This window comes from Eschscholzia californica, unplaced genomic scaffold, assembly GCF_041429995.1.
Source record: "Eschscholzia californica isolate CP2 unplaced genomic scaffold, dmEscCali1.0.p SCAF_3, whole genome shotgun sequence".
Classification (NCBI taxonomy): domain Eukaryota; kingdom Viridiplantae; phylum Streptophyta; class Magnoliopsida; order Ranunculales; family Papaveraceae; genus Eschscholzia; species Eschscholzia californica.
In genome coordinates this window covers 24942201-25086379 of record NW_028238420.1, presented here as the reverse complement: position 1 = coordinate 25086379, position 144179 = coordinate 24942201, and the positions used below count along the sequence as shown (strand labels likewise).

The following is a 144179-nucleotide window of genomic DNA, read 5'->3' as shown; positions in this document are numbered from 1 at the left end:
CAAGGCCAATGTCTTACACCCTGAATATGAGAAGGCAGATGTGCGCCGCACGGTTACCGACTTAATCCCAAATCTTCTCCAAGATCTCAGTCGACCAAGATGTTAAGTGTTTAAGTAACTTAGGCTTCAGGTGTCTCAAAGAAAGAAACATCTCCAAGAGAATCTATCAACTCGACATGATATCTACGAAGGATCCTTGAACAGAAGAACTTCTAAATATCTAAGTTACGAGATAAAGTCAAAAAGAAACCTAACTACAAAATAGTAGTTTCAATACAACACGGTGGATCCCAACCGTCTCAATCTCATCGTCTATCACGGTCGGTCCAAAGCATCCTATAAAAGGGCATTGCATCACCTTTAACAAGGTAAGTTCACTACAAGAACTCCAAGGTTCATTCAATACTCAATCTTACTCTGCAAAGGGCAATCTGACTGTCTTGAGCGTCAGAGAGGTTTCCGAACTCTTTGCAGGTTTTTCCTCCAGGTTTCTAGTAGCCGTAACGAGAATCAAAGAACCAGAATCATCCATTCAGACGTGATCCAACATCAAATCTCTATTTCCTGACTGATAACCAGATTGATGTTTTTTGACATTAGCAAATGGGACTATGCATAACGGGTGTCTACACAAATAAAAACGAATGTTCGAATATCACTAAATAGTTGGGGGTGGATGTCAAATGAATGTTCGAATAATTCTCACCCTTCAAACGAATTTTAGTTAATGAACCGAGCATTGCTAATGGAGAGTCTGAAGAAGGTAACCCTTTCATCTTCTTCGCCTACTAAATGACCCTCCTTTTCAACTTTTTCGAAACCCTAATCCAGAATCCAATATCTCTAAAAACTAGGACTTGCTATACTTATAAATTATTATTGACATTTTGAGTGTAACAAAGAAATAGGGATTAGTTTCTTTATAATTCTTGACCCCGTAATTCACACTTGTCTTGTGACTTTTGGGTTTTGCTTTCTAATGCACCCATTAGGGTGACCTAAGGATCCCTCTTGGTGCGTCCTGAGTTTTGTTCGAGACTCAGATTGCCCGACATTTTGGGCTTGGACAAGTTTAAGTACTAGTTTTTGATAAATTACTCGCTCCAAAATTCTAATGCACATAGAATTCTCGAGTCGTACAGACTCGATCTGATGAGGAAATAAGCTCGTGGGCCGTGTGTCACGACCTTACTTCTTCGGAAGGTGTCGTGCGGCACTTGTGCGCACTCTAGGTACAAGTCAGCCTTACAAAAGTAATATTACAAGAGATGGGTACAAATATATTGGGTAGCTACAATTGAAAGCAACAAGATTTTATTGATGGTAAGTTGAAAGCTACAAATTTACAACAAGCATATGACTAAGTAAGCTTCCTAAAGGCTAGGGAAGCTTCCGGCTCTTTGGTTGCCCACAATTTGGAAGGTAGGGGTCTTCCACTCAAAGCTTACCATCCACTCCCCTACATAGTGTCAAATAACCGTTTAGCCTAATTTTACAAGGAAACATCAATATTTTCACCAGGCATACTCCTTTGTTTGGCCTAAATGACATCTATGTCCCCGTGCCAAGGGTATTCTCTAGGAAGCTACTATATACAAGAGGCACCTTCCTAAATGCATGAGGCATATGCCAAGATAGCCTAAGGCATATGCTAGACATATTACAATGCATCAAAATAGCAAAAAGACACGGGCCATCGGCAATACCAACATGGCTTGACAAGATGGCCGTGACAGACTCCCCCACTTGTTATGTCGCCGTCCTCGACGACTTCGCTGCCAAGTACTCCACGATCTTGTCGGCATGGTCTAGCAAGGAGCTGGCGCGTTCCCAACTGGCTTCGGCATCTGGCAGGTTCCTCCACTTCACTATGTACTCGAGCTCTGGTGGTGAATTGTGATGAGCTTGAGCAAGACGATCAACAACTATCTTTTGCACCTCCTTGGTTGGCTGGAGCTCCGGCCTCGGATTTGATCTTTGTTGGTTGGCACGTTGGGGATCCTCCTGATCCTGGTTGAACGGCTTTAAGTTGCTGGCATGGAATACAGGGTGGTGATTCTTCATCCATCTTGGGAGTTGTACTTTGAAAGAGACCTTCCCGACCCGAGCAATGATAGGAAAAGGACCATCGTACCGTCTCACCAAGTTTTGATGTAGCTTCTTCACGAACCTGGATGTATCCCTGTTGATCTTGACAAGCACCAAGTCACCTACTTTGAAGTTGTGTGGTCTTCGCTTGTCATCCGCGAACTTCTTCATGCGTTCAGCAGCTTTCTCCAAGTGAGCTTTGGCTATTTCTGCTGTCCGTTGCCACTCCTTAGCAAAAGTGAATGCCCGTGGGCTGGTACCTGTATAACCTGTTTCAACCGTGTGGGGAGTTAACGGTTGCTGCCCTGTTACCAATTCAAAAGGTGTCTTGCAGGTTGAAGAACTCTCCTGCAAGTTGAAGCAGAACTGAGCTACATCCAGTAGATTCACCCAATTCTTCTAGTTGGCACGAACAAAGTGCCTAAGATATTCTTCAAGTAGAGCGTTGAAACGCTCCGTCTGGCCGTCTGACTGCGGATGATTGCTCGTTGAGAAGTTCAGCTGCGATCCTAAGAGTTTCATGAGCTCGGTCCAAAACCACCCTGTAAATCTTGAATCACGGTCGCTGATAATAGTCTGAGGCACTCCCCAATACTTCACAACATGCTTTAAGAACAAGAAGGCCACTTCTTCCGCAGTACAGTGAGCTGGTGTCGGAATAAAGGTTGCATACTTCGAAAACCGATCAATCACCACCGTGATGGAAGTATACTCCCCCACTTTTGGCAAGCCACTTATGAAATCCATGGAGACACTCTCCCACGGACGCTGCACCACCGGCAATGGCTCCAAAAGTCCCATAGGCTTCTTCCGCATCACCTTGTCCTGTTGACAAATGAGGCAAGTCTGCACATACTCTTCAACTTGATTCCTCATGCCCGGCCAGTAATAAGCTTTCTCAAGTAATGCCCAAGTACGTCGGTTGCCAGGATGGCCAGCCCAGACCGTATCATGGCACTCCCTGATAAGCTCCCGCCGCAACTCCGCAGAGCGCGGTACATATAGACGCCCACCTGTGGTATATAACAAGTCATCCTTGATTCTGAACCTTGTGGAACGCCCATTCTTCACCATATCGAACAAGATCTTGGCTTCTTTATCACTCTGCAGCCGCTCACGAACCTTGTCGATAATGGTGGTCTTCAACTGGGACATGCTCCTCTGCCCCGAAGTAACTAAGGCGGCCAACTCCGCCTTCCTGCTCAGTGCATCTGCTACATTGTTCACCCTTCCTGGCTGATACTCCATCTCAAAATCAAACTCTGCCAATGACTCCTGCCAGCGAGCCTGTTTGGAAGTAAGCTTCTTTTGAGTCATGAAGTGTGAGGCGGCAACATTATCGGTCTTCACTAGAAACTTCGACCCCAATAGATAATGCCTCCAGACCCTTAAGCAATGAATAATGGCCAATAACTCCTTCTCCTGAGCAGTATAACGCCGTTCCGCTTCGGAATGCTTTCGGCTCTCATATGCAACTGGGTGACCATCTTGCACTAATACCCCACCAAGTGCAAAATCAGATGCATCTGTGTGAACTTCAAAAGGCTTGGATATGTCGGGCAATGCCAATACGGGATCTTTTGTAACCTGCTGCTTCAAGTTCTCGAATGCTTCTTGACATTCCTTCGACCAAACCCAAGGCTTATCCTTTTTCAGCAAATCTGTCAAAGGTGCCGCTCTGGATGAATACTTCCTTATGAACCTGCGATAGTAATTTGCAAGTCCAAGAAACGATCTAAGCTCCGACACTGAAGTAGGCACCTTCCACTCTTGGATGGCTCTCACCTTCTCCATCTCCATTCGGATATGCCCATCGCCTATAATATGGCCCAGAAAACCGATGTGTCCTTGCGCAAACGAACACTTCTCCTCCTTCACATATAGTGGTTTTCTTTCAAGACCCTGAACACCTGCCTCAAGTGCTCTGCATGATCTTCCAAGCTGTGGCTATACACAACAATATCATCCAGATATACCACCACGAACTTATCAAGGAACTCATGGAAGATCTGATTCATCAAAGTACAAAACGTGGCAGGCGCGTTGGTTAAGCCAAAAGGCATCACCAAGTACTCAAACGCACCATACCTCGTCACGCACGTGGTTTTTGGCTCGTCACCTTCTGCGACTCGAACTTGATAGTATCCGGAACGCAAGTCCAACTTCGAAAAGTACCTTGCCGAACCAAGCTGATCAAACAAGTCCGCTATAAGTGGGATTGGGTATTTGTTTTTCACGGTCACCTTGTTCAACGCCCTATAATCCACACATAGCCTCAAACTACCATCGTGCTTCTTCTGGAATAGCACAGGAGCACCATAAGGAGCTTTCGAAGGACGGATGAATCCCGCCTCCAATAGCTCATCGAGTTGTTTTCTCAATTCGGCCAACTCTGGGGGAGCCATCCTGTAGGGAGCTCTAGCAGGTGGCTTAGCTCCTGGAACCATCTCAATTTGGTGATCAACAGCACGCCGTGGGGGTAACGCCTTTGGGAGCTTTGCTGGCATCACATCCTTGAACTCCTTCAGGATGCTTTTGATCTTGGCAGGTACAGGCTCTGCATCTACTCCTGTTGTCTCCATCTTCAAAGCTGCCAAGTAAGTCATCTCTCCCTTCTTTAGGCCCTTCTCCAACTGCATAGCTGAGATCATCTTGTCGCCTCGACTCTTCTCGGCAACGATCGGCACCATACATGGTTTATCTCCAAGAAAACATATGGTTCCCAAGTACGGCATCGGCACCATTTTGTGCTCCACCATGAAGTCTAGACCAATGATGACCTGAAAATCATCCAAAGGCACACAAGTAAAATTAGTCCTTCCTGACCACTTGCCAATCTCCATGGGCACATCTCGGGCTACTCCATTCACGGGCTTTGGCGCCGAATTAACGGCCTTCATGCGACTTGGGTCCTTATGGAGCTTTAGACCCAATCGCTTCGCCTCCTCTGCGTCTACAAAGTTGTTGCTCGCTCCCGTGTCTACCATCACCTTGGTAGCTTTGCCATTCACTTTGCATTCAATGTACATCAACACCCTTGAAGCCTTTGGTTTGTCACTTGTTTGGCCTGCAAGAGCATTGAGTACCTGGAGCGCACCCATCTTTGCATCCTCTTCTTCACTATCCACCTCCTCCTGTGGATCATGCATACTTTCTTTGTCCTCCTTGCCACTAAAAGTCACCTTCAATGCATTGAGTGCGGCTCTGGACGGACAATCACGTATGCGATGAGGGCCACCACATAGGAAACACTTCATAGCAGCTTTAGTTCCGGATGTGGCGCCTGTCTTTGACCCTGTGCCATCCCGGTTGGGGTAAGGTCTCCTATCCCCACCATGGCCTTTCCCCCTTCCGGGATTGGGCTTTCCTCCAGCACCAGCAGGCTTCCTCCTTTCCTGTTCATTCGTAGCAAAATCTGTGAGTCTCTCGGCTGCGGCCTGCGCTGAGGCCAAGTCTTGCACCCTCTGCCTTTGGAGCTCTGCTTGAGCCCATGGCTTCAGGCCTTCTGATGGGCCTATAAAGTTTCCTAAATAGGTCACCACCCGCAAGTATACGGGCGTCAAGTAATAGTTCCGGTAAGACCGGTTCGTTCCTCAGAGACTAGTTGAATCTATTCTAAAACTAGGAAGTAATAGGATTTTAAAATGATTTGGTTTTGGTTTTGAAATGAATAAAATATTAAAAATAAATTTACGAAAAGAAAATAATTACAAATGATACAAGGAATTCAGGAAATGGGGGAGAAACCTAAGATTGTCGAATCCGTCCTTATAATAATTCTAACAATGATTCATTATGATTTAATTAATTAACAAATTCTTTATATAACTCAGACTTTTGGTCCATGAATGGTCCAAAAATCCGGAAGATTTTATCGTGAAAAACAATAAAAATATTAATGAATCATATCGATAAAATTTCTTATGTAGAACTTCATCTAAGACCCTAGATAAAAGAATTAGTCACTCATGGGAAACAAGATAACATTAGCAAGTATGAAAATAAGAGATAAAGAGGGAAGGAAAACATAACTTTCTCATTGGAAATTGTTTTTCCTGCTGATTTTCAACTCGGACAACCAAACGTGCCCTAAGAGAGAAGTTTTCTCATCTTCCCGGAAATTAATTCCCTGGGGGAAAATTATTTTCCCGTCTTCTTTAACTTTTTTTCTCTCTTTCTTCTCACTATCTCTGAAATCTTTTCTCACTCAAATTTGTTCAAACAGGAAGGAAGTTCTCTGTTTCCATCTCCATTTTACTTCTCTCTGTTTTTCTCTCTCTCTCACAAAGATAAGAAGACAATTAAGAATAAGTTGGAGATGATAAAATAAGAAGCTTTTCTGTTTATTCTCTTTTCTGTCTCTCTTTGTAATTTCTCTCTCTCTCACTAAGAAGTAATTGCAAAGAAAAAAGACAACAGTAGATGATGATGAGTCCAATTCCTTCCTCTCTGTTTTAGCCAAATGGATACACTGACAATGGTTCTCTTTCACTCTCTCTGTTTATCACTTTCTCTCACAAAAAACAGTAAGCACAAAGAAAAGAAAAGAAATAGATGATGATGATGATGATGATGATGATGATGTCTCTCTCTCTCTAATATTCTCTGTTTTGGTTGAGCTACCAGAGGATGACCCCCAGTCGAGAGATACCCCAACCTCTGTTTCTCCTCTGTTTATATAAAGAGATGAAGAAGAAAGAACAGAATCCCATTGTCTCTCTATATTCTCTCCTTCAATCTTCCAATCGAATATGTTTCCCTCTCTACGAGATAAACCGGATATCTCTTTCTATATTTCATGCTCTATCTACTTCAGAAATCTCCATCGAATCATCCTCTCGATCTTTCTTTCTATCTGGTTCAGCAACTCTTCAGCCGATTCCTCCTCAATCCTCTTTCTATATCTCACGTTTTCTGTTCTTAAAAGAATCACAACCCAATAGTAAGAAGAAGGAAAGAGATCCCACCATGATTCCCTCTCTCGGTTCTTTCCCAAATCAACGACCCATCTCTCCAAATTTGAAATCTTTCCTTTTCTCATTTGTTTCCAAAAATTCTCATTCCTTCCTTCTCTCTGTTTTTAATTGGGTTGTCAAATGACAATGGAATAAAATATTCACTTTAAAAATGGAGATAAGGAAATGGGAGGGGACAGCTAATCAACGTGCTAGCTAAAAATAGGGTGGTTATGGTGTTTCACACGTGAATGCTGTTGGGATGATGGAATTTTGCTACACCATAGGCGCATCAAAGTTTGATAGGCTATACGTATAAACGTTGGATCTACCGCACCGTGCCATGTGTCCTCCGGATTGACGTAAGGCCACTGAAGATTATAAATGAGATGCACTGGACCTTAATTTAATTAAAGTCCAGAATGCCTCCCAATATGCCCGAATTAGTACCGTATGTACCTCTCACCGTCCATCTGCTTTATGAATCTTCCACGTGTTGCTCAAAACTTTAAGTTGGTCAACCAATTTTGATTTCGACCGAAACTTTGACCGGTTCTAGTTTGCTCATCCGAACTCCAATTCGACTTCTGCTTTCACCCACGGGCTCGTCTTGGACTCTACTTTCACCCGACCATCAATATTGACCAAATTACCAGAATATTCAAATGACCAAATTGCCCTTTCGGGCGTCTTTTTCTTGTTTTTAACCATTTTCTGTGCTCAATTCCTTAAAAGTCACCTGGACAAGAGAAACAACCAATTTATTAGAGTAAAGGCTCGAATTGGACTAACTCGTCCGAGTTAAGAGATTCAAATGGGACATTTTCATGTCTCATCACCTTCAAGGAAACAAAAGAGCTTGTCCTTCTCTGACATGTCTTTTATATCTAGCATCAACGCCGAGAACTGCTTCACATACTCCCGAATGGTTCCTGTGTGCTGGAGCTTCCGAAGCTTCTTCCTTGCCATATACTCTACATTCTCTAGAAGGAACTGAGTCTTGAGTTCTCTCTTCAAGTCCTCCCAAGAGTCTATGATGGCACGTCCGGCCTGTATCTCTTCGTACCGTGTGCGCCACCATAGCTTGGCATCCCCCGTCAAGTACATTGTCGCCATCGAGACTTTGGTATCCTCATCTTCGGGTCGCACCGCACGAAAGTATTGCTCCAGGTCAAACAAGAAGTTCTCCAACTCCTTGCCATCTCTGGCTCCACCATAGGATCTTGGATCCGGCACCCGCACACGAGGAGGATGCGCCTCTGCTGCTCCGGCTCGATCCTGGGTACCTACAATCCGCATCAATACGTTCACCTGCGCACGCAACTCATCGATCATATTACCTTGCTCTTCTCGAAGGTCATTGATTTGCACTTGCATATCTTCAAGGTTTGCACCCATAGCTTCCACCGTCATGTCCACACCATTGTGACGGCCTTCTAGTCCATCAAGCTTCTCTCGGAGCACCGGGACACCTACGATCACTTCCTCCAAGTGCGCAGCCCGTTCCTCCAATGCATCCAACCGTTCCTTTGTCCCTCTTTGACCCGCCATCCTATGCTCTGATACCAATTGTCACGACCTTACTTCTTCGGAAGGTGTCGTGCGGCACTTGTGCGCACTCTAGGTACAAGTCAGCCTTACAAAAGTAATATTACAAGAGATGGGTACAAATATATTGGGTAGCTACAATTGAAAGCAACAAGATTTTATTGATGGTAAGTTGAAAGCTACAAATTTACAACAAGCATATGACTAAGTAAGCTTCCTAAAGGCTAGGGAAGCTTCCGGCTCTTTGGTTGCCCACAATTTGGAAGGTAGGGGTCTTCCACTCAAAGCTTACCATCCACTCCCCTACATAGTGTCAAATAACCGTTTAGCCTAATTTTACAAGGAAACATCAATATTTTCACCAGGCATACTCCTTTGTTTGGCCTAAATGACATCTATGTCCCCGTGCCAAGGGTATTCTCTAGGAAGCTACTATATACAAGAGGCACCTTCCTAAATGCATGAGGCATATGCCAAGATAGCCTAAGGCATATGCTAGACATATTACAATGCATCAAAATAGCAAAAAGACACGGGCCATCGGCAATACCAACATGGCTTGACAAGATGGCCGTGACACGTGGCCACCCAACCTGGCCTGACTCCAACCCCCAGCACCACTTACCTCGGACTTGACGGAATTTTTCCCAATGAGGTTTTTCTTTTAGAAAAATCGGAGGTGAACGCACGTTGCTAATGGAAACTCTGAAGAAGGTAACTCCTTTCAGGCTCTCCTCTCTTCTTCGCCAACAAAAAGACTCTAAACTTGCTCTTCAACTCTTTCGAAACCCTAATCCTGAATCCAATACCTCTAAAAACCCTTTTCGTTACAGTCTCCTCTCCTACGATCTCATCATCACCAAACTCTGTCATGCAAAAATGTTTGACGAGATGGAAAAAATCCTCGATCAACTGAAACTTGAAACCAACAGATTCTCTCCCAAAGAAGTAATCTTCTGCAACATAATCATTTCCTATGGTCGTTCTCGATTATCTAAGAAAGCTCTCCAAATGTTCGATCAAATTCCTTCCTTTAAGTGTCAAAGAACGGTAAAATCATTCAATTCTCTTCTTAGTGCACTCTTGAATTGCAGAGAATTTGAAAAAGTTCAAGAATTTTACAATCAAATTGATCAATATGGATACCCTGATGTCTATACTTATAATATTCTGATAAATTGTTATTGTTTGAGTAATAATATTGATGCTGCTTGGAAACTGTTTGATGAAATGCGTGAAAAGGGAATTTCGCTAAATTCGGTTACATTTGCAACTTTGGTTTCTGGGCTTTGTGCGAATTCGAAGTTAGATGAAGCTTTAAAATTGAAAGAGGACATGATGAGAAAGTATAATGTGAACCCTAATTTATACGTTTATACTTCGTTAATTAAAGGGTTTTGTAAAATTAATAAGTTGGATTTGGCTTTTAAGCTTAAAGATGAGATTTTGTTAAAGAAAGAACTAAGTTTAGATTCAGCTATCTATACAACTTTAATTAGTGCCCTTTTTAGGGCTAGTAGAAAGGAAGAAGCTTTAGAGGTTTTAGAAGAAATGAGAGAAAATGGGTGTAAACCTGATACTGTGACTTATAACGCTCTGATTTCTGGATATTGCAATGAGAAGGATTTCGTTTCGGCTTTTGGAGTTTTAGATGAGATGAAGGAGAAGGGGTGTAAACCAGATGTTATTAGTTATAATGTGATAATTGGAGGGTATTGTAAAGAAGGTAAATTGGTAGAAGCAATGGATTTATTTGAAGATATGCCTAGGCGGGATTGTCGCCCTGATGTTGTTACATATCGTACGCTTTTTGATGGTCTCTGTGTTGGAATTCAGTTTAAGGAAGCGGCATTGATGTTAGAAGAGATGGTGTTTCTTGGGAATGTTCCTCGTCTTTCTAGCTTAAATAACTTCGTTGATGGATTGTGTTGTGAGGGGGAATTAGAGTTATTAAGTTCAGTTCTGAATACTTTAATCAAAGGAGTTAGTGTTGATGTGAATATATGGAGGATGCTGATGACTATGGTGTGTAAGAAGGTTGAACTGTCAAAACTAGTTGAGCTTGTTGACGCTTGTGACTGTCAATAACTGATCAACGATCCATATGTTTGTTGTCATTTCAGCAAACAAGTTGGATTTTTTCCTGATTTTAATCATATTTAGAGGCTTTTCGTGTTTGCTTGAAGAGAATAGAGGATAGAAAACAGAGAACCAATATACTATGGGATGAGATGAAGGAGAAAGGTCCTTGTCTTTCCAGTGTCTATAACTTCGTGAACGGGTTCTGTTTCTGAAGCGAATGGGGACACGGCAGTTCTAGATTTGGATACCTTTGCGTACAAGAAGCCCGTGTTATTACAGTTTGAGCTTATTGATTCTCTAACATCGTCTGCTTCTTATGCGCTAAATTTTGACTCAGGGGATGTACTGGAAGTGCGCACAGCTTAAATTGCTCTCTATAAGTATGGTTATGTTAAAGTGGATGTTAGGTGGATGTTAATTTGAAGGGAATAATTTGTATTGAAGGTTCTGGCAGGGGCGTATAAAGCTGCAAGGGTTCTGCTTTCACTATTGGAGTATCAGGTATGACAAAAATGGCAGCATGTTTGAGATAAGTGGAGCTCTCAAAATTTCCTTGGTAACGAGATGATAAATTGAAATAGTCCAAAGACATGGGTTTGCACTAACTGCACAAATCCGTTTTGACAGCGGATGAAACACAATTAGATTTGTAACATCAAGTGCTACTCACGCTATTTACCACATGTTTGTCCGCTGTCTATACTTGAGTCCTCAAAAGTTGAATAAGTATAGTATTAAAATTATTGCAACAACTAGTGTCGGAACCAGGATTCCATGTTAGAGAGGGCTAGCTTAAAGTCTCTATAAAGTACACCTACACCTGCAATGTGTATGGACTTATAAGATACAGTGTAAGACAATGATTAAAGTCAATAATATGACATTTTCTTGTATCACGATTTTCATGATTATCTTAATATTCTAACTAAAGAATAGAAGTAATCTTCTGACTTAGATTTACAAATTATAAATGGATAAAAGTAATCTTCTGACTTAGATTTACTAAAGAATAGAAGTAATCTCAAATGAGTACCAAAATATTGATAGATTACTTATCAATTATTATATATCTTAAATAAAGAAAAAAAACAAGGTCGCATAATTTTATTAATCGTTAGTCTAAGACTTTAGACGGTAAATAACGCTTGAAGTAGGAAAAAAAATACATAATTAAGAGTGTATCAAGCAAACATAATCAAGAGTCTCCCACCGGTTTGAAACAAAAATGAAAAGCTAAGGATTCAAACCAGTGCAGCTCGAGCAAACCGCATTATACAACGGTAGAGAAACTAAATATGTGCAGATCATCTCGACCACTGCCTAGGCTGGTCTCCACATAGTTTCGCCCAAAATAGTTTCGCCCTGGTAACAATGAACTCATAAAAAATCTGTAGGAGAATATCTCTTTTTAGAATATACTCTCCTCTTCAGGCTAAGATTACACCTACCCAACTTATCTTAAGGGGTTGAGATCATAACTCTTGAACTTATCTTCAAATCCTGTGCAATGGTTAAGATTAAACCTACCAAACATATTTTCAAAGTATTGAGATTACGTATTTGATAGAACGGTTCGTGTCCGGCGGACACGAGTTATACCCTCATCTATATAATAAGGGAGGGTATATCTTTTAGAATATACTCTCCTCTTCTTCAATGGTTAGGAGTACACCTATTATACTTATCTCAAAGGGTTGAGATTATATCTCCCAAACTTATCCTCAAACCTTCTTCAATGCTAAGATTACACCTCTCAAATTTATCTCAAAGGGTTGAGATTATTAAATTAGGTTCATGTTTTGAAGAAATAAAGAAATTTCTCGAGGTACAAAGTTTTGGGTGGAAACAATTTTTTTTGTCCTCCTAACGTTACCCACTTTTAATGTTTTTTCATTTTCTTCTTTATCCATCTTCCCTTTCCACCACCTTCATCAACTCTGGCGGCACTTCCATCATTACCTCCTGCGACACCTCCATCACTAATTCCGATCGTTATCTCTTTCTTCGTCCCTCTTTCTTATCTCTTTTCTCCCTCGTTTTTCCTCTCTCTTATCTCTTTCTTTCTTCTACGTTCTGGCAAAGGAGGGGCCCTTTGTCCGGAACCCTCATCTGGTTTTCCAGACAAAGCTTCGTCCGGTAGATCCAGACGAAGGTATCCTTCCTTCGTCTCGTTTTGCAAACGTAGAGTTCCGACGAAGAGACAATTCGCTTCGCTAGAACTTAGACAGAAGAGGGAAATGATGGATAAAGGGAGAGAGAAAGTGGAGAGAAAGAAGAGAGAGAGGGAGTGAGAGAGAGAGAGAGAAAAAAAATGAGAAGACAAAGCAGTCCCGACCATCTCTGACCGACAACTTCAAGGATGTGTTGGTTGAATATTTTTTGGGTTTTCCCCTTTTTAGCACAAAATTTTTTCTTGTTTCTTCAAAACATTGCCCTTAAATTACACATCCCAAACTTAACTTCAAAGATTGAGATTACACATTTGATAGAAGTGTATGTGCTTGGTAGGCATGGGTCATACCCTCTTAAGATAATAAAGGCTAGCGAATGAAGTTCTACTAGTATATGTGAATACAGTAAAATAAAATATTGGTTGAATATTCACAGTTACAGACAAAATCATAAAACTACAACATTATTTTGTCAAATTCATACGGTACCATAACTCTCACCAAGAAACTAGGAGATAAGAAATTCTTTTTGAAACTAGTTTTCTTTTTTTAAAAGATCCCGATTATGCATTTGACAGAACTGTATCTGCTTAGTAGGCACGAGTTATACCCTCGTGATTTAATAAAGGCAAGCCAACGAAGTTCTACTCATAAACGTGAATAGATTAAAATAAAATAGTGTTTGAGTATTCACAGTTATGGACAAAATCATAAAACTACAACATTATTTTGTCAGATTCATAAGTGCCATAGCTCTCACCAAGAAGATTATGAGATTAGAAAATAGTTTTTTTTCTTACAAAAATATAGTAAAAGCTATGTACATTAAGAAGATCTCATGTAAAATAACTTTCAGGTGCATATTATCTTTGTTGAGCAAAAACCCTAGTTGTCTCAATTGGTGATGATTTGTGATTCCATGATCATATTGGCTTAAAAATCACAATCAGTCTCGACGCTGCATCACAACTAGTCTAACAACACGAAGAGTTCTAGAATCTATACTACACAAGCTCAAACTCAATGCCAAAACCCAACCTATAACCTAGATAGCACTTTCCCCACCCTGAGAAAACAACTCTTCGAAGATATACAAATTTCCTAGCAGAAGCAAATTAAAGAATTAAGGAAGTATTAGTCCAAACAGAAGTTATAATTCCCAATAGATTTTCTCCTTTTGATAGTCATGGGGTTCTGTTATATTTATAGTTTACTTACCAACCACAAACACACATTATTCTTTGATAAGCAGGTCATGTATTGTATTACTTTATTTTTGCAACCTCTTTATATGTAATGAAAGAATGTTATCAATGATACCAACAACAACAAAAGAAAAGGTAATGGTTAATGTAATAAGACAGCATAGTCGAGAAATTTACCACTATAAAACCCGCACCGTTATGGAAAGGGGTACTGACACATCTCCCACAAAACTCGAGTTGTGATTTGTTGTTGAGGTGTTTGGGATTGAGTATTCTACATCCCAGCGTCCTGTGGGTAAGGCTACAGCCTCACACCTCTGGCAAACCCTAGCAAGTGATGCTGCTTTTCTCCTTGCCCTCTTCGTCCCCGTAAATAAGAGAGTTTGAAGCAAGCTCGCTAATGCGGGAGCTCTTGCTACTTTCTGTGCCGTCGATGCCCCACCACTCCTACATAGCTCGAGCAATGCTGCGACAGCATTTTCCTTTCCCTTTGGGGTCCCTCGCCTCATCATTCCGATTAAACCCATTACTGCCTTTTCTTCCTTTCCAACTTCATGAGCCCCAATTGGCTGTCTAACAAGCAAAGCTAATGCTGCTGCTGCCTCCTCTGCCACTCCCTCTGTTCCCAATGCCCCGATTAGGGCTTTTACAGCACCTGCATCAATCATTATCTTACAATTATCTACATGAGTCGATAGATTGAATAGTGCTGTTACAGCATCTTTCTTTCCTCTTGGACTTCCTGATATTAGGAGCATTGTCAAAGCTTCAACTGCTCCTTCCTCCTCGGTGATCCTTCTCTTGTAATCATGAACTGCCGAGAGGCTAAAAAGGGTTGCTGCAGCATTTTCTCTTGCATCTACATTAAGCCCGAATATCAGAACCTCTACTATTGATCTCAAACAACCTACTTCCTCTATTATCAGGCGCTTGTTCTTATCATATATTGAGAGGTTAAGGAGCGCAGTTACTGAATTCTCTTGTGCAGATGGATTTCTCGACGAAAGTAGCTTATGAAGAAGAGGAATTGCTCCAGCTTCTGCTATACAAGCACGATTCTCTTGGCAAGTTTTTGCTAGTAACCGTAGCTCGCGAGCAGCAACCATTTTGGCTACTTCTGATTCTTCGTTTGAGAGTTTATGAACAAGAAGCTCTGCTGTCGCTTTGTTTATTGCAACAGCTGCCTTTGTAGATGAATAACTAATCATAGTTTCAGTTGATGAATCTGTAATCTGTGGTGGATCATAAGAGATGTTACGAGCTTCACACCACTGAGAAATCAGATTTCTGAGAGCTCGATTCGAGACAAGATGATTATTTGTAAGCATTTGACCTGTTTTTGGGCAACTGTAATGACCTTCTTCAATCCAGCGCATTATCGAAGAGCGATCATATGTTTGCCCTGTTGAAACTGTAACAGGGTCTTGCATCAAATCTAGGGAAATTGGGCAACAAAAATCCTTGGGAACGGAAAATGAAGTTTCCCCAAACTCCTGAGAAACAAACCCATATCTTGATCTCTTCTTATGAACTGAACTCATTTCCTTACCTTTTTCTTCTTCCTCTTCCAATCCAAAAAGCAAGAATCTGCAGTATCGAGTTAGGGCAACAAATCCATCTAAGACTGATACCATGGGTTCAACATCTCCCTCATGTGTCTGAATCTGTTCTTCAAGAAATTCAATCTCACTTCTACAACTTTTCGCGTCTCGAATCCCTAAATCATCCATAAAAGCTGACCTAATATCAACAAGATTAGGCACTCGCCCATGTTCAAAATCATCAAGGAAACCAAAAAGCCGTACCCTTAATTTTTCATCATGTGGATCAATAAACAACTTGGATTTCAATGATTGCTTTTGCAAAAGTTCAATTTGTTCTTGAATATCCTGATTTAGACCTAACTCCTTAGACGGAAAAACATCAAGTAGTGTTGAGATTTCCTGATTTAGGTCATGAAAATTACCAGAAAGAGAATGATTTTGCAAAAGTAACCATAATCGAGTTGACTGAGTACAAAAGTCAACAAGAGTTTTAGATCTATAAATTATTAGGTAAAGCTCTTTCAAACAAAGAGATGCTGTAGAAGAAAACCTAGTAATGGAGTTTTCCCTAAGAAATTCAATAATAACAAAAAAGATTTCGATCTTACGAATTAGGGATCTGGAATTCTTGCGCTGTAATTGGAATGACTGAATCGAAAATGAAGAGATAAATTCGGAGGCAATTGTCGATAAGGTTTGAATGAGATTGATTTCACCCAGACTAATTGGTGCCATCAATGTCTCTGTTCTAGGTGTTCTAGGCGATTTTCTCCTCCCTTGGGAGGAGGAAGCCATTGAATTTGATAAACCAAAACAACTACTACAAGATTAGGGTTTCACTCTCAATGAATCCTCTCTCTCTAAAATTGGGATGAGAGGCAAAATACAGAAGATAGAGAGAGAGAAGAAGAGATTTAACAGAGATAGATAAAAATCTGACAACTTTTTAATTCAATAAAGATTCTGTTGTTGAAGGTTGATGAATTGTCAAATCTTTTATCTTGGAGTAATAATAATGTTCTATCTATCTAAGCCTAGTTTTGTCTCTGTGTAATACAGATCTTTTAGATTTTCTCTCTCTAAAAATAAATGATGAGGATTGACTTATGTTTAATTAATGATTCAATGTATAATTGATTGCCCGTTGGAGAAAGTGCAAGAAGTGATTTGATTTTTCTTTTCTTCTCTAAAATTTCCATGGCAGAGAAGCCTGAATGATGATGACTTCCACCCGTTGACGTACCTAACTGGAACAATAATTTCCTGTTCTTTCCTCGTGTCGACGTCTCTTTGACTTTAACTCTCAGACATGGTCCAATACGACAAAAATGCTAAAAGCACTCTGTCGAAGTGCTATAGGCAGAGGAAACTGGAATTGTCAAATTCCATATAGTAATAGTAGTTTTCTTTCTCTGAACTCTCACATCGCTCTCTCTCTCTCTCCCACTATTCAAAGATTCTTCATACATAGAGTAGAAACACTTATTGGTGGGTTTAGATCGAGAACCTCTCGTTTTCTTCGTAATTTTTTTTAGAGAATCGTTTTTCTGATTTTTTTCGTAAATAATTTTTTTTCAATATAGTTTTTTCTTCGAAAACCCATTCTTTATTTTAAAAGTCATTTTTCTTAATAACCGAGATTTCTTAAAATTTTTTTCACGAAAATTAGTTTTTTTTCTTGAAAAATACATATTTTCGGAAAAACGGTGTTCATGAAGCAAAAAAAGTTTTCACGAATTTTCAGTTATCGAAAAACATATTTTGAGGCAAAAAAATGATTTTTTGGTGAAAAAGCACTTCTCAAGTAAAAATTTGTTTTCAAGGAAAAAAAATCGTGTTTCGGAAAAAAATTATCCGCGGAAGAATCGATTTTCGGGAGGAAAAAAATCGGGTTTTGGAAAAAACGATTTTGGGAAGAGAAAAAATGATTTTATGGAAAAACAGTTTTTGAAAAAAATGCTTTTTGAATTTTTTTTTTAAATAATTGTTTTGTTGAAGGAAATATTTTATTTTTGATTTTAATTATGAAATACAAATTTTGGACTTAAAAATTTTTAGGATTCAAAAGTCATAGGATTCTTACTCGCCACATAGACCATTAATTTTAGAGAGACGAAGAGTGGTATCAAAATTTAATTTGTAGGGTTCCCTAATTTCATTCTCGGACTTAGGGGGGTAGTGGATCAGGACATTGGGGGACATTTTCATGTCCCCCAATGTCCGTGTTATTGGTTGGGGACATTTGAAATGTCCCCCAAATGTCCGTGTTATTGGTTGGAGACATTTCAAATGTCCCCAAATGTCCGTGTTATTAGTTGGAGACATTTTAAATGTCCCCAAATGTCTGTGTTATTCGTTTGGGACACGAAATTAGGGACATTTCAAGACAATTTGTTTTTTGGGAACATTTGGAGACATTTTAGTGTAAATTTGGAGAGCTTTTGGAGAGAAAATGTCTCTCAAAATATGGAAGACACTTGTGGACACTTGGGGACATTTGAGTAAGGAAGATAATAAAAATAATTATTATTATCAAACCATATTATTATTATATTATTATAGTATTGTATTATTATTATATATTTAAGCAAGGAAGATAATAAAAATAATAATTATTATCAAAACATATTATTATAATATTATCTTATTATTTATTACTATATTATTGTATTACTAGGTTATAGCCTGTGCCTCCGGCACGGATCTTTTGGATCACTTAACCCGTGAGTAAGCACGTGAGATACGAACAATTCCAAATATTTCATTCCAATGACTATCTACAATCAATTAGGTGAATAACAATCAACATATAAGTAAAAACTCGTACTTCCGGCACGACACCATTCGGTGAGCACGATGAAAATACAATATCATCAATTTCCTGTTGTTCAATCCAATATATATGTGTGTGTGGAGTTCGATCCAATATAATTTGAAATTAAACCGTCATTAAATAAAGTGACACTTACAAAACCAAATTCCCATATAAATTTTTGTCTTTTCATCACAATTTCAAATGAAACGCATTTATATGACTGGAACATGGAGAATTGAATCATTAAATAAAGTGACGCTTAAAAATCCAAATTGCCATCACAATTTTCGTATTTTCATCACAGTGAGCTAAAACATGGAAACTTGAGTAATATAAATTCTCATTTATATGGTATGGATGCTTAAAGCCAATGGTGGATCGTAGATATAAACTTGCGCATAGAACGCAATTGTTCCACGCTCAAGTAAAAGTGACCCGTACTCAACAAAAAAATAAGAGTAAAGTGACCCAGTCTTATGCCTTCAGCACGACAAATCCAGTTGAACTTTGGAACTTACATTCTTTCAAGTAGGCAGAAATATCTGTTGGAATTTTAAGATATCCACTGGAAGCCAAGTTAGCCTGAACGTAGTTGTTGTAAATCTCGAACTTAATTAGGTTGTCTGCAATCATACACATGATTCCGGATCCACACAGTGGCACAGAAGCAGTACCAGCACGAGGACCTGCTAGTGATATGAAGTTTCTAACCCGGACTCCTCCATCACAAAGTTCAGCAGCAGCTCTTGCTATCAAGTTCCCCTGTGATAGCCCAACAATGTTATATCCATCACTTAGCTCTTTCATTTTCTTCACCTTATCACAAGCAATTGTTGTCTGTTTCTCAAAGGGCATAAACCAGGAATCCCATGCTCTGTTTCTGATTTCTGCGCAAACTCCTTTACAGCCAGACCAGTTGTTCAAATAGTTTTTTCCAAGTATATAATAGGAAAAAGAAAAATGTAGAGTTGCATTCTGATAACTATAAAAAGGTTAATAACTTCCCTTGATAAGAAAAATCGGATGACAAATTACTTTAAGCATAAACCATTTTAGTTTTGAAAGTCTAATTGATAAATATGAGTCGACTTCTGATATTAATATTAGGATTGTGCAAGAATATTTATTTATGCTGACCTCATATGAATAGATCACATTAAACGAACTTGAAATCCTTCTAGGTAGCTTCCCGTGAACATACACTCCAAGAAAACTGATTTTGTAATAAACTAACTTCTTCCTTCTCAAATTGGTTCAGCTAACCTCTAGCTTCCCAAACTCGTTCTTCTTGAACTTCGGTAAACTTGGACAAACTTAGAGTGTCTGTTCTTGATCTCCCAACATGAAACCATGAGAAACCAAAAACAAAAATAAGACCACAAATAATAAGTATTCTTAAGCAATCTATACTTGATGAAAGCAGTGGAAGTAGTTACATATATTCTATTTCGTATAGAGAAAAAGCTTTTGTTGACAATGCAAAATACAATTCCAGATGATTCAAGTCTTGTTCACATATACTCAGAAACAATTGAAGAATCTTTAGCTAGAAGAAATAGAGTTTAAGATCATCCTCTGAAATCTGTTCAAACTTCTAGTTAGCAACAGAAAGCATCTTGTTTGCAAGTTCCATAGTAAAATTTGTAAAAAAAGTATGCCTCAATTTCAGGAAATAGACATTGTTCTAGTTTATGATGAGGAATAATGTGGAAATTTCCCTAAATTGCAATTTGGTAGACCGTAGACCTTATTCTAGTTTGATTCCAGAGAAGTAAACACATCTTTATCAAATTCAATGCATGGAGACTAAAATGCAGTACACAACAACGTTGAAAAACTAATACATAAGCACTCAATCCAACTAACACTAATGATGCAGACGAAAAATGTCATTTTACCTTCTCAAAACAATGACTGATGAATTTCCCTGGTTGAGATAGTTGAAGGAACTCTAAATTGATGAAAGATGAAGATTAAAATGCAATACGCAACAATGTGGAAAAACTAAAACACAGGACTCAATCCAATCAATAGTGATGTTGCAGATGAAAAATACTACAAATAAGTTCTGGCAACGTGAAACTTACTCCTACTCTTTTACCTAATTACGTGTTGTCATATGTTCATAAGCTTCCCGGCTCAAACAAGTTTTGGCAAGCTGTCAGAAACACAACACTCAAGAAAGTAAGATGAAGCATACCTTTACGTACTTAACAACGCCATTTCACAAAAAGGGCGACTTGACTGTTCGATAATTTCTTCTTCCATTTTAAGAAACGTGTTCCTAGAAAACTTCCAAAAACCACCAAATGCGAAAAAATACCAATTCAATATGGTTGTTGTAATAGAATATACAATCCAATCTTCTCTACCATTCATGGTTACTGCAAAATTATTTCAAAGAGATAGTGAATTGGAGATTTTTCTAATTCAAATTAGCTTGCACAAATTTAATTCGTCTATGAGACATGGTAATACATTATATTTTCTTATTCACATACTGTAGTAACATAATATCAAAAAATTTATATGGCATGATTTCAAAATTATGGATTTTTGGAATCTTCAGAAGTATGTGAAGCATACATTTCAATCAAAACATGTTACTACATTATGGTTTTCAATCAAAAGTTCAAATGACAAGCTACTACAGTACTACTTTATGGTTTCTTATTCACTCTTCTTTTTTGAAACATGATATCAAAAGTGGATTTGAGAACACTTCAAAATGGATAAAAGATACAATAATTCGTGTATGAGACATTTCATCGAGCACTTCATCAGCAAAACTCGACTTTGACCCAAAACATCAAAATCAACCCAAACTCAAATTAGTTTTTGGAACTCCACAAAACTCAAATTGAAAAAGATGAAAGAAACACAAGTCAAAATTCAGAAACTCTAATTCGACCAAGAACACTAAAATCAACAAAACTCAAATTGAATTTTGAAACTCTACAAAACAAACTTACTCGCCACATAGACCATTAATTTTAGAGAGACGAAGAGTGGTATCAAAATTTATATTTGTGGGGTTCCCTAATTTCATTCTCGGACTTAGGGGGGTAGTGGATCAGGACATTGGGGGACATTTTCATGTCCCCCAATGTCCGTGTTATTGGTTGGGGACATTTGAAATGTCCCCCAAATGTCCGTGTTATTGGTTGGAGACATTTCAAATGTCCCCAAATGTCCGTGTTATTGGTTGGAGACATTTTAAATGTCCCCAAATGTCTGTGTTATTCGTTTGGGACACGAAATTAGGGACATTTCAAGACAATTTGTTTTTTGGGAACATTTGGAGACATTTTAGTGTAAAGTTTGAGAGCTTTTGGAGAGAAAATGTCTCTCAAAATATGGAAGACACTTGTGGACACTTGGGGACATTTGAGTAAGGAAGATAATAAAAATAATTATTATTATCAAACCATATTATTATTATATTATTATATTATTGTATTATTATTATATATTTAAGCAAGGAAGGTAATAAAAATAATAATTATTATCAAAACATATTATTATAATATTATCTTATTATTTATTACTATTATATTATATTATATTATATTATATTATATTATATTATATTATATTATATTATATTATATTATATTATATTATTATTATATTATTATTATATTATTATTATATATTTGAGTAAAGAAGGTAATAAAAATAATTATTATTATCAAATTATAATATTATTTATTATTAAATTACTATATTATCTTATTATTATTATTATATTATATTATATTATATTATATTATATTATATTATATTATATTATATTACTATACTATTATATTATTATATATTATTATTATATTATTATTATATTATTATAGTATATTATATTATTATATTATATTATTATATTATATTATTATATTATATTAATATTATATTAACTGTATTAAATACTAAATATTTACCAATTGTCCATCAATGTCCACCGATATCTACGGATGTCTACGAAAGTCGAAAAATACATATATTTGGAAATATTAATTAATTTTTTTTATTTCATATGGTAAGACAGTAATAATTTTAAAATAATAAATATCAACTAAATATCTATCAATGTCCCCAAATATTCACGAATGTCTACGGAAGTCGAAAAATATATTTTCAAAGTAGTAGTGCAAATATTTTATTTCATATGATTATATAATAATGATTACATTAAAATAATAAATGTCTACCAATTACCATCAATGTCCACAGATATTCACGGATGTCTACGAAAGTCGAAAAATTTATTTTCAAAGCAGTAGTGCAAATATATTATTTCATATGATTAGACAATAATGATAACATTAAAATAATAAATGTCCAACTGGCATCAATGTCCTCAGATGTCCACAAAAGTCGAAAAATATATTATTGAAATATGAGTACAAATATATTATTTCATATGGTTTGACAATAATGATAATATTAAAATAATAAATGTCTACCAATTATCTTTCAATGATGAGATGATGATAATAATAATAATAATAATAATAATAATAATAATAATAATAATAATAATAATAATAATAATATCCACTACACATTTTGTCCATGGATTCAATATGTTGAAATGTCCCTAGGACATTTTGTCTATGAACCAAATGTATTGAAGTGTCTTTGAGACATTTTGTCTATGAATGAAATGTCTTGAAATGTCCATAAAGACATTTTATCTACGAACAAATGTCCTGAAATATCTTGACACTTTCTTTTCATGTTTCAACAAAAAAAAAAGATTAAGTTTATATGCCATCAAACACATTGTTATCTCTTTCGGCAAAAAAAATAAAAATAAAAAAAAGAGTTAATTCCTATATGGCCCCCTACTTTGTGACCAGCTTCCTTTATGGCCCCCTTTTTTTCGTAAATTCAAATATGGCCCCCTATTTTCAGGTAAATGTCATTACTACCCTTCTTAATAATAAATTTAAAACATTAAAAAAAATATTTCCACCTCACCCCTCTCTCCCTACACCTCACCCCTCTCTCTCTCCAATTCACCTCTCTCTCTCCAACTCACCCCTTTCTTCTCCGGCAAGGTGGCCGGCCGGAAAATTTTCCGGTCGGCCACCTTCAAACTAAAAAAAAAAATTTCTCTCTCCTCTCTCTCTCAAATTTTTTTTTTTTTTAAAAATCTCGCAACTCTCTCTCTCTCAAACTCCGGCGAAGGGAACCCCCTTCGCCGGAGTTTTTAGAGAGAGAGAGATGAGAGGAAAAAAAAATTTTTTTTTTTTTTTTTTGGAGGTCGCCGGCCGGAAAATTTTCCGGCCGGCGACTATAATCGGAGAAGATGAAGGTGAGTTGGAGAGAGAGAGGAGTGAGTTGGAAAGAGAGAGAGGTGAATTGGAGAGAGAGAGGGGTGAGTTGTAGAGAGAGATGAGGTGGAGAGAGAGAGAGGGGTGAGGTGGAAATAAGTTTTTTTAAATGTTTTAAATTTAGAATTAAGAAGGGTAGTATTGACATTTACTTGAAAATAGGGGGCCATATTTGAATTTACGAAAAAAAGGGGGCCATAAAGGAAGCTGGTCACAAAGTAGGGGGCCATATAGGAATTAACTCAAAAAAAAAATAAAAAAACACATTGTTATCCCTGTGATACTTCACTACTTAGTTAAACTCAACTCTGGGTATTCCATTAATCATGTTTTTCTTCGAAATTTAAGTCATGAATAACCATCATTCCTGTTAGAATTGGACGGGCTTAGTTTCGTAATATTCACAGGTGGGCAAAGACCTAACTGTGTTAGGGTCATTGAGCCCTTGCCCCACGACCCTTGTTAGTTAAAAGGTTTAAACCTTTTCGCTTTAACGTATATTGGCCCCTTTCATACAATGCAAGCCCAACACTTACACCAACTCTTACCCACCCACCCAATAATTTTTATTTTTATTTTTGGTGAAATACCCACCTAATAACCTAACAAGTTATTTACTTTACTGTCCACAATCCCACCTCTTTATTACCCTAATTTCCATGCCTACCCTAATGTCCACTGACTAAATTCAATCTCATAAATATCTTTATCTTAGGTTGCGGTTTCGGGAAATAAAGAAAAATGGAATAAATTCTCTAGAGAATTCATGTTTTTTTGTAAAATTTCTCGAGCATATTTTCTTATGGAGAATACAAAGAAAATTTACAATTTGCAAAATTAACTTTAGGCAAAATAAACTTAATTATTATTATTTATTTTTTTATTTTAAGTCCTGGCCCCTTCTTTCTTCTTCCCCCTCTTCTCGAGAAAAATTCATCCACCTCATCTCCTACATAACTTCTAACCAGACTTTTTGTTTTTCTTCTCCATCACTTCTCTTACTTATCTTTCCCAAATTTTCAATCCATACTTCCCTTCTCTAGAATCAGAAACAAAGTTAGAGAGGGAAAAACATTCAAAACCCTAAAAGTCATCAAACAAATCACTTGAAGCTCTTAATACATCTTCCATAGGACGTCAAATCAAGTTTCTTCATCCATTAATCCTCCCTAAGAGAGGTAAACACATTTAAAACCCTAGGAATCAGTTAATTTTGAGCCCTAAGACATATTTTTTGATCACTGCTTCTAAACAAATTAGGTATGCTCTCCATGTTTTTAGGGTTTAGTAATTAGAAGAAAACAAAACTTTGGAGAAGAAGATGAAGAAAAGAAGAAACACTTGGAAGGAGTTTAGATACCTAAAAAGATTTTGTTTAAGTTTATATAAGTTCTTTCTAAATTCTTTTATAGGTTCCTCTAAAAATTTAATTTTTTAACTCCCAAATTTGGAACCCTATAGCAATAACTAGAAATAAAAAAAGTCAATCATAGTTGACAAATTTTGTAGCAAATTTTATTCCGTGGAGATTTTATTTATTCCCCAAAGCCGCAAGCTTATTTTAAGAGTTGATTTAACAACTAAATTTATTAGATCTCTTTCTATCTACATCTCTCCATCTCTTATTGGATGTCTCTCTCTTCATTGCAACTACACATTACTCAATAATTTTATATATGAGTTATTTTCTTTTTGGCCACCTACTTTGTGACAAACTTTCTTTTTGGCCTCCTGTTTTTTGTAAATTCAAATCTAACCCCCTTTTGTTAACACCGCAGTTAACTTTAATGGTAGATTTTTTTGTTTTCATAATTTCCCTCCTAATAAAAGAGATTTCTTAATTCAAAATTGGCCCATTTTAAATATGGGTTAATTCCCCAAAAAAACCCAATCTTTTTAGAACCAACTAGGGGGCCAAAATGGAGTTCATTTTAAAAAAAAAACTTAAACAAATCTAAGACACCTTATCTCTCTTCCATTTCATCATCTCTCCTCCATATCATATCTCGCCACCTCATCATCTTCTCTGGCGAAGGTCACCGGCCGGCCAAATTTTTCGGCGACCTTCAAACTCTGAAAAAACAATTAATCTCTTATTCTCTCTTCTTTTTTCTTCTTCTCTCTCTACTTTTTCTTGTTATCTTCTCCTTCTTTTTTACTCTCTCTTTTGCCTCCCTATTCACTCTTTTTCTATATCTCCGACGAAGGGGAGGAGCCCCTTCGCCGGAGTAACCAGACCTTGGAGGCATGTGAAAGAGATGTCCTTCGACCAAAGATGCAATGTGAACAATTTTTTGGATAAGACAATTGATGAAGAAGATCATCATGTTTAGACGATTTAGGGATCGTAATGTTTAGCTAAAAACCAACTACGATCGTCGAATCACAGAGCGATTCGCGGCTAACTACGTCCGGATCCTACATCGGGGGTTACACCAAAGAGTGTCGATTTGATAGGAAGATATGACTAGAGGGACGAGAAATAAAAGTAAGGATTAGACCCATAGTATGTCTGAAATGCCAAAGGCAAACCTAAGGCAAAGATAGTACGAAAGCCGGAACAAAAGGTGAGTTTTGGGGCGGTCTTAATGCTCATTAGTTGGTCGTCCAAGGCATGACCGGCCATAACAAACTTCTAAAGAGAGTTTCTAAATTCGTAAAATTCCTAAATATCTTGTTCTAAGGCACTGTTAGGAAATCTAATTAGGGTTAGACTCTAACTTTGGGATTCTATATAAGGGCTTCATTAGAACACAATTAGGTGTGGAAAATTCTCAAAGAGATTTCTGACTCTACAACATCAAGTAGAGAAAGAAAGAATAGTTCCAACTAGCTATCTAGTCTAATAAAGAAGAAGGTGTTCTTCTTCTAACTACAACAAAGTCCTAGCTAACTTGAAGGTGGGAGATCAAGTTGATTACCCAGTGTCTCAAGTAGAGGAACTACAATTAGAGCTCTTGGTCTTCGAATAATCAATCTATCTAGTCCGTGGGAAATAACGATTAAAGTATAATCTCTAACTTCTTAGTTCATATTTAGCTTATACATGTGATCCTGGGGATACTAGTATTAGACATTGGGTGTCTTAGATTCCGCTTAGAACACTAGGAGGCACCATAACTCAAAAGTGGTACCATAACCTCTTGCACTTAGCTAATTTTGGTAAGTTTCGACTATACCTATACTTGTTTAGATAGATAGATGAGTCTAAAAGAGTTTTAGACATCAATTTTTTTAGTTTTGAATTAGATTTAAAAGTTATTCAAGTTTATTTCAGGATTGAAGATTGAAAAGAGTTTCAAAACAGTTCGATTTTGAAAAGAGTTTAAAAAAAGATGGTGATTTTCATGAATTTAGAAAATTTTTGAAAATCAGAAATTGAGTTTTTGGAAGGTTTCTATAGAGTAAGAACAACGACCAAAAAGAAAATATTTTGGAACTTTCTAAAATCTGGCCCGGACGCGTCTCGAACTGGGAGTCCGAGATGGAAGCGTCTCGATTTCCCGGACGCGTCCTAGGACGCATCTCAGACTTAATCCAAGACACACGGGAACTTCACCAGACGCGTTTGGGTTGTCCTAGAGCGGCCTCAGACTTGGAATCGGAGACGTCCTAGGACCTCGGCCACCAACAGACGCGTCTGGAACGCGTCTGGAATCGGAGATGACCTAGGGCAGGATATACCTAGCACAGGCCAAGCTATGCTTGGCCCATGTCAAGGCACATCCTTGGTTGGGACAAGCCCATGGGCCTTGACCGAGAGGGTCTTGGGCCTTGACCGAGGCTTGTCCCGGATTATTCCGAGATCGGTTTAGGACCGTGGGCCGAGTTTTTTTGGGCCTTGACCCGAGTGGGAGTTTTTCTGTCTAAAATCTGATTTTTTCCGAAATTGTCCCAGGCCACCCGAAGGCCCAAAATGGGTTTATCTTAAAATTGATCAATTTTCCCGAAATCGACTCGGCCCCTTTGAAGGCCCAAACAGAGTTTTTCTTAAAATTTATTTTGGAAATCATTAAAGATAAAACCGAAACACACCTCCGTATTGACATAGAGATGTCAACAAAGCATCTCCCGGATTATTCATGCATATATAATTGATTGTTTTGAGTATTATATGAATGCATGTGATGTGTCTGCGAAAACTAGTATGACCATAAAAAATTGTTTTCTTTCAATCTTGTTTTAAGCACAAATGTGTGCACGCTGTAATAATTTTAGTTTCAAGTTTATACGATTTGCAAATCGTTTGAGTCTTGTAATTAGAGTTTAGGGTCTATGAGTCCATTGAAGAATCTCAAGGATATGATCCTGATTCGAGTGGGAGAATTCAATGGCGGTTCGAGGATGGCGATTCAGGTGAACTAAGGCGAAAACAAGTACAAACCTAAGAAGATTAGATCTTTTAGGACTAGGGCCATACTATGATCCATATGTGCTTGATTTATTTTCTCGTGCGCATTTACTTATTTATTTACGTTTATGTCAGGGATGGTTAGTTAGAGTTCACTATACTGCATGCTAGACAAAACGTAAAAGTCCCTAAAAGTAATTTTGAGAAAAATGCCTATCCAAACTAAGGCACCCGTTGAGCCTTTGATCATCGATGGTGGGTTTGCCTCATAGGGTGCCATCTTTTATCTTGTGACAATGCGGGTTGACCTGTGGCGGAGGTCTACGCGTCTAAATGAGTTTACTCAACGAGATCATCAAAAGATTTTTGGATACTCGAGGCAAAAGGATGGATTCAATATTTATTAATGCAATCCATCAACCAAGAGTCATAGGAGTATGATCAGTGAAGGAGTACACTGACCCAGGACAACAGGGTTAAGGGCGGGACCCTAGTCCGCTTAACCTCGAAGAAATGGAATTTCGGAATCACGTTATTTAATTAGGGACGGGTTTTATTAAATAATGTGGGAAAACTGAATTCTTTCAATGATAACAAGTTTCAACTTTGCAATTTCTTTCATGTAGTTTTAATAGGACAAAAAAGCCCATTCAACACTCGTTCACTCCTTGACAAGGAGAAGCTGAAGGAGAATAACTTACTTGAATGGGAGAGGAATCTGGGAATTGTTCTCAGATTAGAAAACAGGTTGAACGCCCTAGACACTCCAATTCTGTTATTGGATGCTATAATGGGCCTAAAAGGTTACCCTAAAAGGTCACCACCTTCAAGTGCAGAAGCGTCAAGTAGTAAAACCCGGTAAGACCGAGGTCGATCCTTAGAGACTAGTCAAACCCGTTCTAAAACTTGGAAGTAACACGTTTTCGTTTTTGAAATTGGTTTTGGTGATAAAATATTAAAATAAAAATAGCAAACATGAACTCAAATGGGGAGAAAACCTAGGGTTTAGAACCCATTCTAATCATGCATAAACATCAACTTAAATTTCATATCTTTTATGAATCAAACTATTAAGTTCTTATCAACTCTAACTATTACCTATCAACTAGCAAGTATCCACCATCAAATAACCTAACCTAAACATCATGGATCAAGCTTCAAGAAGCATAATTAATGAAAGACAAGTCACGATTCAATAATCGACTAATAACTAAGAAGTATTAATCATTAAAGGTGTCATTCTAAATATGATAAATCAACTCAAGAGTATTAATCGATGAAGAAATCATGAAAGTCTAAAAGAAATCAATACATGAAGCACTTAATCTATCAAAATAATCGTCTAAGAAATATGCATAATCAGAACTTCTTCATAACCCTAAATTGAGAAGATTAGTTACTCATGATTATCACATACATTATAGAGGAGAAATTCATTACACAAATTAACTCCAAAAGAAAAAGAGATCACCAAAGGAGGTGTGCCAAGCCTTAAAGAAGTTGCTCCATGTTCTCTGTTCAAGATGATTATGATGAAGACAGCAAGATTATGATAAGGGATGATGAAAGATGGTGATGATGAAGATTACTCTCACAAAATATTCAACCAAAAACCAATGAACATCACTCCAAAATTATCCTCTCAACCTCTCTACAATTCTCTCTTTCACCAAATATTTTGTGTAATTTGAAAGGAAAGGAGAAGAACAGTAAGCAGTAGCAACAATTCTCTTTCTGTGTACATAATGATTCTTTCTGTTTTTTTCACACTTCTCTCTCTACAATATGATTTCTAAGAAAACAGTAAGAAAAGGAAGAATAAAACTTCTATCTCTCACTACAATGGATATGTTCTTCCCTCTCTCTACAAATATAATTCTTGAAGCTCAGAAAAGAGGAGAAGAACATAGCTTAAATGATGGTTTCAGTTCCCCACAGAGAAGATGTCTCATTCCCTGTTATGTTTCTCTGTTTTATAGATAGAAGATGAATTAAAACAGTCCAAATCCAGTCGATCCTCTCTCTAAAAATCTTTCTAAAATATCTTCAATCTTGAAAGAATCACCTCCAATCTTTCTCTCTTCTCAATTAGTCGCAGCCCTCTCCCTCTAAGATATAATTAGCCGAGAGCCCTCAATCGAATCCACCTCTTCTTCTATGTTTAGATATATCTTCAAGTTACTCTCTCTAGATTCTCATCTTCTGCTAATTTCCAACACACACACTCTGCTTCCTATTTAAATTTCTAGAGAGAGAGAGGGATATGATGGAAAAATTCATTACTTATGCATATAAATAACAAAACACAAATAATGAAATTAAACCAAGATCCCTATTTGATGAATTAAAGAGATGTACAAGTTTTTAGGTACTTACCCGAATCCATAGCTTGAGGATACTTGAAGATTTCCTTGTTAACCCTAAGATTTGGACAATATCTTCTAAACCTTGAGAATGGACGTTGTTTCTGATTTCTCAAAAATGGGAGTTGGGAAAATCACCTCTCTATTCTCTGGTTTAGGGATTTGCCCTGAATAATACGGGAACTGCCTAGGTAGTTACTAGCAGTTACCCAAGTAATTATTAAAGAGCCCATTATTCTTTGATAATTACTTTTGAGGGCTCTACACATGACATATTGCTAATACGCTCCCCACACTTCAAACTGATATTTTATGGTCCATAATGTATAAATTAATTAGATCACATTTTGGGACCCTTAAGTGAAATAACATGTATTATGTAATTAATACATATATTAGTCCACATTAGTCATTAGTATTAAAAATACTAACAGGATATCTTCGTTCTCTCTCTCTAGAATGGAAACAATAGCTAATAGGAAAGAAAAGAAATATCTTCTCTTCATAAAATCACGTTCTCTCTTAAAGAATATCCATCGAATTCCATTTCCAACCTCTCTTTCCTTCTCTGTATCTCTAGAAAATCTTCATCTTCCATAACCGAGAGCTTTCTCTCTCTACGAAAATACAATCAGCCATTTGACATCTTCAGCCAAATAATTTTTCAATCTCTGAATATATCCTCTCAAATTCGAGCGACTCCCTCTCTTTCTATAATCCATCACTCTCTCTTTCTATCTCTGGTTTATTTCTCCCTCTATGTCGTTAAGTTTGGAAATAAAAGACGAGAGAAAGAGGAAGAAAATCGAAAGTTTGGCTGGATTTAAAAGTATAGGATTCGGTGTAGCTGGGGCTACCAGAAGAACATGAAATCGTGAGAATATATCGCCCGATCTCTGCGCCCCTGTAACGTCCGTTAGATTCTCTTGGCTTACGGTAATACCATATATGATTTCAAAACAATTCCCAAATGCCTTTTCGTCCTGTCCAACAGTATACCACACGCTCATCTTTCCATTAAGCTACTTCCATCTTGTGCACCAGGTATCTCTGACCGTCGTAGGTTGACATTTGGTCAACTAGTTTTGACTCAACTTTGACCTGCTCTATTTTGCTCATCCGGACTCCGATTTGAGTTCCGTTTTCGCCAACGACTTCGTCTTGGACTCTACTTTTTATCTGAGCACCAATGTGGAACAAAATTACCAGAATTGACAAATGACTAAACTGCCCTTTTGTGTGTCTTGTTCCCGTTTTTAACCATTTTTCGTGCTCAATTACTTAGAAACCCCCTGAGTAAGAGAAACAACCAATTCATCAGAGTAACTGCCCAAAATAGACTAACTAGTCCAAATTAAAAGATTCAGATGGGACGTTTTCATGTCTCATCATGCTGCTTCAATTGTTGATCATGAAAAGGTTGTTCGGAAGAGGGGCAGAACCAGTAACGTGCCTGATGTTGGCAACAATGGAACCTACTCTTCAAGAGCAGTTCATTGACATGGATGTCTACACCATGATTCGACAACTTAGGGAATTATTCTAAAAGAAGTCGAGATTGGAGAAGTTTGAGACCTCCAGGACAGTACTGAGATTGTGCCTCGAGAAAGGAAAACCAATAGAGCCTCATGTTCGGCAAATGATTAAACTCTTTACGAAATTGGCGAAGCTGGGTTTTCCATATAGCCAAGAGTCAGCTACAAACGTTATCCTTCATTCTCTTCATAGTGGTTTCAATCAATTCAAGATGAACTACAAAGTGAATGGATGGGATAAAACTTTGGAGGAGCTGCATCTGATGCTTCAGATAGCCGAACATAATGTAGCAATTGTGGAACCAAAGAAGGAGGTTTCATGGTTCGGAAGGACAAAGGATTCAAGAAGGCTGACAAACAGAAGAAGATCAAACCATTGGCCAAAGGAAAAGGCAAACAAGTTGCCAAGACCAAAGAACAAAGGTTGTCCTTCTGATGCTAAGTGTTTCTACAGCGATGAAACATGCCATTGGAAAAGAAATTGCCCTAAGTTCTTGGAGGACAAGAAGAACAGAATAGTGGTTTTCGATTCAGGTATACTGATGAGATATGAAAATGTCTCATTTGAATCTTTTAACTCGGGTTAGTTAGTCCAGTTCGAGCGGTTACTCTGATGATTTGTTTGATTTTCTTTCTCAGGTCTCATTTACGGAGTTCGAGGCGAAAAATAGTTAAAATCGGGAGATTGACACGTTAGGGGCATTTCGGTCATTTGGTGGTAATGGTGCTCTGGTAATTTGGCCAATATTGATACTCGGATGAAACTGGAGTCAATGACGAGTTCGTAGGCGAAAATGGAAGTGAAATCGGAGTCCGGGAAAGTAAAATAGAGCGAGTCAAAGTCAGGGTCAAAATCAATTAGACCAAGCCGTCAAAGACACATGGCATAAACCTGGACGTTAACTCGAAATTTCGGTACACATTCAGGATAAATAAGAATCCACAATTCAGTGCCACGTGGCGTGCAAGCTGAAGGTGAGGGATCAGTTCTCGGTACATTAGTGGGCAGAATGGGTAATGCTCGGGTCTACTGTAAGCCTTGATTCCATGTGACGCAAGACATGGTATCACCATAGGTCAGCATAATCTGACGGCTTGGGAGCCTGGCAAGCGGGATCCGCATTTCACACAGACAAGGCACCTTAACTAAAGTGCTCCGCGCTACACCGTAGCTGACCTATTCTTGCCATCCAACACCCACTTTCCAGATTTCTCTCTTATTCAAATTACCTAAAATCTTGGGATATCTCCTTTTCCTCTTTCTCTCTTATTCATATTCACTGATATATGGTAAAAGCAACTACTTGGGTGAGAAAGGAAACCGAGAAAGATGGTTGAGATTTCTGAAGGAAGGGAAAGAGATCAAACCAGATTTATAGAAGAGAGATTCTATTGGGGGCTTAACAAGAAAGAAGATTTTGGTTGTTTCTTTTGATTTTGATAACTATTGGAAGATTTGAAAAGGGAGATTAAAGAGATTATATCTTATCTTTATCTTATCTTCACTCTATCAATAGAGATCAGAAACAGAGCTAAGGGGGATCTCTCAGCTGGGGGGTTCATCTTCCCGGAGCTCAACCCTAACAGAAAGTTTAGAGAGAGAGAGAGAAACCGAGAGCTTAACAGTTTAGTTTTTCTTGAATTTTTTATTTTCCTTTTGTTTCCTCTGCATCTTAGTGAGAGAGAAAGAGAGAGAATTAGAGAGAGACAGAGAGATTAATATGAGAGTTATTGTAGAGAGAGAGAGAGAAACAGAAACTTGGTTTTAAGAAATTAATTTGATTCTTCGTGATTTTTGATTTCTTTTGTTGTTTTCTACTTCTTAGTGAGAGAGAGGGAGCTTACAGAGAAAGAGAGAGAGATTACAGAAAGAGTGAGAAAGAAACATAAAGTTTAGAGAGAGAAAGAAGGTTGAAGAAGATGAAAAAATAAATTTCCCAGAGGGAAACCATTTCCGGGAAGACGAGAAAATCGTTTTCCCAGAGGGTGCGTTTGGCAGATTTCTCGGAAAATCAGAATGAAATCACTTCCTTAGGCTCTGTTTGGTGGGAAAAGCGCAGAAAAGTTAAGTTTCTTTCTTCTTTGTCTTATATTAATTCAAATATTTATCGTTTCTAGCATGAGTAGCTAAATCTTTTATATCTAGGGTTTTAGATGAAGTCATAATAATTATTTTCTCGATAAATTTATTAAAGTTTTTACCATTTTAACGATAAAATCTTCCGGGTTTTTAGACCGTTCATGGACTAAAACCTGAGTTATATAAAGAACTCTCTAATTAGATCAAAATTAAATTGTCGTTAGAATTATTAGGAAGACGAATTCGAAAACCCTAGGTTCCCTTTTTCTGAATACCGACTTATTTCTTTATTTATTTTTGAGTTTTATATTTTATTTTTATTTTACCTCAATCAAACCATTTTTAAATCTCAATAGTTTTAAGGTTAGATTTTAGTTTAACTTAGTCTCTGAGGAACGAACCGGTCTTACCGGAACTATTACTTGACGCCCGTATACTTGCGGGTGGAGACCTTTTAGGGTAACCTTTTAGGCCCATCAAGTCTAACCCGAGTTAAAAGATTCAAATGAGACATTTTCATGTCTCATCATATACACATTGTTTGTTAATTTAACAAATACTGTAAATCATCATTCCGATATTTGATACCTAATGTTCTTACCATTATGAATGTAGAAGAGCAGCTGGGAACTAAGTATTTGGCTGAAGGAGAAAAGATTCAAGAGGGAGCAGAAGCAAGAGGTTGCTAAGGATGCTGAAAGAAATCGAAGTCTTCTTTAGGGACTGGTCTAATTTGTTTTTATTGTCTAGTAACGCATCCCTGTAATAAGTTTATCAGAGAATCAATAAAGAAGTTTAGTTTTATATTGAGATGTTACAATAGTGCTAAATTAACGAATCAATGATATTAAAAAATTTTAATTTTGGTTATTCCTGCAAGATGAGACACATCAATGAATCAAATGATTTAGAATCATGAGATACATGTGACTCATGCCATGATCATCTCTGTGGAAGGGACGGGGACAAGGTGCCCAGAATAACCAAGGTAGCTTCACCGATGAAAATGGTTGAACAACCAAGTTTCACAAATGGAAGTAGATAATCATCTTGAGAAGAAAGTAGAATCATACGAAAGGAACGATGACACTTGAGTCAAATACTGAAGGATATGTCCTTTCTGTCTGAAGGAGATGTCCTTCTGAAGGAATGCCCTTCGACCAATATGACAATGCGTTCAATTTGTCGAATAGGATTACGATGAATTTATCCAAAAGATCATCTAGTCCGGTCGAATTAGGGATCGTAATGCTTAGCTAGAAGCCAACTACGATTGCCGGATCACTTCGGCGATTCGCGGTTAAAAACGATTGGATCTTACAACGGGTTACACCAAAGAGTGGTGACTTGATCAGAGAGAATTGACTAGAGGGAACTAGGAAAATAAATCGGTTAGATCCAGTTTGATATGACCAAAAGGTTTGGAAAGAGTCCAGACAAAGATAGAAGGAACCGGGCCCAAAAGAAGGCCCGCACCAAAAGGAGATGGAAAAGGCCATATGAAGTGGGCGGCCAAGCCCAACCCACTAAAAGGGCTGCCCTGGCCGACCACATTAAGGAGTCCCAGATGAGATAGAAACCCCATCTGGGAGTTCTGCTCAGAATAGGTTTTCTGAGTCTTATCTTTTCCGTGGTCCTTATCAAATCTTAATCTGAATATGATTCTACTCTAGGGTTCTCTATCTAAGGACTCATAAGAGAATAGAAAATATGTGGAATTTTCTCAAGAGAAAATCTATCTCTACAACATGAAGTAGAAGTAGATTTTGGAGAAAAAGCTCCCAAACTATCTATCTAGTCAAGAAGAAAGGAGTTCTTCTTCTCAACCTTCCATAAGGTCCTAGCTGACGTTAAAAAAGGGAGTTCAAGTCAACCTACTCAGTGTCTCAAGTAGAGGAGCTACACTTTGAAGCTCTTATCTTCGGAAAAAGCCATTGGAGTTCAGCTCGAAGGAAAAGCGATTAAGGTAATCCTATTAGATACGTGCAAGCCTACAACGATTCCCAGCTGGTGGTAAACCAAACACTGGGAGAGTTTGAAGTTAGAGGATTAGACCTCCTCAGATATATCGAGAAGGTCAAAAGTCTAACTTAACAGTTCGAAAAATTCAAAAATACGTGGATCCTAAGCTATGTTGTTTGAGGCGTGAGGCGATGCGAGGTGACAAACCCATAGCCTCGCCTTGGCGCGCTTAAGCGCGCTTAGTCGACTGCTTCAGACAAAGGTAACAAACTTCAAACATAATATTAAATAATAGTACATATATACATACATAATATAAAAATAACTAACAAACACCCAAATGTCTAACATTAACGATTAAAATAGTAACATCAAAGCATTCAAAAAAATACTTAATTAAAAAAACACAAGCAAGCAAGGCAATCAAAAGTTAAGTCAAGTAAAGATCTAAAAGTCAATATCCTCATCATATCCTAAATGAGGACCACCATTGTTGTTTGACTTGTCACCATCTTGATCTTTTACAGGTGAAGGATCGACATCTTCACCCACCTCGGGTTCATAGTCTACATCAACAAGTTGACGTGATTCCGTCGGTTGGCTTCGACTTTCGTTTGGTGCTCTTCTCCTCTTATAAGATCTCAACCCAGTGCTCATACCAATATGATCTCCATCATTTCCCTCAACCACTTCAACAAGCCCATATGTTAAATCGGTCTCACCTACGGACTCATCCGCTGTATTAAATAGAGCAATCCACTCATCCAGATCAACATTTTTCAATAAATGATTGGATCCAAATCTCTTCCACGAGGACTAATTCGATCCAGAAAACAATCTTTGAACTTGTTATTGTATTGGACAAATACAAGATCATTCAACTTCTGATGATCTAGTTTGTTTCGTTTCTTTGTATGTAATTGTTAACTCGAGAGATAATCATTCTTATAAAAATAATGATTTGAGCTTTTGGATATTTTAAATTCTAAGGATGTGTATTCATAACTTATATGGTCAAAGACATTCTAATTCCTTTCGCATGGAAATGCCGCACAAGTTAGCCCAAATACTCTTACACCAAACTTCTGAAGTTCTACCACATCTGATCCCCAACTAAGCTATCTTGAGCTGTATTGTGCGGATAACAAATTATCCTTTAATAAACTAAACAAAAGATAATACAAAGTTCCCAATTAAGTTTGATTGCTTAATACCCGGTGCTAGCTTTTTTCTTTTTGCGATTGCTTCCTCGTCCCCCATTTCTCCAGTCGCAGAACGATATTCGACAATCTGATCGAAAATCAATGACCGAGTAGCAAAATTTGGGAGTAGAGCCTTAATACAAGCATTCAACCCTATTTTTATCTCAAAGTTACTTTCTATAGGTAGGTCCAATGATGGATTAAATTAGATGGAAGGATTAAGATAAAATCATGCTGCATGGAGAGGTTGATGTAGTTGATCATACCACCTATCTCAATGACTCAAAGCACTTCCTCAATCACCACATCATTTTTCACCTCCCAGAGAGTGTCTAACTTCTTCCTACACTCAGTCATTGCAAGATAAATATAGTCCATGCATGACTTTTCTTCCTGGTCTACTAACCTGATAATATCTACTAATGGTGAGATGATTTGTAGACATAAATGTAACTTAGTCCAGAAATCAGACTTCCCCATTATCTTTGATACTCTCTTTCCTTCTTGCATTTTCACTCATTTTCTCAAAGTCCATTCCTCGGAAAGCATCATTGTCCTCAACCCCGTTCTTTGATTAAAACTAATATCCATTGATAAGTAACTAGTAGCAAATCTAGTTACTGCAAGCCTCACCAACTCTCTTCCCTTAGTGAACTTTCTCATGATATGCAACACTTGATCGTGGTTGTACATGAATACAACAATATACCTATAATCTCGTAAAACTTTGTGAACCCTAGCTATGTTTGATATATCTTGACACATGATATTCATACAATGTGCTGCACATGAAGTCCAATAAAGATTACATTTCTTCTCTTCCACCAACCACTTTTCTGCAAGCTTGTAATTTGATGCATTATCTGTTACAACCTACAATTAAGTCAAATATGCCAAAATAAGAACTAAGATATACATGATAAATACTTGCAGACATTAAGGTGTGTAAAGTAAACCTGGTTAAGATCTTACTTGAACCACATTCTCAAGACCCACTTCCTCAATGACTTCAGTCAATAGTTTGAAGATGAGTTTTGCATCCTTCACATGTTCAGAACCATCAAGTGATCTCAGAAAGAAAGTTCCTTTTGGATAATTCATTAGAAAATTGACGATGCATCTACTTTTTCCATCTGTCATCCAATCAGTCATAATAGTACACCCATAAGAAACTCAGAGGGGTATAAATGTATATATCCATGTCTTGGTGGCATTGACTTCTTTGACCAAAAATGGAACTCTCAACTCATGATAAGTAGGGATTTTTAAACCCGGACTAAACTGTCCAACCGCTTGAATTACATGGCAAAACTAACAATCTTGATTACATTGAAAGCTATCCCGGTATCATAAAAAACCCCAGCCATATACTCAACCACATTGTCAATTTTTTTTTCTTCTCGTATGCACATTATCAATAGGATGTTGTACTAACTTTTTGAGATTTGGTTCGAAAAAACTATCCATCTGACCATGTGTCTTAGGTGGGTTTGGAGCCATCCTACTAATTAGTGTCCCCGACCCACTTCCACCACTACCTGTACCTTGGTTACCTTCTAAATCTATGTAATTATCTTCTAACTCCTCTTCAACCTCATAAGGTGCACTAGGTGATTTATAAATATTGATCCCATCAATTTGACCCATCCTCAACCGAGTCTTCTTTTCTTTCTTTTTCTTTTCTTCGGCCATATACTTTTGTATCACTTCTTGCACATCTTTAGGCACCTTAGAACATACTCTTACATCTCTATAACCACCGACAAGATGTTGCTTATGCCTATTAATTCCTCTATTTCTGATCAATCCACACAAGTCACACTTCACCTTATTCTTGTCACCACCCATGGATTGTCCATAATCCCAACCCGGATTACTCGACGATTTAACACGATCAGTTGAAGCCGCAGAAAACATATCACTAAATGATAGATCATAAACAAGTACACATCATTCATTATTCATATTTCATAAACAAACAAAGAGGCAAACAGTCTAAAATTCACTAAGTAATTAAGTGTTTAGTGTATACTACATAATCTACATTAGAAAACAAGTAAAAGAGCCACAAAAAAAACATATTATATAAAAAAATTGAGTTCTGATTTGAGAAAACAAGTAGTATTAATGAAGAAAACAAGTATTAAAGTATGTTTCACTACTAGTATTAAACAAGCATTAATGAAGTAATAAACTAATAATGAAGATTTAAAGAAGAAGAAGTAAGTAAAAGAACAAAACAAATTTTGTTAGACTTAGAGAGAGAGGGAGTCAAACCGTGGAGACTAGAGAGGAAAAGTGAAGTAGAAGAATAATAAAGTAAAGAAGAAGAAAATAAAAGTTGAAAAGTTACCTTTGGACAAGAAGAAGAGAGTCCTTAGGAGGAAAGGTGAAGAACAACAAAGCTAGGGCACAAAGCGAACTGGTTCGTTTTAGGAAATTGGTTAGAGAGGAAGTGTTTTGAGTTGAAGTTGAAAACAATTCGGTTGGGCTTGATTGAAAAATTCTAAAAATTTTGATGGCACCCACCTAATCGCCTTAAACCTGGGCCCCCTTCCCTGAGGCGACTAAAGGCGTTCGCTTAAGTGTCTCTAGTCGCTACCTAGGGAAACCAGGGGAAATCGCCTATAAAAGAGGTGATGACCTAGCGCTTTGGTCGCAAGCGACGCTGACGTGCGCCTTCCACAACATAGATCTCAAGAGAAGAAGACTCGATAGCCGATGTTTTATCAAAGATGATTAAAGGACAAGCTACTCTACTATGGGTGTCGTTCGAAACATTGGAAAAGAAAAGCATCGACAGGGCAATAGTGGTACTGGCAATCAGAGAGGCACAAGAGGAAACATGGATGTCCCCCTTGATCAAATACCTTAAAACAGAAGAACTCCCCGCAGACTCAAATGAAGCCATGCAAGTGCTTAAAACGAGACGGTCCCATGTACACGATGATCGAAGACCTACTGTATTAAAGATCCTTGAAGCACCCCTTATGTAGATTTCTGGTGAAAGACAAACAAAAGTACGTTAAGAGAGAAGTGCACGAAGGTCATGCTGGAAATCATGTCGGACTAAGGATGTTACAACAACAGTTAACACTCACTGGATATTATTAGCGGAGAATGGTAAAGGACTGCATCAAGTGCATAAAGTACTGCGAGATATGCCAGAAGTACTCGACCGACATCAAGAAATATTCAACCCCAACCACTCCAGAAGGAACATGAGGGAAGACGATGTTGCTTGTTATAGTTGACTATTTCACCAAGTGGGTAGAAGTGATTGCAATGGTGATGACGCAAGCTGGGGACATAATATGAGTTTTCTGGAGCAACTTGTTTACTCGATTCAGAGCACCGAGGATCCTAGTCATGGATAACGGCCTACAATTCAACAACGACGCACTGAAATAGTTTTTAGTAGAATACGCGGTAAAGGCAGCTTCCCTCAGCGTAAGTAACCCTGCTGGAAATGGACAAGTCGAGGTAACCAACAAAAACCCCTTGCATAACATTAAAACTAAATATCATGAAAATGGAAAAATTGGGTAGATTAACTCACTAGCGTACTATGGGCCTACCTCGCCACCCTTCGAAGGGCTACGGGGGAACACCCTATAAATTGGTATACGGAATGGAGGTTGTTCTGCCTGTCGAAATAGGAAAGCCTAACTTAAGGATAAAATACTTCGATCCAGAAAAGAACGAGGAGCTCATAAGAGAACATCTCGATCTTAGAGGAGGTTTAAGACCAAGCAGAGGCCCAAATCTCACCTTCAAAAACATAATGATAAAAAACATAAAGCCCGTATGAAAGAAAGTTCATGTTGGGCGACATGGTCTGGAGAAATTCCAAGTTCATCAAAAGGCTTGTGACCGCAAACCTCTTCCCAAATTGGAAAGGCCCTTACGAGATAATATACGTGTTGGCACCCAGGAGCGTACATCCTGCAAGGCGCCTCAAAGAACATATTACCTCAACCGTGGAATGCCAAATATCTCAGGTTGGCATTCACCAAGAGAGACAACAAAGGCAAGTAAGATATTCCACACTACTTAAACACCTCTTGAAATTAAGGGGGGGGGGGGCAAGTGATGCATATCTATATACGTAATTAAGCATGTTTAAAAAAAATTAACCTCAAGAGGACTATTTGTTTGCCATAATCAGAGATATAAATGAAAGTTCGGATAGCTCAAGTTATAACCCGACCGCAAAACATTAAGCCCTGCCAAAGCGCATGCCTAAGGGGGAGCCCTAGTTGACTTTGGTTAAAACATAAGCCTGGATACCTCAAGCGATAACCCGACCACCAAAAATTAAGTCATGCCAAAGGGGGAACCTTAGTCGAACTTGGTTAAAACATAAGCCCGGATACCTCAAGCGATAACCCGACCACCAAAAATTAAGTCATGCCAAAGGGGGAACCTTAGTCGAACCTCGTTAAAACATAAGCCCGGATAACCCAAGTGATAACCCTGACCACCAAAAATTACGCCATGCCAAAGCGCAGACCTAAGGGGGAACCCTAGTCGAAACTCGTTAAAAGGTAAGCCAGGATAGCCCAAGCGATAACCCGACCACCAAAAATTAAGCCCCGCCAAAGTGCAGGCCTAATAAGGAGCCCTAGTAGAACCTCGTTAAAACATAAGCCCGTATAGCCCAAGCGATAACCCGACCACTAAAAACTAAGTCCTGCCAAAACACAGGCCAAAGAGGGAGCCCTAGTCGAACCTTGTTAAAACGTAAGCCCAGATAGCCCAAGCGATAGCCCGACCACCAAAAATTAAGCCATGCCAAAACGCCAGCCTAAGGGGGAGCCCTTGTTGAAACTCGTTAAAACGTAAGCCCGGATAGCTCAAGCGATAACCCGACCACCAAAAATTAAGCCCTGCCAAAGCGCATGCCTAAGGGGGAGCCCTAGTCGAACCTCGTTAAAAAGTAAGCTGGGATGGGGCCAAACGATAACCCGACCACCAAAAATTAAGCCCTGCCAAAGTGCAGCTAAGGGAGAACCCTAGTCGAACCTCAATCCGGAAAAGCAAAGCCCTGCCTCGCAGACCCCCTAAAAAAAAAGCAAAGCCCTACTTCGCAGACCCTCTGAACAAACAACAAGCTCTGCTTCGCATGCAAAAATCGGAGCCCTACTTAGGCAAGTCAAGCCATGAAATCATGCAGGTCAACTATTATATAATACGTCCTCTGTGTTGAAGGAAAATTCGGAGAAGCGCTGCATTTTAGTTAGTTAGGGTTCATCATCTAGTAAGCATAGACCATACATGATCCGAACAAACTCGCTAACAGTGATCATTTGTATAAGAATGTTATGCAAGGACCATATCGCAAGAAGATAATCAGAGGAAAGAATAATTTAGAAAAACACGTGCATAGGCTATCAAAAATCATCATGTTTACACATCAGATGAAGAAGAAAAAGAAGATGACAAAGATAATGCCGGGAGGAGGATCAATTAGAGTGACAGAAGCAAAAATCACCACAACTACAAGCCTGCCCCTTCACTCAAACGAACAAGATATCCCATCACTTCAAAATCAACGGGTCTGGAATCGTTAAGAACGCCTCTCACAGGTTGCACCAACGACAGAAAAGACGAGCGTTGAGGAGAAGTTCTTGATTTGCAAGACGAGTCAGATGCCTCAAACAAAAAGTTCTTACAAAACCTTCTCCCTGCACCTGGACGTGAAGGTTTTCAATGGTCAAATCAAGATCAGAGAAAGTCATATAGAAAGCCATACCGGTGTTTCGTAGAGGAAGGGTGAGACAGACAACAAGAAAGGCCATGACAAAAATAAGCACTTGTGCCCTCCATGAATACGCATGATCTATTATAAGGCTCGTCGATGAATTCAAAACGACCGGGTGACACGATCAAAAGATATAACGATACAAGGCGTCAGATATTGTCCTCCTAACGACTATCAACACGTGCATCTCATCAGATATTATCCTCTTAATAACCATCTATACACCAACATTAAATGTCAAAAGATCTTTCATTTTCATCAGATACACAATCATCAAGTATTATCCTCCTAACGACCATCAACACGTGCCTCTCATCAAAATCGGTGTCTTACCATCGCATCATCTCAACCAAACATCACAACATGTTAGCCAAGTCAACATAAGCATACCAGGTTTGTCCTAAAAGATGAGAGGTCCTATTTTTAAACTCAGAGTTTCGATCCATTTTCTAAAAACTACAAAAACACCCAACTAACTTCAGTGTGAAGTTCATCATCTGGATGTGGATCTTCACCATCAAGAAGATAACCGAGAATACCACTTTTCGATATCATTAGAGAGATTTTGACATTCACCCCATTTATATGTCAATATTAAGACTACACCCTCGCATTTTTACAACTGATATATGCATCCATTGGAGCAAAAACCGTTAAACGAAGTTAATTAATTGAATTGTTAAGTGTTATTTGCGCCCCTACACCCCCCTTTGACTGTGTTTGGTTATAGGTGCCCCTAATATTTTAAAAATTCGCTCACGTTCTATCGAATTCAATAACAATATTTTAGAGTTGAAATTGGAATTGAATTTGGTGGACTTGAACCAGAATTTATGACCAGAGTCCACTAATTTGAGTTATATTCAATAGGTATTAACCCCTTTAGGATCGGTGGACTTGACTTATTTTGTAACCAAAACGGCTCTAATTCACCTGTTAAAGTTGAAAAAAAGTGTGGGAGTGCCTGTTTTGGGAGATGACGTTTGTAACCATCATGAATACAAGCGGCGCCTATAATTGGCTCCAAATACACTTACCACATCCACCTTTAAAACTTCCCTTTGGGTTAATGTCCATGTATGACATGACGAAATGCCCCCTGTTCAAGTCTTCCATAAAATTTGCCTTCTCTTATTACATCTCCAGTTAAGCCATCACCATCTTGTTAGACAACTTAATATATCATAATCACCTTGGTCATGGGAAGATCACCAAAACCTAGCAAATGATTTGAAACAAACTAAGCAAACAACATAAGATGACTTAAAGATTGAAATTTGTTGATCCATTTAGACGAAATTAAAGAAACTCAAACCCATGTTGCTTCATAATTTCCTTTTCTATCACTCGAAATCATTCTAGTACTCTTGATTTTCTTGATACAAAACACTAAAAGGATGCTTCTGTATTCGAAACTTAGTGATAGAGTGAGAGAACAATATAAGGAATTTATTGAACTCAAATTGATTAACTGAAGGGTTCATTCCAATTCACCACAATGTTGTTGCGCATCTTGGAGAACACTTGGAAGAATGCCTGATGAACAATTCGACCTTGTTCATGTCTATGGAAGAAAAGAAGAAGAGGAAGAGGATTGGTTAAAGGAAAAATTAGGAAGAAATATAGTGGGAAGAAATCAGTCACTTGTCCTGATCAAGAGGGAATGAGAGGCTTTGATTTTTGCTGGGTCTTTTTGAGCTTTCCCCCTCAAAACTAATTGGTAATTGAATTTATCCTATTCTATAATCAGTAATTGAGCTTAACCGATTGAATTTAGATTTTTTGTCAAAACTACTAAGGGCATGTTGGGCATGTAATAATAAAATCATAAATTAAATAATATATAAACAAAATCAATCTATACTAATCATATTTCCGACCAAATCAAACAATAAAATAAGGTGGCATCTCTACTAGGAATCATATTGAAGAATAATTGCTCTTGGTAGTCACAATTATTTCACGTACGTCAAACACAATTTTTTGTTTTGTATCGGTAGGGTTATTTCCCAAAAGACCTCCTACTTTGTGACCAGCTTCCCGTGTAGCCCCCTACTTTATAAAAAATACCGAGATGGCCCCTATTTTCCGTTACCGTTAAATGTCTGTTAACTCTCTCTCCTCCATCTCATCACCTCTCTCTGCCACGTCATCTCTCTAGCCACCTCATCATCTTCTGGGATAAGGTCGTCGACCGGTCAAAACTTTCGGCGACCTTTATACTTAAAAAAAAATTCTATCTATCTCCACCTCACCTCTCTCTTCTTCGGTGAAACTCTCCGACCGAAATTTTTTTCCGTCGGCGACCTTTAAACATAAAAACCTCTCTCTCTCTAAACACTCCGGCGATTCACCGGAGTGTTTAGAGAGAGGGGAGAGAAATTTTTTTATGTTTGAAGGTCACCGAAGAAGAGATAGGTGAAGTGGAGAGAGAGAGAAAAAAAGACAAAAAAAATTTGACCGGCCAACGACATTATCAGAGAAAATGATGAGGTGGCCAGAAAGATGATGTGACAGAGAGAGGTGATTAGATGGAGGAGAGAGAGTTAACAGACATTTAACAGTAACGGAAAAATGAGCTATCTGTTTTTTTTTTATAAAGTAGGGGGCTACGCGAGAAGCTAGTCACAAAGTAGGGGGTCTCTTGTGAAATAACCCTTATCAATAATAATAAGTCTAAGGGGTAACCTCAATTACCCATCATTGAGGGGTAAACTCAATTACTAATTAATGACGAGGGGGTAAGTTCAAAAAACCCATTTTTGTTTGAATTTAAGATTTTTTGGGCTTACCCCCTCGTCACTAATTGGTAATTGAGTTTACCCCCCTCAATAATGGGTAATTGAGCTTACCCCCTTAGACTTACTATTAGTGACAAAAACACAAAGGCTATGTTTGACGTACGTGAAATAATTGCCACTACCAAGAACGACTATTCTTCAATACGATTCAAATTAGGGATTCTACCTCATTTTATTGTTTGATTTGGCCAGGAATATGATTAGTAAAGATTGATTTTGTTCATATATCATTTACTTTCTGATTTTATTATCACATATCAAACACATCCTTAGTAGTTTTGACAAAAAATCTAAATTCAAGGGGGTAAGCTCAATTACCAATTACTAAAGGGGATAAACTCAATTACCAATCAATTGTTAGGGGGTAAGCTCAAAAAACCCTTGAATTTATAGATTTTTCTTCAGCTCAGAAGGAGTTGATCAGAATTTATAAATATAAACAAGGGTATAATCATCAACTTTTACACGCGTCTTCGCCAATTTCACAATTTTCTTTTTGTTGAAAGCCAAAATTTTCGTCTTTATTGCAGCGCCTTTTTCAAAAAGTAGGGGTTTATATTAGGTGTTTTTAAAATAGGGAAACTTAGTTAAATCTCCTAAGAAAGATTACCCAATTTTTTAATCTTCAAATCTCTATACAAATTTTTAATTTGCGACAGCTTGCCACAGTTTTACAATATTTTGCCACAATTTTGCGAAACATATTAGAGTTTTAACAAAAAAACAGGTTTAAATTGGCTCTTCAGCCTGAGTGTCATCCTAATATTAACATTTAAATATTAACATTTAAATGGGGTCAATATCAAGATCCCCCTTTAGAATTTTACTTGATAATTTGACTCCAGGCGCTAAATATTGGGGGCCTTCACAATGTCAACTAGCAATAAAAACCAAAAACAACTCCATCAATTCTTGTAGACTTCTATTTCAACAAAAATCACTTCAGATATAAAATTTAACGGAAGTGTAGTTTGGTTTCGAATGTATAACATAAGAACACATAAATATCTTAAGCATTGTTTTTTTTTTTTTGAAAATTAAATCTTAAGCATTGTTTTTGTTTGTATATGCCATTCTTTACCAAATTTCATAACAAATCACAAAAAGTTACTAGGAACATCCTAACAAGAAGCTTTTACTTCCCTATGCTCGTATACGCCAGACATCCACTAATGGTTTATCGAAAACCCTAGATTTCACCTTCTCCGGGTGAGGCATTATTCTCTTAACATCACAAAAAAATGGTCAGAAGTAAGATATAACATATTCTCCACTATCCTTATTCAATTGAAGTTCATTATCTAAGTGAAGTAGTAGATACCCTATGAATTGTGCTCAGAAAAAACTGTTTTTAGCCCTGAGAGATATGTACTCATATTGCAGCAGCTTCATTTTGACCCCCACATAACTTACTCCTTCGCTCTAGAGAAACAAATAACTTGTGTTACCACGTCAAGTAAAATTCCATAAAAATCGTGACAAAAAAAAAATTATAACTAAAATATTCTGAATTTACCAAGGCAACTGATAATGTGGTGAGCCCGTATAATTTGTAAACTACAAGATACTCTTTGGTCCTACAGTTAGAGATTTAGAGTAGTATCCTTTCTGACAGGAGAGTTCTTAATTTCGAACAAATGAGGTAGTCGCGTGTGAGATCTCGACTCGTATAATTCATGTTAAAATAAAACTGGTTATCTAGGTCAAGATCAGATACCATGAAAGTATTTTCATGCAGCTGGTAATTCAGTGACTACTCATGACATGTTTGATTATCTGCAGCGACAGCCAGGGGGGCGGGAGATGGGGTGCTATAGGTGCGACGGCACGGCACCTACCCCCCTCAAACAACAAGCTGATCATCTCCAAGAGTCGAGGACCCCCTCACACCACTAACTAATAAATAAAATTTTGAAAGTCGAAACCATTATAAGAAATGAATTGTAAGTTTAGTTGGTAAGCCCCTTGCTTAACGACTAACTCATACTCACTCCTACCTTCCAAATTTTTTAATAGTCAACTATAAGTACCTCAGTTGATGCATTTATAGGCTAGTGATTATGGAGTTTGAAGTTCAGTGCTTTCACTTTTGTGTCCCGTTTTTCTACATAAAGATTATTACGTGTATATACAGAAGTAGGTTTTAAGTTTTTTCTTGAAGGTTTTGAAATTGGTGCCTAAAGTTCTTGCTTAAGTACTTTGGAGCACCAAAATCATAGTTACCATGCTCATTTAGATTTACCTAAGACATAATAGAATCTTATCTACTTCAAATCATTCAGAATTTTTCTTTATTGCATTACGTATACAAAATGTGGTTACGTTTTATACTATCTTATAACAGCCCCAAATAAAATTTCGCACTAGGCCCCCTATTTCTCAGCCCGCCACTGGCGATAGCTGTAGTACTCTTGACAACAAATTTAAACTTTTGGGGTGATACAATTTAACATTATCATAAAATTCTAAACAACAAAAATTGATGTATAGAAAGGCTTACCGAGTGATGTAAGAATCGTCAGTGGTATTAATAATTATCTGATCACCAGCTTCAAGGAAAGGAGGTGCCTGTGTTGTTATATACAAAACAGAAAAACAAATATCAGAACCATGTAGCAGAATTGCAACAAAAATCCATTTGCAAATTTAAGGTGTAGAATGAAGAGGTCCGAGTAAGTTTTAACCAAGTGTTCATATGTAGAACTGTAGAGTGATTCAGTCACGAAGAACTTAAAACACAGACAACTTTTATAGCACAAACAAGGATATCTGACCATTTGGCCTTCTAATAAATCGTACAAGTAGGTCGGGGTCGTAGGATGATCCTAAAATTGACATCCGAATCCGCTACTGTCGCAGAACGTATAGACATATGTCACAGTGATAAACTAGTATGATCCCTACATTTAATCCCCAAAGAAAACCTAGAATACTACCACTCAACAACTCTTTTTATGAGGGTTTTACCTTTCCAACAGCGATATTCATAAAATCAGAAGTTTTTTACTTGTTAATTTTGAGGTAAGAACTCCAGAAATAAGTTGTAAACTTGTAATGACAAGCGATATAAGTCTCTTTTGCACATTTCATATACAAGTTGCATCATAGAAAATGACCATGAGGGCTATAATTCGAAATATGCTTAATAAACTCCAAAGAGAGCTAGAGAGAAGCAGCCGCCAGGGTGCAGATTAGAACTATTGTCCAGTAACCAAGACTGCCAGTAGCGCTGCAGCAGAATATAAGCCTTAAGTATTGAAATTGGAACACTCGGTAGCTAATTGTTCCAAGGGTGATATATGCTAAGGATTATTGTTCACTGTGTTAAAAAGTTTCATGATTGTCTCAATTTATTGTTTACGTGAAAATCCAATCTGAGGATGGTCCAAAAATAATTGGGTTACATAGATTGGCTGCAATTATGGACCCCAGGACTTATCAATCTACAAGAATGATATATAATATGCTTTGTCATGTAATTGCCCAGGTAGGTTGAAGTGACCAATTATTTAGACGAAACCACGGATCGCAACTGCTTACATAGTAATATAATAAATAAATAAATAAAAAAGTTTGTAGGTAGCTCAATTATCCAGCAGTACGTTCTTGTAGAATGATACTGCATTATGTAACAAACATATATTGCATATAGTATGCCGTGATTCAGACTTACTAGTACAGTGAGGCCATTATCCAGCAAAACTCTTTTGTACCTGTATTGCAGAAAATTCAAAGTCAAAAATCAATTTGATAAAAGAAAACTAGTGGCACCATACAATGGAAAACAACTAATTCAATGCCACCAATGAATAAATTGAGAGAAATTGCAATATCTTCATATAAGGAATTAAATCTGTTTATTTTACTTCTGACTGGTGTTCATAGAATAGACTTTGAACAGGCCAGCCAAAAAATAGGCCGAATATCCTAAAATATCAACAACAAAGCACAACATGTGTCAAACTGAGCATCACATCAGATATTGTGATATTTTTTTAATGTATTAAATAACAAATACATTAAACTAAAAACGAGTTTCAACATCTACAAAATTGAGTATACATTCGTATTTGCAATATCGCTGGTATGAGGTTCTAGCATAAAAGGGTATTTTAGTAAGCCTCCACAGCCCCACCTACGTGCATACCAGTATTCTCAAAAAGATAAAGTTAACAATCAACCCTTGAAAGTGTCAACCTTTAAGGGGTGGAGAATTGGAGTTGGTGGTGTACCATGTTTGACACCCAAATTCTAGAAAGGTTTCAATACCCGCAAAGATGCACATGCACTTGGTGTGTTGCTTTGTGGTAACACTGGTCTAAGTTTCTAAACTGTAACATGAATAGGAATTTTGATAATCTCACGTAGTACGTTCTTACTAGTATTTCAATATGTTCAGCATGAATATTATTATTATTTCAAATAAATGCATAAGTGGAACATTAGGTTTAAAGTACTAAACGTACTGAGGTGTGGCAGTCAGACCCTTCATATGACCTTTTGCTTCAGCAACAGTACATGTCACTCTACTTGGAACTGATGCCGACATTGGTTTTCCATCAAACAGCTGCAAGCTTACCTTCATGTCATCTGTTAGTAATTGTTAAGATCTTAACAAATAGGCAAACGTAGAATTGGAATAACTACCTACCAGATGCCAGAAGTAACTTTCAGGTGCTACCCATGGAATGTACAATACTACAATGTGGAGAACGTCAATTCCTAATCAGCAATAATTGACTACCAGAAGTATGAACATTCCCGGAAACCAATATTCTGGTACATCATTCAGTCGCTGATATCAAAAAAGTTTCAAAAAATATGGACATGCTTTTTTCCTGTAGTTTCATACTTAGAGTTTGAGACAGAAGCTTATATGTTATCTTATAATTGTCCACATACTTTTATCAATTGTTTTTGGAAAACCTCAATGCAGTGACACTTTAAGTCAAACTCTTTTCATTGTAGCACTCCGCATAAATACAACTTAAAATTACAAAATAAGTAGTTGTAGAAATAAAGTTACTAATGGTTATTATGATTAATCGAAAAAGCAAAAAAAGTGGGTGATGTTGTAAGGTATAGCATGTTGCGGGATACAGAGAATCAAAACTGGTTCATACTCCACGAAATATAATGTGCGTCCCAAGTTTGATGAAGTAGTTCGATTTTTCATTTTTCTACAAAGATAGTGATACAGATAACTGGCAGCAACAACCACCAAAGGTGTATCGGAGGCGTCAAAAGAAAGATTCTAAGGCCCAAGTTCTGATTTGGCATGTCTTAGATGAAGGGCCCACTTGGAATCTTGAATGATGTGTGCCTAATCCAAAATGGTTCCACCATGTTCAAAGTTTTAATGTCTTTTAGTGTCTCTTTAATGTCTTGTACTAGTGTGATACTAGTGCTTTATTTCTTACATCTATAATATAATCAAGTTATTTTCTTCCTTAATTCCAGCTTCCCATTTCTGTCCTACATCAGATAGATGTAAATAACCTCACATTGTCAAAATCAAACTGCTATTTTTGTTGAAAGATATCCTGTTTTAACTTGTAGGGGAAACAAGCAGACGCTGATTGTCACTCCATCTAAGGTGATTTATCATCCATGACCAAACAAATAGTTACTATAATTGCTTGGCCCAGTGCACAAATAAGCGAGAGTCTTGAGTTATTTACCCTAGGAGTATAGTAGATTGTAGATTTTGGCTCTAGTGTTAAAGGTAATCAAGTATAAGGCATATGCAACTTAATATTAAAGGTGTCTCTTATTTTTCCTGAATTAAACATGTTGTCTTTGTGAGTCCACCTAATTGGTTCGAGCTACTCTTTTCTCCCTCTCTTCTTTTCCTAGGTCTGAATGCTACTGTCACAGTTGCCCTTCACTGAGCTACATGTAGACTTGTTACAGAATACTAGAGTTATAGAGTATAATGTTTCAAAACAAACTAATTTGGAGATAATGATCTAGATATCGAGAAAAACATCTCCATACGAAGTGAACCTTGTAATATCTAATACGAGTATCTGTAGACCCATAAAGAGGAGCTTAGTAGCTTCTCCTGTATATTTGATATGTGCATTATACATATAAAAATCGTCAATCTTAGAAAAGGAAGTGGGTTATAATTGTTCCTAACTTTGAGGTTGTAGATTTCTCCCCTAATAAACGAAACAAAAATTTTCTTTTCTTTGAAAAATTTAAAGTGATGGATTGTAGTGGACTATATAATCGACCAGGTTGCACGTAGCTCATTAGTTACCGTATCTCACATTCTCAAGCACTTCTGAAGGGGATATAATATATTGGGAACAACTAGATAGATTAAGGTTAGGATCCAGTATTTCTGTTACAAAATATGGCACACCTAATTCCCGTAAACTGAAGCTGTTACCTGTTAGATAAGCAGCCGCCTTGCCAAACAAGTCCTTGGGCACTTCCATTTGGTCAAATGTATTAGGGCTGTAAAGAAGACAAGCAACAAGTTCATTGAGTAAATTTGTTTGACATACACAACTTGACAAGAAGTAACTGATCAAGGAAAACAAAAGAAGTTCAAACAACTCACTCCATTATCATTACAGAGTCACCTTCCGTGTACAAAAATGTGAATGCTTTTTCTTCAACATAAACTTCTGCAATAATTAAAAGGAAAATTAATAATATATCCATTACTAAACAAATTTTCAGTTTAGATATAGCTTAATATAATACTTGCAATAACCTTTTGCATAACTATTCTGCTGCAAACAACAACTCGGCATCAAAAAATGCATCATATGTCAGCAACAGTGGAGAAGAGGACAAAAGCATAAAATGGAAGTTTTTGTATGAATATCTGGGTATTTGCACATAATCATGGTAAGACCATAAGATGCAGCAACATATGTGTACATACCCATATGTGTACAATGGTGTGTCTGTTTTGCCTTTTTTTCTACTTACTATGTTAAAGAGAGTAACTCCTTCAAACTAACTAGATAAGAAATTATTGGAAATTAAGACATACTCTCGATGGCCTCATCTGTACGAAATCTTTCAGTTACTTTATTCCCGCTATCAACATCACGGAGCTCCACCTACAATGTCTCAAAATTATATTTTTACTCAAGAAAAAAAAAGTAACTTCAATGCTTAGTATGCGGGTACGAACTTGTATCGTTGCTCCTCCTCTTCCTTGTTGTGTATGTTGTGCTTTCAACACCTAAAACCAGTTATACACTATATAAAGCTTCGACCAAGTTTTGCATAAAATAAATAACATGACAATAAGTGGCAAAGCTAAAAACTATGAAAGAACAGCTAACAACTAGGATTTTTTTCTTCTTTCAGTTAACAATATTAGCAAGAAACTAATAACGAACTCCTTACCTGGTAAATACGTCCTGAAGTATGTACATCCACATTGATTGTATATGAAAGAAAAAAAGCACATCAGTAAGTGTTGAATTCGATTTGATTTACAAAGAGAAGTGAACAAGAGCAATGATAACATATAAGAATTTAACCTTTCCTTTGGATGACATTCCCATTTCTGACCTGCAACCAACAGATTGAATTATCGATAACTTATTCAAACAAAACAGATTAATAGTTGTTTGGGGGGCATCTAACAAACACATCAAAGGTGGTTTCGTAATGCTACCCCACCAAAAAACATTTACCCAAAATGCTTGTCAAAATGGCTTGGCAGTTGAAATGGAGAACAAAGTCCAAATGTGCTATCCCACTTCAGCTGCCATAGTACCACATCAGTTGAGAAAGCATTTCCTATCAGATTTTTGGGATTTTTAACATATTCCTAATGTGGCAACTCGAAGATGGGATTACGATAAGTTCAAATATAGATTCGTGATTTCCAACTGATCAACCATAATTAGATAGTTATGATCAAAATAAATTGTTCCATAGTGTGCCTTGAATGTTAGCTCATCTTTAAAATGATAGTTGATCTATATAGAGGATTGGTGCTTTGATTTGGGATCAAGTAATGACAGATGAAAAAAAAAAGACAATCTTTACTCTTTCAACCAATCCAATATCTCTCAAAAGCATCACAGCTTCAGCCAAAGTCTCATATTGTTAATGATTGAAGTAGAACTTGATGTCATAGTTAAGAACTTTGAGCTTAAAATCTAATAACAAGTAAGGGTTTGCATTTCTAATTCTTCTTGGACATATAATAGAAGAATAATATTGAATTCAATAAAGCAAATTGATAGAGAGAGAGAGACGTACGTCAGTTCCGAGGACTTTAACTCCACGGCGTTGGGAGGCGGACCACGGAGTAGAGAGGGTAGGTTGAGGAAGAGAGCGGGTATTAGTGGAGGAGGAGGATGTGGTAAGAGTGGTGATCAATCTCGTCGTCGCCGAAGAAGAAGATGTCTGAGTAAATAAAGGTACCAACGGTACAAACATCATCGTTTAAGAAACACAAAACAAGACAACAATTTCGTTCTTAAGTAAAACAAACCCTTGTAATTGCAGCAGTCAGTGTAGTTTTCCCATGATCAACGTGTCCGATAGTTCCCACATTTCCGTGAGGTTTCCTATATCAAAATCAAGGAAAACGTCAAAAGGAGATTTTCTTTTTTATAAACAGTCCAAATATCAGGGAACTTAACCAAATTCTGTTACTCTAATAACCCATACAAAATTAAACTTTATATTAAAAATGAAGGAAAACCTAACAGAAGAAATTTCATAGCAATATAAACCTAATTGAAGAATAGGCATAAATACTGAAAGGTTTATAACAAAAATGTGAGTGAGCAGAGTAATTGAATCCAGATTAGGTCAAAAACAGATAAACCCTATGAAGTTTCAATATGAGCTAAAATCTCGATTCAATATGAGTAAGTAGTGTAAAGAAATTTGCTAATAAGTTAAAGTCATATTCAACTCACGTTCGTGTAAATGTGGCCATTGATCTCCACCATGGAACCACATCTGAGACGACTATCTCCTTACTAGAAAGTGATTCAGAGATTGAGAAGTTACTGAATAGAGCTCCTCTACATATAGGAGAGGAGATAGAGAGCAAACGCTTTGAACTAGGGTTTCTAAGAGCTAGTGAAGCCATTAAAGGAAGAGATGAGGAAAGGAGGAATAATCTAGAGAGAAGAACCAGAGAGATTCAACGAAGATGGATTACTGTTTTAGTTCTTACCCCACGAAACTTTTAAAGGCGCCTACCAATAGTGTTATTGCCGCCCCGACACCTCTAATCTAGTCTAAATCGGGTAGAGTAGGGTCGTTAAAAAAAGGCAGCGGCTTTGGGGAATATCTACTTTGCAAAGCAGGTATAGTGTAAAAAGTATGAAATGTTAAAATAACATATTTGTTTTTTAGCCTTAAAATTGACTTGATCAAACATAGCCCCCTAATTTTCATTCTCCCTTTCATCTCTTTCGTCTATAATACAAACCTCATGAAGCCTAAGCCATGGTTTAGTTATCTCATCTACTTCATCTAGAATACAAGCCTCATGAAGCCTAAGCCATGGTCTGAGTTAGGCATCTGAATTACTGAGTAACATTAAAAAATGAAGAAATCACAAGCCGCAATACAATTCCAAATAGAAAGATCACCTTCCATGCAATTCCAAATATATATATATATATATATATATATATATATATATATATATATATATATACTAGGTATAACCCGTGCCCATAGGGCACGGACGATATTATAAAACATGTAAGAAAGTTACACATTGCAAAAAAAAAAGTCCACTAAATTGATTTTCCATTGCTCGAAGTATAATAAATATATGCCTATTACATATAAGTGATGTCTCCTTTACGGGAAAGGATCCTCACTTAGCAGAATTAATGGTTGGGACATCCTTACGAAATCAAGGAGTAGATCCGAGTACAAAATCAATCATTTTCAAGCATTGATGTTAACATTGAATTCCAAGTATAATGTAAAAGTAAAACTGTATAAACATCATATGCTATTTTAACATTTCATACTTTTTACACTATGGAAGAATCTACCTGCTTTGCAAAGTAGATATTTAACAATATAACACTGAATGCAAGAAACAAAAACCCACTTTATTTCAAATTGTGTTACGTACAATCGGAGTGTTGACACTTTACATCCATACGCATTCAAATTTTGCATTCTTTAGGAACTTCGACCAAAATTAGTCGTTGAAAACACCAATAAAACTATTCTCACCAAGATTCAACGAATAACTATAATGAGATTAAACTATTACAACATCATTCTCCAATTTGCCTCAACAGACCTACAAATAGATATGTCGTTATGAACTTTTTTTTTGTGAAACATGAATATAGGAAGCTTACTACTCATGCTAGTTCAATTACTCGAATTCAAGCAATTTTTCAACAAAAGTTTCAAAGTCAAGCAAATGTCATAGCCTAAATAATAATTTTTCAACAAACGTTTCGAACTCAAGCAAATGTCCATTCACGCCCCATTTATGAGAGGTAAACCCGAGTGACGTCATCTAGGGTTTTTCTCTTCTCTCCTTTTCATCTTCCTCAATCATCTCGAGCGGCGGCGCTACCATTAACATCTTCACTTTAACCCCTCTGAATCGTCTAGTATTCTCTTCAGCTGTGTTTGCGTCTTCTCTTGGGAATCAGTACCAACCATTAGTTCCGTAAACAGACCATCATTGCATTCTCGATCTCCTCAGTGCATTACTGCTCACATCCACCTCGGCATGCAATTAACGTGGTGGTAAAGGGATTAGATAGGAGAGAAAGAAGATCAAGTAGAAGATCCGTTTTAATCTTTCCCGAGAACTGACGAATAGATGATTGGGTACACCTCATTTCGCATTTAAGAAGAAGGCCGCAGAACGAGTGTTGGATACTCAACCGTCATCCCATCAAGGTATAACTCATTTACTCTCCCCTCTTTCTCTCTCCTTTGTTATTCTCTCTGGTTCTATCTCTTGTGAGTCTTTCGTCTTCTCTTTCTTTCTAGGGTTTCTAGTCTTTTGTCGTTTCTTTTATCTCCTCTCTCTCTAGAATGTGGTCAGTCATCACCGGAGCTCGAGAGTAGCCTGCTCTGGTGGTGACCCTCCCCCAATCCCCTTGCATGCATCACAATCATGTTATATTGGCGTTTACTGATTATTGGGTTGCTTAGTTTGTCCTCCTCCTCCCTTTTCTTATACTCAACCAACTCCCATCTTCATTCCATTTCTACATTCTCGTTAACCCTAATTATATTCCTTCTCCCCCTCTTCGTCTCGATGGCTTCCCAATCTACTCTTACTTCTCGTGGACGTCTCTCCATCCGATTCACCAAGCCTTCAACCAAACCTGAGCTTCAACCCATTTCTCAAGGGTTTGTAGCAAGATGGTGCAACCCATATGAAGCTTCCCTTAACTTCATCAAAAGCCTCCTGTATCCCCAATCTCGGTTTTTCATAGACTGTGACTATGCTCTTACTCAGGGTCCAATCAATACCTTTCTGATCAAACCTAAGAGTCTGTTTGTACTCAATGCTCTCAACTTCGGGAGACCTTGGGTACTTAGGGGTATGCTTTTGGTCCTGAAACAAGTCGAATCCCCCCTCACCGAACCCTTTGATGATCTATACTATGAACCGATGTGGTGTACGATGTATAAGATTCCTCAAGCAATTCAGAATAAGGAGGATCTTGATGCGATCTTTGAAAGCATGGGTAAGATCATTCAGATTCGCCCTCGTAATCTTGGCTTTGTTAACAATCCAGTTATTAGAATCCATTTCCTTTATGATGTTCGCTCCCCCCTACTAGCTGTGGTTAACCCTATTTTTAATGATACTGTCACTGAGATTAAGATCAGTTACAAGAAGTTCCCAGGGCCGATTTGACAGCATTGTAGAATCATTGAACACCCATTGAATCGGTGTCCTACTCCTCTTCAGTACTACTTTTCAGGTGATGATGAACACACGGATTCAGACCCTTTGGATGATCCCATGGATGAGACCATTATCATTTCTCCTGAACCTGTTGAACCTCTTCTATTGGCCCCTCCACCATCACCAGTTAGGCGTCCTACCCCACCCCATCTTCTTTTCAACCCCACAGGCAAACGAACTCGTGAGCAGGCTAGTCACCACTCGATCAGCTCTTCTGAATTCTCCGAGGATGATAATCATATCCAGCCCTTGTTTACAGATAATCAGGAAACCCAATCTCTCCTCGAGGAGTCTATGATGCTGTCCAGAAGCCTTAATATTCTAGTGCAACGAGAGGAAGGGGATGGTGTTATCCATCCAGATCAGTCCTCTTAGTTCTTCTTGTCGGTGTTTTTTGTGGTTTTTTGTTTATTTTAAGTGTTTGTAGTGCTCTTCTGGTCTGTTGGTTTAGCTTTTAGTTTGCTGTTTCTTTCTGGTTCTCTTCTTCTTTGTTTTCAGTGTTGGTAGTTAGGCTTGGGGACCTTTTGGCTTGTTTTGTTCTGGTACCAGTCGCCAAAGCTCTTGGCCTGTGGTTCTGTTAAACTCATAAGCTTGGTGGCTGATTCATCTAACAGAGTGGTTGAACCACTAGTTTAATTGAATCCCTTTTGGTCCTTTGGTAACTAGTACCAGATAGTAGGAGCTTGTGCCAGGGTGCCCTCTGGTTAGGGAGTTAGCTGTGGTCTCCCTTCTTTTGGTGTTTATCTTTTAGTTGTTATTGTATGTATATGTAGTTGTTTTAGTCTATTCTCTCTGCTTCTCTCTCTCTTGCTTTCTTTCAGTTTTTTTCGCTCTTCTCTTTAGTTTGTTCAGCTTGTGGTGCCTTTAGATTCTTATGGACCTCCCGAAACCTGAACTCTCCATTTTGGCTTGGAACATCAGAGGGTGTGGGCAATACTTGAACCGCAAACACCTCTTCAGGCTAATTATAACAAACAAACCTGAATTTATTTTTCTTTCGGAAACTAAAAGCACCTCCAAGCAACTTCATCATAATCTCAGACTGCATGACAACTACAATCGAGTTGTGGTTGAGCCTAAAAATAAAGCGGGTGGGCTAGTGTTGTATTGGACTAATGATTATGATATTAAAACTATTTGGGTTGACGATCATGTGATTCACACTATGTGCACTCACCTTAGTACGGGCCACAGCTTTGCCTTAACGGGCTTCTATGGAAGCCCATATAGTAAAAACCGGATGGCCCCATGGGATACCCTTAGAAATCACAAGATTGAAACTTCAGTCCCTTGGGAAGTAATAGGGGACTTAAATACTATCTTACATCCTTCGGAAAAGGAAGGAGGAAGATAAGAGATCCCTAATTATGTCACTAAAATCAACCAGGCTATTAACAATATGGGTCTTGGAGATGCGGGTTATAGAGGCACGACCTTTACTTGGACCAATAGGCAGTTTAAGGGCACGCTCATTAAAGAGAGGTTGGACCGGGCCCTCACGAACCATAGTTGGCTTGTGGACATTCCCTCATCCCTAGTGACTCATTTGTCCGGGGTTGGGTCTGACCACAGTCCAATTTTATTGACTACCAATGCCACTTCTAATCTGGGCAATAGACCTTTCAAATTTATCCAGACTTGGATGTCTCACCCTGAATGTGGTGATTTCATTCGGGATCACTGGCCCTCTAACACCAATCCTATCCAGCCCAAACTGAATCAATTAGCTATTAATCTTGCCAGATGGACAAACAAGTGTTTGGTCACCTCGACTACCGGATTCGCAATCTGACTGAGGCGCTCCAGAACACAGACAGCTTTGAGATCTACCAAGATTTAAATAACAAACTAGAGGAAGCGTATACTCAGCTGGAGAGTCTTTGGAAAGAGAAATCCAGGAATGATCATATCCAACTAGGTGACCAAAACACTAAGTTCTTCCATGCTAAAGCCATTAATCGTAATAGGAAGAACCGTATTACGACCATTAAGGACAATAATGGTTGTTGGATACAGGAGGCTTCTGATATAGCCAACATTTTCTCTGCCAATCTGCGCAACATCTCCACTACTGCTGATCCTAGCTTCTCTAACGAGCTTCTGGATCTTTTTGCTGATCAGATTACTGACAACCAAAATTTTGTCCTCACCTGTGTCCCTAATGAGACGGAAATTTATAATTCCGTCAAGTCTCTTAAATCCGACTCGGCTCCGGGCCCGGATGGATTCCCTCCCCTTTTTTACCAGTCTAACTGAGATACCGTGAAACCTGATATCATCAAGTTAGTCTCTAAGTTCTTTCTTCATAATCACCTTCCTGAGCAAGTCAATCACACTCACATCTGCCTTATTCCCAAAACCAAAACCCCTCAGTCTACGGCAGACTATCGCCCTATTAGTCTTCTGAATACCACCTATAAAATAATTACCAAGATTCTGGCTAAACGTCTCAAACTCGTTCTTCCTAATATCATTTCCCCGTTTCAAGCAGCTTATGTTCCAGGGAGACAGATCACCGACAACATTATTATCAGCCAGGAGGTGGTTCACTCTTTCAAACTTATCAAGGGTTCGAAAAGCTTCTTTGCTCTCAAACTTGACATGTCCAAAGCTTTTGATCGTGTTGAGTGGGACTTTTTAACTACTATCATGAGGCGGATCGGTTTTGATTCTAAGTGGATCAGCCTTATTCACACTTGTCTCTCGACTTCGACCATGGCAGTCCTTATTAATGGTCGTCCGAGTCCTACCTTCAATGTCAGTAAAGGTATTAGGCAAGGGGACCCCCTCTTTCCCTTCTTGTTTACCCTTGCTATGGAAGGCCTGAGTCGCCTTCTGGAAACCAATAGATTGACCATGCCTTTTCAGGGATTTCCTATCCCCGGTACCAGTATCAACCTCAAGCACCTTCTTTTTGCAGATGATTATATTATCTTTGGTCAGAATTCTCTGGTTAATATCTCCTCGCTGCAGAACATTCTTGATCTTTTTTGTAGGGCGTCTGGGCAGATGATTAACTTCAACAAATCTACGATCTTCTTTTCTAAAAACACCCACCCGAAATTCAAGCATATGATTATTCGTAACTTTAAAGTGCATCAGTCCTCGAATCTTGACAAGTATCTCGGCACTCATCTTTTCATTGGTGCGAATAAAAGAAAAGTTTTTTCGTCCCTTACTACTCAAATCCAGAATAAACTTTCTAAATGGCAAGCGTCTCTCCTCTCTCCTGCTGGCCGCTCTGTTGTTATCAACACAATAGCAGCGGCTGTTCCCCGATACCAAATGCAATGCTTTGCCATTCCTAAAGGTATAAGCAATCGCATAGAAGTTCTTCAAAGAGCTTTCTGGTGGGGAAAAACCCGTTCCATTCATACGATTAATTGGTCGGCTATCTGTCTTCCTAAAAAGCTTGGAGGACTCGGTTTTCGTTTTCCGTATCTTGATAACCAAGCTTTTCTGAGTAAGCTGGTCTGGCGCCTCCTTAAGGATCCTGGCTCCCCGTGGGCTGAGATTCTCAAAGCTAAGTATTTCACCAAGGAGCATAAACCTAAACAAGCCAAAAATCACCACTCGTGGCTCTGGAAATCCCTCTCCAAACAGGTTGATAAAGTGACTAAACTAACCTTTTGGGATATTAACAAAGGTACGAATATTAGTATTTGGCATGATTACTGGATCCCAAATCACCCACCACCCATAAGCAATCCCACTAATAGCACACTCACTGTAGTTTCTCAGCTTATTAGTAATAATACGTGGAATTCGACCATTTTAACTCAATGCTTTAACAGTGATATTTGCAATTCTATCTTGAGCATTAATTTACAGGCACAGATGGAGGATATACCTAGATGGTCACTTACAAAATCAGGTAATTTCTCTATTAAATCCATGTACTACTATCTTCGTACTGAACACTATCCTATTGAACAAAAGGAATGGGCCTTCATCTGGGATCTGCCTATACAGCCTAAAATCAAACTATTCCTTTGGAAATGTTGTACTAACAGCCTACCGGTAAGAGAGAAAATTGGTAAGTATGTTGGTAATAATTTTAACTGTGAATTTTGTCAGGAACATGAAATGCTGATTCATATCCTACTACATTGCGACTTGGCGACGGTGATTTGGTTCCATTTTAATATAATTTCTATAAATATCACTAATCTTCTTGACTGGATTATTTCCTGGAAAGAACTTGATGAACAAATAAGTGGCCTCTTTGCTAACACTCTTTGGCAGATATGGAAAGCAAGATGTGATAAATGTTTTTCCAATACTCAGATAGTACCCATGAAGATCATTGATCAGATCAAGTGTTCTACTTCTATGCCAAATATCCACAACATAAATCGGACGATTGACAGGACTATCTTATGGTCGCCACCAAAACCGCCTTATATTAAGATTAATGTGGATGCCTCTTTTATGAATGAACAGGAATTAGCAGGGGTTGGCTGTATTATGCATAATGAACTAGCAAACTTCCTTGCGGCTATGGCATGCAATGTTCGAGGACAAAACGCAGAAGAATGCGAATGTTGGGCTGTCATCAAAGCTCTCCAGTGGTCCATGAAAAAGAAAATTTCTTATCTACATATTGAAAGTGACAATAGTAACATAGTTCAGCTTCTAAACAACGAGACATCAAATATCTCCTAGCAGACAAGCAAACTCATAGACAAAGTGCATCAGCTAGAAGCACATTTCTCCATAGTTCTCTACACTCACATTCACAGAGAAGGAAACTACAAAGCAGATCAATTAGCCAAATGGAGTCGTATGCACGTTGGATCCTGGGTGTGGCTGTCTCTTTCAGATCCTCCAGTTTCATTGTACCAGTGTTTCGCTTAGTCCCCTGTTGTTAGGTTGGTTTGTACTTCAACAAAAAAAAAAAAGTCTAATTTTTTTTATTTGCCAAAAGACACATGAGACTAAAGTTCTTCATTCTTCAGTTCACATATTTTATTTTGAAATTTAAAAATGGTTCCATTACTTCCAAAAAATAAGTTCACATCTAAAGCACTCATATTTACGATCACATCCAAGACTGTTTCCAGTAGGAGTTTTACAATGAAAGGAAAAAAAACTCACAAAAAATCGAATAAGATACATGCATATATGTAGATGATGATGAAACGAATGAGGGGGGAAGTTTGTACAGAAGGAGGGTCGCATTTTCTAAACATAGACAGTAACAACCAAAATGCAAGAAATTTGAGAACGAAGATTAATGAGGGAAGTAGTAACTGCAAAAGTTTTAAAGCATATACCAATAACCACGTCTGCAAAAGTGAAATCAAAGTTTGTTGGATTTAGCAGGAAGTTATTTATATCTTTCAATGTAGCTTGTGAGCAACGTGGTGGAACATTATCAATAGATCCAAGTTCGGAGAACTGTGGGATATCACTTCTCGTCTAGGAACATAGTTGAACATGAGTTCGTTGTCAAGGAAACAGATATTCGTTGGTTCAATCCCTGAAATCAATGCATTATCAATTAAAACCATGGGAAACAACATATGAAATGAACAAAAGAGAGATCTATTATTGATTTAATTCCAATTTGACATTAACTAACTTTACATTAAACCACTTACCTCAAAATAATTATTTGATTAGACCTTCTTTTTACCTGAACTCAGATAAAAACCCAGAACTCCCTGAAAATATGACGCCAGTTATCCAGTGACATTGCATCCTTAGAGTTAATTACTTTTCTAAACGATACTACATATGTAAGGATTCAGAAGACCAAAACATCACTCCTACAAATACAAACCATTGAAGGAAATGAAGAAACATACAGAACTATGGCTTCAATCTCCATTTCAAAGACTTCTTTCAAGAGAAAATATATGATTTCAACCTTGGGAGACTGTCCTCACTAATGGTTGGTAATGAGAACTCAACGACAATTGCCTTGGGCTCAGGGGCGGACCCACTTAGGGGCCTGTGGGGGCTCCACACCCCAAAATTAAAATCTAATTCCTAAAAGAAGTATCTTTGTCAAAAAAAAAACAAGTATAAGTAGCTCTGAAAACAATTATATGACAAACAAAAGGGTTTGGGGGGACGATTTGAGATTGAGCTGTCCGTGCATAAGAGCATCTCCAACCCCAGTCTGTCTTAGGCAAAAAAAAAAACACTTTTTCACCCAAAAATTTTGGCCCCAGCTCAGCCTCTAAGCCTCTCTTGAGGCCGAAAATTTGTTCATGTGGGAAACGCGTGTGTGGACTTTTAGTTGGTGCGCGAAAAACGTGTCTGATTTTATGTATATATAAAACACGTGTTTGAACTACTTTCGAAATAATATTTTTTTCCAAGGTTGAAAAATTATTCGGGGACCGACATTTGGTGGGATGAATTTTAATTATTAATATTTAAATTTTTCTAGAATTTTAAAAAGAATTAAAACTAATTAAATTACAAAATTATTATTTACATTAAAAAAATAAAAAAAATAAATGGGAGAAGATCCTAGCCGTTGGATTTTATCCAACGGCTAGGATAACACCAACATGACCGTTGGGACTCCCCAACGTTCATGTTGGGGAGCCTTCAGTCGCCCCTAATGTTAGGGGCGACTGAAGGATCGGCTCCAGCCTCTACCCCAGCCGACTCGGTTTGGAGCACCGGGCGGAGGCCATAAATTTGAATTTATAGCCTCCGCCCAGCTGGGGCTGGAGTTGCTCTAATACCCTGGTTCGACTCCCACCCTCATCATTTTTACTTTCTTTCATTTTCATTAAGTTTCTTTGGTTAATGTTAATTGGATGTTTACCTTTTTTACTTCAACCCCTACTTATAAATCACTTATTCTTTAAGTTTTCTTTTTCTGAATGTTAATGGGATTTTGACTCCCATTAAATTTGTTAAAGTCATTTTTCTATATACTATTACGTATATTTTTTATTTTATTTACGTACATATATATATATATATTTTGACTATTTTTTCTAAACTCCGTCTATTGTCTCTTTTTTTAAAAATTTTTTAAATTTTTTTTTACAAATACAAGTTACGGTGATTATTTTTTAAGACATAAAAAGTTATCTCTCTTTTGAAATAAAATTTATACATTATATTTTTTTTTTGTAAAATTCGAATGTATACAAAATTAATTATACATTGAGATAGTGAATGCAACTGGCAAGTTAGCAGTAGTCGAGTAGGTCAGCGGCATTGTTATAAGACATAAAAAGCTCGCTTGAACATTACATCTAGATTCTTAGATGATTTAAACTTAATTTATTATAACTAAAAGTGCCCCCACAGTATAAAATTCCTGGGTCTGTCACTGCTTGGGCTCATGATTTAAAGTATCTCTTTTCAAAAGACGAAAAATGATAAGGCTGACTAGTGAGAAATAAAACAAAAAAGGTTCATTTAACCAAGCTACTACGACACTAAAAAAACATTTTTAAGGACAAAATAAAAGAAAAAGATTTCGCTAACAGCTCACCTTTGCATTGGCAAAATGTAGGAACCAAATAGAAGCTGCTATTGGGGGGTTTCACAATAAATTGAATGTGATTCTTTTGTGTTTCTTCTATTGTTTTCTTCGCTTTAGTAGTAGATATGTCCTTTCTCTCTGTAGTCAAGTTCTGCCTTGAAGAATTTTTCAGGATATTAAAGCGATCAAACTATATAGATGAATGAAATCAACCAAAGAAATCATCCAAATACTAAAGATACTATGATCAAACTCTGTTGCTTACTATGATCAAATTCTTGCATAAGGTATGCAATTTTTTGTCATTTAGGATGTAAGCTCTATAGAGATTTCTGTCAAACATCTTCTGTACTCATGACACTTAACTAATTTCTTTTTCTCTAAGAGGTGAACCACAAAAAAAAATGAACTACTATTGCTCCAAAAAACCATTCAACCAAAGAATCAAATACGAATCTATGATCATAGAAATACCAAATATAATCAATATCAGAAATAAATCAAATTAGAGATAAGGAACTTACCGATTGAGACGTAGTAATCGGTTTAAAAATCAATAAGAAACTCAACAATCAAACCCCAAAAAATAAAAAAGAAACTCAATAAGTAAAAAAGAAACTCAATAAGGAATAATAGAAGAGAGTAACTTAATGATATCAAGAACCTACTAAATGATCGATGAGTGTAAGGCTAACAGTTCAATAGTGAGAAATCATTATTTCTAGATTTGCATGATGAAATCAAGAGATTAAACTGATGAAGATAATGAATTTGAATGATGAAATTAATTTGTTAATTTCCAGGTTAGGAAGAAGATTTCTTGGTTGAAAACGATGAAGATAATGAAATTGAATGACGCAATTAAGAGCCATTACCGTTAGGGATGGGAAGATTTTTCCCTTGAAACTGACCAACACCACGTTCATTTACTTTAGGCCCCCAAAAGTGGTTGCGACATAAATTTAACGGCCAGATTTATCCCCTCTCTCAAAGGCGTAAGTATTAACGGTTTATTTTTAGGGTCCGTGAGTATATAGACCAAAATAATATTTAAAAAAGGTTTATGATCCAATCTTCCCAAAACATGGATATTTAGTCCTTTTACATTATGGACATAATAACCCATTTTTTATGAGAGAACTACCGTCCATGTCCCTCCTACAAAAATCACGGGATTTTTAATTTTCTAGGGTGAATTTGGAATGTTTCTAATGTGAGCATGATTTAGGGGATTTAAAGCAACTAACGTATAAATCCGAAATTGATTTTTCTCTTTCTTCTAACCGTTTTGGAAAGCAAATCTATTTCCAAATCAATTCAAAACAAAAATCGTAACCAAATCAATTTTCTCTCTCTTTACAGATTTGGAAACCAAATCAATTTTCTCTCTCTTACTATGTAAATTTTTTTCGATTCAAATCAATTTTCTCTCACTTAACTTTTAGATTTGGAAATAATATATTTTCTAGGATCAATTTAGCGTGATTTGGGGGTTAATATACAAAACATATATATCACTTTCTCTCACTTAACTTTCAGTTTTGGAAATAGTATATTTTTCTGGGAACATTAAAGCAACATATGTTTTCGTTTTTACTCATACATAAATACACATAGAATACAAATTATGAAACAAATATGTAAATTATGTATTATTTATGACGAGGAAACCATCATTTGTCAAGTATACAACATAATTTATCAAATGTATGTGGGTCTTGTTCAATAAATTACACATAATTTCTTTTACATTACACATAATTTCTTTTACATTACACATCTTTTACATTCTGTTACAAAAAAAAGTACAAAATCTTCTTTGGTTCAAAAATGGTGCCCATCCATGTACTCTCCATTAGTTTCGTTGACTCACTTTGATTTGATGATTCTCTTTGAAATTTCATCTGGTATATCAAATCTACACACATAAATACACATACATTAAAGAAAAAAAAATCATATATTGTATTATAAACTACATGTACAGTTTCGTAAATTATATATAATGTTTGTCAAATTTTGACAACATTTGAAGGTTTTGAGTAGTTTGATAAACTTATCAAGGCTACTGTTTTGGGTGAAAAGTACACGTAATACACAATTTATGTGCACTTATACGTAAATTATATACATAATGGTAAGAACATGAAGATATACGTAAATTATATATACTTTATTGCAAAGTACACGAGATTTGATAGTAAAGCGAAATATTTCTACTAATGAAATGAGTACTGTTTTGGTGTTAAAGCACGGGTAATGTTCTATAAATTACCCATAATTTACTATAAATTGTGATAATTTGCGATAAAGTACATGTACTGTAAATTCTGTTATGAGTAACCGTACGAAAGAACAAATGTTTCATAAATTCGTACGGATTGAAAACCAGATCTGAAGAAAAAAAATGAGAATATCATTAAGCTTAAACTACAAATCTAAAGATATCTGCTATGATGACTGATTGCAATAATGTCAATCTCGAGTTGAAGGATTAAACATCAAGAACAAAATTATAAATGAAATTTTAAGAGAGAGAAAGAAAATAAACATCAAACATTCGATTGATGATTGATAATCTGATCTCACGAAATATCAGAAACAACAGAAGATTAAACATAGATCTAAAGAAATATGATATTATCACTAGATGCAAACATAACATACTAACTTTGAAGGAATCATTGAATAAGGAATAAACATAAAGATCTTAAACAGTTATGAAAATTTTAGAGAGAGAAAATAAACATTATACATTCGAAGTTAATGAATTAGTAAACAGATCTTATTGATGTGTATCATAAATCTGATACGTTTTATAATAGAGCGAAATAATTAGGGTTTTAGTTATAAGAAGAAATATTAGATATTAACAATGGTGTTTATAAAGATTTCGAAAGTATTAAACCTGATAAATGATGAATTTGGACAGCAATATAATGTAAAAGAAGAAGATTTTCTGAGTTTAATGGAGTTTTGTCAACTAAATCGGTTTTAGAGAGATCCAATAAAGAGTTTCCGTTACTGAAAATAATGAAGATATCCTTACTTTGAATAGAAACATGATTGGAGAGAAATATGGGAGATAATAAAGAAGATATCCTTACTTTGAATAGAAACATGATTGGAGAGAAATATGGGAGATAAATATGGAAAAAGATATGCATAGATTTCGAAGATAAATCAATTATAAAATATGGAAATGTTAGATTAGGGATTATGAAATAATATTTATTCTAGAGATTTGTGTTTTCTCTCTAGATGAGACCAAATGGACTAGATATCCATTTATATTATTTTTTTTGGTTTTAAAACCCTTTATAGGATTAGAGAGGATTATATCTACTATTAGGACCCGTTTTTTGGACTATAAGCCCAAAAATTCTTATTTTTAATGTTAGTAGTGCCGATTTGAGATGGACGGACGGATTTGTCTCTAGGTTTGTCTTTGGTTTTGTCCAAAATTTTGTCCCAGTCAGCACTCTTCATTCTGTTTTATATAATACTAGGTAGAACCCGTGCCTCCGGCACGAACACTTTCTTTTTACAATTTATGTAATTAAGCAGGTGGTGAGTTGAAAGAAAAATAAAATAAAAAGATGAGATAAAGTTATGGACTGATGGCGTAAAAAAAGAAGAAAGAAAGGTGATAAACTTATGTCCAGGATTACAAAAATGTTAGGAATAAAAACTTTTTACGTTTGGATAATAAAAAGTTAATCGTAATGAAAAAATAAATTGATGTATTATCATTTCTCAATATCTAAATGTATCTTTTAATTACTAAGTTATGTCACTATAGAGAACATATACATAATAAGTTAAGAGGATCTGGTATTTGACATGGGGAAAAAATAGTAGGAAAATCAAAGGAAAATAAACCATATTTATTTTTTCAAGATTATAGCAAGATTCTTATGATAAGATATATTATAAAATTGAACCAAATCTTCATGTGTATTAATCATAAACATAATATAATGAAAAGTGTATAGTAGAAGTAAAATTCTTGAGCCAAAACTGAAAAACTAAAAATACGTGTTCTTAATATGAGATGTTAATGTTCAATATTTTTTTTTTTGGACATAGAATAAATCTGAACGGGAAATAGATATAATTAGGAGCCTCACCTTTACATTTAGACAAAATATTAAATTTCCTCAATTTTAACTTACCCAAATACTTCAAACTCTCTTGGAAAATCGAATTCGGATGTAAATGAGACATCTCTTCCTCTAAACATAAATGTATTCCAAGTAAACTTTGAATTATGAAAAATATATTTGGTTAGAGATAGAACCAGGATGTTACCTATATTATTCGAAAACAAAAGTAACATAACACAATTAGAGAATGAGCTAGATATTACCTGTAGAGTTTGATAACAGAAATCAATTTGGTCTTTATGATGATATGTGTAAATCTACAATTGAAAGAAAATTGAAACATAATTTAGCTTGATGGTAGACCATTTGTTGTGATTGTTTTTCAATTGATATAGGAGTAAATCCTTGTATTAATTATTCTCCCCATTTATGGTGTAAAAAATAATGTTGGAGTAAAAGTTGTTGTTACTAATGGGATTTGTAATTGAAGAAATAAGAGTAAATCCTAGTATTAATTATTTTCTCCAATGTGACAATGGAGAATCATTTCGATTGAGAGTCAAGATTTATCATGCGATAATGGACGGCTAGATTTATCTTTGGTTTGTCTTTTTGTTGTCTTTTTGTTTGTCTTTGGTTTCTCTCAGTCAGCACTCAACATCCTATTTTATATTATAGATTTATATATATATATATATATATATATATATATATATATATATATAGTAATTCATTTACTTTTATGTTTATGGAGATATTTATAGTATATATAATAACTCATTTATATGCATGGAGGAACATAAATTATTTCTTCTAAAAGAAGAGTTATAAATTCATGTAGAAAGCAGAGTGAGATCGAGAGGCTTGACTTGACAAAAAACACATTTGATCTTTTGTGGAGATGTTTATATATATAGTAACTCATTTACTTTTATGGAGATGTTTATATATATTACCCCATTTACTTTTATGTTTATGGAGATGTTTATATATATATTACCCCGTTTACTTTTATGTTGAGGGATGATTCAATGAGCTCAAGCTCATATGGTGAAGTATGAGCTTGAGCTGGTGACCATTAGATCTCTCAAGATCATTCCATAAATCAATTCTACAAATTGATCCTCCTAGATATAAGGATTGGGTTAAACTAATAAAAATTAACCCTTCCTAATCCTTTTAATTACAAGATTGTATACCCTTCTATATCTTTCTCACGCCCTCTTCCCTATTTCTCTCAGGCTCCCTCTCTACTATTTTACTCTGTAATTCTTAATGACCCGCAGCTTTGTGTACCTACCATCAGAGAAGAAAACTAAAAGTTATTCTATCCATATACCAGTGCTTAAACACAAGAGTGGAACTAATCCATATGATACAGAATCAGTGACCTAGTTTCTAGTAGATTTGAATACGCTAAATGGGAGATTATAGTCGTTATTTGAAGACGACGACGATGATCAAATCATAAACTTCTTATTTGATCTATAATATGGAACATTCTATTCAAAGACCCAAATTCTAAACAGCCAAAAAAAGAAAAACCAATAAGTTTGTTTTAGATTGTTAAAACATTTTGCAATCATAATTCTTATTTTATCTATAATTTCAAACATTCTACTCAAAGACTCGAAATTCTAAACAACCAAAAAAGAGAAAACAACAACTACTAACTTTGTTTTAGATTGTTAAAATAGTTTGCTCTAAACTAGAAAAATGAGAATCCAATAACTAATGAAGTCTATTAGTATTGTTTGTTTAGCATTTGGTGAAAATCATTCAATAACGAAGTTGATGAAAAACATGAACATGATGATAGTTGATTGAAAGGCATGAAGAAGAAGATAGTTGATGAAAAGTTTTTAATACTGAAATTAGAGAAGAAAAAATAGAAAAGAATAGGTAGAAAGAAGAAGATAGAAGGATATACATAATATGTAACGTAATTAAAAGGATTTACAAGGGTTAATCTTTGTTGGTTTGACTCACTCCTTAAATAACTCCTTAAATCAAGGAGAATCTAATTATCAAATTTATTTATGGAATGATCTAGCTCAAGCTCATACTTGATCGTATGCGTTTGAGCTCATTGAATCAATCCTCTTTATGTTTATGGAGATGTTTATATATATAGTATCTCATTTACTTTTATGTTTATAGAGGTGTTTGTATATATAGTAACTCATTTACTTATAACTAGGTTTGGAATATTAATGGTTCATGATTGAAATGATTCAACTGGGTCATCCAAAATGCCATTATACAAGTGTAGAGTGCTTTGTTCTCGGCCCAATGAAATATTTTGTGTTAACTTTGGGCATTCACATGATTTATTCGTGTTCGAAATGCAGTTACCTTGCGTACTCCTCCACTAGAACTAAACCGAATTGTCGTTTATGGTGGTACTGTAAACTGTATACGTGGATATCAAGCCGGACAACTGCCCAGCCTGATCTCCACATAGTTCCGCCCCTACCATTTACACGTAGTTGCGGTTTTCGTGGTAAGTGGGAGTACTAGATTCCATCGATCCATGATTAGTAGTGCCTCACTCGTTGGGGTTGCTTTCCGTTTCCATGATGTATGTAACTTTAATTTTGACCTCGCTTATCACTTCCTTTAAGATCTGCCTGTTCGACCTTTCCTCGTATCTAAACACCCTGTTATTTCATTCCTTCCATATATTATAAATATATGATGTAAACACCAGTCCTCCCATTCGGCCAATGAGTAAGTTACCCTGAAATATATCGAGTGAATGATATATCCTTTCGGTTTGAAGAAGATGTCCTTCTGAAGGAGTGTCCTTCGACCAAGGTAACAATGCGCCCAATTTTTCAGTTAGGATAACGATGACTTTATCCAGAAGATCATCTAGTTCGGTCGAATTAGGGATCGTAATGCTTAGCTAGAAGCCGCTTACGATCATCGGGTCACTTTGGTAATCCGCGACTAACATAAATCGGATCCCACAGCAGGTTACACCAAAGAGTGGTGGCTTGATCGGAGAGAGTTAAATGGTGGGAGCTTGCCTATAAATGGATATGATCCGGTTTGGTAGGCGCAAAAAGATAGAAAGAACCAGGCTAGAAAATAAAGCCCGGAAAAATGTAAAACCCATTTTTAGGCCGGCCAAATCAAGCCCAATAATGGATTGATCAAAACCGGCCATAAGAAGGGAATAGGTCGGACAGACCAAGCCCATTAAGGGGCTGCTCTGGCCAGCGACACTAAAGGGGAAACCCTAATGGGAATCTCTTCCCATCTGGGATTCCCAGTCAGAAAGGGTTTTTGACAAGTTTATCTTTTTTGTGGAACTTATTGAAACCTAATTGAAACAGGATTCCTATTAAGGTTTCTCTATATAAGTACCATTATAGAACAGAAAAGGTGTGAATTTTTCTCAAGAGAAAAACAACCTCTCTCTCTCAGACAGCTAAGTAGAGTGACAGGGTTTTGAGAAAAAGCTCCCAATCTATCTACTCAGTAAAAAAAAATTGGTTCTTCTTCTCAACCTTCAATGAGTCCTAGCTGACATTAAAGAAGAGAAATCGAGTCACTCACTCGGGTGTCTCAGGTAGAGGAGTTACACATAAAGCTCTCATCTTCAGGATAAAGGAGTTGGAATCCTATTCGGGGAAAGCGAATCCAGGTATTCTACTTTCAGTTTCTAGTTCTTTATTAGTTCTTGCATGCGATCATGGTAGACTAGTGTTAAACATATGATATTTGAGATTCCGCTTACAACACTAGTTAGGTGATTAAGTAGTCTTAGAGACGTACAAAACCCAACATATAGACACCAACCAATTTCCTCTACCAAATTACCTGAGTGGTTGCATTGTATGCCCATCATAAGCAACAGTTATGTCTACACAGAGATTGAAAAGGTACATTGGAAAATAAGATGTTTGTCCGTCTCCTCTCCAGAATGACAAAGCAGGCAGTGCTCATCCATTTCTAAACCCCACCACCGCAATTTTGCTTTTGTTTTCAGACCTCGCTTAAGTGTGATCCAGGCGATAAATGAGTCTTTGGGAACTCCCTCTATATACCAAATTAATTCGGACCACGGTTGTCGATTACCCCTTCGCCTAATAGAGTTACAAGTGTCCCTTACTATGTATTCACCCGAAGATGTAACCTTCCATACTACCTGGTCATGCTCAACACCCCCCCCCCCCCCCCCCCGCATATCTATTTTCTGCAGTTCATTAAACACTTGACAGAAAGCATGGTTGACTCGGTCAGGAACTACCCAACTGCCATTAATAAGAAAATCGGACACTCGGGCATCTTCTCTTAGTTAGCATGCAAATCGTTGATTCGTTTTGAAATACTCGGCTATCACCCCTAACAGGTGCCAAATATCTCTCCAGAAGTAGGTATTTCTACCTTCATGAATAAGTTACTGAACCAACTCCTCAGCGAAACCTCTGCTGCCCAAAATACGTCTTCAACACCACAAACGACTAGTTGGGATCTCCATAGTCCAGAAGTTTTTTCCCCTGATCAAATATTTCTTCACCCAACGAACCCAAAGATTATTCTTCTCACTGATGATATCCCACACACGTCGGAGATTCATTGCCTTATTCATTGTTTCAATATCACGCAATCCTAATCCACCTTCTTCCTTCAGCAAGCAAACCTCAAGCTATTTAACTGATGGTCTATTACTACCCTCCTCCAAGCCCTTGCAAAGAAACCTATTATATATTTGATTAATTTCTTTAAAAACTCGCTTCGGAAGTACAAACATTGACAACCAGAAATAAGCATACTGCCTAGGACAAACTAAAGCAATACAAGTCTTCCTGCATAAGAGAGAAAGCGAGCCTTCCATGATTGTACTCTCATCTGAATTTGATTTAATAATGGAATACAGTCCTTATACAATAACCTTGAAGCGAGTAATGGGAGTCCGAGATATTTAATGGGGTGTTCACCTAGTTGGAAATCGAGAACTACCTGTATTTTCTTGCTCTACTCTTTTCATAAGCTCAGGTGGTAATACTTTCAATATTCGATCTTCACCCCGTAGGGCCTCAATGAAATAACCCAGGCCAAACATATCTCGAAATTAACTGAAAAACTAAATAGATGTATATAGAACTTTGTATGAATTTGGGTCAATCTCGAACTTATAGAAATGAAATACTGGTGGAGATCCTTTTTTTTTAACTGGTGGAGATCCTGTGTTTATAACATTATCTTTGAAATTAAACATAAACTATTAACATGAATAATTTAAACATTAAATGACATATATAGCAATTAAACATACGTAAAAAAATGAAATTTCCAACAAAATGTACCTAATGAAATCACCCTCCGTTATTAATTGCACTCCTCGAACTGATCCTGTTGAAGCATCTATACATCCATTGAGCCTCTCACTCTCTCTTACCAACTTACTCTTCTTCATTAGTTTCTCCACCTTTTTCATCCCCTCCCTCCCATTAACATCTCCCACTATTTCTAAAATCCTCCAAATACTCCTTTGCTACTCTGTGTCTCTTCTCATTAGGAGTTACTGTTACAAATGCCATCTTCCTTCGTCTCTTCTCCAAAGCCATATTTTATTTACATTCTTCGTCATTGTGTTCTTAATTACCGTCATAGTTATTCACTTTCAAGAATACAATATTAATTATCAATCTGGAACTTCGTTTTCCTCTTCAAACCATGACTAAAGATTAGTAACAAAAAGTGTGAAATTTATCGCAATCTAGCGAGTCAATGATAAATGAGTTTCATTATAGGATCAACAATAGGATAGACTGACATAAATCAATAAATGTAGTTAAGATATAATGTTCTGAAGTTAATTAACCTTCGAGAAGCCAACTGAATTTAAGAAATTCTAAGCTCTGAAATAAAACAGAAAAACAGAATAATTAGCCGAGTGCGCATGACAAAACTCGTGCAACAACTCAGCTGCACCGGAGTCCTGAAGCGAATCAAAAATAATTTTTTTTTTTTTTTTTGAAAAGATCATACAAAATTAAGTGAAAAAACTTTAAGAACATGAAGGTTAAAACACCTACTTTAGAATGATTGAATGATCAGATTTAATTGATAGATGCAATCAATATAAGAAACTCTAATTCAGTATGCATAAAATACATAGGTGACCCTAACAAGTCTAATTTAATTTGAGATATGTAAAATAGATTTTTCCCAGAAAACAATCCAAAAGAAAGTTCTACTTTAGACACCCAAAAGTTCTTTTCTTTTTTCCACAAATGGGTAAAATTTACTTAAGTTAAACCTAATAGGAATCCTTTCATCCGATAAACAAAATCCGTATATTTAATTTTGCAAAAATTTGGAGTGGAGATTCTAAAGAACAATTCATACCTTGTACAAAAACTGCTTTCAAAGAACCAAAAACAAATCTAAAGAATCATTAAAATACTAAAAGATCTTACTTCTCAAGATGTTTGATGTTGCCTTCTTTTTTTTATTTTGAAGTAAGCGTGTTTGATTTGATATGGTTCTTTCTGCTTTGATTTATGAAGTCCTTATGTGATTTCCTAACTTCTGTGTTCACGTGGAAGATGAACCAATTTCCGTGGAGTATTCAGGATTGAAGTAATCCACTCTTCCGTTTGAAAGGGAAAATCATGTCTCTGTCGTTGAAAGAGGATATAAATGATTTTCTTCCTTTGTCTACGTTTTAAGTTTTGAAGAGGATTAAAGACAGAGAGAGAAAAAGGGCACTAGTTTGGAGACGAAGAGATTGGGGTTGTTCATCTCTCAATGGTGCCACGCAGTCTTATTCAGCGGTCTAGATTAAGTCTTAGGTCATTTATTTTGAAGAACCAAAGGATGAGATTGTGGTTTGAGTGGGAGAAATCAATGGAGGTTCGAGGATGGAGATCCATGCGAGTTAAGGCGAAAAAAGAAGCTACCTATGAAGATTTGATGCGGGAGCAGCAATGCTGAATCAATCAGAGCTAGAGCCAACAGAGTTAGAGCAAGCAGCGCTGGAATACGCCGACAAGCCTACCAACGGGCAGAGCGTTACTTTGCTGAAGTTGGACCAACTAAGCAATGATTAAATATGGGCTTTAAAGAGGATTATCGAAGACTTGAAGAGTCACTTCCGTTTTTATGCATCTACATTAAGTTTAGTCTTTTATTTCTACATTCATGCATTCAAACTAGGCTATTTCCAATGTATCTAGTTCATATGCATGTAGATTGGCTTTTATGGCTCCTTTTAATGTATTCCCCTCTATATAATGAGGCTTATTATCAATGGGAAAATCAGAAAACGAATTTGAGAAATTTTAGAGTCTTTTGTGACTTTGGATCTGTTTAGATCATTTCCTTTATCCTCTGGTTTTGGAAGAGCCATTGGTGGTGGATTTCGAGCGTCTTTATCATCTGATGGTGGAAACTTTATCCAGGTATGGTGTTAGCTCAACCGGTTTCTTTATCACTTTGTGGTGGCAACTTTATCAAAGTATGGTGACCCAGATCTTCCTAGTTACTTGTTACGATCTTACCTTCACTCAGTATTCACGCTTTCGGCAAAACGCATCAAGTGGTATCAGAGCTATAATTCAGGTTGGTGGAGTGAAGTTACTATATACCCTGTTTTATTTAAATGGAGTTTCCAAGAGGATTGACTCTCGACCAGGCACACGCTGAAAGTATTGGTTGAGAAATTGAGGAAATGAGGCAGCAAATGCAGCAAATGGTTCAGGCTTTTAATGGCATGAATATGCAAGCGCCGCCAAGGAGACAACGAGTAGACGTTGACCGTTCATCTTCTAGTAACGATCGAACGTGTTTCTCTTAGTTCTGATTTTGATCTTAGTGTCAGGTCTGGACATGGCAGAAGGATAAGAGACAGTCGTCCACAACAACAACATCGTCGAGAAGAATTCAAAGTTGATTTTCCTGATTTTGAAGGTAATCTAAATCCCGATGACTTTCTTGATTGGTTATGATCAATGGAAAGGGCATTTGAGTATAATACATATGACGATGGGAAGAAGTATAAAATAGCAACCTCAAGGCTAAAGGGTTATGCTAGCCTTTGGTGGGATACTCTTCAGTCGCAACGTTTAAGAGAAGGCAATACCAGAATTAGGTCTTGGGAGAAGCTGAAACGACTTATGAAGAGGAGATTCTTACCCGATGATTACAAGCAAGATTTTTACATGAAGCTTACACACTTGCAGCAAGAGATGAAGACAGTAGAAGAGTATACAAGGGAGTTTGATCTTCTGCAATTACGGTGTGATGTTCAATAACCACAGGAGAGGATTATTGTACGCTTTGTACATGGTTTGAATGATGAGATTTCAACCAAGGTGGAGCTGCAACTTTTCTGGACTCTTGATGATGTCAAGAAGCTTGCTATCAAGGTGGAGAAGCAGAATAAAGTAGAGAATAAGCCATACACCAGACCCTACAATCCAGTTTCTTCTTTGATTCTAAAAGGAGTTGTGAAAGGTGATGTTAATGGCAGCAATAAAAAGCCAGAAGTTCAGAATTCAGGAAAACCTATGGATCTGAATTTGAAGAAGAAGTGCTTTAAATGTGAAGGATTTGGGCATTTCCAGGCTGAATGTCCTAATCGAAGAGTTATGACAATTCAAGAGATTGAGGAGATTGAAGAAGAACTAAAACAGAATTCTCATAATTTGGAAGTCATTGATCAGAAGGGTCATAAAGAAGATGATGAGATCATTGAACAACCTGATCGTGGGGAACTATTAGTAATCCGAAGGGTGTTACGATCTGTTCTGATTATAAAGGAAGAACAACGAGAAACCATTTTCTCAACTCGTTGTACAATTAAAGGAAGAGTATGCAGTGTGATTATTGATAGTGGGAGTTGTACCAATGTCGCATCAAGTACACTTGTGCAGAAACTGAGTTTGCCAACTACACAGCATCAACAACCGTACAAACTGAAATGGTTGACTGATGGGAGCAAGTTGTAAGTTTCTAAACAGGTTGTGATTTCCTTTTCTATTGGGAAGAACTACCATGATGAGGTGGTCTGTGATGTTATTCCAATGGATGCTTGTCATCTATTGCTTGGCAGACCTTGGGAGTTTGATGGAAGAGTTGTACATGATGGGTACAAAAACACTTATTCTTTTCATAAGGATAAGAAGCACATTACATTGGCACCCTTATCACCTACTATGTATGCTAAGTCTGCGGCAGAGAAACCCAAGGAGAACATGTTTTTGGGTGAAACCAAAATCATGAAGAAGATGGGTAAGGACAAGGAGGTCTTTGCTTTACTGGTGGTTGAAAATAATGAGGGAGTGAAAGTGATTTCTCATCCATTGATGTTGAAATTAATGAATGAGTTCAGTGATGTGTTTCCTAAAGATTTACCACCCGGACTACCTCCAAACAGGGGTATTGAGCATCAAATTGATTTATTACCTGGTGCTCCTTTGCCAAATCGTCCAGCTTATAGATGCAATCCAGAAGAGGCTAAGGAGTTGCAGAAACAAGTGCAAGAGTTGATTGATCGAGGGTATGTCAGGGGGAGTATGAGTCCATGTTTTGTACCAGCTCGGCTTGTACGAAAGAAAGATGGTTCGATGAGAATGTGTGCAGACAGCAGAGTTATTAACAAGATAACCATCAAGTATCGTTTTCCTATACCCAGGTTGGATGACATGCTAGATGAGCTGAATGACTCAAAGGTCTTTTCGAAAACTGATCTAAGGAGTGGATATCACCAGATCAGAATGAAGGAAGGTGATGAACGGAAGACTAGATTCAAGACAAAAAATGGCTTGTTTGAATGGATAGTCATGCCATTTGGATTATCAAATGCACCCAGTAATTTCATGAGACTTATGAATCAGGTCCTGCGAGATTGAATTGGAAAGTTTGTTGTGGTCTATTTTGATGATATTCTTGTCTATAGCAAGAATGAAGCCGAACATGCTGAACACCTCAGGGAAGTTTTTAAGGTGTTAAGAGAAACCAGCTATATGCTAAACCAGAGAAGTGTGAGTTCTTACTTCTAGCATTGTGTTTCTTGGTTATATCGTTTCAGATAAGGGGATTTCAGTTGATGAAAGCAAAGTTGAAGCTATAAGGAGTTGACCAGTTCCGGCAACCCAATCTGATGTAAGAAGCTTTCATGGACTTGCATCATTCTATAGACGCTTTGTGAAGAATTTCAGCACTGTCGTGGCGCCAATAACTGAATGCTTGAAGAGGGACAAGTTTGAATGGATCAGTGCTGCCCAAAAGGCATTTGAAGTGGTGAAACAGAAGCTATGCGAAGCACCTATTTTAGCACTTCCAGATTTTATTCAAGTGTTTGAAGTTGAGTGTGATGCTAGTGGAGTTGGTATAGGAGATGTTCTTATCCAAGGACAACGTCCCATCGCTTATTTCAGTGAGAAACTTACAAGGGCAGAGAAGAACTACTCGACCTATGATAAGGAGTTTTATGCCATTCACAGGTTAAACAACCGACATGCTAAATGGGTCGAATTTCTCCAATCCTTCTCATTTGTGTCAAAGTACAAGGCTGGAAAAACGAATGTTGTTGCTGATGAACTCTCAAGAAGGCATGCTTCAATCTCTATTCTGGATTCTCGGATTATGGTATTCGATTTGTTGAAAACTTTATATGATGAAGACTTAAACTTTGAAGTCTATAATGAGTGCAAAAAGGGAGTTACAAATCAGTACCATTTGCAAGATGAATTTCTTTTTAAAGGAAACCAGCTCTGCGTGCCAAGGAGTTCTGTTTGAGAGTTGCTGATTCGTGAAGCACATGGCGGAGGTTTTTCTGGTCATTTTGGGATTGACAAAACATTGGACATGCTTCAGGAGCATTTCTTTTGGCCCAAGATGGTAAGAGATGTCCATTCAATCGTAGAACGATGTGCCACGTGTCAAAGGATGAAAAGCCATTTCCAACCAGGTCTGTACACTTCTTTACCGGTTCCCATGCAACCCTGGGATGATGTGAGCATGTATTTTATTGTGGGACTACCAAGAACTCAGAGGAGAAAAGATTCTATCATGGTGGTAATTGATAGGTTCAGCAAGATGACCCATTTTATTCCTTGCCACAAGACGGATGATGCTAGTATGGTTGTTGACTTGTATTTTAAGGAGGTTGTACGCCTTCATAATATTCCTAAGACCATTCTTTCTGATCGTGATTCAAAGTTTTTGAGCTATTTCTGGAAGATTTTGTGGAGATTACTTAGTACTAAGCTCCGTTTTAGTACTTCTTGTCATCCACAAACTGATGGTCAAACAGAGGTGACAAATCGAACATTAATTACTCTTCTGAGAGGCTTGATAAAGAAGAACTTGAAGGAATGGGATCTGAAGCTAGCTCAGGTTGGGTTTGCTTATAATAGGTTGACAAGCTACACTACAAGACGTTCACCTTTTGAGATTGTGAATGGTCTTAATCCACTTACTCCTATTGATTTGATTTCAATACCTTTGGGGTTCAAGGCAGAATTTGAAGCAAAGGAAAGGGTAACTACAATGAAGAAGCTTCATGAGAATGTGCGGGCAGAAATTGAAAGGTCCAATGAGAAGTACAAGAAGAAGGCCAACAAAAATAGACAAGCTAAGTCGTTTGAACCAGGTAATCTGGTATGATTACACCTAAGAAAGGAGAGGTTTCCAAGCAAACGCAAGTCGAAGCTGATGTCAAGATCAGAGGGTCCTTTTAGGATACTTGAGAAGTTTGGTGATAACGCTTACAAACTAGAGCTTCCAGGTGACTATGGTTTCTCGACTACTTTCAATGTGGGTGATCTTTCTCCTTATATTGAAGACGAGGAGCTAACATATTTGAGGACAAATCCTTTCAAACCCGGAGAGTCTGATGCGGAAGCAGCAATGTTGAATCTATCAGAGCTGGAGCCAACAGAGTTGAAGCAAGCAGCGCAGGAATACGCCGACAAGCCTACCAACGGGCAGAGCATTACTTTGCTGAAGTTGGACCAACTAAGCAATGATTAAATATGGGTTTTAAAGAGGATTATCGAAGACTTGAAGAGTCATTTCCTTTTTTATGCATCTACATTAAGTTTAGTCTTTTATTTCTACATTCATCATTCAAACTAGGCTCTTTCCAATGTCTCTAGTTCCTATGCATGTAGATTAGTTTTTATGACTCATTTTAATGTATTCTCTTCTATATAATGAGGCTTATTATCAATGGTACAGAAAACGAATTTGATAAATTGTAGAGTCTTTTGTGACTTTGGATCTGTTTAGATCATTTCCTTTATCCTCTGGTTTTGGAAGAGCCATTAGTGGTGGATTTCGAGCGTCTTTATCATCTTGTGGTAGAAGCTTTATCCAGGTGTGGTGTTATCTCAACCGGTTTCTTTATCACTTTGTGGTGGCAACTTTATCAAAGTGTGGTGATCCGGATCTTCCTAGTTACTTGTTACGATCTTACCTTCACTTCGTATTCACGCTTCCGGCAAAACGCATCAAGATTAGATTTTTAGGATAAGGGTCATACTAGGATGATTACGATCTTACCTTCACTTAGTATTCGCGCACATTTACTAATTTACGTTTTATATCGTAGATGATTACGTTATAGTTCACAGTAATGCATGCATGATAAAAACGTAAAAGTCCCCAAAAAGAATTTTGAGTAAAGTCTGCCCAGATTAAGACATTTGTTGCGCCCTTGTTCATCGATGGTGGGTCGGCCTTCGCAGAGTGCCATCTTTTACCTCGGGACTATACGGGTAGACCTATGAGGAGGTCTACGCGTCTAAATGGTTATTCTCAACGAATCAGCAAAAGGGTTTTGGATTTCGAGGCAAATGGATGAATTCAACACATAAACGTGTTATGCATTAACCAAGAATCATTGGAGTATGATCAGTAAAGAGTTACTCACCTAGGACGACGGGGTTAAGGGCAGTGCCCTAGTATGCTTAACCTCAAAGAAATGGGATCTTGGAATCGCATTGTTCAAACCGATAGTTTTCATTGAATAATGTGGCAAAAACTGTCTTTTTGCTATGATAATAAGTTTTAGGATTTTGTTTTCTTTTTTAACATATAGTATATATGACTGTTACGAAACAGTTTTCTAACCTTCGTGCATTCCTTCAAAACGAATTAAACAAAAGTATTTCCTTAATTGGAGTAGAATACGAGAAGCGCTCTCGAATTTGAAACATAGAAAACCTTCGAGAATATCCCAATCCTAATGTTCAATGCATAAAATAGTCAAAATAATATGTTTTTGGAAAGGGTTTCCGAAAACGGATCCAACGGATCAAAAATTTTGGAAATCGAAGTTCAAAATCATGAAGTTTTGGTCTTGAATATTGAAAAATTAGCAGTTTTTCATGAGAAAAAGTAGGAAGATGATGGAAATCGGTTGGAAGGAGGAATTTCGAACCAGGCCAGGAGGTTTAGGGACAGAGTCCCGAGACCGTGAAACACGGGACAGAGATTCCCTGTCTTGGTCGAACTAGGAGTCCGAGATGCTCGCATCTCGGACGCCCAGACGCGTCTGGAACCCAGTCTGAATGGGACCAGGACGTCCCAGACGTGTCTGGGAATCCTAGATGGTCTCGGGCTAGGACCGAGACTAGGGTCTGGAGCGACCAGATGCATCAAAGATGCGTCTGGAAGCTACCAGACGCTCTTAGGATGCATCTGGCACGTCCAAACGCGTCTCGGACTTAGAGTCCGAGACACACGTCCTGCCCCTACTCGTTCCAACCGTGCATGGCCTAAGGCCATGCCGTGCTAGACCGCGTCTAGGATGCGACTAGCACGTGCCATCCGACATGGTCTAGGACCAAATCCCGAAAAGTCTAGAATGTTGACTATCCTTGACCAAGACTTGTCAAAGGGACTTTTAACCAAGTTTGACTTGTGTCTTTTCGAGATTGACTTGGGCCCATTGGGTCTTGACTCGAGTGGGAGACTTTCTTAATTTTTCTTCCGATTCCGAAACGTTATTTTTCCGACATTGACCCGGGCTATCTGAGAGCCCAAAACGGAGTTTTTCCGAGTTTGATTTTAGAAATCACAAAGGAAGAAACTAAGTGGGTTATAAGTTCGAATTTTATGAAAATTGACTTAGAAACCCATTAGACATAGATAAGTCACAATATCCCACATTTAGCTATACGAAACATAGCAAAACCTAGAAACGAATCTAGGTCACATACTTTATTTATGATTGTCATATATTTTGCATGTATATGTGAATGAGTAGTGTAGTATTGCCTTTAGTTATGTAAACGATTTTTGTTTCTAGGCACAAATGAGTATGTGCCTGAATAATACTTAGAGTATAGGGTCTAGAAAAGCCATTGATGAATCGCATGATGAGATCATGATTCAAGTGGGAGTAATCACTGGTGGTCAATGATGAAAACCCAAAGAACCGTTAGGTGAACAAGAATAAACTAAAAGATGAGATCTTTTAGGAGGCTCTACTAAGTTTTACAGAAAATCTTACGAGAATTCACATAAAAATTTACGTATAAAATCACGAATGGTTACGGTAGAATTCACAGTAACGCAACCCTAATAAAATACGTAAAAATCCCTAAAAGAATTTTGAGTATAAGCCTACCCAGAAATAAGACACCTGTTGATCTATTGTTCATCGATGGTGGGCCTGCCTCCGCAGAGTGCCAACTTTTACCTTGGGATGATACGAGTAGATCAATGATAAAGATTCCTTCTTTTTTTTGTTTTTAACATTGGGATGCTCTCAGTTTCTTAAAATTTTTCTGGTTCTTATTATGTTTTGTTTCTGAAGAGAGAGTTTTAGGGGTTTCTTTTTTGAGTCCGTGGGTATATAGACCAAAATAATATTCAAAAAAGGTTTATAATCCAATCTTCCCAAAACATGGATATTTAGTCCTTTTACATTATGGACATAATAACCCATTCTTTATGAGAGAACTACCGTCCATGTCCCTCCTACAAAAATCACGGGATTTTTAATTTTCCAGGGTGAATTTGGAATGTTTCTAATGTGGGCGTGATTTAGGGGATTTAAAGCAACTAACGTATAAATCCGAAATTGATTTTTCTCTATCTTCTAACCGTTTTGGAAAGCAAATCTATTTCCAAATCAATTCAAAACAAAAATCGTAACCAAATCAATTTTCTCTCTCTTTACAAAATTTGGAAACCAAATCAATTTTCTCTCTCTTACTATGTAAATTTTTTTCGATTCAAATCAATTTTCTCTCACTTAACTTTCAGATTTGGAATATATTTTCTAGGATCAATTTAGCGTGATTTGGGGGTTAATATACAAAACATATACTATCACTTTCTCTCTCTTACTATGTAATTTCTTTTACATTACTTTGAATAAAAACATGATTGGAGAGAAATATGGGAGATAATAATGAAGATATTCTTACTTTGAATAAAAACATGATTGGAGAGAAATATGGGAAATAAATATCGAAAAAGATATGCATAGATTTCGAAGATAAATCAGTTATAAAATATGGAAAGGTTAGATTAGGGATTATGAAATAATATTTATTCTAGAGATTTGTGTTTTCTCTGTAGATGAGACCAAATAGACTAGATATCCATTTATATTATTTTTTTGGTTTTAAAACCCTTTATAGGATTAGAGATGATTATATCTACTATTAGGACCAGTTTTTTGGACTATAAGCCCAAAAATTCTTCTTTTTTTTAGTTGAAAGTTTTAGGGGTTTCTGATAAAAGAAAATGTCATCAGTGAATACATCCAAAGGGATTCTAGAAATCGTTAGATTTGCTTTATATGTGAGTGTTCCGGTCGGTCTTATGTACACATTCGCCTACAAGTCTACAACACCAACAATCTCCAGAAAACTATGGGCAAGGTATTTCTCTCTCTCTTTCTAAAAATCCCACCTTTAGAAATCTACAGATCAATTTTTTTTTTGTTGAAGGAAAAAAAAAAACACAAGAAACCAAACCAAAGCAGTTACATCATCATCTCACACCTCATTTTCTCCATCGAATGCCACGTTCGACTGGTCCCTTGTTTTCTACTCCACTTGGCTAAAGAGTCAGCTAAAGCATTGTTTTTCCTCGGGCCGTAGTGAAACTGTATTTGCTCGAAGTTGGTACAGAGGGCTCTGATGTGTTCCATGTGATGTAGAGATTGCCAGTTGATGTCCTTGTTTTTATCATGAATATGGTTGATCAAATTTTTATTGTCGCTTTCAATAATGAGATGAGAAATAGTTAGCTCCACTGCCCATTGTACTGCTTTCAGGATAGCCAAACATTCACACTCCTCCACTGTCTGTCCCTTAATGGTCTCTGCTTTAGCTATAATAAAGTCTCCATTCTCATCATGAATTATACAACCAATGCCTGCTGGATCTGTGTACTTGCTGAAAGATGCATCGACGTTGATTTTGAGGAAGGATTGAGGTGGTGGCAGCCACTTAGGAGAGGCAGCCTTGGTTTTTGGGTTCCGCTCTTCGTGGATGCTAGTGGTATAACTTTGAATCTTCCTAATAACCTGCATGGGCAGAATGTCTTTCTTTCCAAAACATTGATCACATCTTGCTTTCCAGATAAACCACATAATTTTGGCGAGACACGCCATGGTTGTCTCATCCAGAGAAGACCAAAACATAATCCACTCTAGCACCGAAGCAACACCATTGGTTCTAATGTTGAAATGAAACCAAATGGCTCTCGCAAAATTGCAATGTAGAAGTACATGAGTTAAAGTTTCCCCTTCCTCGCAGAACGCACATCGATAGCTGTTTCTGATGTATTTACCAATTTTGTCTTTAACAGGAAGGCTATTAGTGCAGCACTTCCAGAGGAAGAGTTTAATTCTTGGTATGGTTCTAATCTTCCATATAAAAGCCCATTCAATCGTATTAGCATCCCGATTACCATTACTCAAATACCTGTACATTGATTTAATAGTGAACTTACCCGATTTGGTAAGAGGCCAAACCATAGTGTCTTCCGCCGACGGGTGAAGGTTTATACTAAGGATAGCCCTGCAAATCTCCTCATTAAAATATAACTGAAGCAGATCCACTTTCCAATAATTGTTAGCAATCAAATGGTCCACCGTGTTGAAAGGACAGTTATTTAAGTTAGGTATAGGCGGTTTATGATTTGGGATCCAGAAGTCATCCCAAATACTTATTTTTGTGCCTTTGTTAACATCCCAAAAGATAAGATTAGAGGTTTTGCCGATAGGCTCCGCCAACGATTTCCAGACCCAAGAGTGACTTTGTTTAGGTGAACAGGGTTTGGTCGATTTGGGGAAATATTTGGCTTTGAGTAGTTGAGCCCAGGGCGCGTCCGGGAATTTGAGCAGACGCCACCCCAGTTTACAAAGAAAAGCTTCGTTGTCAAGAAAAGGATTACGAAGACCAAGACCTCCGAATTTCCGAGGACGACAAATGGCAGCCCAGTTGATGGTGTGAATGGATTTAGTTTTTCCCCACCAGAATGACCGTTGAATGGTCTCTATGCGATTGCTAATGCCTATTGGAATGGCAAAGCATTGCATCTGGTATCGGGGAACCGCCGCGGTAATAGTCGAGATGACTACTGTGCGGCCTGCTTGAGAGAGGAGATTGGTTTGCCACTTCGAGAGTTTATGCTGAATTTGGTCAAGCAGAGACTCAAAAGCTTGTTTTTTCTTGGCTCCAATGAAGAGTTTTGTACCCAAATACTTGTCAAGAGAAGAGGCCTGGTGAACTTTGAGGGATTTGGTGATCAGACGTTTGAATTTGGGGTGAGTGTTTTTGAAGAAGAATATAGTGGATTTGTTATAGTTAATGATTTGACCAGATTCAGACCCAAATACAGTAAGAATGTTGATAAGATTGGTGATATTATCGAGGGTGTTCCGCCCGAAAATGATGCAGTCATCGGCGAAAAGTAAGTGGTTAATAGCGAAGGAGGAACGAAGAATAGAGAAACCGGTGAATTTGTGAGGGCTATCAGGTGAGTCCAGCAAACGACTCAGGCCTTCCATGGCTAAAGCGAAGAGGAACGGAGATAGAGGATCTCCCTGTCTTAAACCTCAAGAAACGTTAAAGGAAGGACCAGGTCTACCATTGATAAGCACCGCCATCGAATCAACCTGATCCAATGGTTATCATAACCCAAATTAACCATGATGTCTTGAAGGTAAGTCCATTCAACCCGATCGAAGGCTTTAGACATATCAAGTTTTAAACCAAAAAAGCCTTTAGATCCTCTCTTATTTTTGAAGGAGTGGGATATTTCTTGGCTCATGATGATATTGTCGGTAATTTGACGACCCGGAACATAAGCAGCTTGAAAGGGTGAAATAATATCCGGTAGGGTAGTTTTCAAACGATTAGCCATGATTTTGGTAATAATTTTATACGTGGTGTTAAGCAGGCTAATGGGTCTGAAGTCAGCAGTGGATTGGGGGGACTTGGTTTTGGGGATGAGACAGATATGAGTGTGATTAGTGGAGGGCGGAAGCAGGGAGGATTGAAAGAAGGATCTCACCATCTGGATAATATCCGTTTTCACCGTATCCCAATTGGATTGATAAAAGAACGGGGGAAAGCCATCCGGCCCGGGGGCTGCTTCAGATTTAAGGGAGAAGGTGGCAGTGCGGATTTCCTCATCATTGGGGGCAGAAGTGAGGATGGTATTTTGAGAGACCGAAATCTGGTTTGTGAACAGGTTTTTAATGATGCCAGGAGAAACTTGGGAGTTGGTGGAGGAGATGTTCTTTAAGTTGAGAGTGAAGATATTGAAAATTTCAGAGGTATCAAAACACCAAGAGTTGTCGTCTCTTTTAATAGACGAGATGTAGTTTTTCCGATTTCTGGTAATTGCCTTGGCATGAAAATATTTAGTGTTTCTGTCACCCAGCTGTACATGAGCCACCCTGGATTTTTCTTTCCAGATGCTCTCTTGAAGGTTATAAACCTCTTCCAACTGGGACATAAGCTGGTGTAAGGTTTCCGTGTTTTGCGTGGACTGTATTAAGGACGTAAGATTTTTGATTTTTTGCTCGACATGACCAAAGACTTTTTTGTTCCATTGAGACAGTTTAATTGCCAGCTGATTAAGTTTTTGTTGGATGAGGTAAGAGTTCACATTCCAGTGATCGAATATAAAGTTTTGGCAGTCTGGGTGAGACATCCAGGTTCTCATGAATTTGAAAGGCTTGGTACACAAACAGGAAGGGGGGTTGGTAGAAAGTAAAATAGGAAGATGATCCGATCCCACCCCTTGGAGATGTCTGATGCGGGAATGAGGAAAGGAGGAAAGCCAAGGTAAATTGGCTAAAGCTCTGTCAAGACGCTCCTTAATCAAGTTGCCATGAAATTGACGGTTGGACCAAGTGAAAGGAGAGCCACTAAATCCCAAGTCATGCAGCCCCAAATCATGAATAATAGAAACAATCTGCTTGGCATTATTTGGGAGAGGTTTGGGAGGGCCACTTTTGTCTGACGGATACATGATGGTGTTCAGGTCTCCTATAACTAACCACGGGGTCTGCTGGCTCGGGGATAAGTTCTGAAGAGCCTCCCAAGGCTTGAGCTTTTCTTTGTTATAGGGGCACCCATAAAAACACGTCAGCCACAAGTCCTCACCGGACTCATCCAAGGTCAAGGACACATGTATCATATGTTGGGTCACGTGAAGCACTTTAAGGTCAATGTTCCGGTTCCAAAAAAGAGCCAGACCACCCCCTTTGTTAATCGGTTCAACCGTGACCTTCTTGTAACTTTTATGAAGGTTGAGGAGTCTATCAATGTTCATGTTCATACATTTCGTCTCAGAGAGAAAGATCAAGTCAGGGGTGTGCTCTTTAACCATAGTCCAAAGGTGTTTCCTGTTAAGAAAGTTACCACACCCCCGAACTTTCCAGGCCAAAATTGAGATAGGGCCTAAGTGGGGAGTGTTGATAGAAGTGGGTGCAGGGTTAGGCCCCAGAAAAAGGGGCGGGTCTCTCAAAGGGTCTGACCGAAGGGAACTCATCGAGTCAGGCACCTCCACTAAAGGCCCACCTACCAGAAAAAACAAAAACTAAAAGAAAAGAAACCGAAAGCACCTCCACTAATAAAACAAGAACATAAAACAAGAGAAACCCAAGAACCAAACAACTAAAGGCCCACCAACCAAAATCAACTAAACAAGCAGAAGGCGCCTCCACTAAATAGAGGCACCTCTACAAAACAAGCTAAAAGCCCTCCAAGTCACAGGGGGCCCACTACCAGTCCTGGTACACTGAGCAAGAGAAAACAAAAGGTGGGGACCGAGCCACCACACTATCAACCCGAGGGGACAACTTCTCTTGCGATTGTACCAGGACACCAAAAACTAAACAAGAAGCAAACAAACCAACAACCTGCAGCAAGAAACAAACAACAAACCCAGACAGTAAAACCGAAAAACAAGCAAAGAAACTAATAGACTAGACAGGTGGTATAGAGGCGCCCTCCGCACCCTGAGAGGTGATAATGTCTAGGCTCTGGTACAGCACATTGGACTCTTCAAGAAGTTGTCTAGCTTCATCGTTGTCCACCAATCTTGCTCGGAGACGAGGGGATTGAGGGGACTCATCGGAGGAACTGATAGACAAATGGGAGGAGCTGCGTCTAACTCTTTTACCAGTAGTTGATATCCTTAAACTTGCATTATGGGGTTGCACTGGAGATGATGGTAGAGCCCTAAGAACTGGTTCTTCCGGGATAAAGTTCTGGGGATCAACCTCAATATCTTCCATCGGTTCGTAGTTGGAGTCATCATCCTCCTCTGAGTGGGGTTCTGGTGCTTGATCAGGGCAGTGGCCGAGAGGGTGTTCAATGATTCTACATGAGTGGCAAATTGCTCCCGGGAATTTCTGATAACTAATGTTAATATTGCACTCTTTATCAACAAAGAGAAAGTTGATGACTGCTAGTAGAGGAGTACGAACGTCGTAAAGGAAATGAACCTTGATTACCTTGTTGTTTATGAAGCCTAGACTCCTTGGTTTTATTTCAATGATTTTTCCCATTCTCTCAAAAATAACATCGAGATCCTCCTTGTTTTGGATGGCTAGTGGTAGTTTGTATAACGTACACCACATCGGCTCATAGAACAAATCATCTACAGCTTCATTAAGTGGGAATTCCACTCGCTTTAGAACCAAGAGCCTGCCCCTCAGAATCCATGGCCGACCAGCATTGAGTGTATTGAGGACAAAGAGACTTTTGGGTTTGATGAGGAAAGTGTTGACAGGACCATCCACAAGAGAATAGAAATAATCTCTAAAGAACACTGTAAGGGGGTATAACATCCTTCTGATTTGAGCAAGGGAGGCTTCTTCAGGGCAGCACCACCTTGCTACAAATCCTTCTGAAATTGCTTGAAGTTCATTGTTGGTGGAAGGTTTTTGGTAACGGAGAGATAGGTGGCCTCTGGGAGAGATTGCGAAGTGAGTCGCCATGAAAGTTGAGGATGAGAGTGAAAGGGAGTGTCTGGGGTAAGGGTTGGACAGAGAGGGATAGAGGTTGATGAAGATGGTTTGGAAGAGAACAAGGTTAAGGCTTAAAAGGGAAGTGCGATGAAGAGCCCAAGAAAAGAGTATCCAGACAATGATCACCATGCATGCTCAGGGATTGGTTAACGCCAACCACCCGTCTAGTCTACTCGTCGGATAAGACGATTGACATACCGGAGAGACACACTAAGACCCAGAAAGAAGAGATAGAAAGCGCCGAGAACACAGAAAATCGAAACGACAAGAAACCCAACCAATAAAAGGAAGAAAAGGAGAGAGAGAGCAGTAATTACAAAGAAGACGAAGGGGTTAGGTGATGACGTACCTTTAATGCAATCTTAGGCGTGAAAAGGTTCTTCTCGGGCAAGCTGCAGACCTGCCTTGAATACTAGCTCGAGCTGATTCTGCACCAATAAGCTTGTTTCCTTCTTGAGTTGAGTAACGCTGCATGCAGGTAATAATGAAGGTGCTGGAAGTTGTGCCGGAACCGATTGGGGGAGAGCTAATCACCGGGCTGAGGGGTATGATTATCCCCTGCCGCAATTAATAGAGGGTTCCAACACGAGATTTTCAAGATTGATTTGAGTATCAAGGAAGAAGTAATTAGGGTTTGGAGGGTAGAACCAGCTCGGTTGAGAGTGGAAAGAGTGGAAAGGGGAGAAGGGCTTACGTCACCGTGAAGCTTCTCTCTCCTCAAAAAACTCCACACTCAGGTATAGTGCTTGTTGGGTCTGAGAATACTGGAACTCTACATATCAATTGGGTGATTGAAATTTGGGTCTCAGTAAATTGTCTGAACAAATTTATGCCCAAATTTCATCACCAAATTAAACTATTCCCATGATTTATTGCACTAGTCAAGAAAAAGAAATTGTCATCCAGATCAAGGTTACCCATATTGTCTTCTTTAAGTCAAATTATAGGTAGTAAACAGGGTGATGGTGTTTCTTTTCTTATAACCATGTTATGGAGAGAGGTTTTGATAAAAGATTCTCATTAATTCTTCTACTTCAGTCTTTTGATTGGGGATGCTATTCTTTTAGAGTGGGGTTACTAGCTAAGTTTTTGGACATTCAAAACTCAAAAACTAATTTGGCAATGGGTGGAGATGACCATACCTTTGGCCCATGTGGTACTATTCTAACACGCCCGTGCACTTGTGGCATTCCTGACAAGTGTCGGGGTGGTGTGGAGCACCTGTGGCCTAGCCCTGATGCCACGTTAAGTTTGTTTTCATTCAACTCAAACCAATATGTTATGAGTGGAAATGACCTAGACATTATATATTTGGTTATTTTGTGTACTCGTCGTCCATGTAGGACTGTCTTTGGTGTTTTTCCTTGATGGTGCAATGGTGTATGCTGCGCGACTTTAGGTCTCTTCGTCCAACTCTGTTATGTTTCCTGAAGATGGGGGAGACTCTAGATTGTTGTCGATTGTATGTTTAACCTCGTAATAGTTGACTAGAAAAAGTACCCAAGTCACTAACTTTTTTTCTTTTGTTGAACACCCAAGTCATTAACTTGGAACTACAAGTATGAGTAATGTTCCCAGTGATTAAGTTAGATTACCTTAGTTAGCAAAAAGTTGATCAATTTCTGCTTCTTAAGTTTCAAAAGTGGAATTGTTTCTATTCTTTAAAGAAAATTTTAGTTGTTCGATAGAACCTTGTTTACATTCATAATATAGCTCCATAACTCCATCACTCATTTAGAAATGCGGCATTCTCTTTATCATCAAACACTCACAACATAACATGTCATTTTCCATTGACTTGGATTGTAGTTTCTTCTCCCTTCTAAGGATCGTTTAACTCTCAAGTATTGGAGTTTCCGATCTACTTTCTTGCACCCTTTCGTGTTATGAAGATTTTAGAAGATTTGTACTACTTATGTCATGCCGTATGTGCAGCTTTAATTGATTTTTGTTTCTTTTGGTGCCTAGTCGTACGTTGTATATCCACCTGAAGGTCCTCGTCCTCAATCACCCGAGGAACTTCGAGAGATGGCTAGAGAACTTGCTGGCAAGAGAAATTTACCTTGATCAATGGCCTTTTATGGTGTAAGTAGTTGTTGCAGTTAAATAACTACTATGCTGTCTTTTGCAAGTCCAGGTTTTGTATAACACTATGTAGTTTTAGTTCGCAACAGTTTGAACTGTAGTATAAAAGAATGAAATAAGTCGTTTCCGATGAACCTCTCTCTCTCTCTCTATGTGTGTGTGTATTAGGTTTGGCTCGGTTTGGTTTGGTTGGACTGAGTTCGATTGGTGGCCCAGCTGAACCAAGTCAACCAAAAGAGATAAAGGTTTAGGTTTTGACTGAAGACAAAAATATTGTAAACTCAAATTTAAAGTCAATTTAAAGTTCTTTGTTGATTTACACTATTAAATGGTTAACTTGTTTTTTTATATATGGGGTCCAGTTTGACTCGGGCGGTTTTCAAAAACCCAAGTCATAACTAAACCAAACCATCTGGGATTGGTGGGTTTTTCGACCAAGTGAAGCCAAAGAGTGTTCAGCTCGATTAAGTTTGGTTGACCATTACTCACCCCTAGAGTATTCAATGCAATTCAAAACCTTTAGGTTGTGTTTGATAGCAACTTGGAGAAAGGAAAAAAAATAGGGAAATATTTACTCTGAGAAAAATTTACTTTGAGAAACATTTACTCTACAAATATTTTCGTATTTTCTACTGTTTGTTTCGCCAAGGGAGAAAGAATCAGTTTTTCAGATTTCCATTTTCTACTGTTTGGTGATTTAAGAAAAACAAGATGGCGGGAATAGCATAGGATTACATCTAAGATATGTTCAACTTTTTCCTCTGTATAATATACTTATCACTTACCAAAAAAAGGAATTACATCGAAGATATCTTGCAAAGCTAATGAGTTGATGTTCATCCCGTTATAACTATGTTCAAATACATAACTATGTTCAAATATTTAGACCCTAATGACTTGTTCAAACATATTGAACTACAAGGATGCCTAAGCCGAAATGTGGCCAGAACATTGGTTGTTGGTCAATTAAATGTGATGTCCCGATAGCTTCGTGATGTTATTTAGGCCACTACCTTAACATGGAAAGTGGAGGATCAAATAGTCATTAATTCACATTTGCAGAAGAGCCTTGGTTGTTTGAACATACCTTAACATTTACAGAAGACCAGTACCTATAAACTGATATGTACCTTTACTTTAGAATCTTGGGTCTTGATTGGAACTTGAAAACACTCAATAACTTAGAGACCTCACAGAAAAACTGATACATATAAATGATCATGAACTATTCTAATTACTTTTTACTTTATACTTGGTGATAACTCCATTGTTGAGGCACGATTCTTTACCAGGGTTATGCTGGCGGTGATGAGGTGAGCTTGGAGATGAAGCTTGAAATATGAATGAAGCTTCAAGTATGAGCTTGTTCCCAATTGATATGTCCTTCCATTTGATTTGAGTCACATATTTGATTCAGTTTTGTTTTTTTGAGAGAGAATGATGAATGAAGGCTGAGGTTCAAGCTTTTCACATCATTTTACTCTCTCTCTCTCTACAACTGAGTTGGGAGAGCCAAAGAAGGAGGGTGAGATCCGTAAAGATAGAGAAAGAAAAAGTAAAGTGACTTTTACAGGAAAAAATTACTCTGGTTTTAGGAGGGTAATAAATTCTCCATATTTTGGAGAAAAAGGAGAAAATTGAGTCACGTGACATCCCACTTTTTTCTCCCTAACTTACCTACCAAACACAAGAAAAATATGGAATCTTGGGAAAATATTTCTAATTTCTCCGAAAATTCTCCTATCAAACACAACCTTAGAAGTTATCCTTAGATTCAAGAAACTACATTAGTTTTTTTTTCGGAAATGCTATGTTTCCGAAATTTTTTGACAAATTTCGTTCACGGAATGACGTGGCATAGTACGTTTGAAAAATTACTAGATCTGGGCCGTTAAAAATGAAGGGCCCAGATTCAATTTTTGTTAAAGAAGAACATCAAGTCATCCTTTCATTATCTTTCATCCCATGTTAGAGAGAGAGAGAGAGAGAGAGGGCAGCAGACGAAAATCCAAGGTTGCTAAGTGATGAAGAAATTTAATTTCTCTTTCTAAATCACCTTAAATTAGACTGAGAAGTTTCTTCAAACAATCTGGTTCCATACCCACCATAAGACTAAGAAAGTTGTAATAAAATCAGTTTTCAGGTTCGTCTTTGATCTCGCGAGCTCAAATACTCTCTCCTATTTGGTAGAATGAAGAAGAAGAAGGTTTTATCTTTCTCTACGCTTTGATCTAAATAAAAAGACAGTAAAGGATTTAGGGCATAAAGCTGATGCACATGTGAGAAGAAGAAGGGTTTCCAGCCTTTTCTCCTTCCAAGTGCACACACTCTCTCTTTCTCTCTCTAGAAATTGGGAAAGACTGAAAGGATGACGTGGCATAAGGAGATTTGAATCTAGGCCGTTAAATTAACGCCAGATCTAGTCAAATTTCAAAAGTAATGTCCCACATCATTTTGTGAAATAAATCCGTCAAAAGTTGCCGTGAACGTAGCATTCCCGTTTTTTTTTTTTTTTATGAGATAAGAAACTAGAATTGCCCACCACCCAGTTGCCTTTAGCAGCTTCCCACGAACCACCTCGTCTGCCCATCCAACCAACTTTTCTCAAGCAACCTTAACAATGACTTTCATCTCATAACCACTCTGCACAATTCCTCCCCTGAGACAACAACAACCCCGGTGGCTAATCTTAAAGCTCAATAGACACAAGTTCCCACTTTAAAAGTGATCTTGGAGACTATGAGAGACGGAGAGAGAGAGAGTTACCACTAAAACACATTTAGTGATAGGGAAGATTAAATGGATGGCCCAAAACTTGAGAGATTTCCGGGGTACTCATTATTTGGGCATATATTTGGCTCGAAGGTGTTAAGCTCTAATGGTGTTCGTTTCAGCTAGAAGTATCCAAGCTAATATTGCTATAAGGAAAATATTATGCCCGATTAAAATTACAATTGTTGGAATTATATATATATACTAGGTATAACCCGTGCCTCCGGCACGGTGTTTTTTCAAACACCGTTATTTTGTTATACTTTCCTTTCCGCTCATATTTACATTGTACAAATTAAAATTGTCGGTACCAAAATTAGATTGGATATAATCAAGAAATATTTTATAAGAAACTATTTAAAAATTAAAACATAACATAGAAATCCAAATTCAAAATATAAAATCTAATGTAATCAAACTATAACATATCACCTTGCAACAAAAAAATTATAACATAGCACATATTAATTGAACAATAGAGAACTATTTATGCTTTTCTCATCAACCATGGGGTGAAGCGCCATCATCTAAATTTATGAACACCTGTAAACAATGTCAAAGGTTAATAGATTGGTTATAAATGAATTGTTTGTAATTCAAATTTCTAGCATGTGCATTTTGAGGCCAACATCTATGACTTTAATTTATTTTGAATACTCAAGACAGATATTTTTTTTCCTATCATAGCATTTTGTTCACAGACCACCTATCTGAAAATAAGTCAATTCCATGAAACTAAATTTGGATGAGATGATTGAGTAAGATGAGCTAAATTTAAACTATATAAATCGAAATAGATAAGGTTTACTAAATTTGAACCATTTAAAACCATTAACCGGAAGAAATCAAGTGTCAAACATGTTGTATGAACTTTATAATAAAATTGTCTCTTATTATAAGCCATTTCATGAAAAGAAAACTACTACCAAATGAACTACAAAATCATAAATTTGGGAAAAATGTCACAAGAAATGAAGAAAATCTCTACCAATTAGTTTCTCCCCAAAAATCTTGTAGCTTCAGCTTTCTTCTTCTATGAAAATTGCATTAAGAAGAAACATTATACATATGTCATTTTTGTTGAACGTGAACATTGATAACATATGAAATTAAATTAACTCCATAACAAGATCATGTTCTTACCTAAGTAACTTATCAAGATAGGATTTCGCTCATTGTTTAACACAATACCAACTAACGATGCACTTTATAACTAAAATTTTTGTCTATTTACTTATGACATCAAGCATCTACTTGAAATCATCACTGGAGCCGTATGGGTATTTCTCGACAATGTCGTTCGTGATAACTCAACTATAACCCAAAACTTATAACAGAATGTAATCCTCATAAATAAGTAAACAATAAAAAAAAAAACAAATGAGAGTTGTAATGAATCACACCCACATCCCACATCCAGCTATAGAACATAAATTGTCGAGCTCCCTGAACAACATAAACACTGAAAAGGAAAACCAAAATTATGTAAAAAATGGGGAAAGAGTATAACCAAATAATTGTCGGTGTTAAAAAACCGAGTTATCCCTGAACAAGATTCACTCCTAGGATAAATAATATTGACACCACAGCTTGTGAAACTAACTTACTTAAGGTTCCTCATTATATAACATATTCGCCTTAAACCACCAAACTGAATAAACCAGATAATGTGACAATTCATCTAACAATTTATCAAATACTTAGTGTGTGTGTGTGTGTGTGTGTCCATTTATTTTCTGATTTCGAAAAACTGATAAACATTGTAGGCCGCCTCAATTTACCAAAGCTCGTTTAAAAAGAGAACAGAGAGATTGTGTGGGTAAATATAAGCGGTATTATAAGTAGAAAGCCACACGAAAAATTATGCGACGTTCATATCATCAATCAATCAAGGCAAATCAAATGATAAAAAAATTAGACAGAGAGAGTGTGTGTGTAAATACCTGTAAAAACATTAAAATACTTAAGCACAAAGGAGAACCAGAGAGACGAAAAATCTTACCTTTGGAGCAGCATTAGCAACATCGGATGAATCTGAACTTAAATACCATGATCCACGGAATATATTACTAAATGTAAAGAATATATAATTCAGAAAAAAAATCGACATTAAAGTAATGAACCAAAGAGAGATGAACAAACCTCAAATATTCTTTGATTTCTTTTTGACAAGGCGACACCCGAACTTTCCTCTTTCCTTTAGTTTAGGCATTCTGACCTACAAAAAAGCCTTTCAACCGAAGTTAATTTCATTCAAATAATAAGGGGGTCAACCAAAATTAAAACTCTTTACAATTTGTAACGACTGTGACAATAAAGTGATTTAATGAGAAAGAAACAAAGAGCATAAAAGATCTTAATGGGTAGGTCTTAATGATGGAAGGGGGGAAAGAGAGAGGACGAGGAAACTGTTCTGGACGTTTCTCAAACAATGATAAATGAACCAAAACTTTGGACTTCTCAGATTGAATTTCAAACGACACCAAGAAGAAAATAATAAAGAGAATGTAACTCCTCTCATTCTTTTTTTGTTGAAAATGTAACTCCTCTCATTATTGTTTAAAAACAAACTCATCTCATTATTACAATAAAATATTAACTAGCTTTAACGGAAGAGAGGAAGGTAAATGACAAAATTTGGACACTTTGATTAAAGAATGACTCAATTGAGTGGCTAGATTTAACGATGAAAAATGGACGACTATAATTGATAATGGATTTGTATATTATATTTAGAGAGAGGGTGAACAAATTTTCATTTTTTTAGGTAGGTAATAGATCTAGTGGCCTAGATTTAACAAAAACGCCAACGGACGACCGGATTTGTCTTTCGACTTGTCCCAGTCAGCAAAAAACATTGCGTTTTATATAATAGATTTACGTCTTGAGTAGTTTACTCATTTGGTTTTTAAGAATTTTTTTTGTCTTTTGCTTTTTTACTTATGCATTTGCTACTACTCTCGTTATCTAACTTCAACCTAATGAGATCTATTGATAGTTCCTCTCTCTTTTAGGATATTCTTCTTTGATTAGTGGTATTTGGTAAGGATCTTCACAAAGAAAGTGTAGACTCTCAACAAATGTTGGTGTGTTGGTTTGAGTAAATTTAATAAAGTGGGGTGTTTGTTCAAAATCAGCATGACCCCACTAGAATTGTGACTGAATTTGGTGAGATGACCTAAGAGGCTCTTGGGAAGCATAGTTGTGCTTATAAAGTAAACCGACAGGGAAGAGACTAGAGAGTATGCAGTGGATAATTACCCCACGGCCTGTCTCAAAAATCATCTTGAGTATCCAACCCTATAATTTGGCATTGAATTTGTTCTTGAAAACATCAAGAGATCGAATTCGGGCATCCCCACTTATGTTTGATAACTTTAAGTCATCATTTTCTCTTTCCTCATTTGCCTCTTATCCCTTTCCACAGTTTCCCCACTAACCTGGGTTTATTTAAAAGAATAGAGAGCGAGGAGAACGAAAGAAAAAAAAAGGTCAGCGTTTTGGGGAAAACTAAATAGTTTTCGGGGTGTGAAATTTTAAAGAAATATGTAAAATTTTAAAAAGTTTCCGAGGCTACATTTTTTATGGGAAATATGGTTCAAAATAAAAAAAACCCTCCACTTCACCTCACCTCACCTCCCTCCACCTCACCTCACCTCCCTTTCCGGCCGGCGACCATTAAAAAAAAAAAGTTCACTCTCTCTCTCTCTCTCTCTAAAAACTTCGGCGAAGGGGTTTCCCTTCGCCGGAGTTTCTAGAAAGAGAGAGAGTGAGTGAAATTATTATTATTATTTTTTTCATGGTCGCCTCCGCCCGGCGACCTAATCGGAGAAGTGAGAGAGAGAATGGTAGGGAGAGAGAAGATGAGGTGGAGAGAGAGAGGGAAAATGAGGTGGAGAGAGAGAGGGAGAGGTGAGGTGGGGGGTTTTGTATTTTTTCCTCTAACAACTTACAAAATAAAATTGTCAAACAAAATTGACCAATTTTTTACCAAGTCTTCAAAACCCGGAAACTATTTAACTTTCCCCAAAGTGCTGGCCAAAAAAAATATGGAGACTTAAAGTGAGATAATTGTTGGAAAAACCTAGTACATGTGGGTTTGCATATGTAACGGTGTGAGTATAACTATGTTAAAGTATGGTCAAGTCATAGGATGATTCAATACGATCTTTTATTGAACTAAGGTATCAAAATGTCGTGGAGTAAATGTGTAGAGACTACTAAGTGATTTCTAATTCGATGATCCAAGAACCAAATTACAAGTAGAAGAAATCGTTCAACTATTTATGGGGGTCATGATCCCCATTTGAACTTCTTAATTTTTTCAATTTTGAGCGAAAGTGTGACATCCCTTCATCACAACCGAATTTCCAAAGAGAAAAAGAACCAAATGGAATATCGTAACATATTTATGAGTAAAATATGTTAAGTTATATACTTAAACGATTTAATTTTACTAATGAGTGGTATCTGTAGTGCCACTCTAATTTTAAGGTTCATAGGGATATTTATGAGTTACTAGCATTTGATAGTTTGTATAGAAGTTTTTATTATCTTGATCTTCCATAGAAATTTAGTTCGGTTAATTTTAAGGGTTGATTAATTTTGATCGATCCGATTTAAATTTTTTTTTTGTTGAAATGGTCTGATTTAACTTAGGGTATCATGAAATACAATATTAAGATCAAAATAGATTTGATGTGGTTCCATTTTGATTTTTTTAATTTTTCATAGTAAAACGTTTGAAATAAAATTGAAATTGTTTTAGTCAATATTGATCTTAGAAAGATAGATTATCTTAGTTTGGATTAAAATAAATATCTTTCATTTTGTGGAAATACATTTTGATTTTGTCTCTTAATTTTGTTTTTCCTTTGTTTTATTGATTTGATTATAAAATTTAAAAAAGAAATAAGAGGATTTAACCTTAATGTGGGAAATTAACCACAACCATATTAAGTAGAAGGTGTTACCAGACCCACTTTAAAGTGAGGGGAACGAGAAGTGTTCACATCTTATTTTAATGTGAAACGTGGGTGAAAACGGATCTGACTTATCTAAGTTAGACTGCCATGAAACTGTGAAATTCTCCTATACCATAATCATCGGTAGGGATTCCATTATAGTATTCAAAAGGAATATTACAAGGAATATTACAAAAAATATTACAAAGAATATTATAGGATTACTGAGGATATTACAAGAAATATACCCACGATATTCTACCGAATCAATATATTGCATAGTATATTATTTCATATACTAAAATCGAGTGGATATATTCTATCACCCTCCCTCAAGCTCAACCTTCGGATCCCGGAGGGAGAGTTTGGAACATAATACTTGATGATGAGCCTTCACTAACCCTTTCGTAAAAATATCAGCTATTTGATTTCGCGTTGGAATGTATTTAACCTGTAAAGCACCTCTTGTAACCCTCTCACGAACAAAATGAAAATTAAGATCCATATGTTTGGTTCGTGAGTGAAGAATAGGATTGTGAGCCATGTAAGTTGCACTTACATTATCACAATAAAGAATGGGAGCATTGTTCATTGGTACTCCCAAATCACGAAGTAAAAATTGAATCCAAGCAATTTCAGCTGTTGTTATGGCCATGGCTCTATATTCAGCTTCTGTACTTGACCGTGACACGGTAGGTTGTTTCTTAGAAGCCCATTGAATTAAGTGAGACCCAAAAAAGATACAATTACCTGAAATAGATCGACGAGTATCAGGATCACTGGCCCAATCGGCATCAGAATATGCTACAAGTTGTGAATGGGAATTTTGAAAATGGGAGGATTATCATTCCCGAAGAATAAACCTCGACCCAAGGTAGCTTTTAGGTAGCGGAAGATACGTTTCACCGCTGCAAAGTGAATGTCTGTTGGTGAGTGCATATATTGGCAAACTTGACTGACAGAATAACTGATATCTGGACGAGTGAGCGATAAGTATTGTAAACCCCCAACCAATGAACGATATAAAGTTGCATTATCAAAGGATTTTCCTTCTGTAATCGATATTTTCTTACCAACGGGACTAGGAGTGCTCACAGGCTTGGAATTGAGCAAATCAATTTTATCAAGTAGTTCAAGTGTGTATCTTGTTTGAGTCAATGTAATCCCCAAGTTAGAACGGTTAATCTTCATTCCAAGGAAGTGATGAAGCTCTGCCAAGTTCTTTATAGAGAATTGAGTATGAAGACGATCAATCAAATCTGATATAACACTTGAATTGAACGTGTAACCAATATATCATCTACGTACAATAATAGGATTGTAATTGAAGATGATATGAATAAAGAGTAATCTGACTTCGAGACAATGAAACCTATTTCACGAAGATATGATGTAAATCTATGGAACCAAGCCCTGAGAGCTTGTTTTAACCCGTACAACGCCTTGTTTAATTTGCAAACATGATCAGGATAAATAGTATTAATAAAACCGGTTGGCTGAGTCATATACACTTCCTCATTAAGAAGACCATGCAAAAAGGCATTTTTAACATCTAATTGAGTAAGTTTCCAACCTGATGTAACTGCAATACTAATAACCAGTCGAATAGTTAGTGGTTTCACCACTGGTGAAAATGTTTCGTCATAATCAATACCATGTTGTTGATTAAAACCTTTGGCTACGAGTCGAGCCTTGTAACGATCTATAGTACCATCACTTTTGGGTTTAATTCTGAAGACCCACTTGGAACCAATCAAATTCATAGATGGATGTCGAGGTACTAAAGTCCAAGTCTGATTCCGAATCAATGCATTAAACTCATCCGCCATGGCCTCACACCACTTTGGGTCGGACTTGACTTCACTATAACAAGTAGGTTCTTAAGGTAATGGTGGTAAAGAAGAGAGTAATGCGAAACTAACCGGATGTCTGGTTGCCATTAAAGAATCATATACATTTGGTTTAACGATTCCATCTTTCGACTGTGTTACCATGTGATGAATTGAGCGGACCTGTTGCGAGGGAATTGGTGGTTCATTCGGCAAAGTTGTAGGTGAGTCTGTATCAATGCTCGGGTCAGTTGACCTGCTTACACCTAGAGTTGGAGAAATTACATCATTGGGAACCATTTGGGAGTCAGAGTTAGTTGAAGAGGGAGATGCTACTGGTGAAGTTACTATTGGTGAAACATTGGAAGTGGGCACTAAAATTGGTAATGAAGAATGAGCTAAGTCAGTAGTGTCATCCCTAGGAATATCTAAGTGAGAATAAGATGGTGGTGAGGAATACATACCTAGATTGGTTGGAAAAGGGAAGGATGGGGGTGAATTTCCGAAATCTAAGATAAACCAATTTGGAGCTTCTTTCACCGTCACCTCATTTTCATGATTTTGAAACTCAGGTAATGCAAATGGAAAAAGTTTTTCATCAAATAAAACATCCCGAGAAATGTAAGTTCGGGAAGATTTTGGTTCAAAACACTTGTATCCCTTATGCAAGTCACTATATCCAATAAAGACGCACGGCAAACTCTTATAATCAAACTTATTTTTGCGATAAGGAGACAATAATGGATAACATCGTGACCCAAATACACGCAGAAATTCATAATTTGGTTTTCTTTGGAAAATCACTTCAAAAGGTGACTTATTTTTCAGAACTGAAGTTGGCAAACGATTAATAAGATATGTTGCCGTTCCAAATGCCTCGGGCCAAAAAGTTTTTGGGAGATGACTTTGGTGCAAAAGAGAAAGTCCTGTTTCAACAACATGTCTTATCTTCCTCTCAGAAACTCCATTCTATTGAGGAGTATGAGGGCAAGATAATTGTTGTAAGATTCCATGACTTCTAAAGTAATTTTTGATTTTGTTTGAAGTAAATTCACCTCCACCGTCGCTTTGAAAAATTTGTAGTTTGGCATTAAACTGATTTTGGACAATTAAATGAAAATCTTTTATGCGATCATATGTTTGAGATTTTTCAGTGAGAAAATAAAGCCACATGAATTTAGTAAAATCGTCGACTAAAACTAAAAAATATTTATATCCTGAATTTGAAGCAATAGGTGAAGGTCCCCACAAATCAGAATGCACCTTAGAAAATGGTTGTTGGGACTGATAAAGAGATGGTTTATAGGGTAGTCTATGATGTTTGGCCATAATACAACTTGAGCATAAATGATTATAAATAGAAACATCTAATCCCTTATTCGAAATAATTTTAGAAAATACACGATAATGGGGATGTCCCAATCTCATGTGCCATACATTATTTGGTACTCTAGATCCTAAAAAACAAGAATGAAATTTCCTAAAACTTTTCTGAAAATATCGAAGGGCTGAATATAAACCACCTTTGTTATGCCCGTGAAGGACCAAATTCCCCGTTAGCCGATCCTGCACATAAAATATATTTTTATCAAACACGACGAAACAATCTAAATCTTTGGTCAATTGAGAGACAGAGATCAGATTTTTTGTTATAGAAGGTACATGAAACACATTTCTCAATGTTAATGAAGATGATGGGGAATTGAGGATAACATTACCGGTATTCTTTACAGGTAAAAGTGAACCATTGCCAACTGAAACTTGGTCACTGTCATTGTAAGGATTCATATTAACCATTTGGGTGGAATCATGAGCCATATGATTGGAGGCCCCAGAGTCAGCATAATAGTACGGATCATAAATCTCAGCATTTTGGTGGTAAGCATTGAACGATTGAGGAATATCGTTTGGTTGATAGTTTTGATCTCTTCGATGGTAGCAAAAATAAGCGGTATGGCCGCGACGTCCACATATTTGACAAACAACTTGTGGATCATAAGAAGGAGAAGAAGGATTAGGGTTACCAAGAATTGAACCTCTTTGATTCGTAGAAGTGTGATTCCAGTTGCTTCTACCACGTCCTCGACCTCTATTACCAAACCTAACGCCACGACCACCTCGGCTAGAACCATATGATCGATTTTGAGTCGAATCATGTGATGGAGTATGGCTTTTAGCCACCAATGTTGTGGACTGAAAAGAAGAAGTATGTTGTTGTTGGATACGCATCTCATGTGTATACAACAAAGGAAGAAGTTGAGAGAACTATGGAAGATTTTCCCTTGTTTCGATTGCAGTCACAAAGGCTGAATAGTCTGGGCCTAAACCTCTTAAAGTATGCAATACAAGTTCAATGTCAGGAACCGGCATATGAGAGGCGGCGATGGCATCAGATATCTCCTTAATTTTACCTACATAGTCAGTCATAGACAAAGCATTTTTCTGCATAGTTTGTAGTTGAAGAAGAAGTTGGGACTTACGAGCATTATTTTGAGCTGAAAATGTCGTCTCCAAATAGTTGTAGAATTCTCGAGCAGTGTTGAACTGTGGAGTTTGTGCAAGAACAGAAGGAGATATTGTTGTATTGAGCCAACTAATGATAGTTTGGTCAATTCTGGTCCATCGCATAAAAGCTGGATTAACAATATCCATGTTCAACGATTCATCAAAAATTTGATTTGGTGGAGTAGCAGCTGTGATTTCGACATGGTGAAACAGATCTTGGGATTTCATGATTGGAATTATTTGTTTCTTCCATGTGAGATAGTTGGTGGAATCTAGTTTGATAGAGACTAAATGGACTAGATTCGTCAAGGTAGGGGATTGCAGGAAATGGGTGGATGAGGAGGAAGACATTGTTGAAAGGTTGGGGATGGAGAGAATTGAAGAAAAAAAAATTTAGATTCAGAACCTTAAGCTCTAGATACCATGAAAGTGTGAAATTCTCCTATACCATAATCATTGGTAGGGATTCCATTATATAGTATTAAAAAGGAATATTACAAGGAATATTACAAAAAATATTACAAAGAATATTATAGGATTACTGAGGATATTACAAGAAATATACCCACGATATTCTACCGAATCAATATATTGCATAGTATATTATTTCATATACTAAAATCGAGTGGATATATTCTATCATGCCAGTCCTACAGGATCATCACTGGGCAAAATTTCTCGAAAAGAGAATATGGAAAGGTCAAAAGATTTTGAAAAAAAAAATTATTTGGTCAAATAATCTTTGACTAGTTCAAGCGTAATTATTTTGTTATGGCTCGGTCAGATCTTAACCAAACAAACTTGTGTTTTGGTTAACCAATCTAATTTTCCATTCATAGTTTGGTCAAGCTAGACTGTTTTCAGTCATACTCATTGAATAAGTCACACATATTTACTTACTCCAAATTCATTTCATCGAGTTATACAAGATTGACTTATGTCGAGTAATTTGACTAAATGGGAGAAATCATACCAACTTAGTGGTTTGGCATGTATGACATGATTAGTATACGATCAAACGTCACATATATCTTGAGTATGTGCAGTCGTCACCAATCAAACCCAAGCAAGGTACACTTGACCGCAAACTTCCAGACTAACACGACTTCAATCTTGACATGGGGGAACAATAAGCTGCAAAGAGTTTTGAACCGGACATTATTGAAAACTCTACAAACAAAAGAAAATAATTAAATCTTTGGAAGCATTAATCGTAGTATCGAGATACTAAAGATTATCAAGGAAGATTGAAGTGTTATTCAATCAAAGCGGTGATTAACAACGTTTTAAAGGGATCATATTTGTTTCACTAAATTGTCACCGAAGGTCAAGTATAAGAGTCATGCAAAGGTCATTGACATCAAGCACATTAATGAATGACTTAGACTAGTCAATTGAGTGCATAAAGGAGTTTACGTGACAAGACTCAAATTTACCAACTTTTGTTACCAGAAATAAGTACTTCCTCTGCCCAAATTAAGATTCTATTATTCCCTTTTTAAATATCCCAAATTGAGAGTTTCATTCTTTTTTATCATTTAAACCTCTTATTTTTTTCATGAATACCATTTTCTTCGTATTCTTAATATATGGTGCATTGATTAAGCTAAGAGCATCTCCAATGCAAAACACAAGAAACTCAAATTGTCCTATGTGTCACTCTTGACATCCTCCATTTGAAAGGCATCTCAAATACAACAATCTAACAACTTAAGAACTACTTAAGTGTCCTAAATGCGTATTTTGCAATTGAGATCATCAAGTCAAATCTCAAATATTGAGTTTTTTTTTCCATAAGCACTTTTTTTTCGTATTCTTAGGTGTCATTTGGCAACCAAAAGTATAAATAATTTTGCTTGTAGTAGAAGTCCTTTTGCTTTAAAAAAGTAAAAAAATTTCAAAAGTATATTTGGTAAAAATGTTACTTATAAGTAAAAAAATCAAAAAGTTAGTTTGGTAATCCAATTTACTTTTGATAATATTATTTTTCTCTTACTCATAATAATACTTGATTTTAATTAATTTATTTACGATTTCCACGATTACTCTTATATACGAAGTGGTGGTGATATTAATGGTAGTGGTGGTGGCGGTGCTTTGAAGGTATAGTTATGGGGTTTGGTGGTGATTGAGGTATGATGGTGGTCATAGAGGAATGATGGTGGCAGTGGTAGTGGTAGAGCTATGGTGATGGTAGTGGCGGAGGTATGATGATGGTGATGGTGGTGGAAGTACGGTGGTGGTGGAAGTACGGTGGTGGTGGAAGTACGGTGGTGGTGGAAGTATGGTGGTGGTGGTGGTGTGGTGGTTGAGATACGGTGGTGTGGTGGTAGACGTATAGTGGTGGTGGTGGATAAGGTATGTGACTGGTAGTGACGGATGTATGGTGGTGGATAAGACATGTAGGTAGTAATGATGGAGATTTGGTGGTGGTGGTGGTATAGTGGTGCTGATGGTGGATAAATTATGTGGGTGGTAGTGATGGAGGTATGGTGGTGGTGGTGGTGGTGAAGCTACGGTGGTGGTGGTGGTGGTGGTGGTAGAGGTACGAAGGTGGTTGTAGTTGAGGTGTGGTGTGCTGGAGGTGTGTGGTAGTGGTGTTAGTGATGGAGGTATGGTGGTGGTGGTGGTGGAGGTAAAGGTGCGAAGCTGGTGGTTAAGGTGTGGTGGTGGCGGTTGAGGTATGGTGGCGGGGGAGGTGCGATTGTTGTTGAGGTGGTGGTGGAGGTACAATGGAATGGTAGAAGTTCAATTGTGGTGGTGGAGCGGAGGTAGACGAAGAAAAAAATTTCGTCATGTAAAATTTATGTATGTGTTGTCCATAAGTTACTTTACTTTAAAGTCAAAAGCTAAAAATTTTAACTTCAAAAGAAAGTCAAATTTTAACTTAAGTGAAGTCAGAAGTTTTCACGTTACCAAACTAACTTTTTTACTTTTCTACTTAAATAAGTAAAACAAAAGAAATACTTATTTTAGTGTTGTCAAACGACACCTTAATATATGGTGCATTAATTAAGCTAAGAGCATCTCCAATGAAAAGAAACTCAAGTTATTCTATGTGTTAAGTCTTAATTAAGATGCACTTTCCTAGATGTCACTTTTCAGATCCTCAATTCGAAAGGCATCTCGAATACAACACTCTAAAAACTTAAGAACTACTTAAGTGTCATTTCCTAAATGTGTATTTTGCTTTTAATATTGAGTGGACACTTGAGATCCTCAAGACAAATCTCAAATATTGAGTTTTTTTCTTGAGAGATCTGAGAATTAAACGTCGTCACATCATATTAAGATCTAATTTGAGTTTTGCATTGGAGAGAGTCTTTTGTAAAAAAAAATTAAAAAATCCTAGGTTGCACTTTGAGGTGTTCTGATGGGTCATAAAAATATCTCATCTGGGTTATTTAACTTAGGCGAAGTAGTCCATTCCGAATCTTTATTATAATAAAATGGTTACTTAGTTTGATTAGGTGTATTTTGTGGAGTTAAGAGCGAAAAAAGGATAAAAACAGACGAGGTACACAAGGAGCATTTTGGTCTTTTGTTATCAATGGTATTCTGAGAAGTTGGACCAATATCAGTATATAGGTGAAAAGTAGAGTCTAGGACGAACCTGTAGGCTAAAACGGAAATCAAATCAGATTCCGGATGAGTAAATTAGCCAAAGTCAAAGTTAGAGTCAAGCTAAGTCGACCAGGGGGATACTTTCGGGCAAGTTTCTGGCAAGTGGGACGTTGAAAAATGAGCTGGCGAAATCTTAGGACACGAGGCAAACTATTATATTACTCTGTGACACACCTAAGTGGCGCTAGAGCCTGAGATTCAGTGTAACGCGCTGTAGATTTCTCCTGTAGTCTCAACTGAAGGCATCCGTCAAGATCCGCACGTCCCTTGATCTGACGTCTCCAGATGCTGCAGCATGTTAATATGGATGGTCGCGAAGTGTGAAACACAACTTTTAGCAAGAACGATACAATGGAACACGCTGCAACTTAATCTCGTGTTCCCAACCACGCGCCACCCTTCCATCCGTCCAGATCCGCGTGTCTTTGATCGGACATTGTCGGATAATGCTGCAACTTAGCAACCGTGCACCCGGTTGTACTAAACCAGCTGGATTTAGAATAACCGCCAAAGACATTAGGGTATTTTAGAGTTTCGTGAAATTCTAATTTTGCCCCTCAATTCTTTCCCACTTGATTTCCAATCAATAAGAGTTTTTCCTTGCACCAAAAGCAACCTAAATATACCCATTTTAGCCCTCTAACCTTATCTTTTAAAACCCTAACCACCAACCAATATAAATAGATATTTTCTTCTCATTCTTGAGTAGACTAAAATCCTTCTCAATTCCTTTTACTTATTTTCTCTCTCTCTCCCTCCCTATTCTTTAGTTCTAACCCTAAAATCTATCTTCTTCTACTTTCTTTACCCACCTTCATCTCTTCTTCTCAATTTCTTTTTACTTCTAATTTCTATTTCTAACTTATTTTCTTCTCTCATTTCTTTTCTACAACTTATTTCTCTCTAATTTTTCTTAAACCTCTCTTCTTTCACCTATTCTCAAGCAATAAAAAGTATTATTATTTGGATTTGGAGCATAATTTGGATCATATTTGGAGCAACGATTTGATTTTCTTGGGGGACTTCTGTTTTTTATTCAATGTATTTAGTTTCATAAATGAATCTGTCTTTAAATTCAATGAGTTGCTAATTTCATATCTAGGATTGTAGAAGAAACTCATACTTGATCTTTTTGAGATATGTTGTTGATTAATTGAATCCTTTAATTAAGCTTAAATTCTATTAATTGTCTTTCCATATAGATTTTATAATCTTTTCATTGTTCATGTTTCATAATTAGATATCTAATGCTTTCGTTAAGTTGTTAGATAAAATATGCTTGTTACATCATGAATGATAGTCTTTATGTGATAGTGAATTAGAAATACATGATCATGAAATGAGTTTATCAAGAATATCTTCCGAAATTTAAATAGTCCATTGTATTAGATTTTGAGTTATAATGAAAAATGATTAGTTAATTAATTGCATGCTTTAGGGAGTTAATTTATTTGGTGGAATCGAAAATTCTAGATCTTTTCTTTTATTGCTTTCATTCTTAGTTTATTATCGTTTATTAAAATCGTTTTCAACAACAGTATCAATGTTATGAATGGGGTGTTAACTCAAGATTTAAACTGAAATTACTTATCATTGAGGATCGATGCGGACTTACGGGTTTAATATAACTTGACTTCGTATACTTACGGGTACAAACCCATTTTGGGCATATTATGTTCACTTTGAATTTTGCAATGGAGATGGTCTAATTAAGGCATTTGTATATTTCCTATAATAAAGGATTGTCTTTCCAATAAACAAACAGACTCTTTTGGATTTGACCATTCATGTAAATTGTTAACAACAAAACTTGATTGACTCAATAGTAGAAATTTGGTAAAACTATAGATCCATAAACGAAACTAAACCCACCATAATTAGCAATAAATATTACACGTATGGAATTGAAATTGTAATTCTTGAATTATTCTAAAAAGATGTTATAAAATAAATAAGGGTAAAGAGGGTAGAAGAAAAAATATGAAAATAAGTTAGAGTCCCAATATGGAACTCTTAATTTGAGACGGAGGAAGTAGGTTGTTTCATCGTTCAAGTCTAGTTTAGTATTTAACGACAATCCAAAATAATGGATAGATTTCAAATAGGTTTGTTAGTTACATGATCTGATAAATGAAACCCTATTAAGTGAAGTTGGAGTTATACATTATCTACACTTAATCAAGATCATTAAAGTGAACAATAATGACTTATGAAGGCTAACAAGTGAGATTAACTGATATTGCAGTTTCATAAGCTATATGAATAGAAATATTCAAGTCAACTACATGGGTGTATGGTTGAAGAATATACACAAGCCCACCATAAAAGTTTTTCAAGGAGTTGAACATCATAAAACAGTCATTGACAATTTGGAGATATTCCTAAAAGTATGAGTGCTCAAATCATCTTATGTAAAGAAAGTCACACTTTGATTCCATAGAACGTCGCATCGTAAAAGGAGGCTATAAAGGCGGGCACAGGGCCGTACCTGAGAATTTGGGGGCCCCGTGCCAAATTTGAATACAGATTTTTCGTACAATAAAAAACTACAAGTAGAAGTTAATGAGAGTGCAAGATAATTTATCATCTATATGAAAACTATAGATGACTCCAAATATATTTCGAAAAAAGAGTTGCAAGGAGAAAAAATTCTTTTCATTTTTTTTTATATAGAAAATCTAGTCTAAAAATCGACAAACACTTGTGAACAAAAAAGAAATCGGTGTATTACATATTAAATCAAACGTTTATAACTACATATAACACAATGAAATTTCATACTCTCATAGATTGTTTGCATTTTAATATAATATCGTATTAAATATTTTGTGTTATTAATTCAACAAAAAAAAAAATTTGTGTTATTAAATATGACTAGGGTGAAAACATTTTATTCACAAAAAAGTGTTATTGAGCAGAAATTAGGAGTTAATTAATAACCATATTACCAAAAAAAAAGAACTGGGAGATGACGGGAATTGAAACCGAGCCACTAACATGGAATTCATAATGACCTTCCAATTGATCTAAGAGGTTCAACATGTCAAGTTCATAGCTCTGCCCCTACCCATATATATATATATATATATATATATATTATTCAGAACTCTAAAACAAATGGGCCCTTAATGGTGAGGGGCCCAGTGCGTCCGCACTGGGCCTTGCACGGGCCTGGGCGGACACAGGATATGGCATGAGAGACATGAAGTCAAGGGAGTGTACAAAAATAGATTATGTCCTATTGAGTTAAGTTTGGTATCTTCGATCCAAGACTAACAATTAAAAATGCATGGTCGTGCTCAAATAGATTAAGGATAATCATTTGTTTTGGCAGTTGAACTGGATATCAAGCAAAGTTTGAAAAGAATGAAATTTCAGATGAGATACTATATAAGCGACTGGAGAATCGAGCATTCTACTTGTTTTAAGACAATTGGGAGACTGAATGAGTCGTCCTTCGGTCAAGATCAAATGCGATCAATTTTCGGGCAGGACAAATGAGGAAGATTATCAAGTTCGGTCGTTTTAGGGATCGAATTTTTAACTAGAAACCCAACTAAGATATGTGGTTCATTTAGATGACACGCAACTAGCGACAACTGAATTCTACAACGAGTTACAAATAACGTCGACTAAATCAGAAGATATGACTAGAGGGGAATAACACACAGAATAGATTCGTCCCGGGGATATCCAATGGGTCGGTTGGGAACTGGCCTCAAGATGGCTATTGGACGGGTCGGGCGCCCGGGGCCAAGGGAATGGTCGGGTGCATGGCCCAGGCCAATCCTAAGGTCGGTCGGGTAAGAGTCCCCAAGGAATTGGACTCTTGTCTTGGCCGACCACATTAAGGGATCTAGATGAGGATTATTTCCTCGTCTTGAATTTCATTTAGAAAAGAGTTTTTGAATAATTACTATCTAACTAGTAGATAAGTGCTAATTGTGGTTCTTTTAGGAAACCTAATTTGATTGAGATTCATACTTTATAAGTCTCTACAAAAGGACTTGACTAATTTAGAATTCTCATAATTTTTGTCTCTCTAGATACATTGGCAGAAGAAAGGAACGAGAATAAATTCACATAAGCTATCTAGTCAATAAGAAAGTGCTATTAATCTTCACCATTAAAGAACGATCAAGAAAGTCTCCATTTACTAACTTGAGAGAAAAAAACGATCAAGATTAATTTCAATATTATTAGTATAATATAGTTGGCGGCTCTTCAGTGGTGGCAGCTACTTCCCGGTAATGGCGGTGGTGGTTATCTCGGTTGGGGTACTTTTAGTCTTAGTTCAATAATTTTGTCGACCTTTAGGGCATTTTCATTCTCGATCTTAAGGATCTTTTCATTTTTCGACCTTGAAGTTCTTTTCTTTGAGTCTGTGTCTTGTCAATTCTTTTCCCTTCATGAGGCACTTTACGTTCGAAAGTTCTGAACGAACTTTACTTATGTAACTCTCGTGTAGTTCTCAGAGGGACAAGAATTATCTTACCATGTAATTTTTGATCGATTTCACTTATAAATGTAATTGCGTTTTTACTCAAAAAAAAAGTCTCTATTTGGTTATAGCTAACCTAAACAACTGAAGATGAAGTTGATTGTTTGGGTGTTTGAAGTAGAGAAGTTGTAAATTGGAGCTCTAGATCTTGAGAAAAAAGCAATCAAATCCGAGGGAAAAGCAAATTAAGGTAATTCTAAATCATAATCTAGTCTATTATTGGTGCTTGTTTGTGATCATATTAGCCTAGTGTTAGATGTATCTGTTGGATCCAACACGAGCGCGAGCAGGGTTGAAAACGAGCAACTCACAACGCTCGTCTGACACACACTCTCGAACAGGGCCTGGGATGCGTCCAGGGACGTAATCGTGCGTCATGGCCAAGGCAAGTACGTCGTCCCACTGCGAGGGAAACTCCTTGGGCCATTTTATTTCTTCTATGTTTCTTTTGATCTTTTTAGGGTTCTTTTCGAAGTTCTCAAGGGTTGCTATAGAGTCATTTTTTTGCCATTAGAAAAGAGGGCGAGGTTTTGGCCATTTAATTTCACTTTTTGGACTAAACCAAACACTGCTGCTTTTTTAATAGGGATATATGCTTTGAATCAAATAATGAGTGATTGTATGTTATGTTAAAGTAGCATTACATCCATAGAATTTGTTACAAATTACTAAGGGGGAAAGCAAATTTCATCCTATTGCTCCTAATATGGAAGTCAATTTTTATTCTCGTGGGCAATACATTTGGAATGTGATCGTGGTAATCACACTCTATTCCCGCAGATAAACATGACTTCAGAGCAGTTGTTACACTATCAATAGGTACTGAGAGACTGGGGCGTCGATAAACTTAACGCGCCTACCAATAGATTAAATTGTTTGGTCACAATTGTAATTGAGAGGACTTGTGAGAGTATCAACTCATTGGATTCAGTCGCATCTCGACAGGGAGGTCGATATATAGTCAAGAAAACATATAGTCATTTTCTTGCTAGATTTGATCGGACCGGAATTGGGTTTGTCTTGTGGGAGACAACTAAAGACAACTCATATTTGATTGGACTCACTCCTCGAGCCAGGCGTTTAGGACTGGCCCTCCCGAAGACCAGATGTCATGTGAGCTCCTTACCATGAAGCATGAACCTAAACTTGAAGGTGGGGACCACTTTCCGTTTCTACACAATCAGTACTAATGAAACACGTGTGCAGTCATTGGGCTTTGAACTTAATCGCGTGGTTAACCGCGTAAGAGAAATATCTAATGTCGCAGTGTCTTTTTATAATTGGATTAGTTCATTTTTGGCCCCCAATTTGTGATCAAATAGAATTTTAGCCCTCATTCTTAAAGAATATTTTAGTTTCGGCCCTCATGATCCTGATTTTGTTAGTCAAATTTGACACTCAACATTTTCTCTCTCTTACTACCGTTCCAATAGTATTCCCCTATTATCTTATATCTCTTTCTAACTCGTCAAAATAAATCGATATCAAAGGTTATCGACCCACGACCGGTCAACCATTTCCTGCGACCTTCAACATAAAAAAAAATTGTTTTGATTATTCTTCTTCTAATTTAACCACTACCACCATCATCATCATCTTTTTTTCTCTCTGGAAGCTCCATATGTGAAACAATCTCTATCTCCAAACTTGAGATTGAAGCATTGGAGCTTTTCAAAAGAAGCTTCACGGAAGATTCAATTAAGCTCCAATGAAGATTCAGAATGAAGCTTTGATGTATTAGTTTGAAACTTAGAGAAAGAGTTAGAGCTTCCGACCTAAAGTTAGAGAGGAAAAGATAAATTCAAATCTAAAGCTTTGAGAACGAAAAGAGATTGAGATCTGCAACTTAAAAAGAGAGTTTTAGATCTGAAGCTTGAAGAGAACAAATAGATTTAGATCTGAAGCTTAAAGTGGGAAATAGAGCTTCAGATTTGAAGCCTAAATAGAAAGAAAAATGATGATGGTATTGTTGACGGTTAAGGGGAAAAAGAAGAGGGAGTGATATTGTTATGTTAAACTTCACAGTCCGCCCCACAATCGTTGTCCAACGACCTCTTCGGGCGATCTATTCATGCAAGTCAGAAAGAAAGAGATATAATTTGGAATTAGGGATTAACAAAAAAAAAAAAATCTCGATTGTTAATTTTGACTAACAAAAGTACTATCTTGGGGTCAAGTTTACATTTTGGGTAAATATAAAACCAAATTTTCTAGTTGGTCACAAATTGGGGGTCAAATTGAAATTAATCCATTTAATTTCTCTTGCCCGACACCCACAATACTTACGAGAAAAATCGTAGTTTACTTCAAAAGTGAGGGTAAATGAGTAAAAAGCAAAGAATGATAAACCGACCCTCCCGGGTCTCACGAAACTCAATCTCTTTACTTCTCGTTTTCCAAACGTGCGAGGTTGTCTCTCTTTATTTCCTCTGCTCTCCCCTCCTTACTTTCTCTCTCTACTCTCTAGATGAACAACTCCTAAACCCACTGCTATTCAAATCAAAGATTCTTAGTGGATTATCGTCTGTTAAAACCTCTCAGAATCTCAGGAGTTAAATCATTCAGTGTGCGAATCTTTCAAAAGCTCTGTTTTTCATCATCATCATCATCATCTAAGAGTCTATCTGGAATATCCTCTGATCAGGTTGAACGATCATCAAAAGGTAAAGAAAAACCCCCTTTTCGGATACTCTTGTTTTCATCTCACCTGTATTAAAAACCCTAGACATTATATTATGTAAAAGGGTTTCTTCTATTTGGGAAAAAGCTTTTGATACTCACAAAAGAAACCCTTTTTTGTTTCTTGAATCTAAGTTATTATTGAAGATCAGATCATCTCTTTCACTTTTTTATCATTTACCCTTTCTGGGTAAAGCTTGTTAGAGTATTTAGATCATCGCTCTTATTGGTTTTGGTTTTGAGTTTCAGACTTGCAGCAGAGAAGTCGCCATTACAGTAGGGTTTAAGGTCTCTGTTTCTTGGGTTTTACGTCAAAATGAATTAAGCGCGAAGGGTATTTTCGTAATTTCAGACTGTCATAGAAGATTAGAAGGTAATCTTATTAACTCGTATTTAATCAAATCAACCATCTAAACTGACGTTATTAATGGGACTCAGATAATGTACTACTGCCACCACCCTATCCTTCCTTACGTCTTACTTGTACATCCTACACGTATACACAGTCACTTCAATGGGTCCCATACACCCGAACTGACATGCATCTTCATTAGTGATTCACGGTCGTTAGATTTCGAATTGCTGATCCAAGTATTGATATCCATTGATTTGTAGTTTGTAGACATAATAAGGAGGTGGGACCTAGTAATGACTCGTGTGCATTAGATGTAGCGTAAACCACCAACCTATGATATGAGTAAAGCATAGAATAAGTATAAGTATTCTTTGGTCGGTTCACTTTATTTTTCCAAAGGGTGCCACTAAAGGCTCCCCATCGTTCTGCTCTTAACCCACTTCTTTCTTGACACTCTCCTTGGACTCCGATTGAGCAGTCCGAGGCTCACGGATTAAACAGTTCGAGACCCACGAATTGGGATAGTCCGAAGACTATGGATTAGAACAGTCGGAACCAAATTTGTGATGTTCAAATCCAACACAAATTTGATCTTGTCCGAATGTCTTTAGAATGCCCTCTCTCTTAACACCAAATTCGTGAGGTGTTAAGAGATAGGGTGGTCCAAGAGCTCTATATACCCACTCTTTTCGTGAACACCGATAGGATGACTTTTAATGGTCCCTATTCAACCCGTCTTTGGTTCGAGTCAATTGAAATAAATAGTAGTCTTTATTCAATTCATGCTTATTATATATTCATGATATAATGAAAGTTAATGAAAGTAAGTCTTCTCCCAGTCTCTTTTAGAAAAAACAGAGAAGTAATCAATAGTGATTCAAGGAAGGTTCCTTTGATTTGACAAGTCAAATTATTCAAGTTTTCTGCATGTAGCTTCTAATACATATTGCCTGGTTTTATCAAAATCAATCTAATGATGCTTTTTGTTCCTTTGAAGTTTGAAAGGATTAAGCGTGCATGAAAGTTTGTCTAAAATATTATTCTTTTTAATTTTATTTGATGGGTTTTCTTATTTAATGGTCCAGTCCTCATTGTTCTTTCTAGGAAATTTAAATAATTTTTATACCCAAGTTGTGAGATAAATTATATTTTGGGACCCCCACTTCATTTCTATATGCATAAATTCTATATGCATAAATAAACTTTTTATCATACAGTATAAAAAATAAAGATAAAAATTGATTTTTTCGAAATACCCACGGCATTGAGCTGGTGCTGTTGAATTTTTTATTTCTGGTGAGACCAAGTATATTTTTGGTTCTGTTGCCCGAGATTTATTGTCCGTTGTAGGCGGGTTTTTAATTAATTATTTTCCTCTCAAGTCTTAAAAAATTAATATTATAGAAAATTAAGGACCACTTGAGTGTGATTTTGAGGGGTTTAATAGACCAATCCAAGAAGAGGGTAGGTTGGTGTACTTAAATAGTTATAATAGTGTATTGGATTAATTGTTAGTAAAGGAAAGAAGGTCCCACTTGTATCATTAACTATAATTCCTTCTCAAATACATATTTTTCTACTTCAATATACATGTCCTTGTTGACCTACTTTATATCTTTCTTTATGGTTTTAAATTGTGCATTTTCTTTGAAATTTGGTAATCGACATGAAAATTATTTGGTTATAGGTGCTATATAAAGCATGTATTGGCTTTTAATCGAGTCTTTCTGATAGCCTTTAATGCTTTTTCGTGTTTATTCCATCCTTGTGATGTATTTGTATATCTATAACATAACATAATATATCTTTCAAGAAAACAATTTAAATTTGGAAGCAAAGAAAATGTTAAAAATATACTTGAATAAATTAAGAGAATTAGTTTCTTTAGAAATATTATAAATTAAATTGAAAAATTTTCATGTGGCGGAAAACGGTCTTCTATTAAGAAAACTAAAAATAGCAAGGGGGCCGGTACTTTTATACTGTTGTTCTAAATAGTGATACGAATCATATTTGTATTATTCGGTCGAAAACTTTTAAATCAAGATAAGTTTGCTTCTAGGTTTGTATAAACAACCCAAATCTTTATGATGTGAACGTAAGAGGTTGAAGAAATAGTATTACCTTATAGACATCGAGTTCAATTTAATGTCTTTCTCTTCTTAATTTAGAAAACAAGGAACTACCTTTCTGACACCTCGAAAAGACAGAATCTGATGCCGAAATACAAAAGAATGTCTCAATCATAGCTCATAATCCATGTCATTCATACCCTTTCCTTTACCATTATTATTGTCATTCCCTTCCCATTCACAACTTCTTCCTTCCCTCCAAATCAAATTAGCCCCCACATTCTTTCCTTCTACTTCATAATTCAACTTGTTTTTGATATTTAGATGTTTTCTTTTTTCTAATATACTAGCTAGGATTGTTGATTTTTTGCTGCATACTTTACAGATGGAACATGATAATCTAGAACCCGATTCTAATGTCAGTGGGCTAATTCGGTCGTTCACCAAAGCTCTGAAATACCGGGTATCTGTATTGACGCATGATGATCCGATTCGTAAAACTCGAATAAAAGTTTCCATGGAAGATGAAGAGAAAGCCAGGATTAAAGCTTCAATGGAAGCTCTTCTAGCTAAGCTTTTCGCTAGTATATCTTCAGTTAAAGCTGCTTATGCTCAGTTACAGATCTCTCAAATTGCTTATGATACTGATGGAATTCAAACTGCGGATGACATTTTAGTAAACGAATTAAAACATTTATCAGAGTTGAAACAGAGTTTTTTGAAGAAACAAATTGATCCTTCTCCTCCAGTAACGAAATTATTAGCTGAGATTCAAGAACAACAGGCTTTGTTGAAGACTTATGATATCATGAGAAGGCAACTTGAGTCTCAGATTAAAGTTCAAGATTCTGATATTCAAACATTGAAAGAGAAATTGGAGGAAACTGATAGACGAAACAGAATTATAGAGAAGAAATTGAAAAGTAGTGGGCCTCTCTTTGTTTCAGATGATCTTCACTTCTCTGGGTTGAACCCAAATCATTTCATTTCAGTTTTGAAACATACAGTTAGATCGATTCGAAGTTTTGTCAAGTTGATGATAAGTAAAATGATATATGCAGGATGGGATTTGAATGCAGCAGCAAATTCTATCGAACCAGACATAATTTACACACGATCGAATCATGTTTGTTTTATATTCGAATCATTCGTTTGTCGGAAGATGTTTGATGGATTCCAGTTTAGTGATTTCTCTCAACCAAACCAACAAAAGAAGAAACAGAGAAGTTGCATAGAGTTCTTCAATGAGTTTCTACAGTATAAATCGATGAATCAAAACGAATTACTCTATAAAAATCCAAACTTTGGGAAGTTCTGCCAGGAGAAGTACATCCAGTTAATTCATCCAAAGATGGAGTTATCTTTTTTTGGTGATTTGGATCAGAGGAACATTCTGAATTCTGGTGGATACCCAGAAACCCCTTTCTTTACTGGATTCGTTGAGATGGCGAAACGGATATGGGTATTGCATTGCTTGGCATTCTCATTTGAACCAGAAGCTAAAATATTTCAGATGAGAAAAGGGTGTAGATTTTCTGATGTGTACATGGAAAGTGTGGCAGAAGATGCTTTCTTTCTGGAAGATGGGTCGGTCATATTGGATGCGCGGGTCGGGTTTACAGTGGTTCCGGGGTTTAAGATTGGGAAAACAGTGATACAATGTCAAATATATCCATGTGGTTGATGAATTTGAGCAGTTTGGATCAGATGGTAAGAAGAAGAAGAATGGATGAAGATATAGTAGGAGGGAGAAGAAGGTATATATCTAGGTGATAAATATACATGTTTTGTTTATTGTCATCAGTTTAGAGATTTTGTTGTTTATGTTTCTGTAATGGACAGAACTGGAACCTGTAAACAGTAGATCTTAAAATGTATACATAATCAACTAGCTTTAGATTCAAATTGCATATTTTTGCATGATCTTAAAATGTAAACAGTAGATCTTAAAATGTTCCTCATTTTTAACTAAGCTCCTCCTAACTCTCTCTTTTTAGCCCAAGGACTTGATTGCTCTGGTCGATTGAAGTCAAAAAACAACTATTCCATTTTATGTCAAATCGACAAACCTTGAAATAGAATAGTAAGTTTTCCACCCCATTTGGTAAAAATTGAATGGAATGCGTCAACATGGAACAGATAGAAGACATTCATAATTCTATTGACTCAGTGGGTGTTTGATTTTTGCACTTGTAAGATGATTTTCACATGACAAGTGCGGGCCAATAATTTTAAGTCGTTTGTTTTTTCACTTAATAAGTGAAAATTATTTCTAAATGATGGCAAAGTAAGTAAAACTTTTTTTTTTTGTATTTATAAATGCTAAAAAAAACATTTTTTTCGTCTCTTAATATAATAATGACTAATATAATCATAACAAAAAAGAAAATCTTAAATAATTGATAAATAAAAATTCGTTTATGGCTTTAGCGATGGTCTTCCTCTTCTTCACTCATCTTTCACCTAAATTTTTCTCCTAAATATTTTTCACCTCTCCTCCTTCACTATTTATGGTACCACCCAAATTCCATGATGAAATGTGATTCATAATTCTTAATTGTTCGAGGTTAGTATTTTCAACACAAAGTATTCATAAATTTTTGTTTTTTGGAAAAAAATCGAACACTTAGAAGTTATAGAAAAACAAACGACAAAACACTTGCAATTGATATCACTTAGTAAGTGGTAGCAATTATAAGTACTAAAAAATCAAAATCAAACTCCCTCTAAATTCCATTGTGTTCCGGTGTTATTTTTTTTTTCATAGATGACCTTAAATGTTCACCAGAACTATGGGTTGGGAGATTTTTGAACTTCCAAAAACAACAAATAAAGTGGGTTTTGCTTTCAAATGCTAACAATCAATTATATATCTATAATCTCATCAATCAAAAAGTAGTAAAACTAACTGACCAAATTGATTTACATCAAATGAAAGAACAAAATGTTTGAAAAGGAAGTGTATTATAAAATGAGTTATACTCTGGACAAATACCATCACCTACCCAATGTTTGCTTTTATGTTCTTATTCTGCCCCCCATCTTTTGATTCCCACAAAGTTACTCAATCAACCAGAAGACAGATTAAAGAGAGATACACATTGATCCAAGAAGAGAGAATTTGAACCCTACTTCTGTCTTTTTCACTTCTGATTTCATCCACCAAACATCAACCCACTAACACAACTCTGTCTTTATCTCCTCCCTGCTGTCTATGATCCCTTCGACTATCCGACCCAAATACAGAAATTCTGGCTCCACCAAATAAAACCCATTCATCAAGAAAAATCAAAAGCTTCAGTGCTTCTGTTTTCCACTATTCGAGATCGCCATCTCCAGCTCTGAGTTTGAACTAACAGCTCTGAGTTTGAACCAACAGCTCTGAGAGGATCAATTAGACTACCAATGAGAAGACTTGACTCACAACCTTTTGCTGAAGGTGAGCAGACCAAAAGGTTTAATGGGATCCTAGTTTCTGTTTAGGGTGATGAAACTGAAGGATCAGAGGCTTCTGCGAGAGCTTCAAGCATGGTTATGACCTCAGTTGTATCGTCCAAATAATACTTGGCTTTGCTTGGCTTCTGCCCTACTGTACATGCGTAAACTGCAGTATTTGAGGAGATTATACCCCTTGTCAAGGCATTTCCAATGATCTCAAACATATCCTCATCTGATCTGTCATCGCCGATACACAGAACAAAATCAGCTCTGCGCTCAGTCTCAGCCATTTTAGTGAAGATCTTCTCTGCAACTAGACCTTTGCTGACTCCCTATACACCCACCAAAACCAAGAAAATAATCAGTAACCGTTCATACAAAAGAATAGCTTTAGTGGCACTTTCAAACAAGACAAAAGGAAAAATCAGGCGTGCATGTTAAACATAAGAAAGCATACCTGGGGCTTCACTTCTACTATAAATTGACCACGCTTCACTTCGACAGGTTCATTTGCTAGTACACTCTCGAGATGGTCCAACATTTCCTTTGCTTGACTTGATCCGAAACCCAGGTCTGCGTCCCTATGGTGCCACACCAAGGCACTTTCCTTAGTTTCAATTGAAGAACCATCAGTAGTTTCTGTATATAACTTCATAACAGGCTCAGACATCTGCATCCACCCAAAATCTGTACTCTGCCCACAAGTCTCCCATTCTTCGTCCGCTGACCACCTGAGAAAAATAAATCGTGACACCTCGTTAACTTGAATTTCGAGAGTGATACTTAACACATTCAAAATAATAAAACTAGATTAACAGATTTTACCTCAAAAAGTAACCATGTTCTGCAGCAATTCCGAGTTTCCGGCATGGGGAAAACCACTTTCCTAAGCTCTCTCTACCTCTACCACTCACAACAAAAACCGAATTTTTCGGGTCATCGCAGAGTGTGTTTATGATTGAGATTACTTCTCCACTTGGGCTTTTGTTAATGGAGGTTTGAGGCATCACGGTACCATCATAGTCCAGCAATATAGCCCTATTCTTTGCTCTCGCGTAAGATGATACAATTGTGTCTATTGAAAGCTTCCTGAAATTAGGGTCAAGTGCCACCACTCTGAAACCAAAGCTCAAACCAATTCCCCAACATCTTCTCTTGAAATGGTCTCTGCAACTTCTCTCTAGATCCTGCAAGAAGCTTTTTGACCAGTATCCCACGTCATGAGTGCTTACATATCTGTAATGCTTCTCGTGCCGCAACTGTTTCTCTGCCTCGGCCAATGAGATAGCTTCGTTCATTGCCTCACCTGTTGTTTCAGTGTTCCACGGGTTGATACGGATGGCACCACTGAGTGAAGGAGAACACCCAATGAATTCAGACACAACTAACATACTCTTTTTGGGGTTACTAGATTCTGAACCAGATTCGGGCTTTGTTGGTCCTTGTCTACACACAATGTACTCGTACGGGATTAAGTTCATCCCATCCCTTACAGCTGTGACCACAACACATTCAGCAACAGTGTAATAAGCCATTCTTTCACTACTCGAAACAGGTTTGTCGATAAGCACAATCGGTTGGTAACCAGGTTTCCCAAATTCTTCATTGATCCTCTTGCAACTTGCCTTTATTTCCTCTTGTATTACCTCAAGATCTCTTCCTTTTCCCCTCGCAGGATTTACAATCTGAACCAGTATGGCTCTTCCTCGCCACCTAGGGTGCTGCCTTAGCATTTGTTCCATTGCCAATATCTTCAAATTAATGCCTTTGAATATATCCATGTCATCAACTCCAAGCAACACAGTCTTCCCCTCAAATTGCTGTTTAAGTTCAGTAACTCTCCACTCTTTATCAGCGAGACTCAGTACATTCTCAATTTGGCGGAGTTGAACACCAACTGGCATTATCTTAATCCCCACCATTCTTCCGTAATACTCCAACCCAATATAACCCCTCTTTGATTGATACTCCAAACCCAACATTCGACTGCAACAAGAAAGAAAATGTCGGGCATAGTCGAAAGTGTGGAAACCAATCAAGTCGGAATTCAGAAGCGCTTTTAGGATCTCTTCTCTAACAGGAAGAGTTCTATAAATCTCGGAAGAGGGAAAGGGGCTATGTAAGAAGAACCCCATTCTTAACCGGTTAAAATGCCTTCTCAAGAAGGTAGGTAACACCATTAAATGGTAGTCATGGATCCAAACAAAATCATCTTCGGGGTTAATAACCTCAATCACCTTCTGTGAGAATATCTTATTAGCAGATACATAAGCCTCCCATAACGATCGATCAAATCGGCCACCATGGTCAGCCGATAGCGGAAGCATGTAATGGAAAAGCGGCCAAAGGTGTGACTTACAAAATCCATGGTAGAATTTCGCCAGAATATCGGCTGGGAGAAACGCGGGTACGCATTTAAATCTTTCCAAAAGAATCTGTGAAACATCATCTTGTTCATTCACATCAACATCAACTTTCAGTGATCCAATATAGATCACCTCCATATCATCAGGGAATCCATCTTTAAGCTGCAAGAGTAAAGAATCTTCATCCCAACTAAAACTCCAACCTTTATTATCTGGCCTTCTCTTTGCCTTAACAGGAAGCTGATTCGCAACAATAATCATTCGATCTTGAATGACCGAAGAAGGAACATCAGATGACACACTGTTCGCTTGGTCATCATCAAGCTCGGATATTATCCCCGGTACTGTCATTACTCGAGGAAGACGTTTCCTTTCACGACCCATCGCCGGAAAATTTCCCGACGCCAGATCTAATAGGTTAGTATACGATCTCGACATCATTTTTTCTCTCTCTAGAATGAAACCCTCGATCAAGATCCAAAACAACCCAAACCCTCAATCAAATATCCCTTTTTCTCTTTCTTTGTCCCAATGAATATCACACCCAACAAACCCTAAATCTAGATTCCACAACAAAAGAGATACTGAAATAATATATCCATGATATTTAACAAACCCTAAAGATCTTACCTACAGAAAACTCTCGAGTTCAAGAAAACACAAAAAGAACAGAAATGAAAATCTGTTCTTCTGAAATCTTGATCAAAAGTAAAGATCAGACAACCAACGAAAACTTGATTGATTATATATCAGAAAACAAGGTAAAAGAAGGAATTAATCAGAAAAGAAAAACCCTTTTGGGGGAAATTGTTGCTGACCTTGTAGAAGCACTGATTTTCCTTTCACTCTCTAGACCAAACTGGATCGGTGAATTTTACGGATTTCTCTACTGTGGGTCGATTTTCTGGTTTTGGGGAACGATAACTCCTCTAGGGTTTGTTTGTTTGTTTGTTAGGTCTTCCTCCTTAAACATTATAAAATCAAAATCCTCTCTCTCTCTCTCTCTCTCTCTCTCTCTCTCTCTCTCTCTCGTTTCTCTCTCTCTCTCTCTCTCTCTCTCTCCACCCAGTACAACTACAGCCCAACAAGATTTGAATTACAAAACATAAAAAAATCAAAGGGGTTTTTAGGGCTTACCCCTCCCTACTAATATGTAATTGAGGATACTCCACTTCTTGGAATGTGTAATTAGGTTTACACCCCTCGACTAACATCATCCACATTTAGTTTCCATATCCACAAAATGGGCAGGAATACCTTTTTCATTCTATGTTCGCCAAACTTTCCATCTCAAGAAAAAGATTGTGTGTTTCATATTTCTCCTTAAATTTTCAATATTTGTTATTGGAGGGAAAGGGATTTAAGAGAGAGTAATAGATCATCGAGATTGAGTAAATTATATAATCTCTCAATTGGTTTTTCTTCAGACACTTATACTTTTAAGGTTCTTAATAGCTAACTTCAATACCTCATGATTTTCTCTTCAACTTCAGTACTATACTAGGACAATATAAGAACGATTATGATGATTCATTATGCACACATGGACAATGTTTGTTCGAAAACTAACGAAAGAATCTATATGTATATATGGAGTCATTCATGATGGATTGGAAATCGCTATTATTTAATATGGTAATCATATTCTGAGAGAAGGGAATCATGTTAGAGAGAACCCATTTTTCTTCTTATAGAGTGAATTGTGAAAAGAAGAAAATGACTTACCAATATTATGTCATAATATTATTTTTTTTTTGTTGAAATAATATTATGTCATAATATTATGTCATAAATAGTTGAGCATGCAAATTACATGTGAAAAAGAAGGAAATTTGCTACTCTGATCTGAGGGGAGGTAAGCCTAATCGAAGAGTAAAAGCGGTCTACACCTTAATTCGGTGTAAATGGGAGGGGGTAATCCTAAAGTTCCAAGATTCTAACGCATTAAATTTCTTTTGTTGAAAACTCATTAAATTTACACAAACAAAAAAGAAACAAAGTAGAAATGGGATAAGGCCTGCCAACCAGACAGCCGACTACCCTAACATGACAACTGGCATTCACATGCTTATCTGCCACGTGTCAAGTAATTAACTTGCTTACGTCTTTGTTTCTAATCCTCATCGACGGTGCCAAACGCGTCCTATCTGGAAAACGTGGGCCCTACATTTATCTGTCCAGTCACGTGCGTAACGGCCCCTCTGCTTTGCCGACCAACTGCCACGTAGATTTATTCGTAGTTTTTGGATAAGATACGCGTGGGAAATGGATTAGGTGGAAAACCTAAAACATCATTTTCTTGCTGACATCATTACTGACGTGGCATAGTCAACTTGCTTACTTTATAGCTATAGCGAACGTTCTGGTAAACCCTAATAATCCTTACTCCTCATATTCTCGCCGTTGATGAAAATAAATTTAACGGTTTAGATTGAAGGAGTATAGTATGATCGAGTTGACTCTAAGAATACTTTGATTTTTTATATAATTGGTCTTAGCTGGTCCAGTTGGGTATTTGGGAGTAAAGTACGCACGTTGTCCTTTTGGAATATATTCAAAGTTAACAGGGGCAGTTTCGAAATTATGGCCACCCTGTATTTTGAGTCTTTGACTACTTTCTAGTTTACCTAATTTAGTTGGGAGATGTTGGAAAAGCGTGGTCACATTTTCCTCTTGATTTTATTATTTTTATTTACTTTAATAAAGTCATTATAAATTAATGTAAATATTAATTGGGCAACTACTCAAAATCAACTAACTACTTAATTGGCTTGGAACAAAAAAAAAAAAAAACTACTTAATTGGCAAATAGACATTTGGTCCAGTAGGTTGTGTTTCTCTATTAAGGTATACAAGTATGGGTATTTTATATGACTTTGCAGAGTCCCACTAACAAGACTCACCTCAATTGAGTAATGACGTATGTATTTCTTTAACTGAAAAATTCTTATTTGAATCTTACCATTTATAAATAAGAAAAAGATCGTAATTTAGAGTGCTTACATGCAGGGACAGAACTACAACTAGATCAGAGGGGGCTATGGCCCCCTCGATCTAACCGTAGCGGATTACATTATAACCCCATGTCACAAAGGTTATGCAGCTATGCTATTATTACATTTAATACGGAACATATAACAACAAAGCTTAAGTGCCTCACTAGTAGAACTATTTGCTACCCACCTAATTTATCGAGGTTCAATTCTTGAGAGAGGCAAATAATTTTAATATGTCATTTTAAAACTTTTCTAGAGTGCTTGGAATATATACCACCATCTAGTTTCTCTTACAAATTTAAATAAATGATATTTGTTAGTCTTGTTAAATACTTTTAATACGGAATTTGAATTTAAAAAACATTAACAACTTTTTTTTGAAAACCTAGAGAACAACCGTGCACATGGATTGGACAATAAAAATAATTTGTTACTCATTTATGAACAATTTAGTCTTAAAAACCTTTATTTAGAAGACGTTCTCCGGTGATGAAAGTAAAATGATGTTAAACAAAATGATAGTTTTAAATGTATTAATTTATTTCAAATGATATATAAAGACCATTTTTATAAGCGAAATATAAATATAAAATGTAAACAAATTGTCAAATAAAACAACCGAGTTCGTATTACATTGGCCCCCTAGATCTTTAATCCTGGTTCCGTCTCTACCTATTTGATTATTGTCTTATCATATTAAAATTTATGAAGTATAGGTGTCATACAATGAATGTAATGACTTTCGGAGTCTTGTAAAAAAAAAACAGGATTATACAGTAGACAAAATTAAACTAACCTTTCATGTAGTCTAACTAAAGCAAGATTAGGAGAGCATCCAAATATTAATTTTCTATTATACATTTGGATGGGAGCAACTTTATCTACTCTTTCACCAAAATTTTCTTGCTTCAACTCTCACTCTTTGAACAAAAAAAAGAGAACTCCAACTCTCACTCAAGCTAATATAATCAAGCTAAAAAATAGGCGGCTTTACAAATGCAATATAAAGAACATATCCAACCTTTAAAAAAAAGGATAGCATATCTAAAAACATCATCAGAGTATTACATATCAGTAGATTGACCACAATACGATATCGGATTTTTGAGTTTAAGGTCCAAAAATAGGGGCGGTAATGAGTCATATATCCACTCCTAAATTAATAAATAAAATAAAACCAAAATAAACCGAAAATGTAAAATAAGTCCAAAAATTAACTATTGGTGGGCCCCATGCATCAATCCTTTAATTATCTCTCATTTTTGCCCTTTCATAAATATTTTTTAACCATTGGTAAACCAAAGGTTTATATATACTGGTTAAGTTAATAACTCTTTCCATATATTTTATGAAAGAATATTTATGTTGGATATTTAATACCAATCTTTATTTCCATAAACTCCATAAATATTTAACCAAATCAGTGGATATTTAACAAAAATGAGTTGCACTCTCAAAAAATCGAGTTTCTATCTATGTAACTCTATATTCTTTGAATTCAAGAAAGCATATTATTTCTAAATCCGTTGTATTTGATTAAAGTAACCTACCAAATCAATGGATATTTACCTAAAACGAGATGCTCAATCCCAAAAACGAATTTCTCTCTCTGTAACTCTTTGTTCTTTGAACTTCAAGAAAGTATGAAGTTGTGATTTGCTTTTTATCTCTACCTCGATCTAATTAGACATCTACAAATTCGTTTGTGAGGTATGTCCAACTTAAATTGATCGTCAGAATCTATAAATCTCTAGTACTACAATCTTCTTAAAAAAATTATTTATTCTAACAAAAAACTTATATGTAACATTTTTTATTACTTCTTTGGTAAAAAGTGAATGTTGAAATCTCTATTAATTCAATATTTTTTTCATAAAAAAGTTTTATAAAGTGAAATTGTGTTTGCTACATTTCGGTATTCTACTAGCATTTTCTAAATTCTATTAGCATCTGTTATGAATTTGTTACAATAGGTTAAAAAACAAATACTATTTTGTTAGCATCTTATTGATTCTAATAACATTTTTTACATTCCATTAGAATCTGTTGAATGTATTTATTGCAGTAGGTTAAAATGCAATTACTATTTTTCTAGCATCCTATTGATTCTACTAACATATTCTACATTCTATCAGTATCTGTTGAATGAATTTGTTACAGTAGGTTAACAAATACTTTTTAGTAATTAAAATGTATAAGGTGAAATTGTTTTTGTTACATTTTCCGTATTCAACCCAATACCAAATTATGATGAGCCAATGGAGTACATCGATGAAACAAGAACACTACCTCCGTTAACAAAGAGAAAACCGGGAAGACCAAGGACAGTAAGAAGAGAGAGCTCAGGAAACATACCCAAAAAAATGAGGGTTTGCGGTCAGTGTAAAAACCCGGCTTATCACAATAGTGCCTCATGCACGACAACTATATAATAACTAACTTAAGTTTTGATTATGCAGGTTTACTTATTCTGCTAGAAACATAAATATTCTACTTATGTCTTTTACATGTTTAGAGAATTTGATCAATGTTACCAGATTATCGTATTTAAACAAGAGGATTTTCTTATTTCCTATTAAATTTTATCAATGGTTACGATATTATCGTAGTTATACTCATATGTATTTGGCTAGAGTAAGTTACAAAATGTCGAAAAACTGAAAAATGCTGGTAGTGTTGGTGAAATTTTGTCAACATCTTACTAGTATCTTTATACCCATTGGACCATGCTAGAAAAATTTGTTTGATGTTTCTAGCAATTTTCAATACAATCAAAGCAGGTTGGTTTTAGCCTTTGTTATATTTTAATCAAAATGTCCAGATTTTTGATATATTTTTGTACGAATTATTTGTTTCCTTATTTATATATGTTATCAATGGATTCAGCATTAAGTGTTTGAGTTCATCATGCCTTTGCCCTACCACGTATTATAATTGTATAGTTTCAGTAGTGTCCAAGAAATTTGAGTAACATCTTTATCGTATCTATAAACCTGTTGTCTAAAATATAATATAATTGTGGTATTGTAGAACATTGATAAATAATCTCATAACTGCTCAAGATGTTATTCAAACTTAAAACATAAACATGTTTGCTACGTTTTATCACATATTCCGTTACAAAATACAAGTTAAAGTACTTAAACATTTTTTCTCCATATATCCTTCGATTCATTCAACAACAAGCAAGTTAGTTCACCCCTCTTCCTTTGCGCTAGTTTTGTCCAATCATCTTTTGGCATCTCGTTAGGAAAACGTTTATAGTTCGATTCGATATAAAGTTCTTCCATGTGCAAAATCACATACAACCTACAATCAGGCCTGTCAAAGTTCAAACAACAAACCAATTCAACATCTTTGGGTTGTAACCATTTATGCGTTTCTATAAGAAACTAAAAAATGCTAGTCAAACATGTCATTTTTCTTATGAAACCAGTTTTGAACAGTAACCGTTTCAAGGTTTTATGATAAACTTCAAAAATGCTAGACAAAAAAACGACATTGTTTTTACAATCCAGTTTATTCTCTCATTTTTTTCCTATATTACACCATGTAATGTTCTATGGTTGTCAAAAGGTTTGACAAGTAACCATTGATAAAGTTTTATAAGAAACTTAATAATGCTAGACAAAATATTAAGTTTTTATTGAAAGTAACTATATTCTGGATCTAACACTATGCTTGAAAGTCTACAATACAAAATCCTAAATTAGATAGAACCCTAAATTGTCGGTCTAAAATAAAAAATTTAAGCAGAAACCATTTCTTCAAAGAAATTACACAACAACAGAGACAAGGTAACAATACAAATTTTTTGTTGCATGCAAAAAAGAAACATACTCTTCACTTTGAACTGATTTAGGATTTTGAAAATAATTTCCATTAAACCACTTCGAAACAACTAAACCCTAGAAATTTCTTATTAACTAATCAATTTTAGAAAAATAAATCATAGTTAAATTTGTAAAAATCAAAACCTAATTCGTTTTGTGTTGTAGAAATCAATCTAAATCATAAACAAAGTTGAAGGAACAACAAAAATGATGAAAACCAAAATAACTTACTCTTTACTGTTGATGATGATGAACGAAACCAACGATGGATTCTCCTTCTCTCCTACTTGATGCTCTCTCTGTCTCTCTCTGTTAGGTTTATTTTGGGCGTGTTTAAGATAAGAGTCTCTCTCTCTCTCTCTCTTTCTTTGGTTTGATATTTGAGGAAAAGACAACTTTTTTTTTGGTTATTTTTTTGAAACAGAAAAGGCTACTTTTTTTTGTTATGCTAAACGAAAAAGGCAAATTTTTCCGGGGAAAGAAAGTTTGTTTTTGAAGAAATAAATGTAATGAATCTCTATATATTATGGTATCTTTTATTTTGGGTTGTTTTTTTTTAACTTAGGATAGGTTAGGCAGTAAAAGAGAATAAGAGGATAGACATGTAATTTACTTTGAGTGGATTTATTTTCTATTTCAGATTATCTTTGGTCTCTAGACTCGTTGATCATGCGATTTTGGACTTAAATCTCATCCCCCGTACAATATCAATAGCTAATAACAGATTGCCCACCACGCTACAATGGTAAGTAGATAAAATTCCACGACCTGGTCGAATTTGAGTATATTTGTGTCGAATATGAGTCAAATAACTATTTGTTATCGATCATTCTAAGATATCCAATGGATGTTGATTTCTTTTTCTTCATATTTGAATTTATTAAATTTATCAAGTATAAGATAATGTCGGATATGCCAAGACTTGCTTGCCTAAGTGGTTGAAAGTGTTGACATAAACTCCATAAACCCTGGAGGTCCTAGGTTTGATTTCCAGAGGAGGAGGAATCCATAGTTTAATGAACTTGGGTTATTAAGAGTATAAATAATGTAATAAATTTGTTGGGCTTTAGACCTCTTTCATTAATGGTTTAACTTAGACAACTATCGTGCTTATCACATCTTCATGATGGATACATACTATATAATTAAAAATTCAACAAAATAATCTTTATTTTACTATATGTTAATCCTTGTTGCCAGATTAGGTACCTAAGTATCTAACTATTATAAACTAATACATTTTTTAACTTTAGGATGAAAAGTATTAACAAAATGTCAAATTAAGAGTTGGTTAATGTCATCCCCTAATTAACACGAATACGAAACCGACTACATCAATTAACAACCAAATTTGAATCAGATAATTTTCTACTAATTGAAAAAGTAATTGAAATGTAGTTCAAAATTTCGGTTCCCATGGACATTGTTTTGTGTTGGGACTTATATGAGATAATTGTTGGGTTTTCCTCCTAGTGGGGAAACCTAGTTGGGTTTGGATTAGGAAACCAAACCCGGGTCCGAGTCGAGTTTCTTTGGGTCGGTTACTTATAACGGTGGAATTAGGATTAAGGGGGAGTCTATAAATACTACCTTAACCTAATTTAGATGTGTGTGAAGCACCAAAGGGGGAGAACACAATTAGAAACGCACAAGAGAAGAAGGGAGAAAGAGGTTTGCCGAGAAGAGCGGTGGCCGAGTATTTTCAGCACGCACAGTCTTCGTTGTTCGGAAAATCCGACGGTGAGATCTTCTCCGATTAAGCTGAAATTTGGCAGAACTGTTCTTGACATATTCATCTAGTATTTGTACGGAGGGATCGTTGATTGATCGCCGGAATCCTAGTGAATTTAGGGTCGTTTTGGATTGCAGATTTCTGGGATGTTTTGTTCTTTCTTGTGAGGGTTTCTCCGTGTTTCTTCGTGTTTGAGATTGATTCTTTTAGGAAGGGTCTGAGTCTCGGGTGGACGTAGTCTGTAACTACTTTGCTTATTATAGTTGATTTGGTTGGACTACGAGTCCCGTGGTTTTTACTTCTCACATTGAGGAGGTTTTCCACGTTAAAAATCGTTGTCTTATTTATTTTCCGTTCTTTGTTTATGCTCCCACATATTCTTCTGTATTATCCTCGTAACTAACACAAAGCGACAAACTCTTATATTTTCGCTGCGCCTAAGTGCCTGTTTTTCCGAACAAGTGGTATCAGAGCTCTAGGTTAGAGAGTTCTTTGGATTGTGATAACTTCGGTTATTGGTTTGTTTGTGTTAGTGATGGAAAATATGGGTAGAATGATAAGTTTGAAGCTGGAGCAGTTATTTTCTTGGAAGACAGGAAATAATAAGATGTATATGATGAAAAAATTGCTCGATTTGAAATATCTTCGAGGGATAGCGGGGCTGGTTGTTCAGGACAATCGAGGAAAAGCAGAGCTGGCTGTTTCCAGGGCTGTCAAGGGGACAGCAGGGCTGGCTGTTTCCCCCACCTAGTCGGAGGGGGAGTTTGTTGGGTTTTCCTCCTAGTGGGGAAACCTAGTTGGGTTTGGATTAAGAAACCAAACTCGGGCCCGAGTCGAGTTTCTTTGGGTCGGTTACTAATGACGGTGGAATTAGGATTAAGGGGGAGTCTATAAATACTACCTTAACCTAATTTAGATGTGTGTGAAGCACCAAAGGGGGAGAACACAATTAGAAACGCACAAGAGAAGAAGGGAGAAAGAGGTTTGCCGAGAAGAGCGGTGGCAGAGTATTTTCAGCACGCACAGTCTTCGTTGTTCGGAAAATCCGACGGTGAGATCTTCTCCGATTAAGCTGAAATTTGGCAGAATTGTTCTTGACATATTCATCTAGTATTTGTACGGAGGGATCGTTGATTGATTTGCCGGAATCCCAGTTAATTTAGGGTCGTTTTGGACTGCAGATTTCTGGGCTGTTTTGTTCTTTCTTGTGAGGGTTTCTCCGTGTTTCTTCGTGTTTGAGATTGATTCTTTTGGGAAGGGTCTGAGTCTCGGGTGGACGTAGTCTGTAACTACTTTGCTTATTATAGTTGATTTGGTTGGACTACGAGTCCCGTGGTTTTTACTTCTCACATTGAGGAGGTTTTCCACGTTAAAAATCGTTGTCTTATTTATTTTCCGTTATTTGTTTATGCTCCCACATATTCTTTTGTATTATCCTCGTAAGTAACACAAAGGGGAAAACTCTTATATTTCCGCTGCGCCTAAGTGCCCGTTTTTCTGAACAATAATCAAAGATTTTTTGTGGTGATTCCTTCAAATACCACACACTAGCCATATATTTTGGGAAAACACTTTTAAAAAATTCAACACCACAAAACTACTTTGCAACAAAAAAGAACACCACAAAACTACTTAGATATATTCTACAATTATGTTAGATGGGTCATAAAAGAATTTTAGAATGTATATGATATGTCTAGAATATGTTTTTGACGAGTAACTAAGTGGCTTTCATATTTTCCCAGTTATTTTCTAAAACTCTTCGACAAGTGCTAAATATAACTGCATAATTGTCCGACAAAATTCTTTACTAGGTATTAGTCAAATATTCCAATAACTTTTTTCCTTTATGTAGGTGCTAAGCAAGTTAATGTTAAAAAACAATTGTTTAGTTGACACTAAATAGATATATTTTTTTAATAAAATAGTAGTAAATTATTTTTCCCCTCCAACAACTTTCTTTTTGTTTCTCTAATGGTTTCATTTAGCAACTCACAATTTTGTATAGCCCAAAGAATTCAAAGAAGTTAGTGGGTTGTGCCTTTTCATGTCACCTTTTGGACGAGTCAAAATCGTATCAAAAAATTAATATGTATGAGATACGCTGGGCCACCAACTTTTTTTTTGATGAAATAAACTCGCATAAAACCCAATAAACATTCATACAAAAGTCTTTAATTTAACACGGAAACGAGGAGGTACTACATTCTAAATTTTTCTCTGACCATTGGGTCTACCCCATTTAGCAAGAGCATCCGCTTGGACGTTGCATTCCCTTGGAGCATAGGTGAAGATAATGTCTGTGAACTGATCTTTAAGAGCCAAAGATTGTTTCAAGATCTTTTTGGATTGCCAGTGTAGCCCGTCATTGTTACCGTTGATGTACTGGATCAAAGCTTGATTGTCGCTCTCTTTGTGCACGTGATAGATGCGCAATTGGATGGCCCATAAAATGTTGAGGTGGATCGCCATGCTTTCACATTCTTCCGCATTTTGGCATTGCACTGAGTCGGCTGCCGCTATGATGAAGTTTTCTTCGTCATCGTGAATGATGCATCCAATCCCAGCTGGTTCGGTGAGTTTGGAGAAGGAAGCGTCAACATTTACCTTAAGGAATGGTGTTGATGGAGGTCTCCATTTTTGTTTATCTGGTTTTCCCTGCATTTGTTAGTTATAATAGACTCAATTTTGAGTAGAGTGGTCGAGGAGTTGTTTATTCGGGCGATCATCTGTATAGGGGTTTGTTGGTCGAAAAGCAGTTTTCACACCTGACTTTCCATATGAACCATAGTATTTTGGCATATAAATTGGTTGTATCTTCGTCTAAATTTTTCCATTGTTTGATCCACTGATTAACCGTACTTAATTGTTTCGTTCTGACCTGAAAATTGAACCACATTGCTCTTGCGTAGGTACAATGTAGCATCACATGGTCTAAGGTTTCATTTTCATTACAATTGACACAAGAGTAAGAGTTTCCAATAAACTACCGATTTTGTCTTTTACTGGTAGATTGTTCGTGCAACATTTCCATAGAAATAACTTGTAATGAATCAGTTCAACAAAAAAAAAACTTAGTAATGAATCTTTTGTTCTTTTAGAAGGGGACCCGCACTGACTTGAACATCATAAAGGGACAAATACTAACCTTATTTAGGTTTTGGTCTCTAATATGTTATTAGGGTCTACGGGCTTTAGGCCCAAAATAAATCCAAAAAAGAATTGGTCTTATCTTCTCAGAAAAATAGATGTTAGTCCTTTTCCCTTTTGGACTCTATTCCCTTCTTATAGATAAAACATGTTCCATCCAAAACCTACCTCATTTCCTGCCCAAAATTCGTGAGGACGGACGTGAAAAATTTACAATCCAACAAAATTGAGAATTTAATTTTCAAAATAAGAAAATATATTTTCACACTCTCTCTCTCTCTCTCTCTGCAAAAAAACTAGAAACTTTATTTCACTTTCAAACTCTTCCAAAAACCGAACATCCCTAACCCTCAAAACCCTAAAATCTCTTAAATCCAGCTCGTCTCTCTTAACTCGAATCGTTACACTCTCTATCAAGAACAATTAGCCTTCTCTTCAACCGTCTTTTCTCTGTTTCTTAATTGAAACGGTTGGTTTCTACCCAAAAAGCAATAGAAAACGTCATAACGAACCATCATCAAGCGTTAGCACCTGAAACCCTAACGAAAAAGGTGAGGTATTTACAAAGGTTATTGCATGTTTAGGATTTGTTATAACAAAGTTTTTTTCAAGGTTTTTGTAAGTTTTGTTTAACATTTTTAATGGTGTTTTGGGTTTGGGGTTTATGGTGTTTTAGGGTTTATTGTGAGGAACGGGTTGGGTATTTGTCATTTTATACCCAAGACATGTTTTGTATAATGGAAACTAAAAAAGGTATCTAATGAAACCAATTTTTTGGGTTTATTGTTGCTGATTCCAGAAAAAAATTTCATACTTTGTTGCATTTCTTTGTGTTTCCGAAATGGAGTTTGATTTTGAGAAGATACCAGACTATTACAGTTTTGATTCATAAAATATGCAAAATATTAGATGGAAATTATATTATGGTTGGAACTGAACATGTTTTGTTTCATAACATATGCTTTTGTTCATAAAAACAAAACAAATAGAAATTTTGTTCTTATTTTTTGTTATCTCTTATTCACCTAATCCATATACTTTTAACGGAAATTGAACATTTTTTAAACCAAAAATGGGTTTTTGTTCATGAAACAGTATAGATGTCATTGCAATACTAGTAATTTATATAAAACTTTGAAGAATGTATAACAAAAAACTTTTGTATGTGTGTGGAGGAGATTAAAGAAGATGACCCCAAAGACGAAACAACACCCACAAGAAAAAGTCTAATGAAAAGAAAGAGTAATGTAGATGAGGAAGTGTAAAGAAGAAACCAAAAAGCAAAAACCTAGTTATAACAAAGGTTGTGTCTATGAATTAATTCATGTTTTACTTTATATGATGCGTAATTATAAAGAAAAAAACACAAAAAAGCGAATGTAAATGATTTTTTGACAAAGCAATATATGTTATTTACATCAATGTTTATTGTACATAATGAAAAATGTTTGCATGAGTAGAAAGCTTGTTACAAAAAAATTTATGTGTATGAAGTAATACATTTTTACAACAAATGATACGTTTTTATCAAGGAACAATATAAAAAATTGATTCTAAAGTTTTTTTTAGCAGGCTGGAGACTATATATGTTATTTATAATACATTTCCTGTACATGTTCATTTATGACAAAACAATATATGTTATTTACATTAAATTTCCTGTTTTGTGTTATACATAATGAAAAATGTAGGTTGGAGACTGTTAGTTATAGATAGCTTAATGATTTTTCCTCTAGCAAGCTGGAGCAAGTTCAAAGAACATCAAACAGAAAGGAAAGAAAATCAGAAGGAGAACAATTGATGTAATTGGAGAGCCAAAATTCATTCTAGATTGCAAATCTATAACTCAATTTCGATATACTCTTAAACAACCTATAGAAGTGATCAACAACATGAGGAACTACATGACTGGAGATATGAAAAAGGAGATCAACTCCATCCATTTTCATTACTTTTGAGGCCATGGCAGAAGGTTTGATAATGAGGGAGAATTACATCGGATTTGAGAGTCGTCTTTTACTACAGCGTTTGATGATTCAGTTGGAAAATCCATGACTGCTTTCGCAACTGCAAATACAAAAATGAATTATGAGGAAAACATACCGCATTATGAACAATTCAAAATGAATATTGTATAATAAAATATATAAAATGTTAAATAAAATGTGTAATCTTTATACTCCCTCCGTCCCATTTTGTTTGGGTCTTATTCCTTTAAAGGAAGTCCCAAAATGTTTGTCCACTTACTATAAATAAGACTCATTTATTACTAATTTTATTGACATTCTCCAATCTACCCTTACTTTCAACTGGTTCTACACTACTTCCAATATAGTATTGGTTGTAATACTCTAAAGTAATTATGGGCAATTTAGGCAAATATATAAAGTTAGCAAGCAATAAATGAAATTCCTTAATAAGTTAGATCTCCCAAAAGGTCAAACAAATTAGGACGGAGGGAGTAGTAAATAAAATGTTTTCGAGAGTACGAAATATGTTGTATTCATGATATGCATTATAAGGTTCATGGAGACCAACGATATAACATTGTTAATAAAAAAATATTTTTATATCGAACATACAATAAAATGATACTGATAAATAAAGGGTTATTTATGAAACAAAATGAAAATTATGGAACAAAATATGTTTTGAAATATACAAAACGCAATATGTATATTACATAATTATCATAAACAGTTAGTAACTCTGACATCCAACAACGCGTTAATATAACTAAATGTGTTTTCATGTGTACAATATACGTAACGTATAGCAAATATGTTGATATTTTGAATCGGTAATTGAACTTAAAATCCATCGAAAAATATCTTAACAGAATAATATGTGTTTCTTTTGTACAAAACAAGTTATGTTTGATAAATATGTTGAATTTCGAAATCTGTTAATACCTAATAGTACTGAAAAAGGTTAACAGAGATAACTGATGATGAATATGACGAAGAAAATAGAGACTAATGATATAATTTAATCATTAAAAGTTAATCAAATGTGAGAAGATGATGAAAAGAGTTTGGAAGATGATGAAAACGGTTTGGAAGATGGTTTTTCTGTTTTAGAGAGAGAAAACACAAACCAAAATAACTTACCTGGTGAAGGAAGACGATGAAGGAAGAAAGATATTTAATGACGAAAAACGATGAAGATGATTCCCAGTCGTCTTCTCTACTCAGTTGGGGTTCGTATTAGAGATGGTTTTCGTTTTAGAGAGAAAAAGTAAGATAATGGAGAGTTTTTCGTTTTTGACGAAGATGAAGAAGGAACAAGTTGAAGATGATTCCCAGTCATCTTCTCTACTTGGTTGTGAATCGTTAAAGAGATGGTTTTCGGTTATGAAAGAGGGTTTTTCGTTTTAGAGAGAGAAAGTAGGAGATGGTTTCAGTTATCTCTGATCGGAGAGAGAAAATCAGAGAAAGAAAAGGAAAGAAAATTTTTTGGATCGGGTTTTCAAAAGAATGGGTTGTCTTATATATAAGGGTATTATGATAAAATATAAATCATAGAGATTTGTGTTTTTTATGGAGATGGTAACATTTGGACTAAACTTCCATTATAATTTTTATTTTGGTTTAAAAACCTATATTAATATTATGGTGGACTAAATGTGGGTTTAGGTGTTGGGTTTTGGATCATAAACCCAAAAATTATTGTGATTATCTGGCTCCCATAAGTGTCTATCAGTTCCATTTGACTCTCATAACCCCATATTGTCAATTTTATCCTTATGATATTTTTGTACTCCGTATTTTTTTTGTCTTCTTTCTTTACCTCATCTCTCGTTCCTTCCTTCACTTCACTATCTCACTCTTCTGCTCCATCTATCCTTCTTAACCTCACATCTTCTTTAACCTAATATTTCGCAGAAAGTCGTCGAACAACAATCTTCAGACAAACAATTTTTCCTTATCTTCCTATTTTCGCCACCATCACCATCATCGTCTTCCCTTTCTCTCTCTCCCCCTTTCCTTTGCCCTCTTTCCGTGCCTCTTTCTCTGTTCTTAAGAAGTAGTCGTTTGGATTTTCTAGGCGAAGATGGTTTCTTCAATTTGATATTTCCAGATACAATCAAAAACTTCGAAGAAGGGGGTTTCCCCCTTTGCCAGAATAAAGAAAAGACAAACGAGAGTGAGAGATAGAGAGAGAGGGAGGAAGACATATATATATATATATATATATATATATATATACAAAGAAAGGGAGAGGAAGAAAAACATAGAAAAAGAGAAAGGGAGAGAATAAGAAAAAGAGACAAAGAAAGAGAAAGACAAAGAAATCAAGGAAATGGAGATGATGGTGACGATGAGAAGAGGAAGATGAAGAATTTTTCTATTTGTATGTAGTAGGTCGTCGACCAACAACTTTTTGTCGATGACAGTAGCTTGAAGCAGAAGATGTTAGGTGGAGTTGGATAGATGATGTGGATTATTTTTTTAACAAAATGAAATAAGGGCATAACTGGGAAAAAGAAGTTAGGGGCCTCGTGGGGCCCGAAAAAATTGTCGCGTACTTATGAAGGCCAAAATAATCGTTTGGTCAGAGATTAAGAGTTGTAAGGGACCGCAATCGCGGGTCAAGAAGTCAAGAAGACGGGGTCGTTGATCGGAAGTCGGGCCTTCACCTGTTAATATTTTTATGGGCACTGACGACGTCTTTGGGCTTAACCTGTGACAAGAGACAAAACACACGTGGCCATAAGATCCTTGGGACACCGGGATGGTGCCGGCCTGAGGGGACTCCGACGGTCAAGTTAGTAAGCTTGACAAATAATAAATACGAATTGTAAACCAGAGATTGAGCTACGGAGTTATTTATCTGAGCAAAACGATCGTGAGGAGAAAAGGTGATACAATTAGGTGTACGCTTGCCTAATTCTCTGGTCGTCGAGGGAGATAAAATGCTTGCACCCTTTGGTCATCAGGAGAGAGAAAGTTCGGTCGTCTTCCCTTGATCAAGTGGTCGTCAGGGGAGAGAAAGACAGGTCGTTCTTCCTTGATCAAGTGGTCGTCAGGGGAGAGAAAGATAGGTCGTTCTTCCTTGGTTAAGTGGTCGTCAGGAGAGAGAAAGATCGGGCGTCTTCCTTGTTGGGTTATGTGGTCTCCTAGTGTTGGCATGGGAATCTCAGACACCTAATATGTATAACACTAGTATCCCCAGGATCTCATGCATAAGCTAATGATGAACTAAGAGTTAGAGATTACCTTAATCGTTATTTTTCCTCGAACCTTTCCAATCGCTTTTGAGAAGACCAAAAGCTCCGTTTGTAGCTCCTTTACTTGGGGCACCGAGCAATCACCCACCTTGTTGCTAGCTAAAACTCCAATGGTGGTTAGATTGAAGAACACTTCTTCTTTGACTAGATAGATAGTTGGGACTAATTCTCATTTTCTTACTCTACTTGATGTTGTAGAATAAGAGAGATCCTTAAGAAAAATCCACACTTTATTCAAGTCTGAAGAGACATTATATAGAATCCTAAGTTAGAGTAAAATCCTAATTGGGTTTCCTAAAATCCCTTTTGAATAAGATTAAAGAAATAGTCGAAAATAGAAACTAGTTTCTATTTTCCATATTCCCTTAATCTGGCCGTCCAAGACATGCCCTAAAAGGGCAGATCTGGGCAGTCCATATAGTGTGGTCGGCCAAGCTTGACCGACCCCTATAATGGGCCTTAAAACTCCTTTAACTGCCCAACCCAAAACCCTCTTGTTTCGGCCCTTTGTACTATATTTGCCCAAACTTCCTTTAGGCCTTATGGACATATTTATGGGTCTTATCCATGCATATATGTCTCATCTCTTTAGTCATATCTTTCAATCAAGTTGGCACTCTTTTGTGTAACCCGTTGTAGGACCCAGACGAAGTTAGCCGCGAATCGCATCGCGATTCGACGATCGTAGTTGGTTTCAAGCTACATACTACGACCCCTAAATCATCCATACTTGATGATCTTCTTCATCAAATGTCCTATCCGACAAATTGCTCGCATTGCATCTTTGGTCGAAGGACATTTCCTTCATTCCTTGATTAGATAGTCGTCTAGAGAAAGAAAGATCAGTCGCCTTCCTTGATCAGGTAGTCGTCTGGAAAGAGAAAGATCAGTAGCCTTCCTTGATTAGGTGGTCGTCTAGAGAAATAAAGATTAATCGCCTTCCTTGATCAAGTGGTCGACTGGAGAGAGAAAGATCAACCGTCTTCCGTGATCAGGTGGTCGTTTGGAGAGAGAAAGGTCAGTCGTCTTCCTTGATCAGGCTGTCGTCTAGAGAGAGAAAGATCAATCGTCTTCCTTTATTAGGTGGTCGTCTGGAGGGAGAAAGATCAGTCATCTTCCCTAATCAGGTGGTCGTCTAGAGGGAGAAAGATAGTAGTAGTCGTAAGTTGCTTGCCAGAGGTAATGGTGGGAATTTAGTACGGAAGCCCGAAATCTGATCCAAAACTCCCGAGTCCAATGAAAAAACGTGTCGCCCGAAGCCCGACATGGGTATTGAACGTCCAACCCGCCTCTAGATAATGGGTGGGCTTGGGCTCTGTCCAAAAAATACCTACCCGCTCAATAAACCCGCACACAAGGCCTGGTTGGTAAGACTGATTGATTTGAGTATTTTATAGGCCCTAGATCTTACGGTCAGAATTGAAATCTTCTTTCATTCTAACCGTTAGATCTAGGGTGTTCTTGAAGGAGTTGAAGGAGATGTCCTTCGACCAAGGTGACAATGCAAATAATTTGTCGGATAGGACAATTGATGTAGAAGATCATCAAGTCCGATTGATTTAGGGATCGTAGAGTTGTAGCTAGAGACCAACTACGATCGTTGAATTACGAAGTAATTCGCGGCTAACTTTGATCGGATCCTACAACGGGTTACACATAAGAGTGAAAAATTGATCTAGGATATGACTAGTGGGAGTGAGATATAATCATGGGAGTATCCCATAAACATATCTCATAGGCCTAAAAAGGAATTAGGCAAAGATAGTACAAAAAGGCCAAAAACAGGGTTTTTGGGCCTAGACCGATTCGGGTACTTCTAGGACTCGGATTGGGCTGAATTTTGGAGGGTTAGTTTCTGATATAATAAAAATTATATCTGCCAATTTTCGTGGTGTTTGGACACCTCCTCCTTAGGGAATTGAGAAAATATCAATAGTTGCTATTTTCGACTATTTCCCTAAATCTTATTCTAAAGGGTGTTTTGGGAAACCTAAAAGGAGGTGGATTCTTATTAGAGTTCTATATAAACACTCATAGGGAAGAGAATAAGGGTGGAATTTCTCTCTAAGCTTTCTTACTCTACCACATCAAGTAGAGAGGAGAAAGTGAGCTAATTCCCATTACTATCTATCTAGTCAAAGAAGAAGGTGTTCTTCTTTCCAACCACCATTGGTGTGCTAGCTATACAACAAGGTGGAGATCAAGTTGATTGCTCGTGTCCCAAGTAGAGGAGCTACACTTGAAGCTCTTGGTCTTCTTTAATCAATTCAACTAGTTCGAGGGAAAAAGCGATTAAGGTAATCTACTATCTCCATTAGTTTAATTACTAGTTTTGCATGATGATCTTGGGGATACTAGTGTTAGACATTAGATGTCGTTATCCGCTATAAATACTAGTATAAGGGTATAAATCCCTTCAGTTCTCTTTATAAATAGGAAATTGGCTATTCACTTATCCTTTTAACCACCACCCCCATCAGAAGAACATACCATTTCTTCCCCTCCTCCACCTCCTACCATCTTCATCTCCTCTCTGTAACCCTAGAATAACCTTAGGTCCTAACCTTTCTAGCCCATCACTTCATCTTCTACCTCCATTACCTTCTTTTAGAGCTATGTCTTCATCACTAAGTAAGTTATATATGGATTCTTTTCGTCTTCAAACCTTCAATACCATGTTCGAATGGTGGATAGTGTACTACTATGACCGGACTTCCTAGATCTTTCTTTTAACTCTTTTAAAAAAAATATGTACTTTGAAAACGATTTTAGGTCTCTGATTTGTAAGTTTTCCCTTTTGGTTTGTTTTTTATGACTAACCTATGTTGGTGAATGGTGAACTTCAAACTAGATACTTTTTATCTTGATATTTCTTCTGAAATAGATGATAGTTGTAGATGATGGTCTAAATAATGTCCTCTTTAGATTTGAGATGCCTTTGTAGCTTTATATGTTACAAATTGGTGACTCAAATCTTGTTATTAAATGATGCTAGACTATATAGATCTACTAATGATAATAAAATTTCAAATCTCTCACTGATCTAACTCTTAAACTCTCTTTGTTTCTATCTCTATATCTCTTAGATTTTATTGTTGAGTTGGCCCTCTGTGTTTATTATAGACTTATAGTTAATGACAAGCCTCTGTAGGTGAGCTCTATATAAAACATAGGAGATTTTGTTGAGAAGACCCACAACCAACAAGATTTGTTAGTTTGCCATTCTGGTTTGTTTTTTTTTATGACTAACTTATGTTGGTGAGCTTCAAATTAGACACTTTATAATTTTGATATTTCG

The 144179-nt window shown here is 36.7% G+C and overlaps 9 protein-coding genes, 2 long non-coding RNA genes and 1 pseudogene across 12 annotated transcripts; 4 read left to right on the top strand and 8 right to left on the bottom strand.

Moving 5' to 3' along the window:
* The first annotated feature begins 9009 nt into the window (after positions 1-9009).
* LOC147549176 (Pentatricopeptide repeat (PPR) superfamily protein) lies at positions 9010-11566 on the top strand. Its single transcript, XM_086671793.1, has one exon. The coding sequence runs from the start codon at positions 9288-9290 to the stop codon at positions 10677-10679; it is 1392 nt and encodes a 463-aa protein (XP_086527919.1). The 5' UTR covers positions 9010-9287; the 3' UTR covers positions 10680-11566.
* Positions 11567-14084: 2518 nt separating this feature from the next.
* LOC147549175 (U-box domain-containing protein 17-like) lies at positions 14085-17032 on the bottom strand. Its single transcript, XM_086669006.1, has one exon. The coding sequence runs from the start codon at positions 16386-16388 to the stop codon at positions 14229-14231; it is 2160 nt and encodes a 719-aa protein (XP_086525132.1). The 5' UTR covers positions 16389-17032; the 3' UTR covers positions 14085-14228.
* Positions 17033-18882: 1850 nt separating this feature from the next.
* On the bottom strand, positions 18883-19263 carry LOC147549174 (uncharacterized). The gene has a single exon (XM_086668255.1). The coding sequence runs from the start codon at positions 19261-19263 to the stop codon at positions 18883-18885; it is 381 nt and encodes a 126-aa protein (XP_086524381.1).
* A 248-nt stretch (positions 19264-19511) lies between these two features.
* LOC147549173 (uncharacterized) lies at positions 19512-20238 on the bottom strand. The gene is made up of 2 exons (XR_015238148.1): positions 19845-20238; positions 19512-19731 (listed from the first exon to the last, which is right to left on the bottom strand). It is a non-coding gene; the product is annotated as an uncharacterized LOC147549173 (long non-coding RNA).
* A 26489-nt stretch (positions 20239-46727) lies between these two features.
* Positions 46728-54954, bottom strand: LOC147549172 (elongation factor P (EF-P) family protein). Its single transcript, XM_086671250.1, has 13 exons — positions 54712-54954; positions 54279-54354; positions 54044-54190; positions 53314-53344; positions 53177-53190; positions 52959-53009; positions 52815-52884; positions 52374-52440; positions 52200-52267; positions 50269-50392; positions 49476-49515; positions 48303-48370; positions 46728-47224 (listed from the first exon to the last, which is right to left on the bottom strand). The coding sequence occupies exons 1-13, from the start codon at positions 54885-54887 to the stop codon at positions 47212-47214; spliced, it is 945 nt and encodes a 314-aa protein (XP_086527376.1). The 5' UTR covers positions 54888-54954; the 3' UTR covers positions 46728-47211.
* A 4499-nt stretch (positions 54955-59453) lies between these two features.
* On the top strand, positions 59454-59966 carry LOC147549171 (uncharacterized). Its single transcript, XM_086668253.1, has one exon. The coding sequence runs from the start codon at positions 59454-59456 to the stop codon at positions 59964-59966; it is 513 nt and encodes a 170-aa protein (XP_086524379.1).
* Positions 59967-84959: 24993 nt separating this feature from the next.
* Positions 84960-92969, top strand: LOC147549170 (uncharacterized; annotated as a pseudogene). Its single transcript, XR_015237934.1, has 2 exons — positions 84960-85135; positions 92719-92969. The product of XR_015237934.1 is annotated as an uncharacterized LOC147549170 (transcript).
* A 3712-nt stretch (positions 92970-96681) lies between these two features.
* On the bottom strand, positions 96682-97745 carry LOC147549169 (uncharacterized). Its single transcript, XR_015238045.1, has 2 exons — positions 97610-97745; positions 96682-97069 (listed from the first exon to the last, which is right to left on the bottom strand). It is a non-coding gene; the product is annotated as an uncharacterized LOC147549169 (long non-coding RNA).
* A 6920-nt stretch (positions 97746-104665) lies between these two features.
* LOC147549168 (uncharacterized) lies at positions 104666-105133 on the bottom strand. Its single transcript, XM_086668252.1, has one exon. The coding sequence runs from the start codon at positions 105131-105133 to the stop codon at positions 104666-104668; it is 468 nt and encodes a 155-aa protein (XP_086524378.1).
* Positions 105134-117928: 12795 nt separating this feature from the next.
* LOC147549167 (protein GRAVITROPIC IN THE LIGHT 1) lies at positions 117929-120046 on the top strand. The gene has a single exon (XM_086672151.1). The coding sequence runs from the start codon at positions 118522-118524 to the stop codon at positions 119818-119820; it is 1299 nt and encodes a 432-aa protein (XP_086528277.1). The 5' UTR covers positions 117929-118521; the 3' UTR covers positions 119821-120046.
* Positions 120047-120975: 929 nt separating this feature from the next.
* Positions 120976-124882, bottom strand: LOC147549166 (putative alpha,alpha-trehalose-phosphate synthase [UDP-forming] 7). The gene is made up of 3 exons (XM_086671249.1): positions 122400-124882; positions 122032-122305; positions 120976-121906 (listed from the first exon to the last, which is right to left on the bottom strand). Exons 1-3 carry the CDS (start codon positions 124379-124381, stop codon positions 121616-121618), a joined length of 2547 nt encoding a protein of 848 aa, XP_086527375.1. The 5' UTR covers positions 124382-124882; the 3' UTR covers positions 120976-121615.
* Positions 124883-134709: 9827 nt separating this feature from the next.
* Positions 134710-135290, bottom strand: LOC147549165 (uncharacterized). Its single transcript, XM_086668251.1, has 2 exons — positions 135270-135290; positions 134710-135159 (listed from the first exon to the last, which is right to left on the bottom strand). Exons 1-2 carry the CDS (start codon positions 135288-135290, stop codon positions 134710-134712), a joined length of 471 nt encoding a protein of 156 aa, XP_086524377.1.
* Positions 135291-144179: the final 8889 nt, after the last annotated feature.

Coding starts and splice junctions, on each gene's coding strand:
- LOC147549176 (XM_086671793.1), top strand. CDS start 9,288: ATGGAAACTCTGAAGAAGGTAACTCCTTTCAGGCTCTCCTCTCTTCTT.
- LOC147549175 (XM_086669006.1), bottom strand. CDS start 16,388: ATGGCTTCCTCCTCCCAAGGGAGGAGAAAATCGCCTAGAACACCTAGA.
- LOC147549174 (XM_086668255.1), bottom strand. CDS start 19,263: ATGCCCTTTGAGAAACAGACAACAATTGCTTGTGATAAGGTGAAGAAA.
- LOC147549172 (XM_086671250.1), bottom strand. CDS start 54,887: ATGGCTTCACTAGCTCTTAGAAACCCTAGTTCAAAGCGTTTGCTCTCT. Junction 53,345..54,043: donor TTAAAGTCCTCGGAACTGAC/GTACGTCTCTCT, acceptor TGTTGGTTGCAG/GTCAGAAATGGGAATGTCAT. Junction 48,371..49,475: donor ATAATGGCCTCACTGTACTA/GTAAGTCTGAAT, acceptor ATAACAACACAG/GCACCTCCTTTCCTTGAAGC.
- LOC147549171 (XM_086668253.1), top strand. CDS start 59,454: ATGGACAAACAAGTGTTTGGTCACCTCGACTACCGGATTCGCAATCTG.
- LOC147549168 (XM_086668252.1), bottom strand. CDS start 105,133: ATGAAATCCCAAGATCTGTTTCACCATGTCGAAATCACAGCTGCTACT.
- LOC147549167 (XM_086672151.1), top strand. CDS start 118,522: ATGGAACATGATAATCTAGAACCCGATTCTAATGTCAGTGGGCTAATT.
- LOC147549166 (XM_086671249.1), bottom strand. CDS start 124,381: ATGATGTCGAGATCGTATACTAACCTATTAGATCTGGCGTCGGGAAAT. Junction 122,306..122,399: donor GAACATGGTTACTTTTTGAG/GTAAAATCTGTT, acceptor TATTTTTCTCAG/GTGGTCAGCGGACGAAGAAT. Junction 121,907..122,031: donor TAGTAGAAGTGAAGCCCCAG/GTATGCTTTCTT, acceptor GTGGGTGTATAG/GGAGTCAGCAAAGGTCTAGT.
- LOC147549165 (XM_086668251.1), bottom strand. CDS start 135,290: ATGGTTCATATGGAAAGTCAG. Junction 135,160..135,269: donor TGGTTCATATGGAAAGTCAG/GTGTGAAAACTG, acceptor TAACAAATGCAG/GGAAAACCAGATAAACAAAA.